Below are 121,896 nucleotides of genomic sequence, written 5' to 3'. Positions count from 1 at the left end.
TTTAAACAGTTCTATTATGGTTAATTACTCTAATAAAGCTAAATATGTAAATTTTTCTCTACTCAGAATTATAAGAATTTAAATAGATTTTTGCTTAATGTGAAAATCAAAATCAGTTGTCACTGTAAATTAAGGATAATGTAGGTATGCTATTGCCTGGTTTGCTCTGAGAAAATCTGGCAATTCAAACCAGTTATTTTATATTATACTCAAAGATTTAATACTTGCTTCTAAAAGAAATTCACGCAAAAGGTTGTAAAGTGATAACAAGAAAGGATGTGTTGCATTGGTAAGACTGGGACAATTAAGTCAGTGTTTTCTTAGAAACATAATCTCCCTCTCATATCATTCTTTTTATCTCCTGAGCTCCCATTTTGCTGAATTTGTGTTAAGTCATTCTACACGTGATGCATCTAGGATGAGTCATGAATCTTCTGCATTCTGCTCTGTGGTATGGCGTTACTCAGTGTAGACCAGCAGTCCCCAACCTTTTCTGGCACCAGGGACTGCTTTTGTGGAAGACAAATTTTCCATGAACGGACAGGGGGCTGGGGGGATGGTTTTGGGATGAAACTGTTCCACCTCAGATCATCAGGCATTAGGATTCTCATAAGGAGCACACAACCCAGATCCCTCGCAGGCACAGTTCACAATAGGATTCGGGCTCCTATGAGAATCTAATGTGCTGGTCTGACAGGAGGCGAAGCTCAGGAGGTAATGCTTGCTTGCCTGCCACTCACCTGCTGGTGTGCGGCTGGTTTTCTAATAAGCCACAGACCACTACCAGTCCATGGCCCAAGGACTGGGGGCTCCTGATATACACCACAGACTAACAGTATTAGAATTATTTTGAAGCTTGTTTGAAATGCAAATTACCTGGCACCATTTCAGATCAGCTAAATCAGAACCATTAGGAGTGGGATCCAGAAATTTGTCCCAGTGATTTTTAAGCACATTAAAATTTTAAAACCACTACTGTTTGTCTGCATGCTTTTTTATTTTGCTCATGCTTAACAATGGCAAAAGAAAACATTCTGTTAGTCTTTATATAGGATGGATGACTTTACAGCTTTCTACTGTATCTGAAACCAGTTTATATTTTTCTTCAAGATACAGTTTGGAGCTGTTTTTTTTTTTTTTTTTGAGGCAAGGTCTTGCTCTGTCACCTGCAGTGGTGCAATCTTGACTCACTGCAGCCTCAACCTCCTGGGCTCAAGCAATCCTCCTGCCTCAGCATCCCAAGTAGCTGGGCCTACAGGTGCATGCCACCATGGCTGGCTAATTTTTTTTTTTTTTGTAGACATGGAATTTCACCTTGTTGCCTAGGCTGGTCTTGAACTCCTCGGCTCAAGCAATCCACCCATCTTGGTCTCCCAGCCATGAGCCACTGCACCTGGCCTGTGGACCTATTTGTTTCTATTTGCTTTTCTGAAGCCTAGGGTAAAAGGAGCGAGCTGAATTTAAAAATCTGATATTTGCTCTTTCTTCTGAGATTGTTAAATTGTCTATACCAGTCAATAGAGGAAAAACATTCATTTTGTTTCTCTCCAGATTTAAGGATGTTAGTGTCAATGTTTCAGGAATTCTGCACGTTGGGGGTAAAGACAGACAGTGATGTAAACTGTTCCACTTTGCTCCACTCCAGCACAGAATACATCACAGAGCTATTGACAGTTCAGCAGCACTGAAGCACAAGTAGACCGTAAGGCTTGAGAAGTAGCGTAAGGTCCAAGAGTATGGTAAGACTTGAGTGCCAGACTGATAGTGAGTCGTAAACACTGGTCGGGTTAAGAAGCCATTAAAAAGTAATGATAATAACTTTTATAATGCAAAATTTTGTAAGTATAGTTACCATATAAAGTACTCTAATGTACATTTAATTCCACAAAGTAGGAGTTCCTTTCAAATCAGCTTAATAAAAGTTTATTTTCACAATGCTACAGAGGTAAGTCCCCAAACTTTACAATCCTCATTTGTTTCTCTCAAAAAGATCTCTTTTTTAAAAAAAAGTCTTTAAAATACCACACCATGTTTAAAATCCTGTAAGCTATTTTTGAAATCTAAATTAAATTCTGAAAATGATAAAATGTTTGCCAGCCAATCAAAGTCCCAAACTAATTAACATTCAAAGTAAAAAAGAATCATCATTGGGATCTCATTATATTTTGATAGCTGTAAAGGCTGATTGACTCCTGTCATTAATAGTGTTAGTGTCATGAGCAAATAATATCACTTATATTCTAGAAAAGGAAATAAGCATATTTGTCTTGCACATCTTATACACTGAAGTATAAAACCATGTTTTACCAACTTTTTTTATTAATGTACCAAATAATTTCTTCCACAATGGCAACTGTGGTAAAAACCCCCATAGCATTAGCCAACCTGCTGGCATGTTCTATGGTCTAATTAATATAGTGCACAGACATTTATAAACTACACAGCCACAGTTATTTACAAGTAACTAATAAATATTGAAATGTTGGGAATACAACAAAACTACATTCTAAATAGTTTACTTTCCCTTTTTCCTTATATTATTACTTTTATATTCATTCTTCCCACTCATTTTTTCACTAGACTCTATTAAATTCAAGATTTAAATATGGCTAAGCATAAGACAAAAGAGATGAGTGTCAACAATATAGCTGAATTTTATCAGTGTCTAAGCCACTTAAAGCTATTCTCCAAAAGATAAGTTATTCAACCCAAGGCAAAAGAGATAGTTGGAACTGAATCTTAGGTTCTTTATATTTTTAACTGTCAGGTCCACAGGAACATCCAAGGCTCAAGTTTTGAATGTCTACATGTCATGAAGTTAACTATGGCACTAGTGGAATGTCGATTACTGAAGATGAACTCCTAGACACATTCAGCAAGACATTCAACTTGCAGAAGGCAGAGAATTTGGAGTGGTACACAATCAGATAACAAGGTTTCAAGCTCTAGTCAAAGACAAGATGATATTATATCTAAATAACAATTTCTAAGGAACTTGAATAACAATCTCTAAGGACTCTTGTCACTATATGAAGAACTTAAGTTTATGACTCCACACTCTTAATTAAAAGGACAGCCACTTAACCAATTTTCTGCAGTGAATTATTAGACTAACTTCCTAGCATCTGGAGATTACAGTATGCTCCACCTTGAAGCTATCACAATCAAGACCATTACCTGACATGCATTCAACAAATATTCGATGACAAACAAAGTGTAAGGTTAATTGTTACAGAAAGTTAGGTCTTCTAACACCTAAGTGTTAAGTGGACTCAATGTTGAATCTTTTTGAGTGCCAACATGACACTCAAAGGAAATGCTCATGGAACATTTCAGATTTCAGATTTGGGATGCCCAACTGGTAAGTATAATGCAAACTTTGAAAAAAGTATATTCCAAACTTTGAAAAAAATTATGAAATCTGAAATACTTCTTGTCCTAAGCATTTTTGGAAAAGGGATACTCAACCTGTACCTTATAACTTTTTCCTAAATCACTTTTGGCTCTACCACTTCTATTCCTATATGGAAGCTGAAGTATGTTATTACTGCTGTTACATGACTACTTTTCTACATTCTGGTTCTATTTCTGCTAAATTATTCTTACAGTTTTTATCAATTTAAGTTTTTTTAAAAACTGCCTTTTTAGAACTCTGAAACAGTATTTAAAAATTAAATTTAAAAAATTTTAAGTTTTGTTCATCATATACAATAAAATTCTGATATATGATGTTAGATAAATTATTAGTCAGGTAATTTCTGTTCACCTAGTATCAATGCTATAAAGAGGTTCAAGTGAACTTTCTTTAGTGAGATGAGTTTCAATGATCCTAAAGATGGTAAATGAACATTTGTGTATCTAAAGTGTGTACTCTTAAGAAATTATCCATAAATCAAAAACAAAAATTTAAGCAATTGTTAAATATAATGTTAACAGGTACATTGAGCAATAAATTGAAACTTTTAAATTTAACTCATATCTGCTTAGTTTTTTATTTAGTTAAGTATAAAGGCCCAGTTAATTAATCAATTCATTAGATTGGTCAAGGCATGACACTTGAACTACACAATAGGATTTAAAAAGCAGTTGGTTTTTTTAGTAGTTCTCTGGTAATCATACGCACATACACACATACACAAAAATTTGTAGAGTACTCCGAATATAGGATTTCCCCCATAATCTTGCATCTGCTATATTTTGTAAACTATATAAACTGGACATGGCCAAATTAGAGATGTCTGATAAACTCTTATAAAGTATTTGGGAACTTCAACTGGATTCCCAAAGGATCAATTTTAAATTATAAAAAACAAATATTCATATAAAAGCACAACAGATTTAACAGACATCTTTGGAAAAAAAATCAAATTGTAACTCAATTTTCTACTTTTTCAAATACGACTAAGAAAAAAAGTTACAAGTAGTAATGTCTACCTTAAAAAAAAAAAAACACACACACATTAACTGGGTGATTTTGTGGGAGGTGGGGAAAGCTATACAGTATTATTGCACTCCATGAATGTGCAGAATTCCAAAATATGCCAGCACTGAAAAACTATCTTGCATTGAGGTTTTCCAAGAGGTACAACGAGCCTGCCAAGAAAGCATCTGGTCTGTACTAACAGCTTGCTGTCTTCAGTACAGGCCTTCATAATGTCAGTCACGCTGCTCTTGCAATGATCCCTTAATGCCTGAAAGATACACAGAAAAAGGAATATTTTATTGCAAAAATCACTCATAAAAACTCTTCAGAAAGTGAATTCACTGATCACAAAGAAAAAGTTAACTAATACCTCTCTATGTTCACACATTTGCCTATAAATTTTTTATCTTGAGTATGTTCAAAGAATTTGCATACTCTCAGGAACTAATTACTTGAAGGTAAGGACAAGAAGTATACACACCTCTAGCATAATATATCAACTCTGGCCATTAGGAATTTAGAGTAAAGAAAATAAGGTTACAGACCCAATCATTAAGCCTTGAAGATAAAATTACTAACAACCTGACTTTATTTTGGCAGGGCCGAACTCTCTTCATACACTTCAACATTTTAATGAAGAACAAATCCCTCCGTTTAATCTTAAATTGGAAACTCAAGTGATAATACATGTAATATTTACTAACTTGCTGAGTCATAAGAATCAACAGAAACCTATACATTAGCTATATTTTAAACAACTTACAAAAGAGTTTTCAGTGCTGATAGGTGGTGCTATGATCGATGGTGTGGGATTGAATCCATATGCACATTGAGCTTCATTTCATTGTCAAGAATTTGAACGAGTTGTTGCATGGATGGAAGGTGACCAGATTCCAGCTTAGACCACACAGGTACATCTATAAAAATAAATGGCACCGCCCCCCAAAAAATTAAAGATGATTTTATAATATGCATTCATCCCACTAATATTTATCATCTATGTACACAACTGGGATACAAAAGTAAGCAAAAAAGTACACTGCTTGCTCTTAGGGACTTTACATTCCAGTAGGGGAAATGTCAAAAGAACTACACAAATGGCTACAAAATTACAATTGTGTACTTAGAACTAAAACTAAAAGGCACTACTGTACTAGGAGGGACATATACACAAGGCTCTCCCTGTCTAGTCAGAGAAATAGTATCATTTAAATTGAGATCTAAAAGATAAAGAAAAATTACCAAGACAGAGTGGGGATTCATGATAGTAGAAAACCTTTGAGGGAGAGAACAGAAATGTAAAGACCAGAAAGTAGCCTGGCACGTGAAAATAAGAGAAAATCAGCACAGCTGAGAGAAATATAGAAGAGGAGTGATATAAGGGAGGATGGGAAGGTGGAAAGGATTAGACTGGGGTCAATAAACTGTAAAGGGACAGAAAGTAAACATTTTGGGCTAGGGAAGATACATAGTCTCTGCCACAGCTATTCAACTCTTGTAGCCTAAATGCAGCTGTAACAATACATAAACAAATGGACACGGCTGTGTTCTAATAAAGCTTTATTTACAAAACAAGCAGCAGAGGATATGGTCCGTAGGACCACAGCTTGCTAACCACTGAACTAGATCATGCAGAGCCTTTTGCAGATTAAATGTTCTGGTCTTTATCTTGAGAACAAAGTCAAGTTACTTAATGAATTGGGAACACTCAAGCAGCAAGACAAAATTTGCATTAAAAAAGTTATTGTTTAGGCTGGGCGAGGTGGCTCACACCTGTAATCCCAGCACTTTGGGAGGTGGAGGCGGAGGAGATCAAGACCATCCTGGCTAACAGGGTGAAACTCCGTCTCTACTAAAAATACAAAAAATTAGCCAGGCGTGGTGGTGGGCGCCTGTAGTCCCAGCTACTCAGGAGGCTGAGGAGGAGAATGGCGCGAACCTGGGAGGCAGAGCTTGCAGTGAATCGAGATCGCACCACGGCACTCCAGCCTGGGCGACACAGCAAGACTCTGTCTCAAAAAAAAAAAAAGTTATTGTTTAGAACAGATATTGGTCAATTTTTCTGTAAGAAGGCAGATGGTAAATATTTTACACTTTATGGACCAAGAGACAAAAATCAAGAACGTTATGTAGGTACTTATATAATATAAAGATAAATTTCTACAAATTTTTCATTGATGCAAACCAAAACTTTAGTTATAAGCACAGAAGTTGGAATTTCATATAGTTTCCATGTGTCATAAAACATTAGTTTTATTTTTTTTTTAACCAAAAAGTGTAAAAAACATTGTTAGCTCATAGGCCGTATTTGCCAACCCCTGGTTTAGAGAACGCAGAAGAGGGTAACAAGTTAATTGTGTCCTGGACTAGGGTGGTGGCAGTTAAGATGAACAGAAGGTAGATTTTTGAAATTTAGGAGGTGGAACTGAGAAGACTTGGTAATCCATTAAATAGGGGGACTAGGGAAGACGGTGATGTTATCATAGGTTTCTGGCATGGGCAACTGAGTAGACAAATGATGGTATCATTAAATAAATGAGAAATGTCAAAGGAGGAGCAAAGAGTTTACAGACATTATAGGAAGGAGAAGTAAGCAAGAGTTTATTTTAGAGTAGGTTATGTTTAAGATTCTTGAGCATAGCATTTTAGGAGAGAGATCGAGAGATATACATTCAGGGATATACAGTCATACAGATGTTATTTTAAAGCCATGGGCGTAGATAAAATTCACAGAGACAATCTGATAGAAGAATAGGGCCAACTCCTCAAGGAATTTGAAGGTGTGAAGTTCAAGCAGAGGTAAGGAGATTAAGTTGAGGGAGCGAATTTAAAAAAAAAGTTAAAATTTTCTAAATTCTTCTATCTCCTGAATTTTCAATTTCTTTCAAATACTTACTTTTATACAAACACTAAAGAAGTTTATCTTATTATAAAAGATAAAAGCTTGATACTCATTATAAATCATTTAAAATCGATCACAAAATGCAAACTATTCAGAACCTACCATTTAAAGTTATCTCAAATGCACCTGTTGACATACACTGGTTCTCAATCATGTTGCTCAAGAAGAAAACCATCATACATGCATAGACCTAAAAGAAAATATAATTAAGCACAACAGGCAAAGTCATTTTTGGTAAATGCTCTTTTTAATCTACTTTAAAAGTTCCCATAAAAACTATTACTGCTATTCCATATGTTCAGATAACATACATAGAGCAAAAGTAAACCAGTATTAATTTGCAGCTCCATACATGCTGAAGCACTTATAGATGATATTCATAATGTACACAGAATTTCTAAGAGATTTCATAATAGCCTTAATAAGTTAAACAAAAGAATATAAGCATAAGAGTTCACTTTACCATTTTTATAATATATGAATTCATAAGAGACTTGTGATGCAAAATTAGTAACTCCATATAATATTCAATACAACCTGTATATGTTTCAAACAAATCATTTTAAGTCAAACTAAGAAAGAAGTAGGTTAGAAAGCACAGGCATATTAAAGTATATTCATTCACCTTTCAAAGGCAAATCTATACTCTCTCCCAAAAGCGGCGAGGTGTTTCTTGTTGGACAGAAAATTTTACTTTAACAAAATCACAGGACTAAAAGTAGGATGCAGTGAGAATGCCAATTCACAGCAAGCTGTTTCAGAAAAATAAATCAAATGTTCACAGCAGATGAGAAAGAGCTTTCCCTACTGCCCCACAGGAGCTAGGTGGGGTTTGTTTTTATAGGAATTACTCTCCCATTTGGGAATGTTAAGTCTATTTTCATGGGAACAATACACAAGGAAATGTCATAAAACCTACAAGGCAGAGATATATTTCAATTAGAGATACCACTTGAAGATATTTATATTAAGAAGTCCTGCCTGTTACTGGAAAGAAATGGTTCCCAAAGAAAAAGAAGTACAGCTATGCAGGAGTCTGCTAAAGGTATTCAGCCTAGAATTAAAGGACAAGATCAGATAGAAGACTCTAAAAAGGAAGACTTCATAAAAGGAAGCCTAAAAAAATCTAATCCATGAGAAAAATAAAAATTAGACCCATTTTAGACAGGACAGAGTAAGCCCTATAGAAACAATGATTTTAAGTAAAATAAATTAAAATAAGAGTAATCTAGAAAGAATGTATGTGGCAACAAGACCCTACAAATGAAAAGAGAAACAGCACAAAGTTCTTAAGTATATTTTTATTGTTTCTTTCAGGCAATTAGTCAAACAGATCCATAAACAGAACAGGCAAAGGACAAATAATTTAAAAAGAGAGAGAGGAGTTTTGATAAGAACAAGTTAATGGGAATTCCCTTTTTAATGTGAATCAACCCACTAATATGACATTAATTGGTTTAAAAGGCTTGCATTATGTATATATTATGTTTTGCTGGATATGATTTGACCTAAGTAATATAATCAAAATCAGATAACAAAGTATTTTGTGCCCAGGTTATACTAAACTAACACCTCCCTATCCCCCCAAAATAAAAAGGTTAAGACCTAATCATTCTTAATATATCAATATGGAAATGAAGATGAAGGGAGGTTAAGTGACTTCCCCAGAGATAAAACTGGTATAAATTAAAATAATACATGTTAACAGGTGAATCAATAACAAGTATTCAAAATAAGAAAATCTATTAGAATATTTCACTGACAACGTAAAAACCTACAGTTACCAAAGCTATTAAGTTACATACCTTATTTTCTTGGCCCCACTGCCAGATGCTAGGAGCTTGCATGCCAAAGAAAGCAAAAGGATCCTTGCCAACAATTATTAAGCCTATTAATACTAGTTTGAAGACTGACAGGAAAGATGCTATGTGTCTATCAAAAGAAAAGAAAGAAAATAATCAGAAGCCACAATTTCCAATCTTCTTTAAAATTTAGTAATTCAAGTGTATGTAAAGATTTTCTAGACACCAAATCTAAAAGCTACTTATAGAAAAAGCAATTAAAGTTTATTGTGCAGTTTTAAAACAAAAATGTTTAATATATTTAAAATCACCTGAAAAATTAACCTACAAATTTATACAGAATTGGTCTTTAAAAATACTATTATTTTATGAAATACAGAATTTAATACCACTTTCTATAAAAATTTAGGATTGTTATTCTATTTCCACAATTAAAAATACACATGAAAACACATCTTTAGAAGGGTTGCCATCTCTGAAATGACCCTATTCCTTCTTACGGAAAAAGCCTTCTATATTGGGTCAAATAAACTTGTTATATATAAAACAGCATTCTCTGTATATTATTATAACCAACTAAGTAATTACAATAACTAAGGACAGCTAATTAAACCAATTCACAAACATTTATAAAGTCAAATACATTGTTTTCTTTTTAAGTTATTAAAATTTCTTACCTATATATTGGTTGAGGGAGGTAATTCTCTCCTTCAATGCGGATGTCTGGGTACCGCTGGCTAATAACCCGCATGTACTCCTCAAACACCCGCCTATAACCTCAGGAAACACTGCAGAAAAATAAGTGTTTCCATTAAGTCGTTTAGCATATATCTAGATTTATTTTGTAGTTAGATAAAGCCTAAAAATTATCAAGATTACAAATTTTTCTCAAAATCAGTCACAAATTCATAATAATTGAACCAGGATGACAAATACATTGAGTTTTTTTAAATACATTTCACATATTTCAGTTACCACCCCCTCAAATCCTTCCATTAAGACATTAAACTTTATATATGCCAGTAATGCAGCCTGATTTTTTTTAAGTTTAAAAAAAAAAGAACATTAAACTTTATAGATTTGGGTTACTGTTGGACAACAGCAAATACCTATTCACATTCAGCATACTTTGAGCTCTCACACAGATTTGGCCTTTTTGGGGAAGTATCAATTACTTGTATAAACAGTGAAATGAAAACAATTCTTCTTATTCATCTGAACTAGAGACTTTCAAATTTGGGACACAAGACTTTAAAAACAAAAAACAAAAAACAAAAAATCAAGGCATGAGAGAATGAAACTCTGGTTCTTATTCCCATTCTGCCCTTAACCAGGCAAACTTGTTTGCCGAAGCACAACAAAAGGAACTTAGACTTAGAACCCTTCTAACTCTAAAATTTGATTCTACCTTGCAAAGGAAAACGAAGATTGGGAACATAATTTTCAATAATATGGACAGAAAATCCATTACTCGGGAGATTAAAGTCTCTAAAGTCTCTAAGCAACTCACTTTCAGATAGATGTTGCCCCAGCAAAAAAAAAAAAAAAAAAGGAAATATGCCACCAGAGTGCATATGAGAGAAAAAAGAAGATGGTACATTTATATCAACAGAAGAGCTTACAAATTCAGGTAATATTGTTAAACACTAAAGTTCACTAAATTCTAAGTTAAGGAACAGATAATATCATAAGGTACCACTTGGTACAGAGGAAGCAGGGTCAGTAATTAAGTTATAGTAAAATCTGAGGTGCCGGCTTTGTCAATCAAGGAAAAAAAATGATAACCACTACTACCCAAGCCAAAGGAACAGCATGGAGTTTCTATCTGACAGGGTAAAATGGCAAAAAAATATTAGTAGATCTCAATTTAAGAAAACCTGTGTTTTTTTGGGGGGGTGTGGGGGAACGGTAAGTGAGAAATTCACCAGTCTTTCTTTACAGTGAATATTTCCTCTACATTTAGAATGAATGTCCCTTACAAGTCTAAATATTTTGCAAAGAGATACAAATCTCTACACTTAAGTGAACTTATGAATCTCCAAATACTATCCTTCACATCCACCTAATGTTTTATTATTACCATTGTTGTACTTTTTATTCTTTCTCACCACATGCTGGGCTTTTCTGAGTTCAAATTACTAATTTAATATAATTTCAAATTTACAGAAAAGTTGTAATAATAGTATAAAGATCTTACATAAACACTTCATCTAGATTCATCACATATTAATATTCTGCCACAATTGCTTTCTCTGCAAAAAATTTTATTAATCCTTTCTTTATACCAAAAAAGCAAAGGCAAATATAAAAAAAGTTTAATATTGCTTTTGTTTTACAAAAATAATCTAGATAACCTATAAGCCTAACTACCTTAAAACCAAGAAATGCCACCTGATATCAATGCCCAAGTTTGCACTGGTGTTTACAATGGAGTTGATTATCTAAAATAATTGTATCTTTCTAACTTTTAATGCAGTAATTTGAGAACTAGAGACTTGGTTAGTCAAAACTTGTATTTTATAGATGAAGGGGGGAAAAATGAAACCCAGAGAGATAACGCGACTTTTCCGAAGTTATGCATCCAATGTATTATTTCACTCACTCAAATATTTACTGAATGCCTATTTATTACATGGTAAGCACTGTAGTAGGCAGTGAGTATTTAGTGGTGAGTAACACAGATACGGTCCTGTCCTCACTGAGTGCCAGGGATGGGACCAGAACACAGTCTTTGTGATTTGGGGTCCTAGGCCCTTTCCACTAGACCCCAAATTTAACAATTAGATGATTCAAGAGCTATCCTTCATATGTCCAGGAAGTAAGTTCCCTTTGTCCACAATGCCACCATCGGGTACCTACGTAATTGGCCTCCTGGGTTTTTCCATGATGAAGATATAGAGATTCTTCTGAGAGGACCAAGCTTATGAGCCCCAAGAAGTCCCTTACGGGAAACCCTAAGAGACTCAACTAGAGATGTGCATATGCGCAGGCTGAACTAACAGTCAGATTCCCCCTATAGTTACCCACTTTTCTGGCTAATGTGTTTAGAAGCATATATCTACTTGGTTCATCAGGCCCTAAATCTTCAGTTAAGTCTTAGACCTTTGTGTGAAACTCCAAATAGAATTTAGCTAATAATCTCAGATTCCAAAAAGGACTTTAAAACTGAACTTTTCTTACTTCTGAAAAATAAAGCAGTTTATAAGACAGCCACAACATATTTTTAGACAAGTTTACTTATGCATATTCCTCCTTATATTTGCTTCCAGACTTGTGAAAACCAAGGAAAGCTTTTTCCTATATAATTGCTTTCCCTAAAATAATTTTTCTGTTGTGAAGCAGCAATCACTACTGCTAACAGATGTCTTCCAAAATGTAACATACCAAGGTGGACAAATGTTAAAGGTATACATGGTAAAGAGCTAGTAACCATCACCTCTACCATCTCACCCAGTTCTTTCAAATTATTCCACTCTTTTTGGGTCAATGAGTTAAAACTGCCTCTCCCAGTACACCTCCAAATAAATATATGAACATATTAAAAATGTTGCATCAGCTGCCTATCCTTCTGCCCCGGACTAAATGTCCTTAGGAATTAAACCTAACTCCTGAAAAGATATCTTTCTTTTTTTTTGAGACAGTCTCGCTCTGTTGCCCAGGCTAGCATGCAGTGGCGCGATCTCGGCTCACTGCAAACTCCGCCTCCCGCATTCAAGCAATTCACCTGCCTCAGTCTCCTGAATAGTTGGGATTACAGGCGCCCGCCACCGTGCCCAGCTAATTTTTTTTGTATTTTTAGTAGAGATGGGGTTTCACCATGTTGGCCAGGTTGGTCTTGAATTCCTGACCTCATGATCCACCCGCCTCGGCTTCCCAAAGTGCTAGGATTACAGGTGTGAGCCACCATGCCTAGCCGAAAAGAAATCTTTTTTTATTTTTTTTGAGACGGAGTCTCGCTCTGTCGCCCAGGCTGGAGTGCAGTGGCGCGATCTCGGCTCACTGCAAGCTCCGCCTCCCGGGTTCACGCCATTCTCCTGCCTCAGCCTCCCCAGTAGCTGGGACTACATGCACCCGCCACCACACCAGGCTAAGAAATCTTAAGTGCTATCACTTTGCAAATCCCCTTCTAGTAATACAGATATACCTTATTATATGGAATCAACTGTTGCAATTGCTTGATTTAAAATATTTTGGAAACAGTACTTTTCTAAAAGAAGATCTTGCTTACATATTAGATGATCTATGCAGAACAGAAAGGAAATTTCGAAAATACAGCAAAATCTCTTGTCCATGCTATTTCAAATTGATTTTGTGCTTTTTAAAGTCTATCATAGGCTGGGCATCATGGCTCACATCTGTAATCCCAGCACTTTGGGAGGCTGAGGCAGGAGGATCACTTGATCCCAGGAGTTCAAGACCAGCCTAGGCAATACAGTGAGACACCAGCTCTACAAACAAAAAGAAAAAATTAGCCAGGTATGGTACCACATATCTGAAGTACCAGCTACTCGGGAGGCTGAGGTGGGAGGATCATTTGAGTCTAAGAAGTCAAGGCTACAGAAAGCTGAGATCACACTACTGCATTCCAGCCTGGATGACAGAGCAGTATGTGTTCAGTGTCCTAATTCATAGTGCCAACCATCCCACTTTCACCTTCTCTATTACATTTGCTGCTAATTGGAGTCAAATGCCTACTTATATCAAACCTGGGCCCATCATAAACCCCAATCTCTCGCATCCTCATTAAAAGACAACATGAACAAGATCTCAGATATTTACTGTTACAAAATAAATACTAGTTTGTGGTTTCCTATTTTCACAATCTCTCCAATTCACTCTCTCGTTTGATTCACAATAGCCATCCACACATAGCACTGGGTCCCATTTACACAACGAGGCCTAATTCCTTGTCATAGCTGATGGTCCAGAAATACAAACCTGTAACAAGAAGATCCAAACAGAGTTCCTTCTCTAGAAATGAAGAACTGGGATTTTAAAAAGTTACTATCGGCCAGTGCAGTGCTGTAATCCTAGCACTTTGGGAGGCTGAGGCGGGTGGATCACCTGAGGTCAGGAGTTTGAGACCAGCCTGGCCAACATGGTGAAACCCTGTCTCTACTAAAAATATGAAAATTAGCAGGGCATGGTGGCACGTGCCTGTAGTCCCAGCTACTTGGGAGGCTGAGGCATGAGAATCACTTCAACCCAGGAGGCGGAGGTTGCAGTGAGCCAATACCACACCACTGCACTCCTACACTCCAGCACTCCAGCCTGGGAGACAGTGAGACTGTCAAAAACCAAACCAAACCCAACCAAACCAAACAAAAACAGTTGCAAACACTTTGAATGAAGATAAAAAGCGTGCTTTTTTCTGTTGTTGTTGTTTTTTAAGTTGCAAAAACAACACTACACAAGTAGTAGCTTATCAGGTTAAGGAACTATATTATATGAGACCAGGTGATTTCTCTTACAGCTGCAGCACTCTTAGAGCATTACAGTGTCTACCAGTGTAGAAATACACACAAAATGAACCTAACGTGGCTTCTAAGACATGGAGGGTCCTGGCTTCTTTATTGGGTTTATTCAAATGTCACCTGAAATCATTCTACAACCAACAGGTAAAAGTACAAGATAAACAGGAAATAAGCAATCCTTCTGCCTCAGTCTCCTCAACAACTGGTACTATAGGCACGTGCCACCATGCCCAGCTATTTTTAAATTTTTTGTTGAGATGAGATCTCACTATGTTGCCCATGGTGGTTTCAAACTCCTGGCCTCAAGTGATCCTCCCTCTTTGGCCTCCCAAAGTGCTAGGATTATAGGCATGAGTTACCATGCCTTTCCTCAATTTGTTAAAACAAAAATTTTTTTTTTCTTTTTTAGCATTTCCATCATTACTAAATAAGAGAAAAGATTTAAGACTAGTTATAAGAAACACAGGTTGGAAAGAGATGAGGAAAAAAAGGAACACAGACTGAGAGAAACAAATGCACTCTGAATATAATATTCCTTACATATCCAGCCTGCTTCTCTCAAAACAGTCCTCCAACTCAGCTCTGTTATTTGCTTTTTCTATTACAACTGGGCTTACCACCACATGCCCATAGCTGCCTTTCAACTATTATAATAATTGGTATGCTGCTTTCCACCTATCCTTCCTCCAATCAATTCAGCTGCCTGAGTGTAGATTCCATCATAGTATTCACCTGTGTAAAACCATTTCTCACTTTGGCTGGGTGCAGTGGCTCACGCCTGTAATCCCAGCACTTTCGGAGGCCAAGGCAGGAGGTGTATTGCTTGAGCTCAGGAGTTTGAAACCAGCCTGAGTAACATGGTGAAACCTCGTCTCTACAAGAAATACAAAAATTAGCTGGGCATGGTGGCATGCACCTGTAGTCCCAGCTACTTGAAAGTAGACATTCAAACAGCACTTGATTAATATTGACACAGGCCCACTTTATTCAAATGACAATGAATTATAGAATCAATTTTAACAAACGTTTTATAGAAGTATTTCTATGGTCTATATAATTTCAATTATTTTCCCACTCCAAGCCCTCTGTGAAACATCTCATAAATTCTAAATAAATAATATCTATTTCTTATAAAAATGATTTTAAGGTTCTTCCATCTTCTTACCTACTGGATTTTTGTTCTCTTACCTCTTTCCTATACCTATCAAGGTTCATCTTAATTACCCTGGCTTCTTCAAATATTCTTCCTAGCTGAACTAACCATGAAAGAGAAACCCTGGATCCTAGTTCTAGCTCTGTCACTAAATAAAAATCTTAGATAAACCTACAAAGTCTACTTTTTGTATTTTCATGTGTAAGATCCTTTCTAGCTCTAAATTCTAACTATTGCCTTCTAAAATCCTCCATCAAAAAAAAAAAAAAAAACCCACCTCCATTTCTAATCACATCTGACCTGCTTTTCCAAGCAAGAAACTTCAGGTATATTTATTTTGACTAACATTTTAAATCTGACAAGCTAATCTGTAGCTTCTAAGAATTACTAATAGGAAGGATGTCCCTCACTTGAGCCTTCTCTCACTAGTCATCCCCCACCTGCCTCCATTTGCAGCTCCTAAGAATCTCCAACAGAATAGCCAGCTAACTCGAATAAAAGTTTTATATATCTATTTTCTTTGTACTTGTTAGCATTCTCATTTTATAATGTTTATTATAACAGCATCTATAAGCCCAATTTATCTTTTTCTGGCACTGTGGTGCCAATACTCAAAACTGTTCAATAGCACCTTACCTTCTCTTGATCCCAAAGCCTTGGATTAAAAAAAAAAAATAAGCCTAAAGTGTACTGTCTCTTGATGAATGTGCTTTCTCCTGCATGTGCTTTCTCCTGTGGCCAGGGTGGCTTCACTACCATTCATCTTTTGCATCTTGTACAAAACCAGTAACATATCTATCTGTACCTGTAACTACTGCCAGTCTTCAAGAGCAGAAGAGCCATCTTGCAAAGATCCTCTCTTCAAAAAACCTGTGAATCAATCAAGTGGCCAACACACCATGTGTCGAGAATCTTAGGGAACCTAATGAGATGAATGCACCGTCATGTTAATTAACCTGAACCTCTCAATCATCTCTGGGTCTTTTTCTCTAAAAAAAAAAACAAAACAAAAAAAAAAACACCAAAATGTTCCCATCTTCTGCATAATTTAGTGAAGAGAATGTCCCTAAAGTATTTAACCTTTGCTGCATCAGATTTTACAATTATCTTCCTTTATTCGCTTTTGTACAACTGCAATTTATATCACATAACACTCCACGAAACAAATCAAAAAATGTATTAAGATGTTTGTACTATGTCCACTCTTATTTTTTTTCAGAAAACTACCTTAAGACTAGTAAGTTATTACTAGGCAATGCTTTCCACGTATAACAAAGAAACATGCTTTAACAGTGATTAAAAATTTTAACAAGTATGTTGTGCTATGGTTTGAATATGTCCTACAAAAAGCATAGGATGAAAATAATCCTAATGCAACACTGTTGGGAGGCAGGGTCTAATGGGAGGTGAGGCTGCAAGTTCAATCACCTGTTTTTGCTTGCCCTCTCTTTGACCTTCCAGCATGAGCTGACTCAGCAAGAAGGCCCTCACCAACTGCCAGCACCTTGACAGTGGACTTCCCAGCTCCAGAACTATGAGAAAGAAATTTTTCTTTATAAATTACCTTGTCTGTGATATTCTATTATAGCAACACCAAACTGTGACAGTTTTTTATGTCTAATTCTGCTCAAAAATCTTTAAATCTTTCGGACTCTTTCATCTTCAAGAAGGTACAGTAAAAATGTGAATAATGCCAAGAACTCTAACTTAGATCTTGAAAAATAGATTAGCTGGAGTTTGTGTGTGGGTAGGGATTCTGTCTAGTCACAAACAATCTTAATGAGAAATATAAAGTATCTTTTAAAAACTCTGCTTCAGAAACATGACTTTTTGGTTTTAGATAATATGTCTAATTAAAAGAATAAAAGCTAAAACAAAATGAACTTTGGAAGTTAGTGCAGAATATAACAAAAGTGGCTTTTTAACTATGGGCAAAATAAGAAGACGGACAAAATAGGCTTACCAGCAGTTTCAACTCTTATTTCTGTTCTGACTCACCAACAGGGGAAACAACATTAAGATTTATCAGATACCTATGTCCTTGAACAAACTAGCTAGCTAGCTATATTCTTATTAAACCCTCAAGACAATCCTGTGAAGTTCTATCATGCCCACTTTATAAATGAGCAAATAGACTCAGATAGGTTAACTTGTTTTAGTCATATAACTAATAGGTGGCAGATCCAGAATATGAATCGAAATTATGTCAGACCACCCAAATTACATGACACCAAAATCTAATTATCCTCAAAGGATATGTCTTAACATTAGAAAGAATGACCAACATTAAAAAATATATATATAGCCGGGCGTGGTGGCTCACACCTGTAATCCCAGCACTTTGGGAGGCCGAAGAGGGCCAATCACTTAGGGTCAGGAGTTTGAGACCAGCCTGATAAACATGCCAAAACCCTGTCTCTACTAAAAATACAAAAATTAGCTGGGCGCGGTGGCGGGCACCTGTAATCCCAGCTACTCAGGAGGCTGAGGCAGGAGAATCGCTTGAGCCGGGAGGCGGAGGTTACGGTGAGCCAAGATTGCGCCACCGGACTCCAGCCTGGGCGACAGAGCGAGGTTCTGTCTCAAAAAAAAAAAAAAAAAAAAAAAGCTTAAGACCCCATGTGACAGTGAGATGGGTCGCCACTCCAGGAGACGCTCGACTCTGCGTCCCGGCCCTCGGTACTGTCCACTGTTTTGGCGCCAGCAGCAGCAGGCCCAGTTGGTGTTCTGCCATGCAGCTAACTTGGTGTGCAGAGTGAATTGCCGCCGACGGAGCGGCCAGGAGAGTGGGGATTTCTGTCAGCGCCAGTACCCCGGAGCTCGGAGACATGAATGGCTTCTCGCCTGATGCGGTGAGCCGCAGTGGGGAGGCGGCAGCCGCAGTGGCCGCTGTGGTCGCCAGTGCCTTGTCCGGGAAATCGGGGCTGAGGGGCCGGGCGCAGGGGCGGTCTCAGCGGCTGGGCCCCCGGGGGCGGCCAGGCCGGGCTCCTGGCAACTGTGCTGCCTGCGGACGACGGTGAGCGGTGCAGTCGGGCGGCAGGCAACGCCAGCTTCAGCAAGAGGATCCAGAAGAGGATATCCCAGAAGGTGAAGATCGAGCTGGATAAGAGCGCAGGCATCTTTACATATGTGATTATCATAAAAACTTAATTCAGAGTATTCGAAACAGAAGAGAAAAGGGAGTGATGATGATGGAGGTGATACACCTGTTCAAGATTTTGATACCCCAGAGGTTGATTTATACCAATTACAAGTAAATACACTTAGGAGATACAAAAGACACTTAAAGCCACCAACCAGACCAGGACTTAATAAAGCACAACTTGTTGAGATAGTTGGTTGCCACTTTAGGTCTATTCCAGTGAGTGAAAAAGACACCTTAACATATTTCAACTGATCAGTGAAGAATAACAAGAACAAATCAGATCTCAAGGTTGATAGTGGTGTTCACTAGATGTGGAATTGAGACTAAAAACTTGGATGTTAACACTGTTTACCGCTTTTTTCACGTGTAGAAATGTTCTTTGTGTATTTTTTCTGCAAAAGATTTTCTGATTTTATTTTGTTTCTGACTCTAATAATTAGTTGGAAACTCATGTAAAATGAGCTTTCCTAAATTAAAAACTATTTTAAATAAAGGTTATTACTATTAAAAAAGAAAACAAAAACAAATACACACACAAACACACACACACACACACACACGACTCATGATGCAATAGTACTGTGGCAAGACCATTAAATACAGAGTCAGGAAATCAGCTCTCTCACTAACCAACAAGACAATGGTCAAGTCCATTAACCTGCTTTTGTCACAGTATCCACACCTGTACAATGAGTAGGATAACACCTGCAATACACAGGTAGTTCTCAGAGTACTCAAGAGATAAGGCATGTAAAAGTGACACATGTATGTAGGTAGGTTATCACCATTATTAGAAAAATGTTAACAGCATTTGGATACTTTAAATGTTAGTAAAACATTTTTTAGTCTCCTTTCCTGAAGGAGTTCACAATCTAATTTCAGAGAGACAAATTCACAGCAAACCCTGGGGAACAATTATAAGGTAATGCAGAAGCAAGCCCAGAAAGCAGTGCACAAACTACTAACACAAATTAAAGAGCAAGGAGAGAAAGAACAATAATTTCACTGGTGTATCTTTCTATCACACTTCTCTTAGGTCATCAATTATGTATATTCTATCCTTTCCTTCTCTCTACCAGCAAAATTGAAAATAATGAAACATGAACCCAGTCTAATAGACTGATTGAAATGTTAAGACTGTTTTTGGCTACTAAGATGCAAACTTGAAGAAAAACCAAACACAGTGACATCCTGAATTTGTAGTGCTGAGATAACCAAATCAAATCAACCATAAGTAGTTCTGCTTAATGACACAACTACTTATCAAATGAACACCTTGTCAAAATGAAAAGAAAAGGGTACCTTTATACCTAATGAAAAGACTGTCTTGCTTATGGTACAATTGCTAGGTTTCATAATGCCAAACTATGACAAAATTAGTTAAGCTACCTTCAAAAGTAAGCACTGTAATGTGACAATAGAGACCAATCATAAGTAAAACCGTTGGGCTCCATTTTCATTCACATAACTCCTAGGAATCTTTGATATCATTCACTCTGTTCCTCATTTTTTTCTACCAGCCAAAATTACCTTTTAAAACATTAAACTAATGAAATTCTCTAATGTAATGTAATTTTGGTACATAGCCCCTATCAAATTCTTACTCAAATTCTGAAATCACAAAAATTCACAAAAATAAATCATACCAAACACTGACACTTTAACCAACAACCTAATGACAAAATCTAGGAGAAAATTATATTAATTATAAGGTAGACAGAAAGGTCAAGATTAAGAAAAATTACCTAAACTCTGCTTCAGGAAAATTCCTATCTGAAAGCTCACAGATCTAAGGCTCATCCCAAAGGGAGAACCAAATAGCTGGTCAACTTCAGTGAAGTAAGATACTATCCATGCTCCCATTCCCAACTTTCTATATCCCGACAGAGGATGTGTTAAAAAGAAAGAAAACGCCAAGGCTGGGCAAGGGGGCTCCTGGCTGTAATCGCGACACTTTGGAAGGCTGAGGCAGGACTGCTTGAGCCCAGGAGTTCAAGACCAGCTTTGCCAACATGGTGAAACCTCCTCTCCACAAAAAAATACAAAAATTGGCCAGGCATGTAGTGCGCGCCTGTAATCCCAGCTACTTGGAAGGCTGAGGTGGGAGAATGACTTGAGCCTGGGCAGTCGAGGCTACAGTGAGCAATGACTGCACCACTGCACTCCAGCCTGCGTGACAGAGTGAGACCCAGTCTCAAAAAAAGAAAAAGAAAACATCAACAGAATAAGTAGCAAGGGTGTGTCAGAGTTTCAGGGCAGCAGGAAAAGGACTAGCAGTAGCACAGAGAATTCTGGAAGTTTATAGTCCCACCTGTAGAGGCACGGAGGCCAGGCCGAAAAGTTACTGATGGTGCAGTGTATTCAAAACTTAAGTTTTACCCTCAACAACTTAAACAAAGGAACATACCTCAAAATAGTAAGAGCCATCTCTGACAAACCCATAACCAATATCATACTGAATGGGCAAAAGTTGAAAGCATTCCCCCTAAGAATTGGAACAAAACAAGGATGTCTACTCTCATCACTCCTATTCAACATAATACTACAAGTCCTAGGCAGAACAATCAGGTGAGAGAAAGAAATAAAAGTCATCCAAATGGGAAAAGAGGAAATCAAATTATCTGTCTTTGTTGATGATTTCTTTTCTTTTCTTTTCCCTCCCTCCCTCCCTCCCTCCCTTCCTTCCTTTCTTTTTTTTTTTTTTTTTGAGACAGAGTCTCACTCTGTTACCCAGGCTGGAATGCAGTGGCACGATCCTGGCTCACTGCAGCCTCTGTCTCTCAGGTTCAAGCAATTCTCTTGCCTCAGCCTCCCGAGTAGCTGGGATTACAGGCATGCATCACCATGCCCGGTTAATTTTTGTATTTTTATTTTTAGTACAGACAAGGTTTCACCATGTTGTCCAGGCTGGTCTCAAACTTCTGAGCTCAAGTGATCCTCCCACGTTGGTCTCCCGAAGTGTGGAGATACAGGCGTGAGCCACCGCGACCAGTCTACTGTTGATGTATAATTTTATACCTAGAAAACCCTACAGATTCTGCCAAAAGGCTCCCAAATCAGATAAATTACTTCAGTCAAGTTTCAGCATATGAAAATCAGTAGCACCAGTTGTGATGGCATGCACTTTGTAGTCCTAGCTACTCCAGGGATGAGGCTGGAGGATCAACTGAGCCCAGGTGTTGAGGCTGCAGTAAGCTGTGATTGCGCCACTTAACTAATTTTGTTATAGTTTGACATTATAAAACCTAGCAACTCCAGCCTGGGCAACAGAACAAGACCCTGTCTCAAAAAAAAAAAAAAAAAAAGCAGCATTTCTATACAACAGTAACGTTCAAGTGGAAAAAACAAATAAAAAATGCAATCCCATTTATGATAACCACAAAAGACATAAAATACCTAGGAATACATCTAATCAAGGAGATGGAAGACTCTACAAGGAGAACTACAAAACACTGCTGAAAGAAATCATAGATGACACAAACAAATGGAAAAACATTCCATGTTCATGGATTCTAAGTGTCAACATCACTAAAATGTCCAGACTGCCCAAAGGAATCTTAAAGACTCAACACAATTCTTATCAACTTACCAACATCATTTTTCATGGAATTAGAAAAAACTATTCTAAAATTCATATAGAACTAAGAAAGACCCCAAACTGCCAAAGCAATCCTATACTACAAAGCTATAGTAACCAAAACAACATGGTACTGGTACAAAAATAGACACGTAGAACAATGGAACAGAACAGAGAACCCAGAAATAAAGCCACACACCTACAACCAACAATGGGGAAAGGACCTCCTAATCAATAAATGGTGCTGGGAAAACTGGCTAATCATATGCAAAGAATGAAACTGGACCCCTACCTCTCACCATATGCCAAAATCAACTCAAGATGGATTAAAGATTTAAATGTAAGACCTCAAACTATAAAAATCTTAGAAGAAAACCTAGGAAATACTCTTCTGGACACTGGCCTAGGCAAAGAATTTATGACTAAATCCTCAAAAGCAACTGTAGAACCAGAGGGCTCCAACTACACCCTTAAGTGACAAAGAAAGAAAAGATAAACATGTATATACATGCTTTCACTTTTTTACTTTACACCTCTTAACAGCACAAAATAAAATAACAGGATATCAGAGGTAAACGGGAATGCAATCATCCTTGTTTTACAGGTGAACATCTTCATTTTACAAATGAATAAACTGAGAGCTAAAGAGATTAAATACCGGACCAGACACAGTGGCTCATATCTGTAATCCCAACACTTTGGGAGGCCTAGGTGGGCAGATCTCTTGAGGCCAGGAGTTCGAAACCGGCCTGGCCAACACAGTGAAACCCCATCTCTACAAAAAATACAAAAAGTAGCTGGGCACGGTGATCCACACAAGTAATTCCAGCTATTCAGGTGGCTGAGGCAGGACAATCGCTTGAACCTGGTAGGTGGAGGTTGCAGTGAGCCGAGATCGTGCCACTGCACCCCAGCCTGGAGGACACAGCAAGGCTCTGTCTCAAAAAAAAACAAAAAACAAATAAACAAGAGAGAGATTAAATACTGTATCTAGTGTCATTCAGAGAAGAGGCACATACAATAAGAATCTGGGCCTCTAAACTGCTAGTCCAGTATATGAGCAATTTCCCAGTTAACTGTACTAATCAAAATTTAGGGGTTATCTTGGTATTTCTAAATAATATACTCAACTCAATTGTCCAGCATTTGCCTTAATGGCAAACTGTTAGGAAATTATGTTTCAATTTTCTGTAAAAGGATATAAAACCTTTAAGATCATTCAGTCATGTTTACCTATATCTAAAAGCTTTGAACTAAGTACTTAATTCATTATTAAGTGGAAACAACTATTATGTGCAAGGTGTTCAATTAGATGCTGCAGCTATTTTTTTAAATGGTAACACTCTACTACTACTAATCTGCTATCTACACCAACTTCTTACTACTCGTTTATTTCATTGATACCAATAAGCATAATTTTCCATATTTAGCATCTCTAATTTTTCTTTTTTTAAAATTAGAGACAAAGTCTCGCTATGTTGCCCAGGCTGGTCTTGAACTCCTGGCTGCAAGCGATCCTCCCACCTCAGCCTCCTGAGTAGCTGGAATTTACAGGTGTAAGCCACTAAACGTGGCTATATGTAGCATCTCTATAAATTAAAAAACCAATAACAAACAAACAAAAAAGCCACAGGATTTATCTTATTCATTAGTGTGTCCATTTAAATGGCAGTATTTTTTTCTTCTAAATGGCATATAAAATCATGGTACATCTTACAATCCATTACGTATTTTAGGTTTGATGTAATAAAGTAACTGTTAATTTAAGTTTTTGAGTTTCAGTTATCATGGCTATTTTGGAGATAAAAATTTCTTTGTGGGGGTTTTCCCCCGGCTACTATGTCCTTAGTCTTCAAAAATCAGGATTCCTTCCCTCCCACCAAAAACATTCATAAAACTTGTTATTTTAATTATCATTCCAGTGAATGGTGTAGCATTACCACAGAACTCAGGAATCATCTTTGACATCTTTGACATCTCTCACTTCATGCCACCTCTCTTTCCCCACAAACATACAATTCATCATCAAGAGCTGTTAAATTTACCACATAAAGATCTCTCAAATACATCTCTTTCTATTTCTACCGCCTCCTTACTTTTCCAAGTTCCATCATCTCTTGCCTGGACAACTCCAAAAGCCGCCCTAAATGGTTTCCCATCAATTCTTTGTCTCCTGGAATGTCTTTTCCACAAGGAAACCAAACGGTCTTTGTTAAGCACGGCCTGCCAGACCCTCAAGCTCTTAACGGCACCTTCTTTTAGGTCTCTGAGGTCAGTACGCTTAGGCTTCTCTGGCAAAACTGTGGTCTTTCCTACTATAAGTACACTGAACGTGTTATTCCCATTGCCTGGAAAGTTCTCGCCAAATAAACCTTATCCTTCGAATCTCAGTTCAAAGTTCATTTCCTCATGGAAACCTTCTCTGATCCCAACTAGGTATCTCTCATACCACCACATAATCTTTCTTCACAGCACTAACACAAATTGAATTTTACGTGTGTGGTCAGTCCATGGATTAATGGCTGCATCTGCTCTTGCCTGTGAAGTCCATGAGAGCACTGAATTGAATTCTCTGCAGGAAGCAAAGTGCCCGCACAGAGTAAGTGCTCCAATATCTGTTGAATATGCAAATATCAAGTCTACAGTAACCAACATGATCTCTGTAACTCACAATTTCTCCAATTCAGCATTTTACTACTAATCTTGATGAGTATCAACATCCAAATCAACCTTAGGTCTTTATTTTCTTGCTGTCATACTATGAAAGCCAAGGCTGAGTAGTTGTAAATTTAAATAAAAATCTGTTTTGGTAACAGTTGTTTCATTTACCTCTTAAAACTACATTTAGAAGTTGGCTGTCCTAAAATTACAGCAGTGGATTCTCAAACTAACAAAACTTTGAAAATCCCGCCATATTCTACTTATGTTTTGAAATCTCAATTTCATTTAATCTACTATTCTCAGAAATTCAGTTGTCAAATGTTCAAGTAAATATTAACTGTAAAGGGTTGTAGCCAATAATCTCTTTAAACTGCAACTAATTAAATGCTGTAGATCTGATTACATGTTAAATCACATAAACGGAGAAAGTAAAGTATGTATGACAAACATCATGCCTAAGAGTAACTATCAATACAAATTTATAAAAATCAATAAAAGGAAAACACGAAAAGGGAATTTCAGCCCGGGGCAGTGGCTCAAACCTGTAATCCTAGCACTTTGGGACGCCAAGGTGGGTAGGTCACTTTGAGGTCAGGAGTTCAAGATCAGCCTGGCCAACATAGTGAAACCCCATCTCCACTAAAAATACAAAAATTAGCCAGGCGTGGTGGTGCACACCTGCAGTCCCAGCTACTCAGGAGGCTGAGGCATGAGAATCTCTTGAGCCCAGGAGGCAGAGGTTGCAGTCAGCTGAGATCACATCACTGCACTCCAGCTTGGGCGACAGAGCAACACTCTGTCTCAAAAACAATGGAATTTTAAGCTCTGATTAGAGAACTTCCTTTTTCTATGTTAAATGTTAAACGTCCAAATAAGCGGAATAAATTTTTTTCCAAGTATGAAGCCAATATAATCAAAAGTATCTAATTATATTGCACAATCAACATAAACTACAGACTCAGATACACAAGTAATACTGTGCCAGTCTGGTAGGCTTCTTGAGATGATCACATCTTTAGCATGCTTAATTCCTGGCATATAGCAGGTATTACACACAGCCTGGGCAACGTGGCAAGACCCGGTCTCTAAAAAAAATACGAAAATTAGCCAGGCGTGGTGGTGTGCGTCTGCAGTCCCAGCTACTTGGGAGGCTGTGGTGGGAGGATCATCAGAGCTCAGGAAGTCAAGGCTCCGTGATCATGCCATTGCACTCCAGCCTGGTGACACAGCGAGACTCTGTCTCAGCAAAAAAAAAAAAAAAAAACAGGAAGAAAGCAAAAAAAACAGGAATAGGAAACTCTGTCTTAAGCTACTCTACAAGCTTGATCTCTCAGCACTATGTTGCTATTTTGTTGACTAACATTTGCAAAAGTGGTACAATTACCAGGTGATATATTGAGGTATAGTTATTTTTGATAAAGTACTCATGATCAATATAAGGGGAAAAAGTCAGTGGAAATGAAGGTAAAATAGTTCTCTTTTGATGGTTAGCAGTGGTAATTAATGAAAAACTGCATTTTATAATAATGACTTCAAATGGAATTTTAAAATTCTTATGTTTATCCTCAAATGTATTAGCTTCCTGTCCTTTCTCAAACAAACTTGCAAATTAATGTCCACAAGATTCTAGCAAAACCAGAAACCCAATATTCACTTTACCATAAACAGATTAACTCTGGGGGAAAAAAGCAACAAACAAGCTAAGTTGATCTGTATTTGGTGGGTCTTATTAATAATTTCCCATCTACAGATTAAACAAAAAATGATCTCCGGTGGATAGTGTCAGAAAAATAAAAATAAAAATAATTTTAAAAATGGAAGCATTTTTGTTATATAACATGCTCAGGGTGACTGTAAAAGAAAATTATTAGACTTTTGGGACAGGTCTGTACTTAAAAACAAAGAAAAACAAAGTATCAAAAGTTCAACTGAAGTACTTACTACTTTTTTTTAAAGTTTAATTTGAAGGACTGAATGCCCTTCCCTACGTTTGTTTACACATTTTGAAAACCTTGCTATGAATAGCCTTGGTGGAAGATACACCTGGTAAATTATTGTGACAAGTGTTCCAAAAAAAGCAAAAGTAAAAGGGGTATTTTGGAAAAGCAAAAATGCAACCAAGAGATAAAAGTAGGATACAGAAAAATTATATAATTTGAAAATTGCAGTTTTTTAACTACTTAAATCTGTAAGTATCACAACCCTTAACAATCTTTAGGTTGGTAAAATGATTACCACCTTCTAATTTAAAAATTAAGGAAAAAAGTTAATGGTTAAACCATTCTCCCATTTGCAGTATTACATGAAAGATGATATATTCCAGGCACATAGTACACTGTACAGGGAGGTTTTTTTTTTTGAGACAGAGTTTTGCTCTTGTTGCCCAGGCTGGAGTGCAATGGCGCGATCTCGGCTCACCGCAACCTCCGCTTCCCGGGTTCAAGCGATTCTCCTGACTCAGCCTCCCAAGTAGTTGGGATTACAGGCATGCGCCACCACGCCAGGCTAATTTTTGTATTTTTAGTAGAGCCGGGGTTTCTTCATGTTGGTCAGGCTGGTCTCGAACTCCCGACCTCAGGTGATCCGCCAGCCTCGGCCTCCCAAAGTGCTGGGATTACAGGCGTGAGCCAGCGCGCCCGGCCTTGTTTGTTTTTAATCAGGAAAAATTGTAATGTTTTTAGTTTTCACTCAAAAAATAAAGTCTCACCATCTTATTTTCTAACTCAAACATCACCTTAAGCCGATTTTTAAAAATTATTTTAAAGATTTGCTTGGTCTTCAGTGAGTTAAGTAAAAAGCTAGTTGGAGAAGTAGAAAATCAAAACTTTAATATACTAATACATGAAGTTCTTAAAAGAAGGTTTTGAATGAATGATGTCCAACACCAACATTCCAATGTATCAAGACTCTGATGATTTACTAATCTGGCTATCCTGGGATGGTCAGTTTATCCTGAGAAAATGTCATCTTTGGAGGTGTAAGATTCTCATTTCTATAATTTTACAATTTTGGTGTTTTTTCCCCAATCTTCAGAGCCTTTCAATCCCCACCCGCAACCCCACTTACCGTATAAAATGCATCATTGCCCTGCTTCTAACGATTAGGTTAAAAACAAAATCATTTAAAGAACACTGTCGAAAACTGCCGAGATCTGCTGAATACACAAGACAACTGAAAGGCAGAACGAGATGCCAGAGCAGGCAACTCCTGGGAGGCAGGTGAGGGGGGAATGCGAGCGAACTGTCAATGTTTAGAACAACGTGCTCCTTTTCTGACACTTTGGAAATGTCAAACAGAACCAGCATCCCCAGACCTCCCCTCCACCCGCTCCAGCTGTCAGACGCCCCATTCGCAAACTCAACAGTCCCCCCAGCAAGTCCAGGAGAAAAACGGCGTCTGTCACTCCCGGATCCTCTCCAACGACCCGAATTAACCTTCATCTAGCCAGGCAGCGAAGCCGTCCGGCATTACCCCGGAAAAGAGGGCAGAAAAAGTGAACTGACAAACGCTTGGCGCTCCTCCGCCGACGCGGCGCCTACTCATCCCCATCTCCGCAGGCAGCCGGGGTGGCTATGGCGTGACGCCGCCGACCGGTCCTCCGTACTAACAGGTGTCCCCGTCTTCGCCTTTCAGCGTTTAACCTTCTCGCGCCCTCCTTCCCCATTCCCACTGTTCTAGGAGGCAAAAAACAAGTGAGCAGTTGTACCTGGAAAAGGAGGGCGACCTGACCGCGCTAAGAAGGGCCCGCGAGAAGGCTGGCTGTGGAAGGGCGCCGGCACCTTTCTACGAGGCCAGCGAAGATGCAGCCATCTAGGCCGCGAAGCCGGGGCCTCGCGTAGCCAATGGCGACGAGTAGAGGCGCGGCGGGGTGGCCGGGGCCCAGTGCACATACTCACCAAATCTGGAACTTGAGGAGCGGCCCCGTGGCGTACTGCATCTTTAATCTCTTGCTGGGCACGCCGCCCAGATTGGCCGAGGCCTCGCTCCGGACCATCGCTGACGCCGCCACTAGGAGAAGCAGCAAAAGCCTCATCTTAAATGAGCCAGCCACTTCGGCCGCCCTCAGACAGACTGCAGCCAGCCCGAAACCCAGGCGCGGGCTGCTCCCCACTGCGCAGGCGCGATCAGCCAAGGTCGGGTGAGGGGAGCAGTAATGCGCCTGCGCGGCCCGGCGCCCGCGCACACTCCTGGAGCGAAGAGCCGACCTGTTTCACTGTCCCGACTCACCACCATCTTGGTAGTGTGCAAGACTCTGGGACGGCACGAGAAAGGCAGAGAGGGAGCGAAGGAGCTGGTGGGGTGTCACAGGGCCTATGTATGAGGCAGATGTGATTTCTGCATCCAGTTTTGCAATTTGTCCATTTACCTGCCTGAGACACTTGGAAACACCTACTTGATGGCCCTGATTCAAGTGTTGGCGGACAGAAGGGAGGAGACTTCCTGACCCTCAGAATGGTAATGCTGAAATTTTTGGGGTGCCCTGTTATGGCCTTTTCTTTGATCTTACAATATTGCTTTCTCCTAAAAGAATATTAAACATAAGTTTTAGGAAACCTTTGGACAATTCCAAACATATCCAAAAATAGAATAACTACCTTAGCAAGCTTTAACAGTTACTAACATTTTGACAGTCTTGATTTGTCTGTATCTCTAAACACTTCTTCCCTTCCTAGGCATATTTGGAAGCAAATCTCAGACATCATATCATTTCATCTATATACATATATATTTTTAAACACGGTCTCACAGTCACCCAGGCTAGAGTGCAGTGGCGTGATCATAGCTTACTGCAGCCTCACACCCCTGGGCTCAAGCAGTCCTGCCTCAGCTTCCCAAGTGGTTAGGAATACAGGCACAGGCAACTATGCCTGGCTTACAATTATTTAAGCACATGTTTCCAAAAAAGAACTATTATTAAAAAAAAAAAAAGTGACCACAGTGTTTCACATGTCCGTGTGAAGAGACTACCAAACAGGCTTTGTGTGAGCAACACGGCTGTTTATTTCACCTGGGTGCAGGCGGGCCGAGTCCGAAAAGAGAGGCAGCAAAGGGTGGTGGGATTATCATTGGTTCTTATAGGTTTTGGGATAGGCGGTGGAGTTAAGAGCAGTGTTTTGGGGGAGGGGGTTGGATCTCACAAAGTACATTCTCAAGGGTGGGGAGAATTACAAAGAACCTTCTTAAGGGTGGGGGAGATTACAAAGTACATTGATCAGTTAGGGTGGGGCAGAAACAAATCACAATGGTGGAATGTCATCAGTTAAGGCTATTTTCACTTCTGTGCATCTTCAGTTCCTTCAGGCCATCTGGATGTATATGTGCAGGTCACTGGGGATATGATGGCTTAGGTTAGGCTCAGAGGCTTGACTTTCCTGTCTTCTTATATTAATAAGAAAAATAAAATAGTGGTAAAGTGTTGGGGTGGCGAAAATTTTTGGGGGTGGTATGGAGAGATAATGGGCGATGTTTCTCAGGGCTTCTTCGAGCGGGATTAGGGGCGGCATGGGAACCCACAGTGGGAGAGATTCAACTGAAGAAAGATTTGGGGGTAAGGGGTGATATTGTGGGGTTGTTAGAAGGAGCATTTGTCGTATAGAATTATTGGTGATGGGCTGGATGCAGTTTTGTATGAATTGAGAAACTAAATGAAAGACACAAGGTCCGAATAAAAGAAGGAGAAAAATAGGTATTAAAGGGCTAAGAATTGGGAGTACCTAGGACGTCCAATTAGAGTGTCCAAGGGGGTTCAACGTTGTTGTTTGCTTGGTTGGAAAGTTTTTGGGCTCTATCTCTATCCTTGAGTGTTTTTATGTTGTCATATACCAGGCCAGATTGATTTAGGTAAAAACAACACTCTTCATTTAAAAATATACAAAGTCCTCCTTTTTCAGCAGTGAGTAAGTCGAGGCTTCAGTGATTTTTGAGGAAAGAGAAGAGGTAGGAAGGCCAAACTGAGGAATTATGTCTGACAGAAGGGAAGAAATGACCGCTGTGGCCTTCTTAGACCCTGTGGGAAAGGCCTCTACCCACCCAGTGAAAGTGTCTACCCAAACCAAGAGGTATTTTAGTTTCCTGACTTGAGGCATGTGAGTAAAGTCAATTTGCCAGTCCTCGGAGGGGGCAAATCCCCGAGCTTGAGGTGTAGGGAAGGGAGGGGGCCCGAACAATCCCTAAGGGGTAGTAGAATAGCAGATGGAACACTGAGAAGTGATTTCCTTGAGGACAGATTTCCATGATGGAAAGGAAATGAGAGGTTCTAAGAGACGGGTTAATGGCTTGTAACCTACATGGAAGTGGTTATGAAATGACGACAAAATAGAATGGGCCTGTGAGGCTGGAAGGAGGTATTTTCCTTGGTCCAAGAACCATTTGCCTTGTGTGGGAAGAGATTGATAGGTGGAAGTTTCAGTGGAGCAGTAGGTGGGAGTGACCAAACGAGAAGGAGAAAAACTGCCCTGAGGGATAGAAGTTGGTTTTTAGCTACCTTATCAGCATAAGCGTTGCCCTGAGCGATGAGATCTGATGCCTTGTGATGGCTGTTGCAGTGAGACTCCACTTCCTTTGGAAGTAAAGCGGCCTTGCTCAGAGGGCTGACACACAGTATCATTATCTCACCTTTAGAAAATAGTAATTGCGTAATATTAGTCAGTGTTCAAATATCCTGTGGTCTCAATAACTACTTATTTTCCTACTGTTCGTTTGTTAAAATCAGAATCAAAATGAAATTTATACATTGTCATTGGTTGATGTGTCTTTTAGGACAAGTCAAAGACTTTTAAGACCAGGAACACACCAGTAATTGAACAATTTTGTTTATTATTAATTGCAGTAAGAGGGATGCTATGGTTTGAATATGTCCCCCAAAAAGCATGTGTTGGAAACTTAATGCCCAATGTAAGAGTGTTGGGAGATGGGGCCTAATGGGAGGGCTCCACCCTCATGAATGGATTAATGCCAATTATGAAAGGGCTTAAGGCTTCGATTTCTATCTGTTGCTCTTTCACTCTTGCACTCTCCTGCACATTTACCTTCCTCCACTGGATGACAGGACACAAAGCCCCCATAAGATGTGGAGCCCTTGATCTTGGAATGTTCAGCCTCCAGAACTATAAGAAATAAATCTCTGTCTTTATTAATTACCCAATCTCAGTTATTCTGTTATAGCAGCCCAAGATGGACTAAGACGGGGGAACGCACACCATGGGAAACCATGAGAAGACTCAATTAGGAGGTGTTAGGATCTGGGGCTTGATTGGATGATTTGGAAAATGGAGCTGGGGTGCTGAGCGGTTCTATTATCAGAGATGTTCAAACCAGAGTGACTTCATCTTGAGTAGGGACTGAGTAAAATGAGTTGGAGACCTGGGCTGCATTCCCAGGAGGTTAGGCATTCTTAGTCACAGGATGAGATAGGAAGTCAGCACAAGATTCAGGTCACAAAGACCCAGCTGATAAAACAGGATGCCATACAGAAGCCAAAACCAAGATAGCGACAGAAGTGACCTTTTGCTAATTATAATATATTCGCATGCTATCTCCTTTACTTATTGTATGCTAATTTAATACACTAGCATGCTAAAGGACACCCCCACCAGCGCAGTGAAAGTTTACAAATGCCATGGCAACATCTGGAAACTACCCTATATGGTTGAAAAGAAAGAGGAACTCCTTTTCCCCAGAAAACTCATGAATAATTCACCCCTTGTTTGGCATATAATCAAGAAATAACCATAAAAATAGCCAACCAGCAGCCCTCAGGGCTGCTCTGTATATGCAGTAGCCATTCTTTTATTCCTTTACTTTCTTAATCAACTTGCTTTCACTTTACTCCATGGACTTGCCCCCAGTCCTTTCTTGAGTGAGATCCAAAAATTGTCTCTTGGGGTCTGGATCAGAACCCCTTTCCAGTAAAATTAGATTTTTTTTTTTTTTTTTTTTTTTTTGAGGCATAGTCTCACTCTGCCTAGGAGACCAGCCTGGGCAACTGATGAAACCCTGCCTCTACAAAAAATTTTAAAATTAGCTAGGCATGGTGGCACACACGTGTAGTCCCAGTTACTCAGGAGACTGAGGTGGGAGGATCACCTGAGCCAGGAAGGTCGAGGCTGCAGTGAGCCCTGATGGTGCCACTGCACTCCAGCCTGAGTGACAGTGAGACCTCGTCTCAAAAAAAATAAGATAATGGGTGATACAGCTAGCCATAAAACGTCTTTAAACAATTGCCCCCAGGCATGAGGGGTGGTGCCACTAAAGTTCCATACTCCTGTTTCCCTAGACCTGATAAATTTTGCACACATTGCCAGGCACAGTGGCTCAGGCCTGTAATCCCAGTACTTGGGAGGCCGAGGCGCGTGGATCACGAGGTCAGGAAATCGAGACCATCCGGGCTAACACGGTGAAACCCCATCTCTACTAAAAATACAGAAAATTAGCCAGGTGTGATGGCGGGCGCCTATAGTCCCAGGAGGCTGAGGCAGGAGAATGACGTGAACCCGGGAGGCGGAGCTTGCAGTGAGCGGAGATTGTGCCACTGCACTCCAGCCTGGGCGACAGAGTGAGACTCTGTCTCTTAAAAAAAAAAAAAAAAAAAAAAAAATTTGCATACCTGATATAGCTCAGGCTACTCAGCTGTTTTCCTTTCCTCAGGTCTAATTGTTAAAGCAGCAGCAGTCCCTCTTCGTGGCCAAGGAAAGGAATGTTGGGTGTTTTGTGAGTAGCTCAGTGACCTTTTTTTGGTCTGTGCTTAAACAAAATTAAATATCTTTTTTTTCTTTTGCAATTTATTTTATTTATATATCTCCCAACCTGCCCTGCCTCTTTGTCTCTTTTTCCCTTGCGACTTATCTGCTGAAGAAACCATGTGTTTGTGGGTTTTGCTGCTGATTACAAACCCATATACCGTCCTTTTTTTTTCTGGGACAGGGTCTTGCTCTGTTGCCCAGGCTAGAGTGCAGTGGCACCATCTTGGCTCACTGCAACCTCTACCACCTGGGCTCAAGCGATTCTCCCACCTTAGCCACCCAAGTAGCTGGGACCACCATGGCCTGCCTTTTTTTTTTTTTAAATAGAGATGGAGTCTCAATATGTAGCTCAGGCTGTTCTCAAATTCTTGGTCTCAAGTGAGCCTCCCACCTTGGCCTCCCAAAGTTCTAGGAATACAGGCATGAGCCACTGTGCCCTGCCAGGGTGTACTTTAATATATACCTCTGTCCTGTGTGTTCTCTGTAAATTAGTAGTTACAGCTAGAGGACTGGACACTTTTAAGTTTAATTCTTCCAGCAAGACTATAAAAAAGGTGTTTTATCTTCATAATTTATTTTAAAAATTAGACATGAGTAAAAGAACAGACACAGAAAGATTATTGCCATTTAACATAACCCTTGCAAATAACAGATGGTAAATTGGTACCAACATGATTATAAACAAAAAGCAAAACTCTGGCACTAAGATGGCATGGTAGTATTGATACTGGTGAGCTAGGGAAGATCTCCAAACGCTTGGTGGGACCCTGACCCTGGCTGGTCTCCAGGCTCTTGATACCATCTCGGGAAGGAATTCAACAAGTCAGAAAGTAGTGAAAGTGGCTGGGAGCGGTGGCTCATGCCTGTAAACCCAGTACTTTGGGAGGCCGAGTGTATCCATTTCAATATCAAAAGTGAGAAATAAAATACCCCATACAAAAATTGATTAGCAAGCTCAATTATCTTGTGGTGGCTTCCTCATAATAAAAATAAAATAATAATAATAAAAAAGTGGATACATGTTTTTCTCAGCATCTGTTCCTTCTTCTGGTAATAGTACCTCAGTTTCTCTTCAGGAGACCAGAAAGACCCTATTGCACACAGTCTTGGGACTACTACTTGAGGTACTGAAAACATTCCCACTAGAGGTGTGCCTGTGTCCAAAGCCAAAAGGTATTGAAGCTGATTAATTCTAATAGAAGAACCCTAAGGAAAGTTCTAGACCCCAGACTACTCTGGGTATTGTCTTCTCCAGGGCCTCATTCTTCATCTTTTCCTTTGACTCTATGAGTTACCACACATTTTGTTTGCAAACCAAGAACCCTAACTTAGAGCCCTGTGTTATCTTTATCTTTCCTTCTTTGAGTCTTGCTTAGGGTTTTGTTTTTTTTTTTTTTTTGGAGACAGAGTATCGCTCTGTTGCCCAGGCTGGAGTACAGTGGCATGATCTCAGCTCACTGCAACTTCTGCCTCCTGGGATCAAGCAATCCTCCTGCCTCAGCCTCCCAAGTACCTGGGACCACAGGCACGTGCCACCGTGACCAGCTAATTTTTGTATTTTTAGTAGAGACTGGGTTTCACCATGTTGCCCAGGGTGGTCTTGAACTCCTGATCTCAAGTGATCCACCCACCTCAGCCTCCCAAAGTGCTGAAATTATAGGCGTGAGCCACCGTGCCCAGCCTTTCTTAGGTTTTCTAACTGTTGCCATTCCCACCTCCAACTCCTAAACAGAATTATAGACAAGGCAGTACTTGCAAGTTCAGATAGTAGACTGTCCATGTCTGGGAGGCCATTACACGGAGGCAAGAACCATAGCCAGCAAGTTGTTTAGGCCAGCAAGCTTAAAAAGCAAGGGCCAGACCTCTGTATGAGGAAGGGGCTAGAGTAAGAGGGCTATGATAAAATTCTGAAACAAGGACTTTTGAAGTCTAGTTATCTAAAAAACACAGGGCTCAAATGTAAGAACAAACAGAATCATAACTATCATCAGGTTGCTTTGCACAAGCATAAAAACTAATGATGTATGATATTGTTTTCGACTTACTAAAAATCAAAATAAAAAAGACTAATGATGTATATACCTGGTTTTATTTTTGGGGTTTTAAGTTTTGGTTACTGTGCTGGAGGGGTAGTAGGATATGCTTAAGTCACCAGCCCCTCCATAAAAGTCTCAGATCCTGAAACTCAAAGGGGCTTCCCTGGGCAGAGACATATCCCAAATTCACTGCCGGAGAGACAGTGAGAGAGTGAGGGAACTCCTATGTAGTCCCCAACGGGAAATGCTTAGGAAGCCTGTGCCTGGCCTCTCTGAACTCCCTTGAGGCATATCTTTTTCCCACTGCTTCTGCTCTGTAACCTTTGCTGTAGTAAGCCTTACCATGAATATTACTTGCTATTCCATCTTGTGAGTCTTTCTGCCTAATCACTGGACTTGGGTCGTGGGACCACTGAAACAGAGGGCGTGGGAGGAGTTCAGGGAGTACAGGATAGAGGAGGACCTGGTGAGCCTAGGGCCTTGGAAGAAGCTGATCAGGAAAACGAAATATATTCATTTATCAAGTTGTAATAATTGTGGGACAGGAAAAAAAAAACTATACTCAGTTTTTGTGATTTTGTGGGAAAATGGGCACTCTGTTGTACTAACTTGGGAAAATAAGTAAGTCCAGTTTTTTGGAACTACAATCTGTCAACATAAACCCAAAGCCTTAAAATGTACATGAACCTTGACCCAGCAATTCCACTTCTAAATCTAACCTAGAGAAATAATAATGTATAGCTAAAGATTTTAATTACAAAAATATTCATCACAATGTTATTTTATAAATTTATAAATCAGAAACAATTTCAGTGTCCAACACTGCATTAAATAAATCATGGTATATTAATTTAGTGGCATTTTAACAACCATTAAAAATGACTTATAAATTTTTATATGTGTATAAGTTACATGCAGAATCCCTTGAACCTGGGAGGCAGAGGTTGCAGTGAGCTGAGATTGCACCACTGCACTCCAGCCTGGACGATAGAGTGAGACTCTGTTTCAGAAAAAAAGAATAATATACAAGGAACCAAAAAGTGGTTGATTCCTGAGAGGAGAACAGGGAACAGAGTGGCTAGGGAACAAAGATGGGAGAGAAGTTATTCTTATTGCATAAGTAACTTTTGTATTTTAAAATTGTGTGCTGTTGTCATGTAATACTTATTCAAAAAGTAAATAAATGTTTTAGAATTCAATGAAAAATAAAGTGCTCAACATAGAATGTTAAAAAAATTGGATTTTGAAACAGTAAAGTGTTATCACATTATTATTTATGTATTTTTTAAAGTACATAAAAAGGAAGATATGGATCAAAATGTTTTGCTTGGATATATTTCCTATTAAACATATGTTATTTTGGTAATAAGAAAAAAAAGATAGCTGAGCATGGTGGCACGCACCTGTGGTCTCAGCTACTCGGGAGGCTGAGGTGGGAGGATTGCTTGAGCCCAGGTGGTTGAGGCCACAGTGAGTCATGACTACCACTGCACTTAAGCCTGAGTGACGGAGAAAGACCTCATCTTTAAAAAAAATACCAAATAGGCCAGGCGCGATAGCTCATGCCTGTAATCCCAGCGCTTTGGGATACCGAGGAGGGGAGGATCACTTGAGTCCAGGAGTTCAAGACCAGCTCGGGCAACATGATGAAACCCTGCCTCTACAAAAAATACGAAAATTATTCAGGCATGGTGGTGCACACCTGTAATCCTAGCTACTGAGGAGGTTGAGGCAGGAGGATCGTTTGAGTCAGGGAGTTCGAAGCTGCAGTGAGCTATGATCACACCACTACACTCCAGCCTGGGTGACAGCGCAAGACCCTGTCTCAAAAACAACAACAACAACAACAAAACCCACGAATTTTAAAAAATAATAAATAAATAAAAATTTGCAAAGAAAAAATAGAGAAGTAGAAACCAAAAATCTCCTCAGTTCTTAGCGGCTCCCAATCCAGAGCCAGCAGTCTTGGTGTGATTGGCCACTACCTCTTCCTCTTCTAGGGAACAGGGGGATGTCCAGAAACAAACTAAAGAACTTCTTATAGGTCAGAGGGAGGTGGAGTTTCAGTAGCTTCTATGCAGGGTTGGCTTTTTGGGTATGTGACCTATGCAGTCACACAGGACCCTGTAGTTGGTTTAATGCTCTGTTGTCACAGCTTTGAAATTCTTAATTTAAATAAAGAACTTCACATTTTCATTTTGCACTGGGCGCTGCAAATTATGAAGCCGGTCCTACTTCTATGCCCAAGGCTGATCGCTTCTCTATCACCGTTAATATTACCAAACTGTCCATTTGAAATTCCTTGAAAAAGTTTTTCACTGCCAGTGTTTAAAATCCAAATGTCTGCTTGAACTTTGTGATCTAAATGTATTATTTCAATCAATAAACTATAAGCCAGGCATGGTGGCTCACACCTGTAATCCCAGCACTTTGGGAGCCAGAGAAGGGAGGATCACTTGAGGCAAGGAGTTTAAGAGCAGCCTGGGCAACATGATGAGACCCTGTGTCTACAAACAACAACAACAACAACAAAACAAAGTTATTTTTTGTGACAGTCTTGCTCGTTGCCCAGGGCGGAGTGCAGTGGCACGATCTTGGCTCACTGCAACCTCTGCTTCCTAGGTTGAAGTGATTTTCCTGCCTCAGCCTCCCAAATAGCTGGGATTACAGATCCGCACCACCATGCCTAGCTATTTGTTTTGTGTTTTGTAGGAGAGAGAGAGTTTCGCCATGTTGGCCAAGCTGGTCTCCAACTGCTGGCCTCAAGTGATTCATCTCCCCCGGCCTCACAAAATGCTGGGATTACAGGCATGAGCCACCACACCCGGCATACAATGTTTTTGTGTTTTTTTTAATTTAGCCAGGCATGGTGGCATGTACTTGTAGTTCCAGCTACTCAGGACGCTGAGGTGGGAGAATCGCTTGAACTCAGGAGGTTGAGGCTGTAGTGAGCCATGATCATGTCACTGTACTCTAGCCTGGATGACAAACTAAGACCCTGTTTCAAAAAAAAAGTATGAATGTATTGTCTCAGATATGACTAGGGGAGTGAGAGAAGCGTCACAAGCTAGGGACTTCAGTTTCCCTAAATGGGGACTAGATGTCCCTGCTGGGAAGAGGGAAGAAGATGCAAAAACAAAACAGAGTGGGCACAAAGATTCTCTCCAGTTAAGTCACAATTCTAGGATTTGCTCTTTAGTTTTAATGAACATAGTCAAACAAAACTGTGCCTGGAAGTAATTTTGCCCAATAGTGTAAAGGCAAAAACCTCTGCTTTGCCAGGCCTGAGACTCTAAAAAAATACAGCTGACTTTACTTTAAAAAGGAATTTAAGTCCTAGAAGGTTTGTGGATGTATTCCCAATCGTATAGTGCCTGATTTGAAACTACTTCTAGGGTAAATCCCTGGGTTACCCATTCCTGGTTACCGGTTCCTCTCACTTCCAAGAGTACTCATTCCCAGCTCTCCCATTAAATCCTCAAACAAGAAACTGAGGTGGTGTCCTGGGTGATGGCTCCCACTTAATTGCATTATCTCTCCCTCACTGCCCCCTTTTCTTCTCTCTTTCTCTGTCCTTCTTATGTATATCTCTTTCTCCATAATGCCTTTCTTTCTCTCCTCATTTCCAATTTTTGCTTAATGATCTTAGAAAAATCTGTTTTCTTTCTTTCCCTTCCGTCATTTTGTTTGTAAACGCTGGATTACCTCAATCATGGTTAAGCTTGAGAATGGTGAAATTTATACCAGGGAAAAGAGAAGATAAACTTATATGTTTGTCCTAAAGAATCAGTATCTAAAGCACAAAAAGCATCCTTGAGAATCTCCTACAAATTATTTTCCCATACTTTTTCCTTCATTTTAATCTGGTTTTTCTAAAATAAAAAAGTGTTCAAACTTTCAACAACAATTTTCATTCTATTTTCTTATTTCTTATCGTGGCATTAATTCTTAAATATTAAATAATTTTTTAAAGACAATTTTTTGGGAGTTGTAGGTTCACAGCAAAATTGAGCGGAAATTACACATTTCACACATACCCCCTGCATGCATAGCCTCCCTTACTATCAATATCCCTCACCAGCATGTGTCATTTGTTATAAAGGATGAACCAGCCTTGACACATCATAATCAAAGTCCATAAGTTACATTAGGGTTCACTCTTGGTGTTGTATAGCCTGTGGATTTGGAAACATGTTTAATGACATGTATCCATCATTACAGCATCATACAGAATATTTTCCCTGTTTTAAATATTTACCCTCCCCACTAATACCTGGCAGCTACTGATCTTTTCATTGTCTCCATAGTTTTGTCTTTTTGAGAATATTATGTAGTTGAAATCATACAGTATGAAGCCTTTTCAGATTGGCTTCTTTCAGTTAGTAATATGTATTTAAGTTTCTTCTGTCTTTTCATGGCTTGTTAGTGCATTTCTTTTTAGTCCTATATATATTCCATTGTCTGGATGTATCACAGTTTATTCACTCATTGAAGGACATCTTGGTTGCTTCCAAGTTTTGGCAATTATAAATAAGTTTGCTATCGATGTATGCAGGTTTTTGTGTAGACTTAAGTTTTCCACTCCGTTAGGTAAATACCAAGGAGTGACATGCTGGATTGTATGTTAAAAGTATAGTAATAAACTATACTTAGTTTAGTAAGAAACTGCCAAACTGCCTTCCAAAGTGGCTGTACCATTTTGCATTCCCACCAGCAATAAATGAGAGTTCCTGTTGCTCCCCATCCTCATTAGCATTTGATGTTGTCAGTGTTTTTGGTCATTCTAATAGGCGTAAAGAGGTATTTGACTATCGTTTTAATTTGCATTTCCCTGATGATGTATGATGCGGAGCATCTTTTCATGTGGTTATTTTCCATCTGTATATCATCTTTGATGAGATGTCTGTTAAGGTCTTTGGCCCATTTTTTAATCAAACTTTATATATTAAACAACTTTTATATATTTTTAAATGAATTTTCAACTTTAATATACAAAGTTGTTTGCTTACTGTGGAGTTTTAAGATTTCTTTGTATATTTTGGATAATACCTCTTTATCAGATACATCTTTTGCAAATATTTTCTGTGGCTTCTTATTCTCTTGAAAATTTAAGTGATTTTAAACTTTTTTTTTTTAATGAGCCTATACCCAGTTTTTGCATTTAAGGTTTTCACAGGCTTACCTCAACACCAATGACAATTTATAATATTCTTTCAATGGGAAAACATAGTCGTCTCTGCAAATAGTTGACTTCTAAACAAACTGTTGGAACATGATTCATTTGCACCAGTAAGAGACCACTATTACAGAACAAGTTTAGCAGGTGAGTGGGAATAAGTCTGATGGCAAAAGGCTAAAGAGGGTTAAGTTTGACAATGAGAAAAGAAAGACTAGACAACAGAGTAAGACTCTGTCTCTAAATAAATAAATAAATAGCAATAATCCAGGCTACTAAAATGGCAAGTTTTAAGTGAGTGAACATATTTTCCAGTTATGTTCTAAAATTTTGAATTCCTCATTAATTTCCCCATACTCCAGATCCTTAGAACCCTCTAGTGTCCATATGAGGAATTGGTTTAGGTGAACCAAGTAAAATGCTTTTAATTTTTACATTCATGTTTTTAATATATATATACACACATATACATACACATATATACATATATACGTATACATATATATACATATATACATATACATATATACATATATACATATATATACATATATACATATACATATATATATACGTATATACATATACATATATATATATACACACATATATATGTATATATATATATGCTGGATGTAGTGACTCATGCCTGTACTCCTAGCACTTCAGGAGGCTGAGATCGGTAGATTGCTTGAGCCCAGGAGTTTGACACCAGCTTGGGCAACATGGCGAAATCCTGTCTCTACAAAAAATACAAAAATTAGCTGGGCATGGTGGTGCATGCCTGTAGTCCCAGCTATTGGGGAGGCTGAGGTGGGGGATCACTTGAGCAGTGAGCTGTGATCATGTCACTGCACTCCAGCCTAGGCAACAAGGCAAGACCCTGTCTCAAAATGTATACATACATTATCAAATACAAAAAACCTTTAGAAGTATGCTTGTCTGACTTCCAATTTAAGACAACAGACTAAGCACATGCATCTGCCTCCCTCTTCTTAGGATCTGAGTGACATGACAGGAAAGTGGTACAAGCAATAATTTTGTGGCACCACTGAAAAGAAAGAAGGACCAGTGGTCCAGAAACTGCAATACCTCCAGGAAAGAGGGACCAGTGGTTCCAGAAACTGTATTAAAAACTCTAGAAAACAGAAAGTAGATGGATTCATACTAATTGGTTTACCTACAATTTCCACAACATACCAGCGGTGAAATGAAGTTTGGAGATGGTGAAGTACTCAAGAGATTCCAAGAACAAAACAGAGCATTATAGAGGGAGGGAGTGGCCTATGAAGCAGCAGCTCAAGAACAGCCATGTGTCACTTAACAGGGATAGGTTCTGAGAAAACGTGTCACCAGGCGATTTCCTCACTGTGTGAACATACAGTGTACTTACATAAACTTAGATGGTATAGCCTAATGCTCCTAAGCCACAAACCTGTACAATATGTTACTGTATTGGTACTGTAAGCAATGGTAAGTATTTATCTATCTAAACATATGTAAACGTAGAAAAGGTACAGTAAAAATATGGCATAAAAGATAAAAAATGGTACACCCATATAGGGTACTTGAATGGAGTTTGTGGGACTGGAAGTTGCTCTGGGCAAGTCAATGAGTGAGTGGTGAGTGAACATAAAGGCCAGGGGCATTAGTGTACACTACTATGGACTTTATAAACACTGTACACTTAGGCTATGCTAAAAATATTTTTCTTGTTTTAATAATCAATTAACCTTAGCTTACTGTAACTTTTTAAATTTATAAACTTTTAATTTTATATAACTTTTTGACTCACAATATCACTTAGCTTAAAACACACATTGGCCAGAACAAGCCTATAATCCCAACATTTTGGGAGGGTGAGGTGGGATGATCCCTTGAGCCCAGGAGTTCAAGACCAGCCTGAGCAACATAGTGAGACCTCGTCTCTACAAAAAGTAAAAAAATTAGCTGAGTGCGGTGGTGCATGCCTGTAGTCCCAGGTACTTGGGAGCCTGAGTTGGGAGGATCACTTGAGCTTGGGAGGCAGAGGTTGCAGTGAGCCAAGATTGTGCCACTGCACTCCAGTCTGGGTGACAGAATGAGACCGTTTCAAAACAAAAACCAAAAAACACATTCACACGCATTGTACAGCTGTACAAAAATATTTTTTCTTTATACCCTTGCTCTAAAAGCTTTCCTCTATTTAATTTTTTTTTAACTTTTAAAGACACAAACCCATACATTAGCCCCAGCCATGTAGGGTCTATTGATCAGGATAATCAATATCATTGTCTTCACTTCCACATCTTGTCTCACTGGAAGGTGTTCAGGGGCAATAACACACATGGAGCTGTCATATCCTACAGTAACAGTGCCTTCTGGAACTCCTCCTGAAGGGCATGCCTGAGGCTGTTTTACAGTTAACTTTCTAAAGTAGGGGTACACTCTAAAATAACAAGTATAGTATAGTAAATACATAAACCAGTAACAGTCATTTATAATTATCCAGTATTATGTACTATACATAATTGTATGTGCTAGACTTTTATAGGACTGGCAGCACAGGTTTGTTTACAAACAGCATCACTACAAACAAGTGAGTAATGTGTTGTGCTAGGGCATTACAAGGCTATCATGCCACTGGGAGATAGGAATTTTTCGGCTCCATTATAAGCTTATGGGACCACTATCATATTTGCAGTTTGTCAGTGACAAAAACGTCTTTATGTGGCACATAACTGTAGCTGATAAGATCACTGGCTACCACACTTCAGGGCAAAGACTTTCTTCCCCCAGGTGCAGAGAACAAATGGTTGAAGCATTTCTTCTGGTCGCAGTCCTGCAAACTGCTTTCCAAAGACAGTACTGAGCCTCAGATGATGTAGGCCTCAAAGTCCTGAAGAGTAGAAGAATGCTCCTCCCCTACAGAATAATTTTTTTTAGAAATTGTGAGGCCCCTGTCATCTTACAACCACACTAACAGGACACTTGCCAGTCACAAGACCAACGGTGAGCAGGCAATCAGCCCTGCATTCAGGGCAAGCCTTTGGTGTAAGCAGCTCTTTACAACTGCCGCCGTGTCCATGCCTGCCACTTAACCTCATCGACTCTACAGGGCTAAGCTGTCCCTGAAGAGGTGTAATCTTATGACTGGGCCTACGACTTACCACTGATCTGATGCAGGGGTTACAGACAGTGAGCAGGTCTATGACTATTAATGGATTGTGTCTTTCCATAGAGAGCTGAAAAGCCAAGGATAAAATGCTCACCTTATAATTTACTTTTGGAAAACTCAACATCTTACCTTTTCACCTTTTTGGATTGCAACATAAACATCACAGAATTTCTGATATTAAATTTATTTTGGAATGTATGTGTATTATTTTTTACTTGGCAAGGGGTATAAATTTAGAAAATGTTCAATTTAGTTTTTTAAAAACTGGTTTGTTTGTCTGAAGCAGATTAGTGGCCCATGATCTTCATTAATCTTTTGAGCAATAAATGTTTAAATTGTTCAATCTGTGTCAAAACCAATTGGGCCCATTGCTTTATTTCTTTTTTTAAACAAAGTTTAAGGCCAGGAGCAGTGACTCATGCCTGTAATACCAAAGCTTGGGAGGCCAAGGTAGGCAGATCACTTGAGGCCAGAAGTTGGAGACCAGCCTGGCTAACATGGCAAAATCCCGTCTCTACTACTAAAAATACAAAAATTAGCCAGGTGTGGTGGTGCGCGCCCATAATCTCAGCTACTCGGAGGCTGAGGCGTGAGAATTGCTTGAGCCCAGGAGGCAGAGGTTGCAGTGAGCTGAGATCGAGCCACTGCACTCCAGCCTGGGTAACAGAGCAAGACTCTGTCTCAAAATTAGATGTTAAGATGCCAGTTGCGGAGTCACATCTGATTCACTTAACTTGATTATGCTTCCACTAAATAAAAACAACAGTCTCAGAGTAATAACAGTACCAAATGTGAAAATAAATTGAGTAAAAAAACCCCAAACATAGTGAAGGAGAAAATCAGCAAGTAAAATAAAGATGATGATAATAGTAACAAAAAGTATTTACATTTTGTTGTTGTTTTGGAGGCAGGGTCTTTCTCTGTCACCCAGGCTGGAGTGCAGTGGCATGATTATGGCTCACTGCAGCCTCAATCTTCTGGGCTCAAGTGATCCTCCAGCCTCAGTCTTATAAAGTGCTGGGATTACAGGCATGAGCCTAAATTAGCACCTGGCCTAAATTTTCTAATGTGACATGACTCAAGAATTCCACTTCTAGGAGTTTATATAGTGCAGAATACAAGAAGCAACATAATTATGTGGTTATTTCCATGTTATTTTGTATTCTTCTACAGAATACAAAGGAATTAGCAATATTTTTCTGTAAAATGCCAGAGAGTAAATGTTTTAGGCATTGCAAAAACATGACCTGTTGGAAATATTCAACTCTGCAGTTGCAGCATGAAAGCAGCCATGGAAAGTAAGTTAATGAGTGAGCATGGCTGTGTTCAAAGAAAACTTCACTTATGGACAATAGATTTCACATAGTTTTATACCATTTTCACATGTAATCAAATAATCTTTTGATTTTCCAACCATTTAAAAATGTAGGCTGGCTGCAGTGGCTCATGACTGTAATCCCCAGCATTTTGGGAGGCCGAGGTGGGCAGATTGTTTGAGCTGAGGAGTTTGAGACCAGTCTGGGCAACACGGCAAAACGCCACTGTTTAAATGAGGGGAAGTCCAAATGTTAGATTCTGGACTTGGCTCTTCCTCTACTTAGCTGCCAACCATGATAAACACGTTAAACCTTAAAAAAAAAGCAAGCCATTTTTCTATTTAGAGCATGTTAAATCTTAGTTTTTCCCATAAAGTCTTCCTTGATTCATTAGTTGTCCTTTACTTTTTTTTTTTTTTTTCTTGAGACAGAGTCTTGCTCTGTTGCCCAGGCTGGAGTGCAGTGGCACGATCTCGGCTCACTGCAAGCTCCGCCTCCCAGGTTCAGGCCATTCTCCTGCCTCAGCCTCCCGAGTAGCTGGGACTACAGGTGCCCGCCACCACGCCCAGCTAATTTTTTGTATTTTTAGTAGAGACGGGGTTTCACTGTGTTAGCCAGGATGGTCTCGATCTCCTGACCTTGTGATCCGCCCACCTCTGCCTCCCAAAGTGCTGGGATTATAGGCGTGAGCCACCGTGCCCGGCCTGTCCTTTACTTTTAAACAAACTGAAATTTATACAATCTATATTGGTCTGCTCAGGCTGCCATAACAAAATACCAGACTAGGTGGTTTAAACAAAGGAAGTTTATTTTCTCACAGTTCTGGAGGTTAGAAGTCTGAGATGAGGATATCACCAGCATGGTTAGGTTCTGGTGAGGACTCTCTGGCTTACAGCCGGCTGCTTTCTCACCCTGTCTTCACATGGCCCAAAGAGACAGAACAAGCTGTCTGGTGTCTTTTCTTGTAAGGACACTAATCCCATCACGAAGTCCCCAACCTCTTCACCTCATTTAAACACACTTACCTTCCAAAAGGCCTATCTCCCAATACCATCACGTTGGAGGTTAGGGCTTCAACATATGAGTTTTAAGGTGGCACAGTCAGTCTATTAACTTCCTGTCCATATATTAGTTATGTATTAGGCATTATGTATTACCTAATACATAACTAATCTGTATTAGTCAGGGTTTTCCAGAGAAACAAACACACACACACGCCCCAAGATATATATATATATATAGAGAGAGAGAGAGAGAGAGAGACTCATACAGAAGGAGCTCCAAAATATTTTTTTTTTTTTGTGAGACGGTTTCGCTCTTGTTGCCCAGGCTTGGAGTGCAATGGCGCGATCTCGGCTCACTGCAACCTCTGCCTGCTGGGTTCAAACAATTCTCCTACCTCAGCTTCCCAAGTAGCTGGGATTACAGGTATGTGCCACCACGCCCGGATACTTTTGTATTCTTAGTAGAGATGGGGTTTCACCATGTTGGTCAGGCTGGTCTTGAACTCCTGACCTCAGGTGATCCACCCACCTTGGCCTCCCAAGGTGCTGGGATTACAGGTGTGAGCCAGCATGCCTGGCCTCCAAAATATTTTAAGGGAGTACAGAACCACTACAGTGAGTATAAGCTGGGCATAGTGATGTAAGCCTGTAGTGTCAGACACTTGAGAGGCTGAGGTGAAGGATCACTTGAGTCCAGGAGTTCAAGGTGCACTCCAACCTGGGAGGCAGAGTGAGACCCTGTCTCTAAAAACAAACAAACACCACCACCAAAAAGCCCCAAACAGAACAGTGAGTATATGCCATCTTTTTTTTTTTAAGTGTATGTATATGTATATTTGAATACTCATATGGTATCTATCATTAGAAAGATACACAAAAAACTGGAAAATGTGGTAGTGGAACAGACTTAATTTTCATTGCATGCCTTTGTATTTTTTGAATCAAAAAAAAAAAAGTCCTGTGTGTATACTTTTTCTTTAAAATTTTTTAAAAAAGGATTTTGTTACTACATAGGATACTCTTACAAATTAAGAAGAAAGTCAAACATCCAGAGAAATGGGCAAAGGAAAAGAAAAATCAATTCACTAAAGAAATACAACCAACTATCAAACGTGGAAAAGTACATAACCCATCTCTAATAAAAATACATGTATATAACAGTAATGAACTATCATTTCCTCTTTATCAAAGTGGCGAACATTTCAAAGCCTTATCACTTCTGATATTGACAACAGTGTGGAAAACTTTAAATGGTGCAAGTATAAAGCTTGAGATAGGGCAATTTGGCAGTATCCATGAAAACTAAGCAGGGTGCTTAGTGTTATTAAATGATACATTACCTGAGGATACAGGAGTAGTATATCATAGTGACCTAAAGCATAGGCTCTGGGATTAGATGGCCATTTCCTAGCTTTGAGACACTGACAAATTTCTTAATTTTATGGCCTTAGTTTTTTCATTTATAAAAGAGATTATAAGAATTACTTCATAGAGTCTTGTGAGAATTAAGTAGTTTTACAAATGTCTTATAAATTAATAAAGGATATCTGAACTAAGGAACTTACAATAAAAACAGTGATTAAATTTAAAATGTCTTTATTCATTTGTATGGTATATATCATCCTCTACAAAAAAAAAAATTACACTTGTCTTTCAATCTGTCAAGCTTAGCTAAAAAATTCACGTATCTCTTTTCTATATCACATATTGACATGATATAGGATGCAAGGTATAAATATCAATTTAATAGACACTATTAAATAATTTTACACTTATGTAGAATCTTGGATAAATGGTTAAAATTATAGATTGACATTAGGTGTGGGCACAGGAATATTCTGTGTATACCAATGGGTTTAACAGAAGATGTGTTTGCACTGATTTCTGGTCATCAACTTGCTTTCCGTGAATCTTTAAATACCCAATTCCAAATCTTCCAGCTCCTGGAGAAGGGCTGTTTCTTTCTGAATTTTCTCCAACTAGAAAAGTTTGAAACAATGAAGTTATTATGAAATAATTACTGGATATGTAACCAAAATAATACAGAAAAAATGGTATTTCTGACAATTTATCATGTTCACTAGTAAACACAGATTTTAAAATACAGGTTAGAAACAAATTCTGATTTATTATCTGGTATGAATCGAGGGTGAAAAGAACAGACACTGTCTTACTGCATCCCTTTGGGCCCCCAAAATTTTCAGTTCTATATTTGGGCTTAAAAATGTTGAAAGGAGGAGGGAAAAGGCGAACAGGGCAGTACAACTTGAGAGAATCTTATATTTGTCAAATATAACAAATTGCTATTATTTTCAGCAGTAATAGCATAGTATGCCTCTTAGGAATATTGACTTTTTCATTCACATGATCAATACCATATCTCTTCTATTTAAGAGTAAAGCTATTTAAAAGTAAAAACATTAAAAAGAATATGGCATATGGTTTTCAAAATAAGTTTTTAAACTCCATGTGCTCTTTTACCTGACTAAATACTTGTTTATAATAAAAGGGGGAAGGCTGGTGGTCACCACAAGCCTAAATGAAAAATGCAGAAAGTACCTGATTTTTTTCTAGCTGTTTTCCAGTTGCTGCTTGTTCTTTCAGTTGTTCGATTGCTTTCAGTTTCTGCAAACATCAAATATGAGTCAAGAGCAAGGAAGAAAAGTCACTTCAAATGCAAATTTCCTTATTAAGAATGTGAAACTCAAGTAAGGAGATTATCTTAGATTTGTATCAACAATGGTCTGTTAAAATGCTAGGATAAACTTTTTTAAAGTTAAATGCAAAATTGTAAATGTTAAAAACATGAGATTTGGCAAAATATTTTTCTCAGGCTTTTAATTAATGTTATCATGTATGCATGTGTATATATAAATGTATCAGTAATGGCACATTTCAATGCCCCCATTGGACCTGGGTGATGTTTCTGGCTTTGAGAGAAATCTCAATGAGAGCATTCTGAAAGATTGTTGGTCCAAAGTCCTGCCCGATAAAAAGTGAATGAAAGAGAAACCTCATAATGCAGCTGTGAAGGGCTCTAGAGACCTTTTTTTATCCCCAGGGCCACCCCAGCACACTGGCTGCAATATCACAACTCAATACACTTCTTTTTTGTCTCTGTCTCTTCATCTTCAAAACTAGGATAAATATCTGCCCCTAATTATCACAAGGTATCTGATGAAATACTGAGTATAAAAGTGTTGAGTGGCTGGGTGCAGTGGCTCACGCCTGTAATCCCAGCACTTTGGGAGGCCAAGGCAGGCAGATCACGAGGTCAGGAGATCGAAACCATCCTGGCTAACACAGTGAAACCCCATCTCTACTTGGGAGGCTGAGGCAGGAGAATGGCGTGAACCTGGGAGGCGGAGCTTGCAGTGAGCCGAGATTGCGCCACTGCATTCCAACCTGATCGACAGAGCAAGACTCTGTCTCAAAAAAAATAAAATAAAATAAAAAAGTGTTCAGTGGCCAGGCGAGGAGGCTCACAAATCTCAGCACTTTGGGAGGTTGAGGCGGGTGGATTACCTGAGGTCAGGAGTTTGAGACCAGCCTGGCCAACATGGTGAAACCCTGTCTCTACTAAAAATATAAAAATTAGCCAGGCGTGGTGGCGCACACCTGTAGTCCCAGCTACTCGGGAGGCTGAGGCAAGAGAATCACTTGAACCTGGGAGGCGGAGGTTGCAGTAAGCCGAGGTTGTGCCACTGCACTCCAGCCTGGGCGACAGGGCGAGACTCCGTGTCAAAAAAAAAAAAAAAAAAAAAGAGTGTTCAGTATATTTCTATGCTGATGCACACTGAATTTTATTATTCCAAAAATCAAAGTACTAAGAGTCTTCAGACATTTGTGAATAGAACTAAAATCAATACCATTCCTAAGTGAACAGTGCTTCATAGGGAGAAAACAACAATGAGAACTGCTGATACCAACTTCTTAGATACCTGTCTTTAGGCATCTAAGTACTCCCTTACTTATATAATTTTCATGTATACCTTTCAATTTGCATGTCTGTTTTTCATTTAAGTCTCTCACCTTCTTTAGGTTCTTGATTTTTTTGTCTATCTCAGGGTCCCCAGAAATTGGCTGAGAGACAGTGTTTCGTGGTGTGCTCTGTGGGGCAGGAGCAGGTGCCAAATCTGGACTCTTGTCACTTCTTGCTTCCTGCAGGAAATATTTTTTTAAATTCAATTTTAAAAACCAAAAACATTACAGTATTTAAATCAACATAGCTTTGGCATATGAAATACAGAAACTAAATATGTGATTTTATCTACATTTTATATAAAGAATCTGAATTAAAGGTCTCATGAAGTATGCTACATACTCCCATATTAGAAATAAAATGACCTTATCAGAGTAAACCAGGAGGTTTCTGTACCAGCCAACAAGCATTCCAAACTTTTGCATATTCTGAGATGTGCCAGTAGATAGATGGTTTGAACATATGAGAGGGCTTTTCTATTTAAGGTGTTTAAAGTTTCACTCTCACAAGGCTCTCTCCAAAACTATGAAGAATATGTACGATCAAGTACCTGTAATGGATTATGCTACAAGAATAAGAATCCTACAGATATTAATTTATAATCAGATCAATTCAGCTCTGCAACAAAGTACCACAAAACTTTTTTCCCCTTAAAGGGATACCATAATGCTTCCAATATGATCAGACCTCTGATAACTTTTCTTGTCCCTCCTCACTGATTCTGAATGACTTTTATTTCCACTAAGGTGCTGTATACTCTTGCCCCTGGCCTTTGTGTACAGCAGTCTCCCTTAACCATGGTTTCAGTACCCAAAGGTCAACTGCAGCCCAAAAATATTACATGGAAAATCCCAGAAATAAACAATTCATAAGTTTTAAGCTGTGTGATGAAATCTCTCAGCATCCTGCCTAGAACGAGAATCATTCTTTTATCCAGTGTATCCACAGTGTATTCGCTCCCCACCTATTTTTCACTAGTAGCTGTCTTGGTTATCAGATCAACTGTCATGGTATCAACAGTACTTGTGTCTAAGTAACCCTTATTTTACTTAATAATGGTCCCAAAGTGCAGAGTAGTGATGCTGGCAACTCGGATATGCCAAAGAGAAGCCGTAAAGTGCTCCCTTTAAGTGAAAAGGTGAAAGTTCTTAATAAGGAATAAAAAATATTGTATGCTGATTTGCTATGATTTACAGTAAGATTAAACCTATCCATGAACTTGGGAAGAAGAAAAAAGAGATTAGTGCTAGTTTTGCAGCTGCACCTCGAACTGCATGTTATAGCCATGGTCATTCATCTTACCACACAGGCATTGTACCATCTCACATTGTCGCAAAAAGGGTGAATACAACACAATTAGATATTTTGAGAGACCATATTCACATATCTTTTATTACAGTATATTATTATAATTGCTCTATTTTCTTATGAGTTACTGTTAATCTCTTACTGTGTATCACAGTCTCTATAGGGTTCGGTACTATCTGTGGTTTCAGGCATAGCTCTGCCCCTCCAGGATAAAGGGAGACTACTATATATTGTTCCTTGTGCCTAGAACACCTTCCCCCCACAAGTCACCTGGCTGAACCCTACTTATCCTTTAAGTCTTCTGGAAAATCTCCCCACCTTAAGACTGGATAGTCGCACCTTTCCCAGGCTCTCATAATGCCCAGTATTTTTCCCTATGGTAACACCATATTCTACCATTCCCCATTAGAACTGAGCCCCTAGCATAATACTTGCTTCGTTGCACAGGCTAAATAAATAAAAAAGTAAAGGAATGACTCTTCCTTTATAATTATGACAAGATATATATTTTGGTAAGAGGGGAAAAAAGTTATGTAAGTATTTATTGGCTCCAAGGTAGGGTTTCTACTTCTTATAGAATTTCCAGTGGAATATATATATAATGCTCCAGGTCTCCATAACCTTTTACTCAGAGTGCTGGGTAGGATACTCTGAACTTCTAAAGCATCCTCAGGGAACATAGAATAGGGTATCACTTCTAGATCTTCAACTCTAAAAGTCTGCCTAAGAGTTTTTAGAAAATACAGAATTGAAGTCAATTTTTCTCTTTTTTTTTTTTTTTGGAGACAGAGTCCAGGCTGGAGTGCAGTGGCGTGACTCCAGCTCATTGCAACCTCCACCTCCCGGGTTCAAACGATTTTCCTGCCTCAGCCTCCCAAGTAGATGGGATTACAGGCACCTGCTACCACACCCAGCTAATTTTGTATTTTTAGTAGAGATGGGGTTTCACCATGTTAGCCAGGCTGATCTCGAATTCCAGACCTCAGGTGATCCGCCCACCTCAGCCTCCCAAAGTGCTGGGATTACAGGTGTGAGCCACTGCGCCCAGCCAATTTTTCTTTTTAAAGTCATGTTGGTTTCACTTTTTGGTACTCTTTAATAAACAATTCTTTACCTTCTACACGAAAACAAATTATTGGGCACTTTGAGAATTCGAAAGAAAATATTGTTTCTCCTCTTAAGGAGCCGGTAAGTTCTGGTAACAGGCAGTTTTATATTTTTCACAATATAAAATTAAAGTAGAAGATTCAATAAAAGAAAAGGGGATATTCTGCCTATCAAAATTCACTTTTGATATCAGATTTTAAAAATATAAAATTTTAGTTGTTTGTAATGAGCTAAGAATATAACTCTCTAGGAAGAAAGGTTAATGTTATACATGTGAAAAACCATTAAAATTAAGTGATATATAAAATTTATTTTTCCCCACAAACTAACCAAGAACAAGTTGAAATGTCTGCATTATTATACTTAAGTTCTAGCCATTCTCTAGAAAGGCCGTATATATAGTAAGATTAAATTCTTATGTTTCAACTCTTTTTTGGTAAAGTCAACAAACTTATAAAATTATCACCAGTTTATAAAAATACTAGTTAGATTATATACATCTGACTGCTCTATCTTTGACTATTTACTTCAGAGTCAGGACTAAGAAGGCCTGGATAAGGTGAGATTCTGTCAAGGGCCATTTAGCTTTGTTCCATCACACAGCCACAACTTTTACTAACTTCAGCCAGTCGTCCCCAAAATACATACTGAATAGTTTATCTTGCAAGTTGAAAACCTTTGCTATTACTGGAAAAACAATTCAAAAAGCAACTCCACAATGAGGGATTACTGGTATCACCTTTGGTATCATCTTTAGTAAAAAACGTGTGTAGGTGCTTGATGACTGTATTGGCTCTTTTAAAAAAAACTGACAGGTATAAACATATAACTGAGAGTTGTAAATTTATAACTGATCAGCCCAGCTGATCACACTATTACCATGAGCTATAAAGAGTTACACATTTATAACTGAGTTATAAATAACCATTATTTACAATAATAATTTCATTATATTAAATGTGAAATAATTATCAATTTATATTATAAAATGTATAAACTAATAGAATTTGTATATTATTTATATAATTAATACAATTATGATTTAGTATATTAATGGTTATAATTATTAATTATAATCATATGTAATTATGTAAGTAATTATTTATATAATAAGTATAAAGGAATCTTAGTCCAGTATCACCAATGGTCATATTAAAAATATCTTTTGATAAAGTGGAAGAAACTTTGCTTATAAAAATAGAATTCTAAGTTGAGTGCATTTCAGAGAGGCCCTAAAACTCAAAGGGCATCTTAGTTATCAAGTTGTAAGGATACTACTAATGAGTTGTAATATCCAGGGCCAGTAGAGGTCCCTACTTGTACTGATGAAGGGACAAGACTTGCTTTTATACAAATCTAATATCAAATGCAGGGAATAGATAATTTTTACTTGGAATAACCTAAAGCTGACCAATTAAAAGATACTTCTGGGGATGAAACATATTAACTACAAATGAGCAGAATGGTTTTTCTAAAAGTCCAGATTTTAGCAGAATATGGTTGCATAATACAATTCTACACCTTAAAATAGTAACTGCCTCCCAAAACATAACCAGCCTAGACCTGTCAAAATTCAAGAATTATCAGCAAGACTGTACTGGTGATATAGCAACCAGCTGTTAAAAATCTGCCCTTTCTAGGATGGGCACAGTGGCTCACGCCTGTAATCCAAGCACTTTGGGAGGCTGAGGTGGACGGACTGCTTGAGCTCAGGAGTTTGAGACTAGCCTGGGCAACATGGCAAAACTCGGTCTCAAAAAACAAAAACCAAACCAAAACAAAACCAAAAAAACCTACCCCCATTTCCAGCCTGAAAAACATAGCGATAACCTATCTTTACAAAAATAAAAAAATTAGTTGGGAATGGTGGTGTACATGTACGGTCCTAGTTACTTGGGAAGCTGAGGCAGGATTACTTGAGCTCAGGGTTTGGGGTTGCAGTGAGCCGTGATCATGCCTCTGCACTCCAGCCTAGATAACAGAGTGAGACAGAGAGTGTCTCAAAAAAAACAAAAACAAAAAATCCAAAAACCCTACCCCACTGCTACGGTCTGACATATTGGTGTTTCCCTCAAATTCATAGTTTGGGACCTAATACCCAATGTAATAGTATTAAAAGGTGGGGCATTTGGAAAATGATTAAGTCATGAGGATTCCACACTCAAGAATGAGATTAGTAGCTTAATAAAAGAGACCAAAGAGAGCTCCACTGTCCCTTCCACCATGGCAGGACACACAAAGAAGGTGCCATCTATGACGAACGGGTTCTCACCAGATACCAAATCTGCCAGCGCCCCAGCTTCTAGAACTGTGAGCAATAAATTTGTTTATAAATTACCTAGTATAAGGTAACAGCCTGAATGGATTGAGACATGTACTGTACCTGAATTGCAAAAATGTGATCACCATAACTTCACTAACCAGATATCCCCAGCCCAGCCAATCACATTATCACAATTTGTCAATTATTTACACTGAGCTATACAATATCACAATTTGTCAATTATTTACACTGGTGTGGCTTTTCAACTACATAATCAAATAAGAAACTATTTTGGAAATATCCCATTATTTGGGTACTTCTGGTATTTCGATTCCCAGATAAATAATTTCATATAGTACTATAATACTGAGTGCCCAAATGGCTTAAGTCATGTAATTTCCAGCTTCTCTTAGTAAATACATACTTCAAGGAAAGCAAACTACAGCACTTCACACAAGTGCCACCAAAAGGGTCTACAGCAAGTAACATGCTTATATAATACCATTAGTATCTCAGGTTATGATGTCAAGTCCAGTTTCTTTTGTCACTCATCATACAGACAGGATTACTTAGAAATTCATAGGCAAACACAAAAGAAAGATATTCTGCCTATTTAAGTCTAACTCCAACTACATTTTATAATGTAAGAGCCAAGGTTTTTTGTGCTTTTTTTCTTTTTCTTTTTTTTTTTCCGAGTCATGGTCTTGCTCTGTTACTCAGGCTGGAGTGGTACAATCACAGCTCACTGCAGCCTCAACCTCCCAAGCTCAAGTGATCCTACCATCTCAGCTTCCCAAGTAGCTGGGACTACGGGGTACATGCCATCATGCCCAGCAAAAAATTTTTCGTAGAGACGGGGGTCTCACTATGTTGCCCAGGCTGGTCTCGAACTCCTGGGCTCAAGCAGTTCTCCCACGTTGGCCTCCCAAAGTGTTGGGTTACAGGCATGAGCCACCACACCTGGTCACAGTCAAGTATTTAGGACAATTCTTTAAACTTTAAGGCTTAAAGCTAACTTAACTGCCTTTTTTTTTTGGAGATGGAGTCTCTCTCTGTCACACAGGCTGGAAGGCTAGAGTGCAGTGACGCAACCATGGCTCACTGCAACCTCCACCTCCCAGGTTCAAGTAATTCTCCTGCCTCAGCCTCCTGAGTAGCTGAGATTATAAGCCATGGCCAACTAATTTTTGAATTTTTAGTAGAGACAGGGTTTCACCATGTTGGCCAGTCTGGTCTTGAACTCCTAACCTCAAGTGATCCACTCGCCTCAGCCTCCCAAAGTGCTGGGATTACAGGCGTGGGCCACTGCGCCCAGCCATAACTGACTATTTGTTTTGTTATGAGATTAGTGCCCCAAATACCTGCTTTGCAGCTTTCTTAGCTTCATGCTTCCTTTGATTTTTAAGAGCTGTTTTTGATAATGGCTTATCGTTTCCCGATTGTGGTTTCATATTCTGAGGTGGCTCCTCTTCATGCTATGGAAAATGTAAAATAATTTTGAAATGGAGTCCATGTTGTAAACACCTACAACAACAAATTATACACTTCTGCTAATATAGGATAAACTTATTTTATCAAATTTAAGATCATTAGCAAAGATTATTTCGAAACTCATTGCTAGTGGCACACTCCCAACTGTCAGGATGGATTTAATTGGGGTCTTCCTATTAGTTGCTATATCTTTCAATCATATCAGAGCTGGCAAAATTCACTTTAGTTTTGTTCAAACAGAATTTTTCTTAGCACTGCTACAGACACATGATTCTTATAAAAACTAGATCCCAACAACAGCTTCTTCTGAGGCCTTTTTGGTTCTAACTATTGTCAACAGAAACCCAGTTGCCTCGCTTGTTTTCTTCACACAAAGAATTACTTGCTAGATCTTTACTTGTAAAATCAGAAATTAGAAGATTAAAAATAAAAGCAAATGAAAAAACAAGAATAGATTATAAGAAAATAAATGAAATAGAAAGGAGTAATTAACTAGATAATTACAAACCTGGGATTGACATATGAAGAGACCAAAAAAAAATTACATGGTTTGTCAGATTATACAATGAAGACAATCATTTCCAACATCAGATATTCATGTAACCATGTAACAACTATATTCCACAATAGAAAAGATGGTGAATTATAGGTTCAATGTATCTCCAGAACAGTTTTAGACGACATACAGTATAAGTGATGGCACTACAACTCTCTATCAGATTCATGTACTTACTGATTTCTATCTATATTGCTATTATTTTAATGTTAACTGTCTCTCAGACTCTATCATAACTCAGCACATCAAAAGTACCAGCTCTCCATGAAGTTTCCTGAGTACTAGGTCTCAGATCTGCATTTTACTTATAAGTCCTATATGGAAATGAGCAGAGCTCAAACACTTAAGATGCAGAGTAATAAATAAGAAACCATAAAGTGACCTTATCTTAGCAAATGCATTAACTATTTCAGGTCATCAAAGTTCTGGGTATGTTCATATTCTACTTGAAACAAACTGAATAGTATGAGAACCCACATTTGTAGAACAGCAGACAAATTTGGAGTGCAAGGCTCTTTCATTTCATTTGTATCCATGTTGCATAAAATGCTACTTAAGTTATACAATATTTGCTGAACATTTGTTTTATACATAATATGAAAATTCTTTCAATAGTGGGCTCTTCTGTAGTAGTTTGCTTTGGCTGAAAAGTTTCTGCTCAGGCGAACTTTGATGAAAAATGATGCAGGAAGAAGAGATAAGTTACAAGTCTCTTCCACACTTATGAGCATCATGTAGCCACTGAGAGCCTTCCACTTGAGATTAAAAAAATCCACACAACTCCTATAAATCATGAGTTTTTTCTGGTTTTGGTACTATGTGCTCATTATGCATAATTTCATTCTTATTAATAAACTTTGTTTATTCAGTTATATCAATTATTATGGGCCTGTTTTTGATGAACACATTTTAATTTCTCAGCTCACTGCAACCTCCTCCTCCTGGGCTCAAATGAATTTCCCACATCAACACCCCCAAGTTGCTGGGATCACAGGCAGACACCACCATGCCCAACTATTCGGTCTCCCAACGAAAGTTGGGAGACCCAACTTTCGGTCTCCCAAAGTGCTGAGATTACAGATGGAAACCCCCACGCCGGACCAACGAACACATCTTAAAAGGTGAAGGTCTTTTTGGAAAGCTAATAAATATTCTTTAAGTACAATTTATATATAAATTTTTACTTATAAAAAACTTTTTTCTGTGGGGGATGAACCCCAACACTTTTTCCCCCTACTGCTGTGTAACCCTCCTCCTTTGTGAAGTTATCTACTACACTGTCTTTGTTTCTAGTAATTTCTTGACAGTATTTTCTTTGTAATTTAGCTCGTTTCTGGAATTAGATACACGTAAACATTTCTAATTACTGGGCATATAGCTACTTCAACTAAAATGATTTGACAGGACCACACAATCATCATGCCACATAAAAAAGCAAAAATTTAGTAGAAATCTTAAATGTTAACAAAAAAATCCTGGCTGGGTACAGTGGCTCACGCCTGTAATTCTAGCACTTTGGGAGGGCAAGAAGGGTGGATCACCTAAGGTTGGGAGTTCCAGACCAGCCTGGCCAACAGGGCAAAACCCCGTCTCTACTAAAAATAAAAAAATTAGCTGGACGTGGTGGCAGGCACTGTAATCCCAACTACTCAAAAGGCTGAGGCAGGAGAATTGCTTGAACCCAGGAGGCGGAGGCTGCAGTGAGCAGAGATCGCGCCACTGCACTCTAGCCTCGATGACAGAGTGAGACTCTGTCTCAAAAAAAAAATCCTGATTTTAAGTTCTTACCTAATTTCATCACCATTTTCAAAGTATTATTTTCTGTATCAATTTGTCCCCCTCACCAAAATAAACCTACTACTTTTATGGATCAAAGAATTGTGCCATCATGCACAGATTAAGAAAGCAGGATGGGTTGGAGTTACTTTTGTTTTTATCTGAGGTAAGGAAAATTCCGATACAGAAATAGGAAAAATCCGAAGTCTACTGTATACTTTCTTTTTAAATCTAAATAAATATGATAAATACAAATAAATATCATATGTCTTTATATAATTTTACATAAATAAAACAATACTGCTTAAATAGAACATTTCGATGGAAATTAAGAAGTTTCAGACCAGTCATACATTTTGTTTAGTCCAAGAGAAAGGCTGGTTTTTTTTTTTTCTTTTTGAGACGGAGTCTCACTCTGTTGCTCGGGCTGGAGTGCAGTGGTGTGATCTCGGCTCACTGCAACCTCCACCTCCCGGGTTCAAGTGATTCTCCTGCCTCAGCTTCCCGAGTAGCTGGGACTACGGGCATGCGCCACCATGCCCAGCTAATTTTTGTTATTTTTAGTAGAGACAGGGTTTCAACATGTTGGCCAGTCTGGTCTCAAACTCCTGACCTCAAGTGATCCTCCCGCCTCAGCCTCCCAAAGTGCTGGGATTACAGGTGTGAACCACCACTCCTGGCCCAAAATAAACTTTTTTTCTATAAAAGTAGTAAAACTTTACTTACCAATTTGGAATTGGTGATTGGTTTATTTCTTAAAGCTGGGGGTCTATAAGCTGTTGCAACTTTAGGTTCCTCATTGGGTACTTCACTTGGAACTGCTTGGTAAGTTATTGTTTTTGCTGGAAATATTCCATCCAAAAATGGCTGCCAAGAAACCTGCCATAATTCTGCATTTGATGGCACATCATACTTGTGCAAGATAGAGCCAGTATAATGCCAAATTTTGTATCCATTATTAACCCGTAACCTGGGAGCACATGTAGCTGTTAAAATATGCTCACCATCCGGGCACCAAGCAAAATATGTAGAATCAGAAGCCACCGGTTTAGAAATAAGTTTGTAGTTTTTCACATCCCACACTTCCATTTGTCCCCTCAGATTTCCAAATCCAGCTAATACTAATATATGTCCATGAGGGCTATAGTAGGCTGCATTACGAGGACCAGTTCCAAAGTCAAATACAGGATCACATTTCAAGTTGAAAATTGTCGCTTTGGCAGGCATAAAACCATATACAGCACAAAACTCAGTAGAACTAGAATTCCAAACTACATCATAAATGGGGCCATTTTTTGCTAGAAAAAGAATATAAAGCCCAAATTAGCAATAAAGAACTATATAAATATTTGTTAGCAAAAGTTACCATCATATAGTACTCACAAACATGTCAAACAGATAAAAAAATTTCAAAGAATGTTAACATTAAAATAAATACTCTTACATTATATACTAGGGGGATTAATGTATAATCATAAATTTATTTAAGAACCCCTACTGAATCTTAATTTCTTTTAAACATTTTGGTAATATGGCCTTATAGTAATAGTTTGTTACTATTAATAAACAAATTTTTTTTTTTGGAAGGGGTAATACGTGCAGATGATAATCAAAATACAAACTATTTTATTTATTTATTTATTTATTTATCTATTTATTTATTTATTTATAGAAATGGGATCTTACTTTGTGGCCCAGGCTGGAGTGCAGTGGCATGATCACAGCTTACTGCTGCCTCGACTTCCTGGGCTCAAGGGATCCTCCTGCCTTGGCATTCCAAAGTGCTAGGATTATAGGCATAAGCCACTGTGCCCTATATTTTTTAAAATGCCACAAAAGACCAGGTGCGATGGCTCACGCCTATAATCCCAGGACTTTGGGAGGCCGAGGTGGGCAGATCACCTGAGGTCAAGAGTTTGAGACCAGCCTGGCCAACATGGTGAAACCCCCCATCTCTACTAAAACTAGAAAAATTAGTTGGGCACAGTGGCATGCACCTGTAATCCCAGCTCGGGAGGCTGAGGCAGGAGAAGTGCTTGAACCTGGGAGGCAGAGGTTGCAGTGAGCTAAGATCATGCCACTGCACTCCAGCCTCGGCAACAGAGCAAGACTCCATCTCAAAAAAAAAGCCACAAACACACGTCACTTTACACAAAGGCAACCCTCTGTTATATTTCTTGGATATCCTTTCAGAGTTTTTTTTTGTTTTTGAGATGGAGTTTCACTCTCGTTGCCCGGTCTGGAGTGCAGTGGCACGGTCTCGGCTCAATGCAACCTCTGCCTCCCAGGTTCAAACAATTCTCCTGCCTCAGCCTCCTGAGTAGCTGGGATTACAGGCATGAGCCACCATGCCGGGCTAATTTTGTATTTTTAGTAGAGATCGGGTTTCGCCATGTTGGTCAGGCTGGTTTTGAACTCCTAATGTCAGGTGATCCACCTGCCTCAGCCTCCCAAAGTGCTGGGACTGATTACAGGCATGAGCCACCGTGCCCAGCCTCTATCAGCAGTTTTTGATGATGCAGGCTTCCCCCTCACTATACTTCAACCATACTGTGTAGTTTCCTATTTTTATCTTCATCAGCCTACTAAGTGAAAATGTCTATCTTGTTTTCATTTCTATTTTTTAAATTATAAGTTAAGCATCTTTTAATATAAGTAATTTTATTTCTTTTTCTATGGGCTGATTTTTTTCTTCTTTTTTTTTTTTTTTTAAAGAGATGGTCTCATTCTGTCACCAAGGCTGGAGTACAGCCGTGGGATCTTAGCTCACTGCAGCCTCAAATTTCTTGGCTCATACAATCCTCCCACCTCAGCCTCCTAGATAGTTGGGATTATATGCATGAGCCACCACACCGGCTCTGAGGACTAATTTTTACTATCCTATGCCTATTTTAGTTTTCTCCAATTATTGGGCTTTTACTTGGCTTACTTGATATATTAAGAAAATTTGCCCTTCCTCATACTCATCACTTGACTATTTAAAAAATATATTTTCCCCAACTTTTTGTTCATTTTGTTTAATTTATGGACTCTTTTCTTCTCTCATTGTAATAATCCATTATTCCTCTATGGTCAAATTCATTATTTTTTCCCCTTAGTACTTCTGTTTTGTTTAAAAAGTCTTTTTCTACTCTTAAGATTAGAAAAAAAATTCTCCCATATATTCTTCTAATTCCTCTGCAGTCTTATGTATAAGTTTTTGACCCAACCAGAATTTATTTTGTGAAGAAGATAATAACCTTTTGTTTCAAATGGCTAGCCAGTTATCCCAAACCATATATTAAATGATCAATATTTTCTCCTCCATTGATTCAAATGCTGACTTTATTATATATTAATGTCTACAAAAGTATGGATCTATTTCTGGACTCTGTTCTCTTCCACTGATTTATCAGTTTTACCAGTATATCCACATACCACAACCAAACTGTCTTAATTACAATTGGCTTACTTTTTTTTTTTTTTTGTGACAGAGTCTCACCCTGTCAGCAGGCTGGAGTGCGGTGGCACGATCTTGGCTCATTGCAACCTCCCACTCCTGGGTTCAAGCAATTCTCATGCCTCAGCCTCCCGAGTAGCTAGGATTACAGGCATGTGCCACCACACCCAACTAATTTTTGTATTTTTAGTAAAGACGGGGTTTCACCATGTTAGCCAGGATGGTCTTGATCTCCTGACCTCATGATCCGCCCACCTCAACCTCCCAAAGTGCTGGGTACATTTTAATATCTGGTAGTGTCAGAACTCCAGATAACTTCCCCTGCCCTGCTCTTCTTTTACACAAGTTTCCAAAATATTCTTGTGTGTTCATTTTTCAACACCAACCTTACAGCCAGTTTATTTAGTTAAAAAAAAAATCAGTTAGCATTTAAATTTAGTTTTAGACTGACAGGAGAGAAATGACATCTTTATAAAAATAATTCTTCTTAGTAAAGGTCATAGTTTGTCTCTCTGAAGAGTTTTAAAGTTTTCTTCTCATTGGCCCTATATATTTGTTCTTATTATTTTTTGCTGTATATGGAATCTTTCATTTTTTTAAAGTAGCTGTTATAGTGTGACTTCATCTACATGAGCAGAGATGATTTTGCTTTCTTTCAAAACTGTATATATTTTACTTCTGCTGATTATAGTGACTAGGTATTTCAGAATGTTATTAAAATAAAGTGAAAAGGGGAGCCATCCTTGTTTTTTCTCTGACTTCAATGGAAATAGTTTTTTTAAAAGATAGATTACCCTACTTACACATGTTCAATTCAAAATGAGAAAATTAGGACGCTATCAGTATTTTAAAACTATTATTTTAAAGTTTTAGTTCATTAAAACAACAAATGAAGTGGTAACATTCTTGGATATTATTATTCTGAGACAGGGTCTCGCTCTTTCACCCAGGCTGAAGTACAGTGACATTATCATAGCTCACTGCAGCCTTGAACTTCTGGGCTCAAGTGATCCTCCTGCCTCAGTCTCCTGAGGAGCTGGGACTACAGACATACGCCACCATGCCTGGCTAACTTTTTCTATTTTTTGTAGAGGTAGGGTCTCTCTATGTTGATCAGGCTGGTCTTGAACTCCTGGGCTCAAATGATCCTCCCATCTCAGCCTCCCAAAATGTGTTGGAATTACAAGCACGAGCCACCATGCCTGGCCTCTTGGATATTACTAACAATTCTAAAGACAGTATTAAACAATTTGCTGTCATAATTAGCTAAGTAAGTTCCAAAAGAGCTACTACAATGAAATTACCTCACTCAGGAAGTTCACTTCTAAAACACTGGCGTAACTCAAATAACTAATTGTATTCTGCCAACATAAGGTATGTTTGAGGATGATTTTTAAGTTTCTTAATTAAGAAGAATTTTATCTTAAAGGTTATTAAGGTATATGAAGTCTATCTTTTGATCAAGAATTTAGATTATATCATCTTTATGGCATAGTATTTTTTACTATCATTGTTTCTAATCAAAGGAAGACTGCTGGAATACTCACGTAATTGCACTACAGCACTTTCTCCATTTGTTGCAATGTAGTGTAGAGTTTGTTCTCCATAGTAGGAAGCTCCTGTCTTGTCAACATCTGTGCTAGCTATTACCAACACAGCAGTAGCTATAACAGTAAAAACTTTAATTAGATTTAAAACACAAATTAAATGGGCATTGATTCTTCTGTTATACACATAGGAATACAGCCTAAATTAACAACTGATAAACAAAAGGAGGGATAAAATACTTAGCATACCTTTTTTATTCCACAGCATTGTAACTTTATCTGCCTTAAAGAAACTTTTATTAGCTAAAGCTGCATGAGGTCCAGCAAAGTTGGGGTACTGATATAATCTAACAAATGAAGGTGCACCTTTACTTCCTGGAACATAGACAGCCACCTAAGATACATAGACATAAATCATTACTTAATTTTTTGAAGAATAAAAACTGAGATGGACATGTTTTTACAATCACAAAAAAACTAGGAAAAGGTTTAAACACATAATATTACACATAAACAAAAACAGCAATTACCTTGTATGGTTGGGGTCCAGGTGATAATACAAAATCATTAATTTTTTGCAAATGCAATTTATTTGTAATGGTGTCTAAAAAAAAGAGTAAATCAGATTGATGAGAGAACCTAAAAGGAACAGGTTAAACTCTGAATACATTATAAAAGATCACTATAACTACACACTAATACTACTCACTATAGTCTCCTCCTGGTGAGACACAATAACACAGTGGAAAAAGCATGGGGTAGGAACAAGACAAATGTAGGCTTCAATTTCTACTCAGTCATTTACTTGCAGTGTGAGCTTAGGCAAGTAATGGGATTATACCACCCAACTCTCAGTAATTGGTTTTAAGAGAACAGTGCCAGGCACATGGTAGGTATTTGATAAATGTCAGTTATCCTCTCTTCAATCGCTGAAATAAAGTGGTCTTAGAGACTATTAGAAGGGAAAGATCAACCTTGGCCTGCTACTGCAGAATGTGGATACGGAAATTCTGTAACTTAATGTGATAAACAGATGCATGATAATGATGATCACAACCACAGTAACAACGGCTGATATTAAGAGCTTACTCTATTCCAGGCAGTCTGAACCATGCTATTATTAATAAAACTGCTACCCTAGTTAATTAGATCAAGAGCTAATATACTTTCTTTGTTCAATTTCAGAGATCAATGGCTTTTCAAAAGCAGCACACCAAACTGTCAAAGTGGTGATCCCTCTTCATTTGACATGCTCACAAAGAGGAGAATAAGACAAGAAAACAAGCTAACCCAGAAACAGTGAGGTGACAGTGCGCCTCAAACACAGGAAAATAAAATGCATAACTATACTGATTGGATGCTGCTCAAAATCAGCCTACATGCCATCTTTGGTACGTGTGAACAAAGTTACCAATTCCTATTCTAACTATGATATACTCAAAACTGTACAATCAGTAATGGGATGCTCTAAAGACAAAAATAACTGCAAACCCTTTTTAAAAAATTATTTTCAGTAATAGTGTTACTTTTTAGTATTAAGATTCTAAGAATACCCTGTGGACAATGTGGAAGAAACCAAATGAATACTTATGTGAATGTGATATTCTCAAATTATCATCCCTGGTATTCCAGAGTAACAAGATTCTTGGTGGTGACAATAAGATAGAAGAAGTTAAATAAAAACCTTGTAGTCTTTAATTGAAATAAAACTATACATTTAAAACTTTAATTTAAATAAAATTATGATTGTTACATCTTTTAAATAGAAAAAAAAGGGCCTAGAAACAATGATCAATGCAACAGCAAATAAGAATCCCTAGAACCTAAATACCATTTTTTTTGCTAGACTCAGCCAATTTTTCAAGAAACCCTATTTCCTTCTAATGTTTCCTTCAATGAGATCAAGAGCTAATACTTTTTCTTTGTTCAATTTCAGAGATCAATAGCTATTCAAAAGTAGCACACCAAAAAGGAGACAGGGTTTCCTGAAAAATTAGCCAGTTCTAGGTGTAATGGTTAGAAATGTACAATTGTCTTACCATATAGCAAAGAAGTCACTAAAGACTAGTTGGTCAAAGATGAGACAATTTGAGCATCAATAAGAAAAATAACTACAATGGACTGAAACACATACCTTTTAAATCCACAGCTCATTAAGAATGAGACTAAAAAGGCCAGGCGCGGTGGCTCACGCCTGTAATGCCAGCACTTTGGGAGGCTGAGGCAGGTGGATCACCTGAGGTCAGGAGCTCGAGACCAGACTGACCAACATGGCAAAACCCCATCTCTACTAAAAATACAAAATTGGCCGGGCATGGTGGCACAAGCCTGTAATCTCAGCTACTCAGGAGGCTGAGGCAGGAGAATCACTTGAACCTGAGAGGCGGAGGCTGCGGTAAGCCGAGATCGCACCATTGCACTCTAGCCCAGGCAACAACAGTGAAACTCCATCTCGGAAAAAAAAAAAAAGAATGGAACTAAAAAACAGCCTGGGCAACATAATGAGATCCTGTCTCTACAAATAATCAAAAATTAGCCGGGCATGGTGGTGCAAGCCTGTAGTCCCAGCTACTTGGGAGGCTGAGTCAGAATTGCTTGAGCCCAGGAAGTCGAGGTTGCAGCGAGCCATGATTGCACTGAGCCATGATTGCACTCAGCTTGGACAAAAGAATGAGGCCCACTCTTGAAAAACAAGAATGGGGAAAAAGCTAATTGGTTACAATGAAGGTTGCTAGAGATAGAATACATTATATTAAAATTGATAAAAGCAAGAATATTTATCCCGCCTTTTCTATATAAATGCAGCACTAGGTAACCAAATAATAGAAGGGGAAATTTTTCTTTATAGAAGCAGTACAGCTGAAAAATAAGTGAGGGAGAAAAAACCAGAGTATCAACAATTTGCAACCACTGATGAAATAATGCATCCAGGCATGAAACATTAATGTCAGCTAAGCCTACAAAATTAAAGACAACCAGACATTATGTGCTTCTTGATAAAAGAAGTGAACACCACCTTATAATGTAGTCTTACCCTTACTTACCTAAAAAAGAACCTGAAGCTGACCAACTCTAGAGCCAACTTGCAATTTATAGGGGACAGATGAACATGTTAAATTATACCATGGGATACAAAAGCAAAATTCAAACTATGGGAAAACATGAAAGACAAATAACCTTGTTTCTTAAACAATAAATTATGAAGAATAAAATAAAAGATGGAGTGGGAACTTATAGGACCAAAAGAAACATAAAAGATATATCAATCAACCACAATGTGCAGTACCTTATTTGGATCCTGAGTTTTAAAAAAAATTGTAACATTTGCAATTAGTAGAAATTTGAACACATATTTAATAATTTGTGATAATGGTGTTGTGGCTAAGTTTAAAAAATGAAAGGCCCCAATCTTCAGAAATCTACCCTGAAATATTTACAATTACATATTTAACAAGTATATAAAAGTATACCATATCTGGGATTTGCTTTCACTTAGTAAGAGAGATGGTAGCTGGAGAGATGTATGGATGAGATAAGATTGGCCACAAGCTGATGGTTACTAGAACTAGTGTCTGAAGTTTAAAATTCTACACGATAAAATATCTAAAAAATTTGTGTCACAGAATTTCAATAGCAATTAAATTCAGGAAGATATTCAAATGTCTTAATAGCAATTACCAGATAATAAAAAGTTACTGTAAAAGAAAACCTTTGTGTTACAGATTTTCACTGAATTCAGACTTATAAAGAATTATGCAAATGAATGTAACAGTAATTATTGATTAATAAATTAACAGTATTTAGGAAAACCCTATGATGTCATAAAAGTTAATGAAAACTGTGTACGATTACAGTAAGTAATAAAATTATGTCATAAATCTTTCCATACTAAAATTGTTGTTTTCAAAGAAGTGAACTTCATTGTTAACATTGCGGGCACAGAGAGTTTCATCTTCTGACCAGGATGGACACCTATGTCAATAAAAAAAAAAAAAGTATAAAAAATATTCAGACGGACTGTAACATCACATTAACATGTTAAAGTAATTTATGATATTGGTTACCATTTAAGGAAAAACACTTATAAACACTTATAAATATGATATTAAGTCAGTTACTAATAGTTTTAGTCAATATATGTTAATAGAAAAGGCCAGGTGTGGTGGCTCACACCTGCAATCCCAGCACTTTGGGAGGCCGAGGCAGATGGATCACCTGAGGTCAGGAGTTCAAGACCAGCCTGGCCAACATGGTGAAACCCCATCTCTACTAAAAATACAAAAATTAGCCAGGCAAGGTGGCACGTGCCTGTAGTCCCAGCTACTTGGGAGGCTGAGGCAGGTGAAATTGCTTGAACCTAGGAGGCGGAGGTTGCTGTGAGCCAAAATCAGGCCACTGCACTCCAGCCTGGGCGACAGAGTGAGACTCCGTCTCAAACAAACAAAAAAAAGAAACATTGTTCCTTTCCACTTAATACTAAAGGAAAGAAAGATCAAGTTTTTGCTCTATTACATTCCTACATACAAAATCCTTAAAAATGTAGATTTTTGTCTGATAAGTTATTTTTTAAATCAATATCAGGAAAACAAATATTATACAGTGATGACATTAAAAATACCATGTAAAAAATTAGTATTTTAAACCATTTATTTACCAATTTTGCATTTTTTTCTGGATGAAAGATTTCAAACATGTCCCAGTTTTCACATCATAAAGTTGTAGGTTGGGAATCCCAGCTGTGCCATCTTTAGAAGCTGCAATAAAAATTCTTTTTTTCACTAATTGCCTTGTAACATTTGTAAAAGGATTATTTTTCTTATTTATTAAGTTTGACATGGATTACTATCAAATGGGTTAAATCATGAAAGCTTGCCTCTGTGTTACCAAAATAAATAAATAAATAAATAAAAGGTTACATAACCCACTCATGATTCTCAACTGATTCTCAGTATCTCTTTCATTTACTTGGAAAAATAAGATTCATTAGAGTTCATACCTCTTGAAAGAACAAAAACTCTGAAGGTCTGTAAGCCAATAATGACCTATTATCATTTACTTATTCAACAATATCAACATTATTAGAAAATGTTTCTTAAAATAAGCCCCTATAACTATTTTATTACATGAAACACAGCTATATAAAATGTTCATATAATGTATTATCATTAGGTATCTCTTTAAATATATTGGAAAATGGCACAACATTTTCTAATCTGTTATCCCATACACATCCCTTAGATGTTTTGTCTACTGTACTTCCTTTCACATAATAATTATTTAAAAGTATTGATTTTAAAAGTCATTGTTATTCTTAATCTTCAGAAATCTCTATCCAGCAGTTATTTACTTCCTGAATTTTCCCTTGAGCTTTTTCTTTTCCTTTAGCTCATAATGGCTCTTTACAAACTTACCATATACCTTGAAATTACTTTCAATACATTGTTTATTTGGAGAGTACAAGATTCACTGTTGATCATAAATATTCACAAACACTATTTACTATCAGAAAGACTAATTACTTTTGTATGAGGTTATGAACTTTATAACTTTTCCCCCCACTAAACATAATTGATCCTGTCAGAGTATTTTTACACTGAGAAAATACTTACTAGTATAAGGCTGCCACGTTGCCAGGATAGTATTTTTGGGTGAGAATTCAAGGCAAACTGCCTTTGGGAGGTCGAAGGAGTGCAGTAGTCCCTTGTTAGTGACACTGATAATATTTACTCTGGTTTCAAAAGAAATTATTTCAGCAATGAAATACTGTTTTATAGTAGTCAACACTAACCAAAACATTCATACCTCTTTTCAAATACAGATCACTCCAAAATGTTCACTTTTCCTTTTTTTTTTTTTTGAGACAGAGTCTCGCTGTCTCCCAGGCTGGAGTGCAGTGGCGCGATCTCGGCTCACTGCAAGCCCCACCTCCCGGGTTCATGCCATTCTCCTGCCTCAGCCTCCCAAGTAGCTGGGACTACAGGCGACCGCCACCACGCCCGGCTAATTTTTTGTATTTTTAGTAGAGATGGGGTTTCACCGTGTTAGTGAGGATGGTCTTGATCTCCTGACCTCGTGATCCGCCCGCCTCGGCCTCCCAAAGTGCTGGGATTACAGGCGTGAGCCACCATGCCCAGCCCAAAATGTTCATTTTTCATAAAAATCAACTTTAAGTTGGTTCTAGAAAATATGCAGGAAATACCTTAACTTCAAAAAAAAAAAAATGGCCAGGTGCAGTGGCTCACACCTGTAATCCCAGCACTTTGGGAGGTCGAGGTGGGTGGATCACCTGAGGTCAGGAGTTCGAGACCAGCCTGGCCAACATGGAGAACCTCTGTCTCTACTAACACTACAAAAATTAGCCGGGCACGGCAGTGGGCACCTGTAATCCCAGCTACTCGGGAGGCAGAGGCTGCAGTCGGCTGAGATCGTGCCACTGCACTCCAGCCTGGGTGACAGAGTGAGACTCCGTCTCAAAAAAAAAAAAAAAAAAAAAATGTATATTTTACCAAAAGGCTCCTATATAAGGCTAGTGCTGGGAAATGATATCAAATAGAAGACACATGGATGATTCCACCTTCAGATGAAAAGGAAAAAAACACCTTTAAGTGAACACAAAACTAATCTATAGAGAAGCTGAGGTCTATCAAACCAAAGGAAAGGCAGAGGTGCTAGAGAAAATGGCAAAAGTATACTTTTGTTTTATTTTTTATTTGAGATGGAGTCTCACTCTGTCACCCAGGCTGGAGTGCAGTGGCACAGTCTTGGCTCACAGCAACCTCCACCTCCTGGGTTTAAGTGATTCTGCTGCCTAAGCCTCCCGAGTAGCTGGGACTACAGGCGCATGTCACCACGCCTGGCTAATTTTTGTATTTTTGGTAGAGATGGGGTTTCACCATGTTGGCCAGGCTGGTCTTGAACTCCTGACCTCAGATGATCCACCCACCTTGGCCTTCCAAAGTGCTGGGATTACAGGTATGAGCCACCGTGTCTGGCCCGCAAAAGTATACTTTTAAATTTGAATAAATGGGCCAGGTGCAGTGGCTCATGCCTGTAATCCCAGCACGTTGGGAGGCTGAGGTGGGAGGACTGCTTGAGCCCAGGAGTTCAAAACCAGCCCGGGCAACATAGCAAGATCCCATCTCAATTAAAAAAAATTTTTTTTTAAATAAATAGAAGCTATAGCAGCTAAGGAAATCAGTAAGGAGACATTTGATGTCTACTACAATCTCAAGAGCAATCTCTAAAAGATACGATTCTAAGAATTATTATGGTACAATGACAAAAATGACAATAATTGTATGATAAAAGCAGTTCCATTTTGGGATTTTTTCTATGTATCTAACCACTTTATGTACGTTTTCTCATTTAATCCTTACAACAATCTTACAAATGTCATCATTTCTGTTTTACAAGTGCTTAAATTTAGGCTTAGAAAAATAAAATGATTTGACAATTTGCTCAAGATCATACAATTGATAAATGCCACAACCAAGCTTTGAAATCAGTTTGGCCTGACTCACTTTTATGTACTAAACACTCTGGGGTGTTTAAAAAAAAAAAAGACTCTCCATCTTATTCCAGAAGTTGCTATAAGTAACTTTGTTCTACTAAGGTTTGAGGAAGATAACTGAGGTTAAGATAAGCAGTCACTGAAAAGAATGAAAAATTACCACATAGTATTTAAACACACATACACCTACATGGAGATCTTTACAACCTGCTGCAAATAACCTATTTTAGAATTACAAGATGCTTTCTTGTTTTCTTCTTGTTGCTATTGTTAACCTTTATTTTTTTCTTTGCTTTGCAACCAGAGCCTACTCAGAATTGATGGTCTTTAAGAGTTATTCTTAGTTTAATGAAGGATGTTTATTTTAATTAAGAAAAAACATATTTAAGGAAGAATCAGTAACGGTTTCTGACTTAGTTAACCGGAAACTGAACAAAGACCACAATCAATACATGAAATCTAGTTCTCTTGCCCCAGAACAATAAGTACCATTGTGGTCACAGCACTTTAATGAAATAAATGCTAGAACTTAATATAGAAGATATCTATTAAAATCATGGACATGACATATGGGGACATACTAAAAAGATTCCGAGTTGAATCCCATAGAAGGTTAAGTGTGGATATGAGTGAACCATTAACAATAACTGCCAAGGTAAAAACAGACTTATTCAACAAACTCTAAGCTAGAAGAACAAGGAATACTTCAAAAACAAACAAAAAAAGACAATGAAAAGAAGTATAGTATAGCCCATTAGTTAGTAAATTTCTATTGACTCATTACTGAAATAATACAAACTAAAATATGGATTAAAAAATAAAATTTAAGTACCCACAATAGGTTACACAAAAAAGAGTAAGAAATTTTGAGATCACATCCTATTTTTTGAGGCTGAGATTAAAACTGTTAACATTGTAGATAAGACTCATTATAATTATATTATTAATGATTTGAGAGTAGTAGATTCAGGCTGGGTGAGGTGGCTCATGCCTGTAATCCTAGCACTTTGGGAGGCTGAATGAAGCAGGTGGATCACTTGAGGTCACAAGTTAGAGACCAGCCTGACCAACATGGTGAAACACCACCTCTATTAAAAATACAAAAATTAGCCAGACGTGGTGTTGTCCGCCTGTAGTCTCAGCTACTGGGGAGGCTGAGGCAGGAGAATCGCTTGAACCTGGGAGGCGGAGGTTGCTGTGAGCTGAGATCATGCCACCGCACCACTCCAGCCTGGGTGACAGAGTGAGACCCTGTCTCAAAAAAAAAAAAAAAAAAAAACGGCTGGGCATAGTGGCTAACACCTATAATCACAACACTTTGGGAGGCCAAGGCAGGAGGACTGCTTGGGGCCAGGAGTTTGAACCTAACCTGATCAACATAACAAGACCCTGTCTCTATTAAAATTGAAAAAAAAAAAAAAAAAGAAAAAAGAAAAAGAACAAAAGACCAATTTTTTTAAATTATAAAAGCTAATTCTGCCAGCTACTTATAGTCATAAAAGGTGAATCAACTAATTCAACATGTTCTCTTTAGTAGTCAATTTTTAAAAAGCAAGTATTAATCCAATCTCACCGGGGAGTTGAAAGACTTCTGAATACATTACCATTGTAAAGAACAACGTTTAAAATTTACTTTTCAAACTAATGCATGCATTTTCTCCCTTTTGAAAAACCTAACAGTATTATATGTGGTTTAAAACAATGTAAATAACTTTAAGCCGAGCAACAAATATTTGGGCATTTGCATGGTCTATGAAATAAAATGTTGTAGTAACTCTTGAAAAATTAAAAAGGACTGGTTTTCTTAATAAAATATAAGCATTTAATCAACATAATTTTTTGTGCACAACCAATTTTGTAAACTGGTATTTTATGTAACATATATTATACTAAACGTTCTTTTGAATAACATACACTTTTATATACATAAGACTAATAATAATAACTGCAAGCAGTTGTTAGTAATTTAACAGCAAAGATAAAAAAGTATCTACATCTAGGATTAAATGAGTAAAGAGAATTATTTTCGCAGTGTTAGTGCAGATTTAAGAAACTCCAACCAATAACTTAGAGCACTATTTAAAACAACTCAACTTCTTTAGCATTAAATTATATTTTTCATACATTAATTTTTAATTCTAAGTAACTAGATAACTCAAACAAGTCATGGCATATACATAGAAATGAACAACTTTGAAGGTATTCTGTGTAACGAGAGGTAATATCTCACTACATCATGACATTAAAAGATGGATTTTATTAATGACACTCAAATATCTGTTATTCAAATAATGCCAGTTGTGTTTATATTCATGATACACAAAATATGTTATGTAAATGAACACTAACTTTTCTCCATTGCCCCAGGCAAACAAGGTCCCATCCTTACTAAAGGTATAGACTTTGCAATTCTTCCCAGATTCTCTGAAAATGACAAAAAAAAGGTTTAAATGAATAAGCATTAATACTTTTCAAAAAAATCTGATTATAAAATCAACCATTTCACTATCAATTTAATAACTAAGAACTTGCACAAATTTCAGAAAATTCCAAAATGCTTTCATCTGCCAAAATACTTTAAAATGCAATGCTATCACTGTAAAGTAAGCTGGAAAATGATTTCATACTAACAGATGGATTTTAAGAGAAAAATAGAGCCCTTTTGGGTGAATAAGTTTGTGTGGTAGGCCTTCCATCAATTTCTCATGTGTAGATATAGAAAGTATAACAAAAATAAGAGACTCCTCACTTAACTACTTGGGAATATTCTATCAAGTAATCAAAACTCTAAGTACTGTATCTCCGAACTGAAGATGTTTACTATGAATACATCACCCAGTGATAATGAATACCCAAATAGAAACTTGTATCTGTGCACATGTAGATGTACATTAGTGTAGTCACAACATGAGATGAGAACTTCCTGGCTAAAAAATAATTTGAATTGCTAAATAACAACAAAAGCATTGAGAACTGACTGATACATCCCTTATACTATCTTTGCATTAATTCATCTGCACAAATGAAGATGACATTTGTGCTTCTGCAATCACACAATAATGACGGCTTACACTCAGTTTATAGATAATAAAACATTTTTAAAATCTCTTTCTCATGGTGCAATGGCTCACGCCTGTAATCCCAGCAGTCTGGGAGGCCGAGGCAGGCAGATCACCTGAGGTCAGGAGTTCGAGACCAGCTGGGCAACATGGCGAAACCCTGTCTCTAATAAAAATACAAAAATTAGCCAGGTGTGGTGGTGGGCGCCTGTAGTCCCAGCTACTCAGGACGCTGAGGCAGGAGAATTGCTTCAATCCAGAAGGCAGAGGTTGCAGTGAGCCCTTACGCCACTGTCCAGCCTGAGCGAAAGAGTGAGACTCCACCACACAAAAAAATAAAAATAAAAAAAATCTTTCCCACATAAACAGCTATGATCAAGATGTTCCCCATCCTATACTACCCTACACTTACAACTCATTTCTGAACCTTACGGCAGAATTTTAAAATTATCTTCATTAAATTCCACCCAGGTTTTGGCCTATCATTCTAGCCTACTGAGGCCTACTTAAATCTTGATTTTCTCTTTTAAAACATTAGTTAGTCCTTACAATCATCTAAATTATTTACAAGACTGTTCAGTGAGCTCTGAACAAGATCCTGTGGCTCACCAACAGTCCTTCCCTCAAATTAAAACTAACTCATTAATCAGCTGACTTTACTGATCTTAACCAATGACAATTCTGTCATCATCATGCAACCCAAAGACTTTCTCATTTCTCAGATATTTTGCCAAAATTATGTTTACAGTTCTGTTATTCTAATGTGTATTCTATTATTCTGTCTGGAAATTCTACCCAGAAAGGAAACGAGATAAGCTTGAAACAATTTGTTCTTAGGAAGCTCATTTTGACTTAATAAACACTCCCTTATCTCAATGATTATAAACTGTCCTTTTAGTAGCTCATTCTAGAGCCATGTTTCAGACTGAAGACAAGCTTACTAAACTACAGAATCCAGAATTCAATTATTTTCTTGGTCTTGGCAATTGGGAAATTTTGTCTCTTTCCTTCTGGTGTAATTTTTTGAATGAAAAATTTCAAACATACACAAAAAATAGAGAAAAAGTATGATAATCCACCTATGCACTCATCATCAAGCTTAAGTAACTATTAACTCAGAGCCAATTTTGTTTATCTATTCCCCACTTTTATCTTTCATGCCACAACATTCCAACGCAAAAACTAGATGTCATCATCATATTATTCTATACTTGATTATGCATCTCTAACCAGTGAGTATATTTTTTTAAAAACATAATCACCACCATGCCACTTCATCTCACAAAATTAACTTCTTAATATCATTTAATACCCAATACTTGGATTTAATACTGGGTTTTTTAAAAGCTCCCTAGGTCATTCTATCGTGCAGCCACATTTGAGAACTACTCATGTAAAAGACCGACTAAATTCTGAGTCTGAAGTTTTTTTAACTTTCGTAGAAGATATGTACAGTACAGTTCCTACTGTATAATAACTCACCAGGAGACATATAACTATCTCTCTGTTCTACTCTTAGTGATACTGAGATTGTACTGGATTCAGTCATGTGCCTCCTTGTATCTACCTAACTCTTCCTGCTGCCACGCCTCAACTATTCAATGAAGAGACCTCATCTCCTAACGCCACTGGTTGTCTTGGAGTCTGCAGAGTTAAGGGCCATACTTCCACATGGCTTCCACCATGCACTGCAGCAGCACACAGAGGAGCTCTGGCACTCAGATTCAACCCAAACAGGCTAAGAGGCTGCAGTAAACTTCTTACCCCGTCTCCACACAACAAACTGTTCTGAAGTACAAATGTTCCATACAGCCTTTCTGGAGACATTTTGCACACATGACCAAGCAAGTTGGCTATATTTTGTGGATTTGTGGTCAGCTCAGTATATCCCATCATATTTGCTTTAACTCCTTCCCTGTCTCATTTCCCTTTCTCCCCTACTCCTGCAGCCCTGGGAATGCATACCCTAATGAAGTGTAGCACATAACTTTGCCATAGTTTTTGTTGTTTTTTAAATAGATATGGGGTTTTGCCATACTGCCCAGGCTCATCTTGAACTCCTGGGCTCAAGTGATCCACCCACCTTGGCCTCCCAAAGTGCTGGGATTACACGCATGAGCCACCACGCCCAGCCAGACCGGGTTTTCTAGAGTAGTGCTTCTCAAACATTAATGTGCATACAGGGCCGGGTGTGGTGGCTCACGCCTGTAATCCCAGCACTTTGGGAGGCCAAGGAGGGTGGATCACCTAAGGTCAGAAGTTCGAGACCAGCCTGGCCAACACGGTGAAACCACGTCTCTACTAAAAATAAAAACATTAGCCAGGTGTGGTAGCAGGCGCCTATAATCCCAGCTACTTGGGAGGCTGAGGCAGGAGAATCGCTTGAACCCAGGAAGCAGAGGTTGCAGTGAGCCAAGATTGTACCATTGCACTCCAGCTTGGGCAACAAGAGTGAAACTCCATAAAAAAAAAATAAATAAATAAATAAGTAAATAAATAATGTGCATACAGGCCAGGCATGGTGGCTGAGGCCTGTAATCCCAGCACTTTGGGAGGCCAAGGCGGTTGGATCTCTTGAGCCCAGGAGTTGGAGAGCAGCCTGGGCAACATAGTGAGACCCCCATCTCTACAAAACATACAAAAATTAGCCAGGCATGGTGGCATGTGCCTATAGTCCCAGCTACTTGGGATACTGAGGCAGGAGTATTGTTTGAGCCTGGGAGGTTGAGGCTGCAGTGGGCCATGATTACACCACTCCATTCTAGCCTGGGCGGCAGAGCAAGACTCTGGAAAAAAAAAAAAAAAGTGCATATAAATCATCTGAAGATCTAGCTAAAATACAGATTCTGATTCAGTAAGTTGGGTAGGGCCTGAGATGCATTTCTGTACTGGCTCAAGAGTGATGCCAATATAGTTGGTCTTGGTTGGGCCCATGCTTCCTGTAGCAAGGTTCTAGAGAACTGGGCCTAATAAAAATTGGTCAGTAGAGTCAGATGACAACAGCCTGATTATAAAGTTCCCCATTAACAGTCATCAAACAGTTCAGCTAAAGGTTTCAGCATCTTTTGAGGATCATGTGCATAGATCAGTGGTTCTTAAAGGGGGGTCCCCAGATTTGCAGCATCAGTATCACTGGGGAATTTGTTAAAAACGCAAATTATTGGGCCCTACCACCAATCTAATGAATCTGAACATTTGGAAAGAGAGCTGCAATCTGGATTTTAACGAGCTTTTCAGACGATTCTGATGCTTGGTAAAGTTTGAGAACCACTGGCCTAGATACATTTCTTGAGGATTACAAAATGGTAATTGTCTGATCCAGCATCCATTCTCCATTTATTAACTGGAATTCGTCTATAAAATTCTTTTTCTCATCAACCACTTGGTTACTCTGAGAAACAGTTTGTATAAGAAAGGCGAGATAAATGCTTGACTCCTTCCCTTTATTTATCAATTTTCAAAGTAATGAGTGAGGACTCCATCAACCACCAATGCTGACCAGTAAGGTTTAAATGGAGGGGGGATTTTTCGGGGGAGCATTTATATATTTGACATGCTTTATCTTTCTATTCATAATTCTTAATGTTCCCATCTTAGGTTGGTGTGAATCTCTTCAAGTTGCTTCCTACGACCCTTTAACAAAATCTCATTAGTCTTTTACAGCTTTGCTTTCTGGCACAAAAGTCGCTACCTCAACTTGTACATTTTCTGTCCCAGACCTAGAGTTGACCACTTCTCCAAGGAAGTGGTTCCTTTTAGTGAAGAACTGTATTTAAAGATCACAATCTGTGAGGATGGGGTATTCACTGCTACTGTGTTATTGCTGCTTCCAGGCCTTTTCATTGGCCAGAACTAGGAAATGCAAATGTTTTATGAAAAGAAATCATGAGTTCATACTGATATAGGCAAGTCTATCTTTTCACCCTAATGCTGAAAAATCTTGGTGCCTAACAACATTAATACAATTAATTTACTCTATCCTATAGTAGACTCAAATGACAATATCAACTTTCAGTTAAAAAGAAAACTATTAGGCCGGGTGTGGTGGCTCACACCTGTAATCCCAGCACTTTGAGAGGATGAGGCAGGTGGATCACCTGAGGTCAGGAGTTCAAGACTAGCCTGGCCAACACGGTGAAACTCTGTCACTACCACAAATACAAAAAAATTAGCCAGGCATGGTGGCAGGCACCTGTAATCCCACCTACTTGGAAAGCTGAGGCAGAAGAATCGCTTGAACCTGGGAGGCAGAGGTTGCATTAAGCCGAGATTGCATCACTGCACTCTAGCCTGGGGAACAAGGGCAAAACTCAGTCTCAAAAAAAAGAATTTTGCAGGTCTTCATATGGTTATGCCACCAACCTGATATAAAGCTAGAATCACTTATTTTAGTTTCCCTTTTTTTTTTTTTTCTTGAGACGGAGTCTCATCTTTTTGCCCAGGCTGGAGTGCAGTGGCATGATTTTGGCTCACTGCAACCTCCACCTCCGGGTTTCAAGTGATTCTTCTGCATCAGCCTCCCAAGTAGAGTAGCTGGGATTACAGGCGCCTGCCACCACACCCGGCTAATTTTTGTATTTTTAGCCAAGACGGGGTTTCGCCATGTTGGCCAGGCTGGTCTTGAACTCCTGACCTCAGGTGATCTGGCCTACCTCAGCCTCCCAAAGTGCTGGGATTACAGGCGTGAGCCACTGGGCCCAGCCTTTAATTCAAATTTTAAATTTAAAACAATTATATGGTCCAAAGTCAAAACTATACCAAAGCTCTTTCACAGATGTGTCCCCTGCATCCTGTAACTCTCTCCCCCTATAGATAAGCATTTTTAACTAGTTTTTGGTTTACTTGTCCATTGTTTCTTTGGGGAAAAAAAAATTAATCTAGCTAGCTATATACTATGTGCATATATATGTCCTCCCTTTTTAATATCTTTTTCATTATGATTTCACTAAGATTACTGGCCGTGATTTGGCTATCAAATTTGCAAGTTTTTCTCATTCCTTAAGATAAAACTCTTGTAAAATAAAGGCTTGTATTCAATCACACTAGTGTCTACACTTTTTCTTAGCATTGCTCCCCCTACCTTATAAATAGTCTTAAGTTACTATTTTCAGATCTGAAGATCATTTTCCTTGATAGAGAATATGTATTCTTTTCATCTTCGGTTAATATTATACAATAAAAATGAGTTCATCTGTTCTTTTCCTTTCTTGTTCAAAATACACCACCAACAAAACCATTTTAGATTGTACTGTATGTTCCCTATAACATTACTTAACAAAATAAATCATACCTTGGAAACACTGTGCTTTCTGTAAAATGTGGTGGTCCATTCACCATGTACAGTCCTTCTGATCCTCGGACTAAAGAAGTAAAATAAAAAGAACCACAATTACTTTGTTAATAAAGACTCCGTTAACACAAATGTCTTTTTTAAAAAAACAGCTTTAGTCAAAATATTAATGAAATCATTAAATACTTCATTGAACTATAGAATATTAGCAAGAAAAGGGCGTATTTTCTTACTCTGTTACATAAAATCATATAATTGCTGAGAAATATATAACTTTTTAAATAAAAACTCGAAACTTTGTCACCACTGAAAGAAAGGCAGCTGTCTTGTGGTAAAGAGGACATGAGTTCACAGCCTGACCTAAGTTTACAACTGCCTGTGGAACCTTGGATACGTTACCACCTCTGAATCTGTGACCTAATCTGTAAAATGGAAATATTAGAACACAGGATAGCTGTATGCTTTATATAAAGTAATTTTAAAAAGTACATGTTTAAAGTTTTTAGAAATATAAGGCAATATTAATATATTCACAATTTCTCAAACTAAGAGAACAAGTGGAATGAGACATATTCATTTATTAAGGCCCCAATGACAGTAATAGCCTAAAAAATTAAGTGGAAACAAAGTTCAAGATTAAATAGTCATCTACAGAACTAGACTATACTTATTTCTATGTTTAAATTTATTTATTTAATTTTTTTGCAACAGGGTCTTGCTGTCACCCAGGCTGTCACCTAGGCTGGAGTACAGTGGCACGATCAAGGCTCACTGCAACTTCAAACTCCTGGACTTAAGTGATGCTCCTGGCTCAGTCTCCCAAGTAGCTGGGACTACAGGCATGTGCCACCCTGCTTGGCTATTTTTTTTTTTTTTTGTAGAGACAGAGTCTCACTGTTGCCCAGGCCGATCTCGAACTCCTGGACTAAGGCAATCCTCCCTCCTTAGCCTCCCAAAGTGCTGAGATTACAGGTGTGAGCCACTGCGCCTAGCCCAGACCATACTTTTTTAAATGGTTGAATTAAATGCTTCTAAAGCTGAACCAAATAAATAGATTCATTTAGTCAACAAATGCTTAGTGGGAAAAAAACAAACAAACTACCTCCTAGGCCCTGTGTTGAACACTGGCGAAATAATAGGAAAGAAAATCAGCCTTGTCTCTGACCTCATTGAACTTTGCAAATAGTAATCAAATAATTAGCCAAATATATGAAATCGTATACCTGTGTTTCTTGCTTCAAAGGAAAGGTATATGGTACCACTGAGGGTATAAAAGAGAGTTTTGACCTAAAAATGGAAGGTTAGGGAAAGCATCCTTAAGTGTTTTGTATACTGAGATGTAAAGGATCAATGGCAGTTAACAAGCAAGGAGAACAGTAACAAGTGTAAAAACCCCGTGGAAAGAAAAACGACAGAGCGTCAAGGGGATGGAAAGAAGGCCTGTGTGGCTAGAGGATGATGAAGCTGGAAAACAAAATAGGGCTCAGGCCAGGCATGGTGGCTCACACCTGTAATCCCAGTACTTTCGGAGGCCGAGGCAGGCAGATGGCTTGAGCCCAGGAATTCAAGACCAGCCTGGGCAACATAGGGAGATGCTGTCTCTACAAAAATTAGCTGGGCATGGTGGCACATGCCTATAGTCCCAGCTACTCGAGAGGCTGAGGCAGGAGGATCACTTGGACTTGGGAAGTCAAGGCCACAGTGAACCATGATCATGTCAACCACCACCAAGCCATGTTAAGTTTTATATTTCTTGTAGAGACGAGGTTTCACTATATTGCCTAGGCTGGTCTTAAACTCCTGAGCTCAAGCAATCCAATCTGCTTTCCTCAGCCTCCCAAAGTGCTGGTATTACAGCTGTAAGCCACCTGGCCCAAACTGACATTTTGTACTTCTAAGATGCCTTGCTAGATTTAATTAGTTTTTTTATTAAATAAATTTAAGAAAAGCATATATAGTTCAATTTACTCCTGATAAGCTGTGATACAAAGTTTATTAGAAAAAACACAAAATCAGGTCCATAACAGAACATAAACTGTTTTAAACTAATAAAAGCAAAAATAAATAGGGACTAAAAAACTTCTCAATACTGAAACAATTTTTTTCTACATGTAACTTTCTAACAAGGAATTCTTTTTAGTGACAAGTATCTGTGAAACTAAATACAATGTGTAGTTAGCTTAATATAGTGTATTCTGAGTTTGTGTGATTCCCTGTTTTTAGTGATTTCCCTCTTCAATCAAATGGGATCGGCAGTATGTTCTAGCAGAAAGAAAAATCTAGAAGGCAAGCAGTTCTTTTCATTAAAACAACAAATAAACGCCAGTTTCACACAGTAGCTTTGTGAAATACATTAAACATCTACATAATCTTTTCCAAGCTTACTAGCCTTTTTAGACACTCATATACTATTTATTGCTCTAGGCCTGAGTTAGAGAGAGAAAAACACAGGGCTTCAATAAACAAGGATCCCATGGCAGGGGTGTAGTCATCTTTAAAATACAATACTTTTCCCAACTCTTACATTCACTGAACTACGTATTAGTTTAGGAAAATGACTCAATTTTGAATAAATTATCTGTGACTTCAACTGGTCAAGCAGATTAGACAATCTGAATTTCACATAATGGACATTGCTGTTTTATGTGCCTAGCACCCAGCTCCTCTTCTTTAGGAGGCGCTCATTTTCTTTTGAGGAGTATCCAGGAGTGGGAATATAATTTAGTCCTGACTACATGATTAAAAGTTGACTGATACAAAGGTGAGCCAAGCAAAGTCAAAGGCAGCTAGCCTTGAGATTTTTGCTGAGACTACTGGCAAAAATGCGTTCTTTCCTTTGGAGCTGGGCATTTGGTTGAATGTCAGTTTAAAGATGAATTTAATCTGGAAGAAAGCAAGAGCCTACAGATGAAGAAAAACAGATTTCTGGCCAGGCGTGGTGGCTCACACCTGTAATCCCAGCACTTTGGGAGGCAGAGGCGTGTGGATCACCCGAGGACAGCAGTTCAAGACCAACCTGACCAACATGGTGAAACCCCATCTCTACTAAAAATACAAAATTAGCTGGGCGTGGTGGTGTACACCTGTAATCCCAGCTACTCAGGAGGCTGACGCAGAAGAATTGCTTGAACTTGGGAGGTGGAGGTTGCAGTGAGCTAAGATCGCGCCATTGCACTCCAGCCTGGGCAACGAGAGCGAAACTGTCTCAAAAAAAAAGAAAGAAAGAAAGAAAGAAAAACAGATTTCTGAAGCCATGTGAGTATCTGGATCTAGCAGTACTGAGGCTTTTAGGTTATACGAGTTTAAAAAAAAAATCCCTTTTTCACCTGCTTTGGCTTCTCATTCCCAATTAAGAGTTGGGGTTAACAAAATTTACTGGCTAATCTGCAAATTATTCACAGCTCTAAAATCCCATGAGTCTAAATTTAACAAAAGATTTTGGAAGTAAAATAATCTATTGTTGAATGAAATATGTACATTGAGAATGTTTAAAAGATCAAACAGTTTGTTCTACTGAAAGAAAAATGGACCACGGAGTCGAACAATCTGAATAAGTATAATCCTAATCCTGCCAATTTGCAGTGTGAATCCGACCACTTCATCTCTCTGGGCCTCTAAGAATATGAGAATATGAAGAGTAGACTGAACAGGCAACATTTAAGCTCTTACAAAGTCCCTGATTTTAAGCACTGTAAGACAATTGTCATCCTTGGTTAATTTACTATAAAGTGGCTATCCTTCATTAATTTAAAAGGATAGTCTAAACAGACAAATCTAATCTAGATCTCTCGTATGCACAGTTCAAAATAGGGTTTGCGCTCTTATGAGGCTCTAATGCCCCCCCCCACCCTCGATCTGACAGGAGGGGAAGCTCAAGTGGTATTGCTTGCTCGGTACCAGTCCGGCCCGGGGGGTTGGGGACCCCTGATTTAGAGTATCTATTGTCTACCAGGCACTGCACTAGTACTGAGAAGATAGATATGAATAAGACCCTGTCGCTGACACTGAAGGACTCACAGTCTAGCACGGGAGAAAGGCAAGTGAATGTCTAATTATCCTACTTAGTAAGTGAAATAAAATTTCAAATATATTTAAGGTACAAAAATAGCCCAGGAAGTGACTGACTCTATCTGGGTAGAGTGACGAAAGGCTTCACAGAGCAATGATATCTAAAATGAATTTTAATTTCAACAGATGAAAAAGTTTGCCAAATCAAGAAGAAGCATAGGATAGTACTAGACTGAAGAAACAGGTTGTTCAAAGGGACTCAGAAGCAGTTCAGTATTGATGGAGCACAAAATAAGATGGGATGGCAAGGAAATAAATGAGTCTCAAGAGCAATTCAAGGATTATAAATGGTTACATAACTATGCTACATAGGATGGAATCTACCCTGTAAGCAGAGAGGAACTAACTACTGTAGGCATTTTTAAAGGAGGGGTTATTTATCAGATTTTAAAATGTAATTTTTTCATTAGAGTTCAAATAAGCATTTAGTATTAAAAACTGTGAATAACAAGCTACCTTTATGAACCTAAAAAAAATTTATTATGTAACTTTGCCTTTTAAACAGTCTTTGCCTGGCATATTATCTAGCAGATTATAGTCGGCGTTTGATAAATGATGACTAAACTGCAGAAGACAGAGTATCAGTGGGCATGGTGCTTAATAACAAAGATTTTAAAATGTAAAAATATAAATGTAGACTGGCAAAAAGTGCAAAAATGTTTTAAGGTTCCTTTCAAGGGGTGGGGGGAAAGGGAGGGAATAGCCTCCCTCCTTAAATGCAGACAACCTTTCTCTTAATGACTTTTTCCTTCTATATAGTTATCAGAACTTAACCAAAGCCTTCTTCTCCTTCCCGACTCTGTTTTCCTTACGTAATATTCATATGCAAAGACTCTTAGCCACATCCTAGTAAAGCAACTTCCCCAGCATTTTCCAACCTAAGTTTATTATCTCCTCCAACACTACACACTCTGTCTTTAGCTTCAAAATTTCAAGTCCTCTAATGTTCTACTTCTAATATGCTCATAACCATTTCAAAATCAAATGTTGCTAGAATATCTCTATCATGCTCACTGCTACACCCTCTCCCAACCACACCTTCATCATTTGAAACCTGCATTACAGCTCCACTCTCCCTATTCAGTCCTACAAACCTCATTAAGGCAGGAAGGCCAGAATCTGGAATTACTTAAGTCCAGGTGTATTTAAAGTGCGTGATCATTCTAGAGGACTAACTCATATGTTTGTCTTTGTTCTTATTGTAGACCTAAATGACTTCACAAGGGCCCGTGTAACACCACTATTGCAGACCCATGTGTCACAAATTTCAACTAGCACATTCTGTTTTTCTCCCCCTTCTTCTATTTCTGTAGAAGATGAATCCGCAGGCAAGAATGATGGATGGGTGAAAGGGCGGGGGAATACGAAAGCCCAGAGGCGGAGACTTCACTTCCGACTGCCACGCTATATCAAGAAAGCCAACAGTCTGGCCTTTCCGCAAGCCACAAGAAAAGGCAGATCAGACTCCCCGGCTCCTCAGGTAGTTCTCAAAGGCAAAGACAAAAATAAGAAACTAGTCTGAAGAAAGGGAGTCCCTCGCTTCTTCAGAACTCACCTGTCAAGAGCGGCGTGGACGGCGCCATGTTGTCCCGGAAAAAGAAACCGGTCGGGTGAGAGTTCACCGGGGCCGAACCCGGCCCCTACACGTCTCCTCATGCGTGGAGACAGCGAATTGGTGTTTCCGGGGCCATCAGCCTCGGGGCCAATTCACTTCCGGTTACGGAGTGACGCGGAAAGGCGCCCGAACGCGCACGCGCAAATCTAGGGCGACGCTTGACAGAGCTTGGGAGGGTGCGCGGGCTTTCGCCCTCTTTCTCCAGCGGGAGGGGCGCGCACTTCCGCGGGGCGGAGCCCGTCTAGTGCTGACGTTGGCAGCCGAACCCAAAGTAGATCGAGGCGGCGGGCTGCACATTCCCGTTGTTGCGTTGCGTTTCCTTCCTCTTTCACTCCGCGCTCCCGGCGGCGGCCAAAGCGGCGGCGACGGCGGCGCGAGAACGACCCGGTGGCCAGTTCTCTTCCTCCTACGCACCCGCCCCGCTCGGTCAGTCAGTCAGCGGCCGGCGGCCGGCGCCCGGCTTGTGCTCAGACCCCGCGCTTGCGGCGCGCAGGCCCAGCGGCCGTAGCTAGCGTCTGGCCTGAGAACCTCGGCGCTCCGGCGGCGCGGGCACCACGATCCTCGCCTCGCAGCGGCTCCAGAGGAGGCAGGAGAGTGAGCGAGTCCGAGGGGTGGCCGGGGCAGGTGGTGGCGCCGCGAAGATGGTCGCCAAACAGAGGATCCGTATGGCCAACGAGAAGCACAGCAAGAACATCACCCAGCGCGGCAACGTCGCCAAGACCTCGGTAAGGAAAGAGCGGGCGCCCCTCTGCGTTCCGCAGCCGGAGCTGAGTCCGGGTCCCTGAGGCCGCGTCGCGTTTTCTCCCGGATCCGGCCGACCGTGGGCTGGTGCCGTGGAGGGGTAGGGGCCCGAGTCTGCGAGCCGCCAGACTGTGGGGGCTCGGGAACGGAAGGGGAGACCTGTGAGGTGAGGGCCCCGGCGACCGGCGTGCAGGCTGTGGGAGCCTGGGGTCCGAGTGGTTTCTCTGCATCTGAAATGGTGGATTTTCGCTTTTGCAGAGAAATGCCCCCGAAGAGAAGGCGTCTGTAGGACCCTGGTTATTGGCTCTCTTCATTTTTGTTGTCTGTGGTTCTGGTAAGTGGCTTGGGGGCTCCCATCAGATAGAGTCTTGGGTTGAAAGGATTTGGGATGACGTGGTGACCGGTCAGTAGTGAGTCCTACCTGCGTAGTTCTCAACCCACCTGCTGAGGACTCCACATAATTCTGTTTCATCTGAACCAAATTACTTGTTCCACATATGCACAGAGGGTGGTGCTCCAGAAACTTCTCCCAGCTTAATTTGTACTCACAGGAGATCAGAAAGGAGGTCAGGTCTTGGTAATGATCCAGTTGGAATAAATGTAAGACCGGACAAAACCTAACGGAATGAGAATTTAGAATGTTTTGTAAGTCCATTATCAGTCTTTGCAAAGAAACTTATAAATATGTACATATAGATGTTAGAACTTGATTTAACATATACCAGAATCTAATGTCTTAATTCAAAATTGATTATATTTTATAAAATAAAGCTTGTGCAAAGAATTGATTCACTATAGAGGAGATGGACCTGATTGGCATTTTAATGTGTGAGTCAAATGTTTTTAGGTTAATAAAAGAAACGTTTGATACATGGTTTAAAAAAAAAGTGTCGGGGCAGCCTGCTGTTAAGAGTAACAGACACTTGCCTTTGCAAATAGATTACAAAAAAAAGGTCTGTCTTCTCTTCATTTATCATCTTAATATGCAAGCTGTTAATATTGAAGTAGATGTTTGTTTTCCACATTTCTAAAATTACTGAGATTTCTGTTTAACGTTTCACTTTGCCTTTCTTCTGCACTTACCAATTGGAAGCTTTCCTGATAAATGGATGAGAGCCAAGCAGTTTATATAACCTGAAGATGATTGAATTTCAGCTTTGTGAGAATGAGGAAACATGCATGTGTTACAGGCCAGGCCTTAAAAGGATGCTTATAAACCAAAATAATTCTATGCTGGGAAAACCTGTTGGCTTTGGTGCTTTAAGTTCTTTGTAAAATGATTACTTAACTGCAAGTTCTCTTGGATACTTAGACATAAAATTCAGCGAAGCTAAGATAAAAAAATAACTCAGGGATATTTCATTATTTATTCAGATAGGCCTGTCTTCACTTCTTATTATACTGAAGTTATGTACCATTTGCAAATGTAAGAGTACCTTTGGATTCTTCAGCTACCTTAATAAATATTTGTTAGTCACCAGACCTGTTTTATTCAAAGCTTATTTTAATATTTGCTCTTTCTTTTTACAGCAATTTTCCAGATTATTCAAAGTATCAGGATGGGCATGTGAAGTGACTGACCTTAAGATGTTTCCATTCTCCTGTGAATTTTAACTTGAACTCATTCCTGATGTTTGATACCCTGGTTGAAAACAATTCAGTAAAGCATCCTGCCTCAGAATGACTTTCCTATCATGCTTCATGTGTCATTCCAAGGTTTCTTCATGAGTCATTCCAAGTTTTCTAGTCCATACCACAGTGCCTTGCAAAAAACACCACATGAATAAAGCAATAAAATTTGATTGTTAAGATACAGTAGTGGACCCTACTTATTCAGTCAATTAAGAGTAAGTTTTTTTATGTGGTTATTAAAACAGTATGAACAATTAGTCTGACTCTGCATAGACGGGGTCTAGATTTTGTTAACCCTAATGTATAAATGCAGTTAGCTTAAATTACAATTTGAAGTCTTGTGGTTTTTATATAGCTAGGCACTTTATTACTCTTTTGAACTGAAAGCACACTCCCTTATAGGTTCATGTAACTGTCCTGTAATAAGGTGCTTATAAATGGAACAACTACACAGCCTAGTTTTGCCACAACCTTTAGCATCTAAAAATTTTTAAAAGCTTCTAAATGTCTAATATAAAGGGAGATGCTTATAGCCACAACATCTATTTTACCAATATTGTTTCCATTACACTACCTTGGATTTTTCATGAGTGAGTATAGTAACCCAAGATGCCATAAAAAAAACTTGATCATTTTCTGACTTAATCAGTTACTGTGGTTTCACTAAAAACTACCGTGGTGGGGTGAATTCAGTCAGGGAAGGTTTGTTTATGTTACATTGATTTCACCAGAACTATTTTAATATATGAAAGGGGTTTACTATGCCAAACAAAATTCTAGGGAAAAATACTGCTAAAAATGGATGCCTCATCAGAACATGCTGTTGAGTCCAATGTGCCATAAGACATTTTAGCATGTTAAATAGCACTTTTAATAGCAAAAAAAGGCACATCAACTACGAAGTTATCCTTAGTTTGGAAATGCTTTTTCTAGATTAATGATTTTTCAGTCATTAGGTAGTACCTAATCATTAGGGTACTAGACACATCAGCCTAAAGTGGTATCTGGAATTGAATGGATTTACTGATAATGATCAGTCTTTAGTCTTCCCTTTGTTATATGACTTTATAGGTTATGATTGATCAAATTTACATTTTACTAATGGTAAGGGTGAGGGTCATAGGGCAGGTTTTGGGTTTTCTAGTACTGTTGAAAACTGCAAGTATTGGCTATTTGTATACTTAGCCATAACTTGGTGAAAAAAAACCTGAGCAGTGTCTATGTATTAATGCGTTGGAAAGCTGCTTGTGTTGGCTTTGTTAATTGCCTCAGGATATTTCTTTTAAAATAAGCTGTTTTAAGAGGAACAGAAGGGAAATCTGCTACCTAGTCTATACACAGTGTGAACCTCATAGGGGGCTTCTGATACCCTCAAACGGAGAATAGTAACGGAGCGGAGTGGTTAAGGATTTTCAGGAACTTAACTATTCTGGAATAAGAAATGAATCAACTGACCTTGGGCCAGCAGGTTTTTAACTAAATTGTTACTTGCCTTTCTCACCCAGTTAATCAATCTCTGTACTTGTTTCCCTTTTTGAAACAAGTGTCTTGGTTAACTAATTTTGTTTTATGGTTGCGCTAAATTCATAGCAGGTGCCTTACTGTTTGCTTTGAGTCAAACCATTCCATATCAGAATTTTTCTTGGTTTACTATAGATATTTGGCTTTAAGTTGTTGTTTGTGTTTTTTAATGTACAATGTTCTGATAAATTTGACTGTTAAATTGCTATAGCTAGCAATCATTTTACATATGTAAAATTGCATTCCCTTTGTATTTCATGTGCAATTTACCAATTAAGTGCATTTTATATTCAGGTTGGATTATGCATGTTTAGGTAAACGAAAGCTGTGTCTTATTTGATTTATTCTTTAAAAATAAAGTTCCCTGAATATTTGATGCTTTTCTTCTAAAAGGAAATGATTTTACAGTTATCTGAGTGTACCTTTTATAGTTAGTAGAAAATGATTTTAAAGAATGTTTAGTATTGTACTTAAATGGTATGCAGAGGCACAGATGTAAGATTTATAACTGGAAATAGGTAGTAAGAAAAATATATAGAAAGCACAATGATTTGAATATTTTTCCACTTAGGATTTCCTAATCTCCTTGTCATCCAATTCAAGCTCAAGATAAAGCACAATTCTTTGATCTCCCTTTGCCAGTTGAATTTTATAGATCATCTAATGTTGAGCACAGTATGAGAATAAACATTGGGGTTGTCAACATTACTCAGTTACTCTTTGTGGTTTAGCTCTAACATTTCAACAAGTTGTCAATTATCGTATCTGTTGGGTTGTATATAATGTTGCTCAAAATAATTAAGTGGACTTCCAAAAATAAGATTTCCATTGTAACAGGATGCATTGTAATGGGCTTTGACTTACATTAAAGAAATGTGGATAGTCAACTGCAGGGCCATGACTCTGCTCACTGAGGTTACTGGAGTTCTTTTGGTACAAAGGACGACCATGTAGAGCTGGATTATGTTCCTGGGCTTAGTAGCAGGTTCACCAGCAAAACTTTATTGTGCTTTATTTGTAAAACTTAGAGCATCAGATTCTCCATTTAGAAATTATTCTTAAGTTTGATTTGCCTTTACTTGCCTTTTTAGTTTTTATTTTTTCGATGCAAACCCTAACTTCAAGAGGTAGGAGTTGGTTGGCTTCAACAGCAAACTATGGCACTCCCTCAGAGAAGCATTTCCTGTCTAAACTTAGTACCACAGTAGCTACTTGTACCACTTTATTTTCAAATTGAATTAAGACACCTGTCCTTATTTAGAAAGAGGATTAATGAGCAATAAAAGGCTAGAAATAAAGGGAAAAAATTAACTGCCTAGGCTTAGGTAACTCAAAGTAAATATATGTCACAGAAACAAAGAAGGGACATGGAAAATTTAATCCAACTGCTTCAATTCGCAGATTAACAAAAACATGCATTTTAGTCAATGAATAACATATGCCAGGTATGGAACTGTGAATACATAGTCCTGACACTGAAATATCTTTCAGACCAGTAGAGAAGGAACAGACAAAATGAAAGCATAACTACAATTGTAATAAGTATTTCAAAGGACAAGTAAAAACAGATAAATTTTTTTTGTTGTTTTTTGTTTTTTTCCATCACAGAGCTAATTGGGGGAGAGCAGAAACAAACCAAAGTTTCTTGTACTTTATGGTAATAGGAATGATTGCAAAACTTACACTTAGAACACTTCTGTTTTCACGAGCTCTTTGCTTCTGCTTTCACAGAAGTTCTTTAATTTTTTTTTTAATTGCCAATTCAAAGAAGGAAAAAGGAATCTGTCCTTTTATGGGTGCATTTAAAAAAAAAAAACTAGTGACAAATTTACTATTGGTGCTCCCTGTACAGCACAAAAATGCAAGGGTTAGTAATGTTACCACTGTGATACATTCAAGACTACATTTTTAAAAATTATTTTGCTAGAGTTTTGTTTAATAATTTTTCTTCTGGGCCAGGCACAGTGGCTCATGCCTGTAATCCCAGCACTTTGGGAGGCCGAGGCGGGTGGATCACCTCAAGTCAGGAGTTCGAGACCAGCCTGGCCAACATGGCAAAACCCAATCTCTACTAAAAATACAAAATTAGCTGGGTGTGATGGCGCATGCCTGTGATCCCAGCTACTTGGGAGGCTGAGGCAGGAGAATGTCTTGAACCTGGGAGGCGGAGGTTGCAGTGAGCCAGGATTGCACCATTGCTCTCCAGCCTGGGCAACAAGAGTAGAAACTCCATCTCAAAAAAAAAAAAATTAAAAACTTTTTTATCTGTGTTGTTGAAAAGTGTAAAATAAATTATTTTATTTTGTTTTTAATTTTTTAAAAAATAGAGGTGGGGTCTCGCTGTGTTGCCCAGGCTGCTCTTAAACTCCTGGGCTCAAGTGATCCTCCTGTCTCAGCCTCCCAAAGTGCTGAGATGACAAGCAAGAGGCACCATGCCTGGCCAAAATAAAAATTTTTAATAGGCAGTCCAGTAGTCGGAAAAATGAAGCAATGTGCTCCCCAGAGATAACTTTTTATAACAAAGGGTTTAATGAAGATTTTCCAGTGTGCAAATTTCTACTTTGCAATGCAGATAGAATAAATCTGTGTATTTAAATTATTAAAACTGATTACAGTATCATTACATGGACTAATAACAAATTTTTATTTTCTAACACTGTGTTATGGAGAAAGCCTGCCAAATGGAGAATGAGAATAATTTATTTTGAACTGAAATAATTGATTTAGGAGCTTTAGAAATGATCTTGATTGGCCCTTTTATTTTACATTTGAGGACATATGGCTTAGAGATATTGTCCTTCCTAACACCAATAAAGCAATGTTAGAGCAAGGATTAGAAAACTGGTTTTGTCACTGCAGAAGGCCGCAGGGTCCTCTGCCTAGGAAAACCAGAGACCTTTGTTCATGTGTTTATCTCCTGACCTTCTCTCCACTATTATCCTATGACCCTGCCATATCCCCCTCTCCGAGAAACACCCAAGAATGATCAATAAATACTTCAGAAATTAAAAAAATAAAAAAAAAAAAAAAAAAAGAAGAAAACTGGTTTTGTAATGATGAAATTGGTACTTAGTATGTTGAATGTCGAGGAATTATGATGCTTTAAGCATGTCTCCTCTATTTTTTTTTTAGCAATTTAAAACACTTCTATATTAAGAATGTAATGTTTTCCTTTTACCTTTGAAGATTATGTATTAATCTAACGAAACTCAATGAGTTCTCCATGGTGGTAAAATCTGAACATTTATTAACCTCAAATGGCTTTCCACTGCCATTGGGAAGAAATAACTCTTTTTGCCTTGGTTTTCAGGAGGCTTCACAACCTACCTATCAGCCTTGTCCCCCACAGGTTCCCTCCATAGAACTGTTCTAGCCCTGATTTTTCAGATACCTTGAACTTAAGGTGGTTTTGCCCACTTTTCCTGTATTACAATACTACCTACCCTTTCCAGCTTTAATTTCACCTCTCCTGTAAAGCTTTCTCTTGCTGTGAGATTCAGGAAGACTCTCTTTGGGACTTACAGCTCTGGACCAGTTAGCTTTATTACGTTCACATGTTTATTATTTTTGTTTCTTAGTTTCTCAGACATGGAATCCTCAAGGACAAAGGCCATATCTTTTCTTTATTTCTTCATCTACTGTCATCACTCCCTTGGCTAGTACAGAGCTTTACACATATAGTGGGAGTTCAACATATTGGTTGAGTGATAAAATGAAAAAGATTGATGAATGCCTTATATCAGAATAATCTTTAAGAAGCAGGTCTTTTTGTAAAATCCCCTAACCCTGGTATAACAGTCGTCCCAACTACTTCCAAGCCTGGTGACCTCTGGTTGATGACTGGGCTCAGCACCAGAATTCAGTTTCTTTACCCTTTAAACAAACTCCTCCAGGATAGGCTTGATATTTGGAAGTACTTCAACGGTGTTATATTTGTCTTTCAGTCGTATTTGAGAACGGTTCATAGTGTGTCATTGAGAAAACAAAAAAGCACTTTATCAAAGAAAGCTGACACTTTACCACACTGGTCAGTCCGGTTATAAGCAAAGAGTCTAACAGCCGTGCTTACTGTTAGAGCAGGTGCTTGTGGGCTGTCAGCTGCCCTCTGTCTCAGCCCCATCCTAGGGTATAGGACGGTACAAGGACACCACACCAGTGCACCCTTCTCTGTGCCAGACCCATGCAAACCAGGCAAGTATACTCCAAACCAAATCCAGTCCCTGAGTAGAGATAGCTTGTTCTCCTCACAAAGGAATTCCCCACTGTAAGTCCACACCATTTTGACTATCATTTAGGATGTGGTGTGGTTGCCAAACCAAGTCTCACATTGGCAAAGGAGACTTCCAGCACCCTTTTGGGAAAATGTCATCCATGGAGCCACACAGAGCACCCCTACCCAGCACATTTAGCTTCTGGCACCCAGAAGTGCCATGAGACCAGGGTAAACTACCAAGACGCTGCAACTTTGTTTTCTGTTTGACATGTGCAGCACCAATAAACGCACAACTGCAGATCCTATAGCACAAATATATTTGAGATTGAGATAGATTGTAATTGCAGATAAAGTCTAAATCATAAAGGTGATTTTACGGTGGGAGTATCCAAGCATGTTTCTGCCTATCTCCAGCCCTAGTTACTGGTGCACAATCTGCCTGTTAATTACTTGTGGATTAAGTGGAGAAGAAAGGTACCACAGACAATGAATGTCATCCGGAAAGTCATTTGTTCTTTCTTGAGAATAGTATAAAGGTGTTTTTCAAGGCCAGATTCCTTTCTTTTTGTAAACATCCCACTAAAATTCATCTATGTTGCCAAATACACACAGGGAAAGCTGACCCATCAGAGTTTAATACTCAGCCTGGTTTTGTCCAGTCACGGTGGCTCAAGCCTATATACTCCCAGCACTTGGGGAGGCCAAGGCAGGTGGGTTGCTTGAGCTCAGGAGTTTGAGACCAGCCTGGGCAATATGATGAAGCCCTGTCTCCACAAAAAATACAAAAATTAGCTGGGCTTGGTAGTGTGTGCCTGTGGTCCCAGCTACTCGGGAGGCTGAGATGGGAGGATTGCTTGAGCCCTGCAGGCAGAGATTGCAATGAGCTGAGATCACACCACTTCACTCCAGCCTGGGCAATGGAGCCAGAACCTGTCAAAAACAAAACAACAACAACAAAACTCGAACAAAAACAAAAACTCAGCCTGATCTAATCTACTACTCAGAGTGTAGGTTGGGGACCAGCAGTAACTTGGAAGCCTGATAGAAATGCAGTGTCTCAGACACCCCACCAAAGGCCCCACTGAATCAGAATCTGCATTTTCACAGGATCCTCAGGTGATCTATCTGCAAACAAAACTTTGAGAAGTATTGAAAAGGTCCCTGAGTTCTGGTTCCAGCTCTGGCACTAACTAGTTCCATAGTCTTGCATCCCAAAACCTCCTTGAGCTTCATTCATTTCACTTGAGGAAAACGAAACACCCACCTGCCTCATACTGTGAAGTCTAATGATGGTAAAATCACTTTGAAAAATTAGAAATATTCTACGCAAATTAGATACCACTGACTTTGTGAGCTGCAAAACCAATAGAGCTTTGATAGGGTGAAGGACCTTCCTGACTGAAAACAAAAAGAAATCATAGCCTTCATATTGATATTTGGCTTGGCTGAAAGTCACCTACCATTCTAGGATCACTAGCTATTTGTAGATCTCAAATTATACTTTTACCTTTCCAAAGTTTTGCCTTCCAAATGGCTTCTCAAACTGCATAGGACTATGCATCATATTCTGCTATGTAGCTTCTGCTAAAAAATGTTTTGCATGTAGCAGATTGAGAGCATATTGGTCTCAAAGATTACTCTTCCACACTAGTTAGCCCTGCTTTAGATGCTCCTATGACACCCCTTTTGTTACCTTACATCAAAATTGCCATCACTAGGAAGTGCGGTGATTGTACCTACAGGTAATGCCACCCTGGACATGAAAAAGGCACTCGGCAAATATATAGGCTCTTAAAACTTGTCCTTGAAAAGTTGAATTCCCATTAAAAGAAGACAGAAAGATGTTTAGAGAAAAATATATGGACTTTGGACTGGATGTGGTGGCTTATGCCTTTAATCCCAGCACTTTGGGTGCCAGGGCGGGAGGATTGCTCAAGCCCAGGAGTTTGAGCCCAGTCTGGGCAATGTAGTGAGACCCCATCTCTATAAAAAATAACAAACTTAGCCAAATGTGGTGGCTCATGCTTGTAGTCCCAGCTACTTGGGAGGCTGAAGTGGAAGGATTGCTTGGGAGGTCAAGGCTGCAGTGAGCTGAGATCACACTACTGCACTCCAGCCTGGGTCACAAAGTGAGACTCTGTCTCAAAATAAGTAAACAAAATGGAATTTGATTTTATACCTTCCTCATTTTCAAATAAACTTAGATTTACAGAAAGCTTGCAAAGATAGCATAGAAAGTTCCTGTATATCCTTTACTCCACTTCCCCTAATATTAACATCTTATTATATCCATGGTATATTTTTCAAAACCAAGAGATTAACAGTACAGCAGTAAGTAGTTTAACTAACTTAGGACTGTATTTGGATTTCACCTTTTTGTGAATGACCCTTTTCCACTAATTCCACTATGTCCCTTTTCTGTTTCCACTAATGACCCTTTTCTGTTTCTGGATTCCCTCAAAGTTACCACACTTCAATGTAGCCTTCAGTCTTTTTGTTTGTTTGTTTGTTTTTGTTTTTTTGGGTTTTTTTTGAGAGTGTCTCTTTCTGTCCAGGCTGGAGTACAGTGGTGCGATCATTGCTCACTGCAGCCTAGAACTCCTGGCCTCAAGTGATCCTCCTGCCTCGGTGTCCCAAAGTGCTGGGATTACAGGCATGAGCCACTGCACCTGGCCCTCTTTTTGTTTGTTTGTTTTTTAGTAATGAGCAAATTGTGCCTCATATCAGATATCAGATAAAAATTCAGTATGCTAGATTTTTAAATATTTTAATTATAAAAAGTTCAAATATACATAAAATAACATGAGATGTCTACATGTCATTATCAATATGCCACAGTTGTTAAAATTTTGCCATATTTGCTTCAAATCTCTTTTTAAAAATATAAACAAAATGTTACAGGTAGGATGGAAATTCCCCTTATTTGCCCCGTAAAGTCAATGTAGGCTATTCACATATTTTTCTGATACTTTTAGAATACATGTATACATTTATAAATAAAACATACCCTTGTACACTTTTAAGATTTAAAGAGGTGGTATCAAACTGTACGTTGTCATGTGAAACTTTACACTCAACATCATTTTGAGGTTTCTTCAGTGGATCTGTTTCATTCATTTGAATTGCTTTATAGAGTATATTTTTTATAAATAAGCCACATTTGTTTATCTAACTTCCTTATGAGGGATACTGAAGTTGTTTCCACTTGTTCCCACTAGTTTGCAATGTGGGTTGTAATGAATATGTGTGTTTATATTAATATATTTTCTCCTTGTTTAGCTGTATACAGAATTTCTCTAGTCTAGAGTTTGGAATGTCTGGGCATGAGGTACGTACATCTTCAAATGTATGAGGTATGGTGAAATTGCTATCCAAAAGAGGGTATAAAAAACATTGTTTCCACTAGCAATGTGCAAGAGTTCCTCTAGCCTCAAGTGCTTGCTAAAATTTCATTTTATCAGATATTAACTTTTGCTCATCTAATAAGAAGGCAAAGTTGCCTCACTGTTTTAATATGCATTCTCTGATTACTAGTAAGGTTGAGTAACTTTTCAAGTGCTGGCTCTGAAGCCTGGATTTGTATCTGTTTTCTGTCACTTTATATCTATATGCTTTGTATCTATATGACTTTGGGCAATCTAAGCCTCAGTTTCCTCAACTATAAAATAAAGATTAAATGAGCTTATATATGTGAAACACATAGAAATGAGACTGTTGTAACAAGATGCCCTGGATTCATCTGAGACATTTCCTTCTCTAAACTTGGAATCAGCCTTTTTCCCCAGGAGTTCTGGTTCTTTTTATCAGAATATGGTATTTAGAGATTTCAACCTGGGCTCTAGGGGAGCCCATTGCAGCTGTGTTGTCACTGCTTCTAAGACTTTTAGTGAACGTAGCTTATAAAATATGTATTTTTAAGAGAAAATTTATACTGTTATTTATACTGGTATAATTTATACCGATATTTCCAAATCAAATATAAGACTATAGGTTTTCACTTATGTCTTTAATTTTATGTTTGTATCCCTTTAAAAAAAAGTTTTTTTAAAGAGACAGAGTCTTGCTTTGTCACCTAGGCATGTTTAGTGGAGTAGCTCACTGAAGCCCCAAACTGCTGGGCTCAAGCGATCCTCCTGCGTAAGCCTCCTGAATAGCTGGGACTACAGGTACCCGCCACCATGTCTGGCTAATTGTTTGTATTTTGTTGTAGAGACAGGGTCTCACTATGTTGACCAGGCTGGTCTCAAACTCCTGGGCTCAAGTGATCTTCCCACCTTGGCCTCCCAAAGTGCTGGGATTACAAAGAGCCACTTTTCCCAGGCTTCCTTCATGTCTTTCAACAATGTTTTGTAGTTTTCAGAATATAAGTTTTGTTCTTGTTAAATTTATTTCTAAGTACATTATTCTTTTTTATTCCATTGTAAGTGGAATTTTTTCCTTAATTTTATTTTCTTTTTGCTCACTGCTACTGTATAGACATTCAGTTGTTTTTGTATATTGATCTCGTACCCTCCAACCTTGTGGAGCTCATTTACTAGTGCTAATAGTTGTTTAGTGAATTCCTTAGGATTTTCCACACACAAGATTGATCTGCAAATAGACATAGTTTTACTTCTTTCCTTTCCAGTCTGAAGGACTTTTCTTTCATTTACTTGTCTAATTACCCTGGTCAGAATTAGCCTCCAGTACAATATTGAATAGACGTGGCAACAGTGGGCTGGATGCGGTAGCTCACGCCTGTAATCCCAGCACTTTGGGAAGTCAAGGTAGGTGGATCACCTGAGGTCCGGAGTTAGAGACCAGCCCGGCCAACATGGTGAAACCCCGTCTCTACAAAACATACAAAAATTAGCCGGGCGTGGTGGTGCACACCTGTAATCCCAGCTACTTGGGAGGCTGAGATAGGATAATTGCTTGTACCTGGGAGGCAGACGTTGCAGTGACCTCTGCAGTGCAGTGGGGGCTGCACTCCAGCCTGGGCGGAAAAAAAAAAAAAGTGGCAACAGTGGACATCTTTGTTTTCTTCTGGATCTTAACAAGAACAAGAAAACATTCAGTTGTTTACCATTAAGTATGATGTTAGTTGTGGGTTTTTTGTAGATGCCCTTTTTCAGGTAGAGATTTTGGTTTGCTAGTATCTCTGTAGAATTTTGACATTTATGTTTGTAAGAGATCTTGGTGTAGTTTTCATTTCTTGTTATGTAGGTTTTGTTATCAGGGTAATACTGGTCTCATAGAATAAGTCAGGAGTTGTTCTGTTCTGTTTCCTGGAAGAGCTTGTGAAGAATTGGCATTAATTCTTTGTATGTTTTGTAGAATTCACCAATAAAGCCATCTGGGCCTAGGCTTTTCTTTGTGGATAGTTGTTTTGTCACAAATTCAATTTCTTTTTTTCCCCACCTTTAGACAGGGTCTTCCTCTGTCACCTAGGCTGGAGTGCAGTGGCACGATCATGACTCACTGCAACCTTGACCTCCTGGGCTCAAGCAATCCTCCTTTCTCAGCCTCCTGAGTACCTGGGACTACAAGTGTATGTCACCATGCCCAGCTAATTATTTACTTTTTGTTTTGTAGAGATGGGGCCTCGCTGTATTGCCCACACTGGTCTCAAACTCTTGGGCTCAAGTGATCCTCCCACCTCAGACTCCCAAAGTGCTGGAGTTACAGGTGTGAGCCACTGTGCCCACCCACAAATTCAATTTCTTTACTTGTTAGAGATCTGTTCAGATTTTTTGTTTCTTCTTAATTCAGTGTTAGTAGTTTGTGTCTTTTTAGAAATTTGTTCATTTTGTCTGTTATCTACTTGGCATACAGTTGTTCACAATATTCCTTTATAATCATTATTATTTTGTAACATTAATGGTAACATTTCCTCTTTCATTTGAGCCTTCTCTCTTTTTCTTGGTTAATCTAGCTAAAGGTTTGTCAACTTTGTTGTTCTTTTAAAAGAACCAACTTTCAGGTTTATTAATTCTCTCTATTGTTTTTCTGTACTCAATTTCTTCAATTTCTGCTCTATAGCCCTTGGTATTCTTGGCTTGCCTGTGCTGGCATGGAACCTTTGCTATATGAATGGGCTGGAATGATGGGGATTGGGCCCAGTATTCTCAGTAGATTCTGTATCCCACGAGTGGGGGCTGGGTAGAAGAAGGGGGCTCCCACCTTTTGGCTACACCACCCAGAACTTAGCCTTTGCAACAGGTAGCTGCGAAAGGAGGAGAAATGGAGACATGCTGCCCTGATGGGAAGATACTACAGCCCTCTAGATGGGAGGTGAGGGTAGAGGGAACCCTGTGTTCTTGGCTGTGTCTACCTGGAGTAGGGTTCCCATCACTCTGAATATGGAAGGGGAAGGAAATTGGTCATGACTCAAATGCCATAGACTCTTACCGTTCCTAACTAGTTTTAGTAGGTTTTCTTTTCTTTTCTTTTCTTTTCTTTTTGAGATGGAGTCTCACTCGGTCACCCAGGCTGGAGTGCAAGAGGCATCATCTTGGTTCACTGCAACCTCCTCCCCCAGGGTTCAAGCAATTCTCCTGCCTCAGCCTCCCGAGTAGCTGGGACTATAGGAATGCACCACCACGCCCAGCTAATTTTTGTATTTTTTAGTAGAGATGGGGTTCCCCCATGTTGGCCAGGCTGGTCTTGAACTCCTGACCTCTCAGGTGATCTGCCTGCCTCGGCCTCCCAATGTGCTGGGATTACAGGCATGAGCCACCATGCCCGGCCAGTTTTAGTAGGTTTTCTCGAATAAATGTTTCTTCATTTGCTGTATGGCCTTAAGACCATTTCTAGAGAATTTAAATTTTGTTTTTTAATGATTTTCACCAGTTTCATTGTGGAGTGGGTCCATGGAGGTCCTCAGGTTGCCATGCCAGAAAGAGAATCTCAGTGGTTGCTTTTATATTTTTAATTCAGTTTAGTAACTGTATATTATATTTTCTTGGTTTTAATATCAAATCTATTAAACCAGGTATATTCAGAGAAATCTAGTTCTTATTTCTTGTTTTCTTTCTTTGAGACAGGGTCTTACTCTGTTGCCCTGGGTGGAGTGGAGTTCAGTGGCATGATCACAGCTCACTACAGGCAGCTTCTACCTCTTGGGCTCAGGTGATCCTCCCACCTCAGCCTCTTGGGTAGCTGGGATTATAGATGTGTGCCACCACGCCTGGCTAATTTTTTGTAATTTTTTTGTGTGTGTTGAGATGGGGTTTCACCATGTTGCCAGGTTGGTCTCCAACTCCTGGGCTCAAGCGAACTGTCCACCTCAGCCTCCCAAATTGCTGGGATTACAGGTGTGAACCACCGTGCCTGCCTTCAGTTCCTATTCTTGTTCTTTCTACTTTCTTGTCTCTTCCTATTGATAAGGTTACAATATTTTGTGAGATTAATATAGCATAACATTCACCCTTTTAAAGTGTACATTTCAGTGGTTTTTAGTATATTTTACAAAGCTATGCAACCATCATTATTACCAAATTTCAGAATATTTCATTTCCCCAGAAATAAACTTTGTATGTCACTCCCTTCCCCATACCTATTGATGTTCATTGCCCGTTCCCCTTCCCCTAACCTTTAGCAACCACAGAATCTACTTTCTCTCTAGATTTGCCTACTCTGGACTTTTCATATAAACGGAATAATACAGTATGTGACCTTTTGTGATTGACTTCTTTTACTTAACATAATGTTTTCAAGGCTCATTCATTTTAGAGCATGAATCAGTACTTCATTCTTTTTGATTTGTTTCCCCATTCATCAGTTGATGGACATGTGGATTGTTTCCATTTGGGGGCTATTATGAATAATGTTGCCATGAACATTCATGTACAAGTTTTTGTATTGGACATATGTGATTTCTTTTTTCTCTTGGATATGTACCTAGGGGAACAATTCTTGGGTTTTAGATAACCTTTTTAAAAAACGCTTTCTTTTATGCTTTTATTAAGAGATAGATAATAGAGATATGGATATATAAATATTCACTTTCTTAGATAAATGGTAGGATTGCACAGATACCCTTTTCTTTATCTTGCTTTTTCCACTTAAAATATATCCTGGAAACCAAAAGCAAAAAATATATTTCCTGGGCATCAGCCCATGTAAGTGTATAGAGATATTCCTCACTTCTTTTTATAGCTCCATGATCAGGATGTGCCGTGATTTATTCAACCAGTCACCATTCATAGACATTAGTTTTACAGTCTCTTGCCATTACAAATAGAACTGAAATAAATTACCTTATGTATTATATCTTTTCATTTTGTGCAAGTGTGTTTTTAGGATAAATTCTTGGAAGTAAGATTTCTGAGCCAAAGGATAAATGCAGTTCAGTATTATCAAATTCCCTTCCATTGAGGTTATTCTGTTCTATGTTCCCATCAGCAATGTATCAGAGTGACGGTATCCCTATGTGGTTACTTTTTATAATGTACTATATATGATTAAAAATAATAGGCCGGGCGCGGTGGCTCATGCCTGTCATCCCAGCACTTTGGGAGGCCGAGACAGGTGGATCACGAGATCAGGAGATTAAGACCATCCTGGCCAACATGGTGAAACCCCATCTCTACCAAAAATACAAAAATTAGCCGGGCGTGGTGGTGCGTGCCTGTAATCCCAGCTACTCGGGAGGCTGAGGCAGGAGAATGGCTTGAATCCTGGAGGCAGAGGTTGCAGTGAGCTGAGTTCTCACCACTGCACTCCAGCCTGGCGACAGAGCAAGACTCCATCTCAAAATAATAATAATAATAATAATAATAATTTTAAAAGTGTATTCTCTAGTTTTTGGTGCCAGTTCTGTGTTTGTTTCTTTGTTCAAGTTGTTAATTATGTTATTTACATCTAGATTCTTATCAGTTTTTTACTTTTTGCTAGAGGTTTATGGACTTGTAAATTTCTTCCAATATTTCTGTATATTTTTCTTTAAATATTTTGAGGCTCGTTTAGGTATATTCAAATTTAGAGATATCTCTCTGGTAGATTATTTCTTTTTCATTATGTAACATCCATCTGAATCTGTAATAGTGCTTTTTCACTTACAGTCTATTATATTTGATATTACGGTTACATATAATCTTTAGTGTATATATATATATATATAGATATACGTGCACACACACATATATGTATATACCCAAATACATAGTTGGCCCTCCATATCTGTGTGCATCTGTGAATTCAACCCTCCAAAGATTGAAAATATTCAGAACAAAATTCCATAAAGTTTCAAAAGGGAAAACTTGAACTTGCCATGCCTAGTACTGTGTTGAATTTACATGAATGAAATGATATGTAGGCATTGTGTTAGATGTTGTAAGTTATCTAAAGATGATTTAAAGCACATGGGAGAATGCGAGTAGGTTATATTCAAATATTGTGCCATTTTATATAAGGGACTTGAGCATCCACAGATTTTTGTATTTGCCAGGGTCTTGGAACCAATCTATGGATACCTAGGGCAACTGTATACATTCAAACATACTGAACAATACATATTCAAATATATATTTATATATTCAAATAATATGTGTAATAAATGTATGTATTCACCTTCTTTTGGATGCAGTTTGCGCAGTATTTTTTTCTCCTCGTTTATGTTCAATCTCTCTATGTCCTTGTGTTTTAAGTATCTAGTATAAACGTGGATTATAATTATGTTTTTATGTAGTTTAAAAATAGTGTTTAATTCATCTGCATATATTAAAATTAGTAATGTTTTGGATTTATTTTTACTATCATATTTATTGCCTTTCTGTTTACTGTATATTTTAGTTTTTATTATTTTGCTTACTTTTAGCTTCCTTCTGTTAGATTGATTGGGATTTGGGATTTCCAGCATGGCATGTTCTTCTTTCTTTCTTTCTTTTTTTTTTTTCTTTTGAGACAGAGTCTTGCCCTGTCGCCCAGGCTGGAGTGCAGTGGTGCAATCTCGGCTCACAGAAACCGCTGCCTCCTGGGTTCAAGCAATTCTTGTGCCTCAGCCTCTCAAGTAGCTGGGATTACAGGCATGCACCACCACGCCAGGCGAATTTTTATATTTTTGTAGAGACAGGGTTTCACCATGTTGGCCAGGCTGGTCTTGAACCCCTGACCTCAAGTGATCCACCCATCTCAGCCTCCTAAAGTGCTGGGATTACAGGTGTGAGCCACCATGCCCGGCAACATTTTCTTAACTGTAGTGTTTACCTGTGGCTCTTCTATTTCAGAAACTGGTGGCGATTAAGTTGTATTTCTTTCCTCTCTCCCACTTTAGGGATAATTTGAGAATGGCTTAATTTGTAGAAATTAATATGAAATTGTTTTTTCACTTAGAAATCATAATTTACATTTACATGAAGTACAGAAAACTGTAGCTTACCATGTAGCTTTTGGGGGGAAAAATGACATTTTTATCATAATCTTTTGTACTGTGAAAATAATATATGTAATCCTTACTATCAAAAGATAGACTCTTTTGAATAACCCCATTATTGGGAAATACACGCCAAAATATTTAGGGGTAAAGACCCATGACATATATAACTTACCTGCAAATAGTTCAGGAAAATAATTATATCCAGAGAGAAAGAGAGAGAAAATAATGAAGTGAATGGTATAAAATGTTAAATAGGTAAATCTGGGTAAAGGGTATATGGCTGTTTTTGGTACTTTAAAAAAAAATTTTGCAACATTTTATAACTTTGAAATTATTTCCAAATAAAAAGTTTTAAACTCCATATTTAGCAAAGGATTACAAAAATCTCTTCTTTGTGAAATTTTTCATTCACATTATATTTTAAATAGTGAATAAATGTTAGTATTTTTTATAATGATTTGGCTGCCCCCCAGTGTTCAATTTCCGCAACTACTAATCTTACAAATTCAAACCCAACTTCCTACAGCTGTATTTAGAAATGCCTTTTTGTTGATTTTTTTTTTTGTGGTGACAGCATAAGATTGTTGTTTTTTCTTGAGACACAGTCTTGCTCTGTAACATAAGATTATGAGAAGAATGTGAATAATATCAACATTTGTAAAAAAGAAAAATAGCCGCAAGCTACTAAAATATGAAACCAGACCCATGCATTATGATATCAAATGCAGATTTCTGCCTCCCCTAGGACCTTAATCAGTACACAAACTAGTTAAAACTGGGGGTTTATACATAGTCCATGATAATTATAGGGCATAGAATTATTCAAAACATCCATTTACTGGAGGTGAAGTGGTCACAGCAGGAAAACTAGCAACACATTTTCTCCTTTTTTCTCTAAACAGCAGATGTTATTGTCTTTCATCCAAATAAATTCCTTACGACAAAAGAACAAGTAGGTTTAACATTTGTCTTAAGGTAAATCAGTATCATAAATTGTGAAAGAAACATACAATTTTAAAACAAACGTCAATAATCAGTCTGCTTTAACAAACTTCACTCATTCTGATGATCTTTTAAGTTTTCTTCCTGGATTGTGGCTATCATCCAAATTGTGCAGCAATTCTCTGAAAAACTGGAATGTAAAATGTTGAGTTCAATTTAAATATCCCTCGTGTCTTCATCATTTCCAGTGTCATTGATTGGATTTAGGCATCATCTCCTGGAATAGAGACATAACCTGCTTTTGACAGTGGTTTGTCCTGGAAGCTCAACTTGGACCTTTAGATGTCCAGCTTTATTAGTAATGTAATGTAAAATTATGTAACTTTGTTGTCTAGTAGTCTTGCAAGCCCAGCCATATAATGTCCGAAGTCTTTATCCAAACTTTTTCCTTCAATCTCTTTTGACCAACAAAACATATTGTTTCAGTCGGGTGCGGTGGCTCATGCCTGTAATCCCAGCACTTTGGGAGGCTGAGGCAGGCAGACCACCTGAGGTCAGGAGTTCGAGACCAGCCTGGCTGAGACAGGAGACTTGCTTGAATCCGGGAGGTGGAGGTTGCAGTGAGCTGAGATTGCGCCATTGCACTCCAGCCTGGGTGACAAGAGTGAAACTCCATCTCAAACAAACAAACAAACAGAACAATGTTGTTTCTAACTGTCCATTTGCCAACATATAGATTATCTGAGCTTACTGGTCCATTCTCCTTCTCGGATTCATTCTCATTTCAGATTCATTCTCGTTCTTACCGCCATACCTATTTTTACCTTTGTTCTTGGGCAGAGCTGGGTGGAGGGCTGGGTCTCTATCTCCCTCTGTGGTGTGTAGGGCACAGCAGTTACGGGAGGCCTGATACTGCATATGGGAGAATGCTGGCGCATTTGAGAGAGCGTCCATTTGAGATTTCCTTATGATATTCTCCCCTCTGTGTTTTTCATAGTTACACGCTCTATCTCTATTCTCTCAAAAACACCTTTTAAACATAATCAGGTATATTTGATGAAGTCTAAAATGAATCTTTATTTCTACTTTCTTCTTGAACAAAGACTGTAAAATACTTTGATTTCAATTATCTCTTCCATATTTTACATTAATGTCATCTAGTATTTTTGCCCAAATTAGCTATTATTATTGTTTTTTATAAGCATGTGCTTTTTTTTTGTTTTTACGTTGCTTATCATTCCTTCTTGCATCTTATTCTTTCTGGGTTCCATTTTCTTTTTCCTGAAGTACATTCCTTAGTGTTCTTTCAGCAACTATCAGTGACAAGTTCTTTCATCTCTTTGTATGAAAATGTTTTAATTTGCCTTCTCTCTTGAATGAGTTGGGTATTCACTTCTAGGCTGACAATAATTTTCCCTCAGCCATGAGATGTTATTCTATTTATTTATCTATAGACAGGGTCTCACTCTGCCGCCCAAGCTGGAGTGCAGTGGCGTGATTGTGGCTCACTGCAGCCTCAACGTCCCTGGACTCAGTGATCCTCCCAGCTAAGACTTCCTAATAGCTGGGACTACAGGTGCATGCCACCACATTCGGCTAATTTTTGTACTTTTTGTAGAGATGGGATTTCATCACGTTGCCCAGGCTGGTCTCGAGTCGCCATGGTCGCCGATCAGATTATTTCCTGGTGTCTCTATTATTACTGTTACAAAGTCAGTTATCTGTTTTATTGTCCTTCTTTTTTTTTTTTTTTTTTTTGAGACAGAGTCTTGCTCTGTCACCAAGGCTGGAGTGCAGTGGCACAATTACGGCTCACTGCAGCCTCAACCCCTCTGGACTCAGTGATCCTCCCACCTTAGCCTCCTGAGTAGCTGGGACTATAGGTGTGTGCCACCACACCCTGCTCATTTTTGTGTTTTTAGAAGAGATGGGGGTTTCACCATGTGGGCCAGGCTGGTCTGGAACTCGTGACCTCAAATGATCTGCCCATCTCGGCCTCCCAAATTGCTGGGATTACAGGTGTGAGCCACTGTGCCTAGCCAGTTTATTGTCCTTCTTTGTAATATATATTTTTTCTCAGGGTCTTTAAGTATTAAAAGTACTTTATCTTTGATTTTGGTGTTTTGAAGTTTCACTAAGCTACGTGGAACAGTAGGTCTATTTTTTACTTTTCTGACTTTGTGAACATAGTGATCTTTGAATCTAGGGTTTATGTCTTTCACCAAGGCTAGAAACTTTTCTGCCCTTTATCTCTTCAAATTTCTTTGTTTTTATTTCTTTGTTTTATTTTATTTTTCAGAGACAAAGTCTCTCTCTGTTTCTCTGGCTGGAGTGTATTGGCACCATCAGGGCTTACTGTAGCCTTGACCTCCCAGGCTCAGGCCATCCTACCACCTTAGCCTCTCAAATAGCTAGGACTGCAGGCTTGTGCCACCACTCCCGGTTAATTTTTAAATTTTTTTTTGTCGAGTCGGGAGTCTCATTATGTTGCCCAGGCTGGTCTTGAAGTCCTGGCCTCAAGTGATCCACAGATGCTAGCCACTGTGTGCCTAGCTCATCTCTTCAAATTTCTCTCTCTTTTCCTCCAGAATTCTCTTTCTTCTTTCCCTCCAGAATTCCTATTAAAATATCTTTAACCTTCTCGTGTTGTCTTTATGTTTCCTAATCTCTTTGTCACAATCTCTTCTTTTTATCTCTCAGCAATATTTCGGGTCATTTTCTCATCTGCCTCCTAGCTTGATAATGATCTCTTTAGTTTGGTCTAATGGGTTGTTTTGCTCATCTTTTGTGGCTTTGAAGTTCCAATAATTCCTTTTCACTTCTAAAATTTCTTTTTTTTTTTTTTTTTGAGACAGGATCTTGCTTTGTTGCCCAGGCTGGAGTGTAGTGGCACAGTCTCGGCTCACTGCAACCTCCTCCTCTCAGGTTCAAGCAATTCTCCTGCCTCAGCTTCCCGAGTAGCTGGGATTACAGGCGCCCGCCACCACGCCTGGCTACTTTTTGTATTTTTAGTAGAGACGGAGTTTTTCCATGTTGGCCAGGCTGGTCTCAAACTCCTGACCTCAAGTGATCCACCCACCTTGGCCTCCCAAAGTGCTGGTATTACAGGCATGAACCATCATGCCCGGCCAACTTCTAAAATTTCTATTTGATTCCTTTTAAGACTTTTTCTGCAATTTTGCTTGTTTTTTAAATAAGGTCTTATTTTCTTTGGTTTTTCTTTTTCTTTTTTTTATTATCTTTTTTTAAATTTGGCTTTCTTCAGACCAGAGGTTGTGATTTTTTAAAAAACATGTTTTTAATAATTTTAAACATAATTATTTTATTTTCTTCCAGTTTTTTTTTATTGTCTCAAGTTTTGGTACTTGTGTTTACTGACTCTCACTTATGGTGGAATAATTCATTGTGCTTTAACAATTTTTTACAGTAGGCCATCTTTAGTGGGGGCTGTGTTTTCCTTGAAAATTGTCAGTGGTTTGAGTTGTAGAAATATTCTTTCATAAATGGGCATTGGCTTTGCAAAGAGCCATGGGACCCAAGGATATTGCTAATCTCACATTATTTTATGTTAATTTTTCAGCCGAGGTTTGGGGGTTAAAGTTCTTGGATTCTAAAATTTTTACACCAGACTGGGTGTGGTGTCTCACACCTGTAATCCCAGCACTTTGGAAGGCTTAGGTGCGTGGATCACCTGAGGTCAGGAATTTGAGACCAGCCTGGCCAAAATGGAGAAACCCTGTCTCTACTAAAAATACAAAAATTAGCCGGGTGTGGTGGCAGGCACCTATAATCCCAGCTACTCGGGGGGCTGAGGCAGGAGAATCACTTGAACCCAGGAGGCAGAGGTTGCAGTGAGCTGAGATTGTGCCACTGCACTCCAGCCTGGGCAACAGAGCAAGACTCTGTCTCAAATAATAATGATAACAATAATTTTACACCAGATCTGAGGTGAGGTAATTAGACCCAAGGTTTTAAAATTCAAATAAATAAATAAATTTTATTTTCTGGACTCCAAAGTCCAGAAAAGAGGAAGATAAGCTTCCTAAGCATCTTTCTGACTTGGTAGATACATTTCATGCTGGTCCACTTTTTAACTCAAAGATCTCAATTTATTCACCTTCACCTCCCTAACCTTTGTGGATTCAAGAGTTTATCTCTAGTCCCTTTGTAGCTTCTAGGACAGCCACAGGATTATCTGCTGTGCTCAGTGTTTCATTCCTTCTTCACTCTGGCACTTGGAGATTCTCCTTTATAACTTGTGAGTTTAGCTACTCAAGAGGATTATTGTTGTATTTTATTTAGCAATTCTTTGAATGTAAGGGTAGATTTTCCTAGTCCTCTTATTGAAATTGGAAGGTTTGGCCTTGTTAAAGGATGATTTTCACTTTTTTTTTTTTTTTTTTGAGACAGGCAGGAATGCAGTGGCACACTGTGTCACAGTGGCACTGCTCTGTCAGTCAGGCAGGAATGCAGTGGCACAATCACGGCTCACTGCAGCCCTGACCTCCAAGCAATTCTCCCCCTTCAGCCTCTTGAGTAGCTGGGACTACAGGCATGTGCCATCACATCTGGCTAATTTTTAATTTTTATTTCTATTTTTATTTTTTGTAGAGATGAGGTTTCACTATGTTGTCCAGGCTGGTCTCAAACTCCTGGGCTCAAGTGATCCTCCCGCCTTGGCCTCCCAAAGTGCTGGAATTATAGGCATGAGTCACTGTGCCTGGCCAAGGATGATTTTCACAAAGGGGTAAAATTATGACTCTATACAGATATAAAATGAACATGTGTTAAAGATTTTATTTAAGTCATTATAAATGAAGAAATAGTAAGATGTTAAACAACGAGTTCAAAGGAGAAGTCAAAGAAGCACACATTTATGTGGAGCAAAGCAATACTGAAATCAATTTACAAATGGATGGAGAAACTGACTTTTTCAACAGGGGGCAGAAAATTGGATCTCTAACAAAATGTCTTTGTAAACAACACTAACTTTGCATTGTTATCACTTACTGACAATTTACAGGGTTGTAAAATAATTCAAAAGCAATGGAAAGGTACAATCAGATAACCTGAAACGTGGGTTCTAAATAGTGCTTAGTTTTCCATTTGAGATACCCAATAATCTTTTTTGCTATTTCCAAATGTTCTAACCTTGGATTTTATAGGAATTTTTCAGAGAAGACTTTGTTATATATTTTACCTTCATAGTGAAAGAAAACAGTATTTTTTACTCTATCTTTTGCTCAGTTGATAGAGCCAAACTTTGGAGTAGGAGTCAGGGATAAAGCAAAGGAACTATAGTCAGGTACTGTATAGTAATGTTTTGGTCAACATTTGACCACATATATGACGGTGGTCCTATCAAATTATAATGAAATTGAAAAATTCCTATTTCCTAGTAGCATCATAGCTGTCATAAGCCATCATAATGTCATAATGCAATGCATCAACTTTTCTATGTTTATATATATTTAGATACACAAATAGTTACCATTGTGTTACAATTGCCTACCACATTCAGTACAGCAATATGCTGTATGGGTTTATAGCCTAGAAGCAATAGGCTATACCATGTAGCCTAAGTGTGTAGTAGGCTATGTTATCTAGGTTTAGTACAGTGTAAGATGTTCACATAATGGTAAAATTGTGATGTATTTCTCAGATGTTCCTGTTAAGTGACACCTGACTGCATTTGAACATCATTCTTCCCATTTTCTCCAGAAACTTCTGAGAAACTCTAAGGGGCCATTAAATGAATACTTGATTCTAGTCACTCTTGGCAAGTTACCTATCAGGTGCTTTATCTATTTATGGAAGAATTGGTGATGGGCAGTAGGGGGCTATTGTTGATTTGTGGAATATGCACACAGTATAAATATTTTAAGGTTCTGGGAACAGAAAATCCATTCTCCATCGACCTATGCCAAACAGCTCCCTGTGAAATGCATTTTGGAAACCACTGCAGAAGCTTGAAAGATGAAGTTACATTCAGGATTTTCATCTAGATTTCAAGGTTGGGCCTTATCACTTTTGTTTCTGGGAAGGAAGATTCAGCAGATTTTGCTCCTATATTATCAGAGTTCTGAAAGCACTTTGGGGACACCTCTGTATGCCCAGCCCAGGGAACTCTAAAGGCGTTAGAGGGATAATATGTTTTGAGGTGGGATAAAAGGCAAGAGAGATGACCTCTTCCTCTAGCAGTGGGCAAGCAGCTGGCTCTGCTTTTCACTGATTTTATGGCTTTGTCTGTGAAGCAACAACAGTGTTCCACAGAGAGGCCCTTGACTGAGACAGTTGCTGTTACTGAGCAGAAGAGAGCCAGGGGGTGCAGTAAAATGTGGAAAGCATTCTGTTTCCTCTAAATGTGGGAAGAAATGAAAAACTTATGGGGGAGAAAAGCTGATAATTTTGCTCTGAATACTTTAGTAGAATCTGAGGAGTGGAATTAACAGGTTGAAGGATATGTGCATATTATAATCAGTGTCATGTAGTTCCTGTAAATTAATTTCATAAAGCTTATATGGAAACAAGGAGACTTGGTAACATGGAAATCAATAATAAGTGAGAAGGGCAGGACATAAAATACATGTACTGATATATACATACTAAAATGGGAAAGGAATATGAAAATATTAGCTTGGTGGATTTTTTTGTGATAGGGTTATGTGGGTGTTTTAAAAAAAATGTATAATATATTTGTTCGTTTGCTTGTTTTGAGACAAGGTCTCTGTTGCCCAGGCTGTAATGCAGTGGTGTGATCAGCTCACTGTAGCCTCTACCTCCCCGGCTGGAGCAATTTTCCCACCTCAGGCTTCGGAGTAGCTGGGACTACAGGTACCAGCCACCACACCCAGGTAATTGTTTTACTTTTTGTAGAGATGGGGTCTTGCTAAATTTCCTAGGCTAAATTGTTTATATTTTGATTACTGTGTCCATAATAATGATTTGATAATTTTAAAAAGCAAAACTAAAGAGGAAAAACACGTGTTTGCTTATTGCTGTAATTATTAGTTGCAAGCTTTCACATTTTACCCTAATGTATAACCCTGAAGTGTATTAAATAATATATGATGTCAGATTACTTAGGTAATGGTAGGAAGCATCTACTATCCTGTGGCAAGATAATTTTTGGACTTGTTGATTTGTGTTCTCTCCAAATTTCGGTTCCGTAGGGCTTTCAGAAATGTTGCAAGATTAAAAGAAGAAGCAACCACAATTCAAACGTTCTCCCGACCTCTTGTAAAAGCCAGAGAAACGAGGAAACCCGGCATTGTTGAGGGTGGGAGAGCGGAGCTGCGAGCTGCTGGTCCCCTGGGGCTGGGGGTGGCGCGGGCGGGGTTTGGGGCGACCCTTTGGAGGAGATCGCCGGTCCCCCAGCGAGGTGTGGAGGATGAGCGCCTTAGGACCACCGTGAGCGACCACCCCGAAGAAGTCAGTGGAGGTCGTGACAGACTGCAAGCGAGACCCATTCCATTTCCATCTGCGCTGCAACAGCGGAGGAGGAGAGACGACACACGACCTAGATCACTCCGGGAGGAGGGTCTGAATTAAGGTGATAGTAAGTCCGAGTTTGTGACCTGAGATTCATACTACAAACCCCGCGGAGAACAAGGAAGAGGACCGAGAGCTTTTGTCCCGTGCTTGTGAGCTGAAGCCAGGTGTTTGAAGTGTTTGATCTTCTAGAAAGCCCTTGCCCACCTAAAGTAATTGGGTACAGCTGAGGTTCTCAAACTTGAGCGTGCACCACAATCACCCGAGGGGTAATTAAAACCTGGAGTGCACTTTGGGAGGCCGAGGCGGGCGGATCACGAGGTCAGGAGATAAAGACCATCCTGGCTAACACGGTGAAACCCTGTCTCTACTAAAAATAAAAAAAATTAGCCGGGCATGATGGCGGGCGCCTGTAGTCCCAGCTACTCGGGAGGCTGAGGCAGGAGAATGGCGTGAACCCGGGAGGCGGAGCTTGCAGTGAGCCGAGATTGCGCCACTGCACTCCAGCCTGGGCAACAGAGCGAGACTCCGTCTCAAAAAAAAAAACCAACAACAACAACAACAACAACACCTGGAGTGCTGGGGACCCCATTCCCAGAGTTTCTGATTCAGTGGGCCTGGGTTGGGGCCTGAGAATGTGCATCTCTAACAGGTTCTCAAGTGAAGCTGATGCTGCAAGTCCCAGGTCGGTGCTTCGACAACTGGTGAATGCTATACTTTTCAGATACTTTGATATCAAACGTTTGCATGGCTGCAGCTACCTAAAGTGGTGTATCAGTTTTACCAGAGGTTACTTTTCACTTAATATTGGCTTGGTTTATTTTCAGACTTAAGAGTGGAACTTTTGGAGTGTGTTATTAATAGATCCATTTACAAGGCTCATTTGGAGGAAGCTGTTCCAGTGCTTTCACTTACTTTATAGATGACCATAATTTTTGGAGATTTCCATGATATAATTAAAACTATGTCTTGGTCATTTGTGTGACCTCTTTCAGTTTATAAAGTTTTCATCTATGTTATCTGGTTATGGTATTGCTCTTATTGTAAATATTTTTAAAATATGTCTTTGGGTCTTTTTAGCAGCACTCCCATGAGGTAGAGTGTTTGTTTTGCTTTTATGGTGTTAGTCACAGATCTAGGCTTAACTTCACATTGTTTCCCAGTGAGTATATGTGCAGGTAACATCATAAATGTTATAAAAAGGGCGTGGTTACTGAATAATGAGAGGAAAACCCAGGCAATACAAAGGAGTGTTAATTATATGACTCTTTGAGACTTCAAATACATAGGCCTGCCCAGCTTGCTTCCTGGGAACCCTCCTTCCTGATAAGCTTTCAATTGGAAAGAGAAAGAGGCCTCAGCCATAAAGGAAAACCTTTTTAGAGGGGTTCTGAGACCTAAAGGTCCAAGTTCCGGCATTCCCTGAAGCCACAAGGTTTCTCTGCCTCAAGGTTTCTCTGAAATCAGTTAGTGACAATCGAAGGCAGCTATGAAGAGGAAAAGTTAAAAATACGCAGACTATGTGGCCCTGGAGAAGAGGAGAGAAGCATTTTGATCCAGTTTGCTTCAGTTATAGGGAAGTTCCCAAGCTAACTAGATTGGTGGGATAGCACTTTTTATTTTATCTATACAATTTTTGTTATTGTGCTTGAACTTACATAGTAAAGTGAACAAATATTCAGTGTACAACTAAATGAATTCTTTAACATATATGTATTCACGAACATACATATATGTTCGTGAACACACTCACTCTTGTACCCACCTTCCAGATCAAGATAATAGAGCATTCCCGTAACCACAAAAGGCTGCCTTATTCCTATTCCCAGTCAGTACCCCCAAAGGTAACTGCTGACTCTCTTGCCATTGAATGGTTTTACCTGTTCTTGAACTTTGTATAAATGGAATCATGCAGTATGTACTATTTTGTGTCTGGCTTCTTTCACTCAACACTATGTCTGTTAGATTCATCTACACTGTTGCATGTAGCAAGAGTTTGTTCTTTTTCACCCCCACCCTGATCACCCCATTTCCCCAGCCCCAGGAAACCATTAATCCACTTTCTCTCTATAGATCTGTCTATTCTGAAAATTTCATATAAATGGAATTACAATATTTTGTCCTTGTGACTGGCTTCTTGGCATGTTTTCAAGGTTCATTCATGTTGTAGCATACATTAGTACCTCATTTCCTTTTATTGCTGAAAAATATTGAGTATACCACATTTTATTTATCCATTCATCAGCTGATGGGCATTTGAGTTGTTTCCACCTTTTGGCAATTGTGAATAATGCTGTAATGGACATTTGTATACAAGTTTTTGTGTGGAGAGTAGAAATATGTTTTCATTTCTCTTGAGTATATATGTAAGCGTGAAATTGCTAGATCATATGGTAACTATATTTAACTGGTTCAGGAGTTGTCAAACCATTTTCCAAAGCATCTGCACCGTTTTACATTCCCACCTGCTGAAGCCAGTCATTAGCATTGTTTCTATAGATACTAAATTAACTAAAAGTATCCCTTATGGGAAACGAAGGGATAGGCTGAATTAAAGGAATAGGTTGGGCTAGTTAGCTGCAGCAGGAGCATGTCCTTAAGGCACAGATTGCTCATGCTATTGTTTGTGGCTTAAGAATGCCTTTAAGTGGTTTTCCGCCCTGGGCAGGCCAGGTGTTCCTTGCCCTCATTCCGGTAAACCCACAACCTTCCAGCATGGGCGTTATGGCCATTATGAACATGTCACAGTGCTGCAGAGATTTTATTTATGGCCAGTTTTGGGGCCAGTTTATGGCCAGATTTTGAGGGGCTTGTCCCCAACACCCACCAGCAGTGTATGAGGATTCCAATTTACCCACATCTTCACCAAAGCTTGTTATCTGTCTTTTTTATTTTAGCCATCCTAGAAGGTGTGAGTGGTATCTTACTGTGGTTTTGGTGTACATTTTCCTGATGGCTAATGCTGTTGAGCATCTTTTTGTTTGCTCATTGGTTATTTGCATATCTTCTTTGGAGAATGTCTCTTTAGATCATTCGCCTATTTTTTAAAAAATGGGTAGTTTGCCTTTTTTTATTGAATTGTAATAGTTTCTTATATATTCTAGATATAAGTCCCTTATCAAATATACAATTTGTCAAATTTTTATCTCATTCTGTGGATTTTCTCTTCACTTTATTTTTTAACTTTAATTAAATTAATTCATTTGGAGACAGGGTCTTCCTCTGTTGCCCAGGCTGTAGTGCAGTGGTGCAATCATAGCTCACTGCAACCTCAAACTCCTGGGCTCAAGTGATCCTCCTGCCTTAGCCTTCCAAGTAGCTGGAACTACAGGAACTACAGTTAGCCAAACCTGGCTAACTAATCTTTTCACTTTTTCGGTAGTGTCCTTTGATGCCCCAAATTTAAAAATTTTGATAATGTTTACCTTCTCTAATTTTTCTTTTGTTGTTTGTACTTTTGGCATCGTATGTAACCAACCCAAAGTCACAAGATTTATGGCTACGTTTTTTTCTAAGAGTTTTATAGTTTTAGCTCTTACATTTAGGTCTTTGTTCCATTTTTGAGTTAATTTTTGTATATATTGTAAGGTAGGGGTCAAATTTCATTCTTCTTCATGTGACTATCCAGTTGTCTCATCATCATTTGTTGAAGACTATTCTTTTCCCATTGAATTGTCTTGGCCCCCTGTCAAAATCAGTTGAACATCATTGTGAGAGTTTGTTTCTGGACTCTCACTTCAATTCATCTGTAGGTCTAGCTTTATGCCAGCACCACTATCTTGATTACTGTAGCTTTGTTGCTTTGTTGTAAGTTTTGAAATCAGGAAGTTTGAGTTGTCCAACTTTATTCTTTTTTTTTTTTTTTTTTTTTGAGACAGAGCCTTGCTGTCACCCAGGCTGGAGTGTGGTGGCACAATCTTGGCTCATTGCAACCTCCACCACCTGGGTTCAGTGATTCTCCTGCCTCAGCCTCCTGAGTAGCTGGGATTACAGCCCATGCCACCACACCTGGCTAATTTTTGTATTTTTAGGAGAGATGGGGTTTCACCATGTTAGCCATGCTGGTCTTGAACTCCTGAACTCAAGTGATCTGTCTGCCTCAGCCTCCCAAAGTGCTGGCCCAACTTTACTTTTTATCAAGATTGTTTTGGCTATTCTGGGTCCCTTGTAATTCCATATGAATTTTTCAATTTCTACAAAAAACCATCTTGTATTTTGACAGTGATTGCATTGAATCCATAGATCAGTTTGTGGAAACATTGCTATTTTAAATTAAATATTAAATCTTCCAATCCATGAAAATAGGATACTTTCCATCTAACTAGGTCTTCTTTAATTTCTTTCAACAATGTTTGTGTTGAGTGTACATTTTTGTTAAATTTACTCCCAAGTATTTTACTCTTTTTGATGTACTTGTAAATGGAATTGTTTTCTCAGTTTCATTTTCCGTTGGCTCAGTGCTACTCTGTAGAAATACAATTGATTTTGTATATTGATTTTGTGTCCTGCTACTTTACTGAACTTTTTAATTAGTTCCAGTAGTTTTTTAGTGGAATCCGTAGCATGTTCTACCTACAGGATCGTACTGTCTACAAATAGAGAGAGGTTTACTTCTTTCCAATCTGTATGCCTTTTACTTCCTTTTACTTCTTGCCTCACTGCTCGGAGGCTAGAACTTTCTGTGTAGTGTTGAATAGAAGTGTTGAGAGTGGACATCTTTGTCTTGTTCCTGATCTTAGGAAAATAACATTTGTCCTTCACCATTAAGAATGATTTTAGCTGTGGGTATTTTGTAGATGTTCTTTATCAGATTGATGAAGTTCATGTTTGTTGTTGTTGTTTTTGTTTATAATCAGTTTTAGCTTGCTGAAGAAAGTCCACTTCTATTTCTAGTCTGTTGAGTGATTTACCATGAAGAGCTGTTGAAGTTGTAAATATTCTTGTACATTACTTTTTGGGTATATATTAAGTACTCATTTCTGTTGTGGTTATAACCAGGACTGGAAATGCTGAGTCATAGGGTATGAATAAGTTTAGCTTTGGTGGACATTGTCAAACAGGTTTTTGTTTGTTTGTTTCGAGACAGGGATCTGGCTCTGTCACCCAGGCTGTAGTGCAGTGGCTCGATCATGGCTCACTTCAATCTCTGCCTCTGGAGCTCGAGCCAGCCTCCCACCTCAGCCTCCCAAGTAGCCGTAACTACAGGCATGTGCCACCACACCCAGCCAATTTTTTTTTTTTTGAGACGGAGTCTTGCTGTCTCCCAGGCTGGAGTGCAGTGGCGCGATCTCCGCTCACTGCAAGCTCTGCCTCCCGGGTTCACGCCATTCTCCTGCCTCAGCCTCCCAAGTAGCTGGGATTACAGGCGCCTGCCACCACACCCGGCTAATTTTTGTATTTTTATGTAGAGACGGGGTTTCACCATGTTGGCCAGGCTGGTCTCGAACTCCTGACCTTGTGATCCACCCACCTTGGCCTCCCAAAGTGCTGGGATTACAGGCATGAGCCACCGCACCCAGCAAATTTTTGTATTTTTTTGTAGAGATGTGGTTTCACCATGTTGCCCAAGCTGGTCTCAAACTCCTGAGCTCAGGTGATCTGCCCGCCTCAGCCTCCCAAAGTGCTTGGGATTACAGGCGTGAGCCTCTGCATCTGTCAGTTTTCTAAAGTGCTTCTACTAATGAACACTACTACCAGCATCTTATGAGGTCCCCAGTTGTTTCTGCAGGATGCTGCTTTATTAAACCACTCGCTAAGGGTACCATCTCCTCACCTTTGCCATAAAAAATAGGGGACAACTGCATGCCCAGCCAGCACTATGGCTACGGGCAGTGGTTCCCATACAATGCAGAAGTAGCAGAGTCACCACTTCCATGGGCGCTTTGGTGGGAGTGGTTAGTAGAGTGGGGAAAATGAAGGGTTTTAATCTTTGCCAACATAAGGTGTGAAAAATAACACATTTTTGTTTTCAATTTTTTAAAACTATTAATGATATTGAAACAAATTTTCATAGCTTTCTTGGTCCTTTGTATTCTGTAGTTTTTTTGTTCATGTTCTTTGCCTTTAAAAAATTAGATATTTGATTTTTTATTGGGTTTTAAAGTCATTGTTCTGTTATCTGTAACATTTACACATTTTTATTAATATTTTTCCAGAACCTTTGTTTATTTCAGTGGTTTTAGTTTATGGATGTAGAACTGCCAGTAAATTGCCAACTCCGTATGATTTTTGGCATTGGTGTCGTGTTAAGAAAGGCCTGTCTCATCTAGAAATATACAAATATTCTATGTTTATCTCAGTATTCTTCTCCGTTTTTTGAGAAAGAGTCTCGCTCTGTCGCCCAGACTGGAGTGCGGTGGCTCATCTCGGCTCACTGCAACCTCCACCTCCTGGGCTCAAGCAATTCTTGTGCCTCAGCTTCCCAAGTAGCTGGACTTACAGGCACGCGCCACTACGCCAGGCTAATTTTTGTATTTTTTGTAGAGACGGCTTCACCATGTTGGCCAGGCTGGTCTCAAACTCCTGACCTCAAGTGATCTGCCCACCTCAGCCTCCCAAAGTGCTGGGATTATAGGTGTGAGCCACTGTGCCCGGCGTAAACATTTATTCTTTAATGTATCTGAAATTTATTTTAATGCATGGTGCAAATTGGGGATTTAGTTTTATTTTTCTTTAATATGGAAAAAATATACAACAGTCTGTGAGTTTTCATTACATTTAACAGGGACTGTTCATCTTCGCACTAAAATTGATTAAGAGATAATTGCTACAGATTTGAAAAGAGAAGTTGTACTTTTTTCCTGAATAAAGTGGTGATATGTTTTCTTTGTAGGAAATTTGGAAACCATAAAAATATCTAAAACCTAAAATCAAAATGAGGTAATGATACTTGCCTCGACTTCAGTCTTGTCTCGGTCCTGGCTCCACTCCTGTGTATTCCACGTGCACACTGTGGTAGTTTTCCATGACCACAATTTCATCTCTTCTTTCCTGTTATCAGGTGAATTGGTAACCCCAGGGGCTTCTGCCAACCTCAGTTTAAGTTCCTGAGAATGCAACTAATCTTAGTTAACAAAAGAATCATAGAGTTAAAGGAGATCTTGATGATTTTTTTCTATTCATCCTTTTGACTTTGTGCAGGATGATACCAACAACATTCCAGAAAAACTTCATTCTGAGCTTTTGCATTCGCCCCAAATTTCTCAGATGAAATGTAAGCTTATCCCTGTTTGTCCCTTTCTCAGATCGAACACACAGCTGCTGCTCATTTTCTCTTATGGGATATTCTTGCATATATTTCGAGACTTTAGCTATATTCACAGGGTCAAAGAGAGGCAGAGTGTCTTCCTATCTGTAGGACAGCAGTGGTGTCCTGAATTGACAAGGAGCATTTTCTTATTGAATTCATCTCTCCTTGTTGAGAGAATGTTATTTAGTTGGCATTTATGAAAGCAGATGCTGAGGCAGACTACCTAGGTTTTATTTTTGTGTGGCCTCAGGTGGGTCAACCACTCTTTCTGGGCTTTTTTCTCTCAACAAAAATAAAAACATTATTATTTCTGGCCTGGTGCAGTGGCTTGAGTCTGTAATCCTAGTACTTTGGTAGGCTGAGGCAGGTGGATCACTTGAGCCCAGGAGTTCGAGACCAGCCTGGGCAATGTGGCAAAACCCCACCTGTACGAAAAATAGAAAAAATTAGGCAGGCGTGGTGGCTTGTGCCTGTAGTCCCAGCTACTTGAGAGGCTGAGGTGGGAGAATCACTTGGTCCTGGGAGGTCAAGGCTGCAGTGAGCCATGATTGCAGCACTGCAAACCTCAGCCTGGGTGACAGAATGAGACCCTGTCTCAACAACAAAACGAAGGAGAAGGAGAGGGAGGGGGAGGGGGAGGGGGAAGGGGAGGGAGAGGGGAAGGAAGAAGAGGAAGAAGAAGAAGGGAGGAGGAGGAGGAAGAGGAAGAGGAAGAGGAAATAAAAAATAATTAATATCTACTGTCTAATAGGACTGTTTTTATTATTAATAAATTCATTTATTTATTTATTTTGAGACAGAGTCTCACTCTGTTGCCCAGATTGGAGTGCAGGTAACCTCCACCTCCCAGATCCAAGTGATTTTCCTGCCTCAGCCTCCCAAGTGGCTAAGATTATAGGCATAAGCCACCATGCCCAACTAATTGTTGTATTTTTAGTGGAGATGGGGTTTCACCATGTTGGCCCGGCTGGTCTTGAACTCCTGACCTCAAGTGATCTGCCTGCTTCTGCCTCCCAAAGTGCTGAGATTACAGGTGTGAGCCACAATACCTGGCCGGTATAGGACTGTTTTTAGACCCAAGTATAAAGAAAAAAAGTGTAGGGTTCTTATGTGGCACTTTGGCTTTTTGAATTAATTTTTTTGCATTTTTAAAATTATGGTAAATATATAACAAAAATTTATCATTTTAACCATTTTTTCTTTTATCAGTCATCGTTAACTATTTTTAATTGACATGTAATAATTATACATATTTATGGAGTACAGTGTGATATTTCTGTACATGTATACAATGTGTAATGAATGACCCAGGATATTTATCATATCCATCACCTTAAACATTTATCATTTATTTGTGTTGAGAAGATTTAAAATCTGTTCTAGCTATTTGAAAATATATAAGTTGTTGTTTTATTGTAGTCACCCTATAGTGCAATAAAAACACTAGATCTTATTCCTCCTATCTATATGTGCTTTCGTTTCCATCACAAAAAGCAGCTATCCTCCTTCCCTGCTCTTTCTCAGCCTCTAGTAACCATTCTTCTACCTCTACTTGTATGAGATCAACTCTTTTGGCTTCCACATGCAGTATTTACCTTCCTGTGCCTGACTTATTTTGCTTAACATAAAGCCCTCCGGAGTTATCCATGTTGCCATGAATAATGGAATATTATTCCTTTCTAAAAAATCACTAAGTAGTATTCCATTGTGTATATATACTACATTTTCTTTACCCATTCATCTGTTGATGGACACTTATGTGGATTCCAAATCTTGGCCATTGTGAATACTGCTGCAATTAACATGGGAATGCAGATACCTCTTTGACATACTAATTTCCCTTTCTTTGGATAAATACTCAGTAGTGGGATTGCTGAATCATATAATAGTTCTATTTTTAGTTTTTTCAGAAACCGCTGTACTCTTTTCCATAATGGCTGTACTGATTTACATTCCCACCAACAGTGTATTTAAGAGTTCTCATTTCTCCTCATCCTCACCACCATTTGCTATTTTTTAGCCACCCTAACTGGGGTGAGATAGTATCTCATTGTGGTTTTGATTTGCATTTCTGTGATAATTAGTAACATTGAGCATTTTTTCATACAGCTATGGCCATTTGTATGTCTTCTTTTGAGAAATGTTTATTCACCTCTTTTGTTCATTTTTTTA

General features: G+C 38.7%; 3 protein-coding genes, 1 long non-coding RNA gene and 1 pseudogene across 9 annotated transcripts; 3 read left to right on the top strand and 2 right to left on the bottom strand.

The window, feature by feature from the left end:
- Window positions 1-1,907: 1,907 nt before the first annotated feature.
- Window positions 1,908-29,271, bottom strand: SELENOT (selenoprotein T). Its single transcript, XM_054480262.1, has 6 exons — window positions 29,034-29,271; window positions 9,805-9,915; window positions 9,131-9,257; window positions 7,428-7,515; window positions 5,187-5,340; window positions 1,908-4,691 (listed from the first exon to the last, which is right to left on the bottom strand). The coding sequence occupies exons 1-5, from the start codon at window positions 29,168-29,170 to the stop codon at window positions 5,216-5,218; spliced, it is 588 nt and encodes a 195-aa protein (XP_054336237.1). The 5' UTR covers window positions 29,171-29,271; the 3' UTR covers window positions 1,908-4,691; window positions 5,187-5,215.
- On the top strand, window positions 18,583-19,208 carry LOC129032659 (histone deacetylase complex subunit SAP30-like; annotated as a pseudogene).
- An 18,875-nt stretch (window positions 29,272-48,146) lies between the features above and the next one.
- Window positions 48,147-86,232, bottom strand: EIF2A (eukaryotic translation initiation factor 2A). 5 transcript variants are annotated; one of them, XM_063662341.1, is made up of 15 exons: window positions 85,519-85,562; window positions 79,896-79,965; window positions 78,814-78,895; window positions 73,896-73,970; window positions 69,646-69,764; window positions 68,691-68,790; window positions 67,926-68,008; window positions 64,567-64,640; window positions 64,286-64,430; window positions 64,037-64,153; window positions 59,777-60,348; window positions 56,589-56,702; window positions 50,600-50,728; window positions 49,127-49,192; window positions 48,147-48,546 (listed from the first exon to the last, which is right to left on the bottom strand). In XM_063662341.1, exons 3-15 carry the CDS (start codon window positions 78,879-78,881, stop codon window positions 48,481-48,483), a joined length of 1,728 nt encoding a protein of 575 aa, XP_063518411.1. In that variant the 5' UTR covers window positions 78,882-78,895; window positions 79,896-79,965; window positions 85,519-85,562; the 3' UTR covers window positions 48,147-48,480. The 5 variants fall into 5 exon arrangements, with proteins under 5 accessions (XP_063518411.1, XP_054336232.1, XP_063518413.1 ...); XM_054480257.2 differs by lacking the exon at window positions 78,814-78,895 and having other exon boundaries at window positions 85,519-86,232; XM_063662343.1 differs by lacking the exon at window positions 69,646-69,764.
- SERP1 (stress associated endoplasmic reticulum protein 1) lies at window positions 85,837-89,848 on the top strand. Its single transcript, XM_054480263.2, has 3 exons — window positions 85,837-86,303; window positions 86,578-86,653; window positions 87,850-89,848. Exons 1-3 carry the CDS (start codon window positions 86,220-86,222, stop codon window positions 87,888-87,890), a joined length of 201 nt encoding a protein of 66 aa, XP_054336238.1. The 5' UTR covers window positions 85,837-86,219; the 3' UTR covers window positions 87,891-89,848.
- Window positions 89,849-96,511: 6,663 nt separating this feature from the next.
- On the top strand, window positions 96,512-114,396 carry LOC134739196 (uncharacterized). Of its 2 annotated transcripts, XR_010125777.1 has the most exons (3): window positions 96,512-97,013; window positions 110,706-111,838; window positions 112,157-114,396. It is a non-coding gene; the product is annotated as an uncharacterized LOC134739196 (long non-coding RNA). The 2 variants fall into 2 exon arrangements; XR_010125776.1 differs by lacking the exon at window positions 96,512-97,013 and having other exon boundaries at window positions 108,714-111,838.
- The last annotated feature ends 7,500 nt before the right edge of the window (window positions 114,397-121,896 follow it).

Source organism: Pongo pygmaeus, chromosome 2, assembly GCF_028885625.2.
Source record: "Pongo pygmaeus isolate AG05252 chromosome 2, NHGRI_mPonPyg2-v2.0_pri, whole genome shotgun sequence".
NCBI lineage: Eukaryota > Metazoa > Chordata > Mammalia > Primates > Hominidae > Pongo > Pongo pygmaeus.
Note: the sequence above shows the minus strand (reverse complement) of the source record. Positions and strands in the feature narration are given on the sequence as shown.

What these genes read in the sequence shown, in the direction of transcription:
- EIF2A (XM_054480257.2), bottom strand. Translation starts at nt 85,546, where the DNA reads ATGGCGCCGTCCACGCCGCTCTTGACAG. An exon ending in CTTTGAAAACAACAATTTTA is followed by an intron (nt 64,641 to 67,925) that starts GTATGGAAAGAT and finishes TCTTTTTTTTAG; the next exon opens with ACACCATTACAAATAAATTG. An exon ending in CTAAGAAAGCTGCAAAGCAG is followed by an intron (nt 50,729 to 56,588) that starts GTATTTGGGGCA and finishes TATTTCCTGCAG; the next exon opens with GAAGCAAGAAGTGACAAGAG.
- SERP1 (XM_054480263.2), top strand. Translation starts at nt 86,220, where the DNA reads ATGGTCGCCAAACAGAGGATCCGTATGGCCAACGAGAAGCACAGCAAG. An exon ending in GCAACGTCGCCAAGACCTCG is followed by an intron (nt 86,304 to 86,577) that starts GTAAGGAAAGAG and finishes TCGCTTTTGCAG; the next exon opens with AGAAATGCCCCCGAAGAGAA. An exon ending in TTTTGTTGTCTGTGGTTCTG is followed by an intron (nt 86,654 to 87,849) that starts GTAAGTGGCTTG and finishes TTCTTTTTACAG; the next exon opens with CAATTTTCCAGATTATTCAA.